Consider the following 144179-nt stretch of genomic DNA (forward strand, 5'->3'; position numbering starts at 1 on the left):
GGGCTCTGAATCTCAATTTCCTTATTTGGAAAAAAATAGGATCCTGGAGAGTATAATACCTACACTCCAGGGTTGATATCAGAAATAAATGTGAAGGGATCCCTGGGTGGTTCAGCGGTTTAGTGCCTGCCTTCAGCCCAGGGCGCAATCCTGGAGTCCTGGGATCAAGTCCCACATTGGGATCCCTGCATGGAGCCTGCTTCTCTGCTGTCTCTGTCTCTGTCTCTCATGAATAAATAAATAAAATCTTAAAAAAAAAAAAGAAATGAGAAATGATGAATGTAAAAGCACCTGGCCCAGTAACTTCCCCTATTAGGTATTGAATACACAGTAGCTATTATTATTTATTCTGTTCCTCTGCTTTCTCCCTCCCTCTACTTTGTTTCTTTCTCTTCTCTTTCCTCCCCTCTAAAAGAATTGTGGTAGAAAAAAGGCACTGAAAAGAGCTTGTGGTTGCTTGTGAATTTCTGGCTTCCTATTAAAATGAGTTAGAGAGCGACTTTCAGGCAAGGACAAAGAAATCCTGGAAATGTGGCTGTTATCCTATGGATCCAGCTCTGCAAGGATCTTTACCAATGCTTCACTGAGAGGCACTCTCAAGGCATTGAGAACTCTATTATTCTTAGAGGTCTGGTATCTGAGAGACTAAAGGAGCTTTCTCTATTCACAGTTCCTTCCATTTTCGTTCCCCACCCATTCTTTCACCTTCACTTCCTTCCCTTATCCTCCACCCCCCAAATCTCACATCCCTTTCATCCTCCCCTGGTGAGTTAGCTTAACTAGAAAAGATAGTGATCAAGCTGTGTGCTTGTAAGCCTCTTCCTGAGATGATAAGGAAGTGAAATTGGCCTGAGTTACACCTGCTGCTGCTTGAGACTGAGGAGACCACCAAGGGCAAGCCAGAACTCCCAGCCAGGGCCCTGCCCCACCCCCTCCCTTCTCCCTGACAGTTCTCAGCCCCACCCATCTCCACCTCCCAGTACACTCTCCAGCTGCTTGCCTGCTCCATTTAAGTAACTCCACCCTCATGACAGTCTAGCCTGACGGGATTCAGAGTCACCCCATCCACTCAGGTCGCCCAGCGAGCACTTTTGGTTCTGACTCACATAAGTGCGAGGTTCCTAATGGGACAACTTAGATTGTCTTTAAGAAATCTCGCCCCAGACAACCCATTTTTCACTGAACTCTCTCCCGTGAGATGGGGGTGCCCTTACATGTTTCCACCAAACGTAGACATTTGTTCCCCAACCCTCCTCTCCGATGCTAAAACCTGCCCCCGGCCTTTTTTTAAAGCAAGGCGCTGGGCTGTGTGGCGTCAACTGCAGTAGTAAAGGGATCCCCTTGAATTATCTTCTCCTGGGTTTCTGTCTTGAAGGAATCCACTGCCTCAACTTTGTATTCAAGTAGTATTTGGGGACTTGGCTTGATTTTCTTAGCTCCTACCCTAGTCCTCTTTTCAAGGGTGTGTGGAATTCGGAGATGGGTGGAGAGTGGGCTTGGCTGGAGCTGAACTAGCAGAGGTGAAAGGGAAACGGAGGATCCTCAGCCTTGGCCACTTTGACCTGGGGAACTCACTTTATTTTTAACCAGAGAAAAGATCTGCATTGGAAGCAGGGGGAAGATTCTTTTTAGGACGTCTGCTTTGCTAACCTATCCCCACCCCCTGAGTTTAGGGTTGGATATTTAACGGCTTTGTTTCCCCCTTTTTTAAGGGTAGCCCAGCTGTGTCTGAATTGACTCCCTTTGCTCTGCCTCTCACCCCTCGATTTTCCAGCCAGGAGATAAAGAGGAGGTGGGGATCCGAGAAAGAGAAGGTGAGAGCTAGTCGCCTGGTGTGCTGACAGGGGAGGGTGTGAGGGAAACAGCTGTCTTGTGATCAGCTTGGAGTATGAGCCTCTAAGAAAACAGCATGAGCTCCGGACTTCTGGAGTCATCAGCTAGCGACATGAATGGTAAGTGACTCCAGAGTTAGAACCCACAAATTCCCGACTCCTGGATCTAGATTCTGTCCTCCACCCCCATACCTCTATAGGTTTTAGCATCGGAGAGGAGGTTTGGGGAACAAAGGGTATGAACACTATGTGGAATCAAATGAAACTCAAAGGAAAAATGGCTTTGCTAATGGGCTAAGCAAGGAGCAGCTAGGAAGGGGAGAAGCACTTTGGGGGAGACTCAAGGGAGAAATGAATGAGGAGCAAGAATGGATGGATTTGTCTAATTTAGTATGCCCCTAGGCAATCTCCTTTCTCCTTAAGGAGAGGTTTGTCTTTGACTTAACCCTACGCAGCCAAAGTTGCAGTGAGAGAGTGAACAGGGTTTAGAAGGCCAACGTTCCCAAGTAACCCCCTAAGCAGTAGCGGGTACCTAGAGATGCTTTGAAAAGGAAAGAGGAACGGGGAGGGTGTTAAGTTTCTAGCTGGGGCTACTGAGGGTACTGAGCGGTGGGACCCCAGGGGCAGCTCCTGGGTGGAGGCTGCTTTGGGCATGCGGGCTCTTTAAGCGAGGGCTGAGCTTGGTTAGAGGAGGAGCTTAGGTCCTGCCCTGGCTCTCTAAGTCTAGGCCAAGGGAGTTGTCCTCCCTGTAGATGGAAGATTGGACTGAATTGCTAAGGTTGCTGTAGCAAATCGACTTGCAGTGGTCGCTTGGAAAAGCTGTCTTTTTTGTGGGCTTTTTTTTTCTTAATTCTAAGAATTCAAGGAAATATTAATCGCAAAATAAATTTATTCTTTGGAAAAATAAATCCAAACAGATGGCCAGGAGAATGATCCCTTATTTCCTTTGGTATTGTCTTTATTTTGAAGAAAAACATTTATTAAGCACCTATCTGATGTCACTCAATGAGATAACTGAACCAAGACAATAATCTCTAAATTTGAATTTATTTATTTTTTTAAGATTTTATTTATTTATTTATGAGAGAGAGAGAGAGAGAGAGGCACCATGTAGGGGGCCTGATTCAGGACTTGAACCCTTGAACCTTAGGACTCCAGGATCACGCCCTTGCTTATTAGCTGCATGACCCTGAGCACTGCTTTTCTCCTCTAGAGAATGCGGATTGATAATTCCATTTTAAAAGATATTGGAGTGGATTAAATACTATAGTGTATGTGATAGAGGTTGCATGTACTTCTTAGTCTTACTTTATTTTCCTATTCAGTTTGAGACTCTGACTGGAGCACTACTGATAGAATTAGTGTTTCTCTGTTTTTAAAACTCCTTGCAGATGGGATGAAAGGAGACTTCAGAAGATTGAATTAGCTTGCCCTAAGGCTGAAGCTAGAACACAGGTTTTATTTGCTTCTGATTTAACATTGTGCCCACTGGACGTTAGCACTTCTGAGAGCAAGGGCCACTACCCTGCCTTTCACCCTCATTCTTCTGGCAACTTAACCAGGATGATATAGCCAACAGGACCTTTGGACAACAAGAACCAGTGACTCACAAGTGACCTCATCCCATTCTTCAGAATTTGGGGGGAAACCCTTGTATATGAGGGTTGTTAAATTTCAGTGACTCTTGGGGACACAGAGAATGGGCTATAAACTGTCTTCAGGTTAGTTTGGAGGGCAGGGAGCAGATAAGAGGAAGGAGAGAAATATAAACACAAAAGCAAAAGTGATGTGTACATCCAATCCATCCTCAAGACCAAGCTGGTTAATGACTCTACTTCCAGAGCTCTGGGGAGCTTATAGGTCCTTCTAGTGTAGGCTTTCAAGCTACATTGGAAAGAAAATTGGATTAAAAAAGGTGAACCAGATCACCACTACCACTTTCTTCCCCCCTCCCCAACCTCCCATCTTTCTAGAATATGCATTTCTGAGATGAGGCCCTTGTTGGTTCAACTAATTGAATTCCAATAACTAAGTAAACCAAGCCTGGCCCAGTCTTAATTCCTTTCTCCAGATTGTGTGTGTGGTGGTAATAAAGATCAACTATGTATTCTTTATTGTTCTGGCAGGGGCATCATTATTATTTGACGTATTTATATATTCACCCTTGCCTTGAGTCAGTTGTAGTTTATAACTTCACTTAAATTGATGAATAATAAGAAGATTATCTTTGGCTATATAACATTTAGGAAATATATGTTGCTATACTATGTGTCAGGCACTGAGAAATTTGTTAAAAACTCATTTTCTATTCCTTATTGAATATCCTAATGTCTTAAGTCTTAAATGTCTTCAATGTCTTTTTTTTTGCCTGCTCCCACCCATCTAAACTGCATTCATTCTTCAGGTCCTATTTTAGTCCTTGATACCCACATCAAGCTTTATCTCTTCAACTATTCCTTAGACATTGTACACCACTATTCTGCTCAGCTGATATTTACCATAAATGAACTGTCTTATAATGTGCTTATATTCATGACTTTTTCCTTAAACCACTATTTGTTATTCCTTCAATTATTAATCCCAAATCAAATGCCATTTATATGAAAATTTCCCTGATAGAGAAATTAACTCTTTTCAGTTTCCATATCACTTTACCTGCATTATCTGAAATTTGCACTACTCTCTTCCCTGTATTATGGTCACTTGTGTAGATGTCTAAGCCCCTACCCCCTTTTCAGACAGAAAAAGGACATGTACTATGATTGCATTTTCAAAATACCCAATTATTTTTCCTATGTAAACACCCAATACCTATTTTTAGATAACCTTCTAAAATTTAGCTCCAAAAAGTCATGTTTTTGTCAATGAAGGAAATTTTGATTGGGAAATTTTGATATCTAGATGATCATCTAGTATATTTGCTGTCTTATTACAAAGTAGAGTGCTAATGAGTAACTGTCATATCAAGCACACTAGTTTACCCAAAGAAAGTGAGAACTTGTTTGATTTACTTTCTGATGCTCATGTAATAATGTTTTCAATTTGGATTTTTTAAAGATTTATTTATTTATTTATTTATTTATTTATTTATTTATTTATATATGGGGGGTGGAGGAGAGAGGAGGGCCAAAGGGAGAGGGAGAGAGAATCTCCAGCAGACTCTCTGATGAGCTCAAGCCTGAGGTAGGGCTGCATCCCAGGACCCTGAGATCATGACCTGAGCCAAAACCAAGAGTCAGAGGCTTAACCGACTGAGCCACCCAGGCACCTCTCAGTTTGGGTTTTATACCTGAAGTTGAGTTTCTGTTTTATATACTATCCCCAACTAAGCTTTATTATCTAGGCTTAGCTTCCTCACCTCTAAAATAACATGGTAATTTGTGATCATAAATAGAAGCCAAAAGTTTTACTCTTGGACCTAGTGCCTGACTTCTAATACATATTTCACAAGTGGAAAGTCTCATCATTTTTGTTACTTTTAGTAATTTATTTTATTTAAATGTTCCTTGTATGTTTGGAGAAGAAGTTAGAGTAGTGGGACAGGATGCTGTTATTTAAATATTTAAATAACATGCTAGGTGCTTTGTGTAATAAACGAAAAGATATTATCTTGTACTTTAAATACATGTAATGTGGGCAAACTAAACTCTGGAATTATTAAACATTTTAAATTAAGAAGATACAACCTAACACTATAGCCAAATCTAGGTATTTGATGCAATACAGGTATCAAATCACTGGCATTTTGATCATTTTATTGTAACCTCAAACACATCACTTCTTTTTTTTTATTTAAATTCAACTTGCCAATATATAGTATAACAGCCAGCATTCATCATATCACATGCCCTCCTTAATGCATCATTTCTAAAATAGAATTCATCATCACTCTTGACTCTTCCCCCAACCATCATTCCAAACCCCTACTTTTCATTTCCCTGGTTGTGCAACTTATCATTGTCATAATCTTAATGAGGTTATTTAAGCTCTGCACTTGAGTTTTCTGATTGGTGAATTCATGTTACTAATAGAGACTACCACATAAGGTTGCAGTAAGGAAAAACAGTGTTAATTTTATAAAGCATTTAGAAGAATAAATGACAGTGTAGTAAACAGTGGGGGAAATATGGTTGTTGTGGTTCCCGTACTCCATGCACAAAATACTGGCATCAACTTTTCTCTCTTCCTCAGTTTCCTTATCTACCTTGTTGCCAAGTATTAGTATTTTTCCCTTTGTATCTAGCATCAGTTCCTTTCTTTTTTATTCTATCACCACCTTAACTTAGTCCAGAAGTACAATTAGCCTACAGACCAAAAACAGCTCACACACGTTTTGTTTGCCCTAAATTGTTAAAATTTTCATTTAAAACTGTATTTAAATTGGTTATGTATTCCGCATTGCTTAAAAGTCAAAAGATACAAAAGCATATACAGTAATGAGTCACCCTCTTATTCCTGTCCCCTAGACACTCATTTTGCCTCACTGGAGGCAACTAAAGTTATGTTTGTTAGAGATGCTTCCACAATTATTTTATGCATATCAAAAAATGAGTAAATGTCTACATTTTTTCTTCCCCTTCACTTTTATACACACTTAGTAAGACTCTCTGCATATTGCTCTACACTTTGCTTTGTCTACTTGAAAATATACTTTGGAGACCTTTACATATCTGATGTAAAGAAATACCTAAATTCTTTTGTGTGACTGTATACTTTTTCATTATAGTTGACCCTTGAACAACATGGGTTTGAAATGTGTGAATCCATTTATACATGGATTTTTTGGATAAATACAGTACAGTACTATAAATGTATTTTCTTTTATTTTTTTTAGAGAGACAGAGAGAGAGTGAGCAAGCATGCATACAAGTGGGGAGGTGGGGCAGAGAGAGAAGGAGAAAGAATCCATTGCAGGCTTCATGCTCAACATGGAGCCCCATGCAGGGCTCTATCTCACAACCCTGAGATCATGACCTGAGTCAAAATCAAGAGTTGAACACTCAAATGACTGGGGCACCCAGGTGCCCCCCCTTCCTTATGATTTTCTTAATACTATTTTATTTTTTCTAGCTTTATTGTAAGAATACTTTATGTAATACACATACAAAATATGTGTTAGCTATTTATACTGTTGGTAAGGCTTCTGGTCAACAGTAGGCTCTTAGTAGTTAAGTTTTTGGGAGTCAAACATTATATGTGGATTTTTGACTGTGCAGGGATCAGCTCCCCTAACTCCTTCACTGTTCAAGGGTTAACTGCATGTGAATAAGCCACAATTTATTAAACAGTCTTCTACTGAATAGCATTTAATATATTTCCCAACTTCTGCAGTGTTGTTTGTAACAGCAATAAAAACCTTGTAAGATCAGGGTGCCAGCACAACCAGGTTCTGATAAGAACCCTTTTCCTGGCTTGCAGAAGGCTATCTTTGTCATGTATGCTCACATAACCTCTTCTCTGTGCTCCTAGAGAAAAAGAGTGAGTTCTCTGGTGTCTCTTCTTATAAGGACACTAATCTCATTGAATATAATAATATAACAGTTCTGATTTCTCCAAATTCCTAACATGTGCCTTTAAAGATAGTTATCAGGACAGCCTTTTCTCTACTTCCCTTTTTTTCTGAGTGTAACCACGCAAATTTCTTGACCTAGCATCATTTTTCTTATTTTAAAAAATTGATCCTTTATTCCTCTAGAGCATCTCTCACTTTTTCTGCATTCCTCTTCCATTTTATTTCCCCTTGAAATACTCACAAACAAGGAGCAGTGTCCTCAGAAAGATTTTCACATTGTTGAGTATATAGTTAACTTTTAATTATTTGGGGCTGATTATCCTAGCTTTTTGTTTCTTTCTGTGCTGTCAATTATCATGTTGTTTCATCTTAAATTAGAATGGGAATGTATGGTGTGAATTTATTTTCTTGTTTTTTAGAACTAGTTCTGATAAATAAATACTATGTAGTTCCTCTAGATTTTGTAGCTATATTCTAGAATCAATATGTAGCCTTGAAAAACAATAATCAATATATAGTCTTGATGATTATTGGTTCCTTTATTAACCTGACCTCTTGGAACAAACAAAAACAAAAACAAAACAAAAACCCTGACCTCTTGGGGTCCTACAAATTGAGATGGCCCAGGACTCTTCTAGAACTTCTTGACTTGGTGGTTCTGAGTCCAGGCAGTGAGTGGAAATGCCATTCAAGAGATGAAGTCTCGGGACGCCTGGGTGACTCAGTGGTTGGGCATCTGCCTTCAGCTCAGGGCGTGATCCCAGAATCCTGGATCCAGTCCCACATCAGGCTCCTTGCAGGAAGCCTTTTTCCCTCTCTGCCTGTGTCTCTGCCTCTCTCTCTCTCTCTCTCTCTCTCTCTCTCTCTCTCATAAATAAATAAATAAATAAATAAATAAATAAATAAATAAATAATAAATTTTTTTAAAAAAAGAGATAAAACCTATATCCTTAAGCACCTGTTATACTAACAACCATGGACAAGGACCACTGTATTGTTGTACTTTCTTTTTGGTTGCTGCAGTGGCACCAAGTTTAATTTGTTGAAGGAGACTATTACATGAAATAATGGTGTATTAAGTGAATTGTGTGACATTTTAAATGATGTTGTAAAGCAGTGAACTTATACTACTATGGCTTTTTGTCCTTTTTCTAAACTGATGCCTTAACGCCATGCTAGAGCTCTGTATTCCTAAAGGTTTTGTTTGATGGTTAACATCATGATTAATGAGAATCCTTTAATACTCTCTGCAACTGTTTAATCATAGAGCTCACTGCTAAGGTATGAAATCGCCTCCATTATTATGATCTTCAACATCATCAAACTATTCCAAACTGCAGGATAGTAGCAAGGATTTTAAGGGGTAAAGAAAGCTTTGTTATCAGATACTGCCCCTGGATTCAAATCCCAATAATTTACCAGTTATATGGCCTTGGGATTACTTAATCTCTCTGACCCCCTATTTCCTCATGTGTATAACTGAATCAACAATAGTACCTACCTCACAGGGATTGTGAAGATTAAATATGTCCTATTGGAAATGCCATAAGAATGGATACTATGATATCTAGGATTTGCTTAAAAATACCCATTGGTGTAGGGAGAATTGCGTTGGGATACAGATGAAACAACTTTCCATGAGCTCACATAATATATGGGAGATCATCTTTACTTTTGTATGCATTTGAAATTATACATAATAAAAGAGATTTTTAATGCTATTAAAAAAGCATTAAAAATGCTTTTAGGCACTCAAGTTTACCTCATGGTTTGTAGAGAACACAAACTGTTCACACAGTTTGTTTCTTAATAGTATTAAGAAAAACATAACTGTTATATTTTTTCTTGAATTCAACTTTACAGATTAAGCAGAAATTTGGAAAGGTATTCTAGATCTTCCTTGTATATTTTTCTCATAGAATTATATATCATATAATATTATAACTGGAACTGACCTGAAAAGGGCTAAGTAGTTTACTCAGATGACACTGCTAGATAACAGTGGAGCCTGGACTAGAACCCAGGTTTCCTAGATCCTAGTTAAAAGATATTCCCATTTTTTTCACAGGGCCTTCTTTAATTATAGCACTTTTAATAAACATTCTGTCAGTTTATTGCATGTAAGGTTCATATTATTTAAAAATAAATTTACCTTTTGATGGGGGTACAAGATAAGGGGACTAGTTAAAACTCTAAGGCTATATTTATATAACATACTTTTAAAATAATAGTGAGCTAACTGCTGAGATGCCATATGTGGGGCTTCTCTGGGTTTGGGTTTTCCAATGGTTCCTGAAGAGATAGATGTGACCCTGTTTGGGGGAAATGAGGATCTTGCAATCCTCTTTTATTAGGTAGTTTGTTTTCAGCACTTACTCTCTATTATGTGATCTGATTCAGCAGAAGCTGGGGATCTCACTGGCTCTCAGGTCAAAGATAGTTATAGCTTCATTATAGCTCTAGACTGCTATGGTTCAAATCTCAATTCTGCCATTTGCTAGCTGGGTGATTTTTGCGATAAGCTATTTATCTTTCTGTGCTTCAGTTTCCCCATTTTAAAAATGAAAAAATAATGTGCCCACTCAGAACTATGAAGATTAAATAAACTAATACAAGTATTTGTTCTTTTAACAGAGCAGAACCTAGTACATAGTAAGTACTCAATGAATATTGGTAATTATTGTTCTTTTATCACGATTCTATTGTTAGTGTCATGCTGCAGAGTAGCCTGAAAGTTTTCCCAGAGGCCCATCCCAAAAGTACTTTCTATTCTCCTGGAAGTTATACAGTTAAACAGTCTGAAAATACATGTGTATTCTTGTTGTTCTTTTTCTTTTTCTAATAATAAAGATACAGGTAATACTTTAAAAATGCTTACAATTTAAAAACTCTAAAATACTGTTTTTCATTTTCCAATACTTCAAGCATTTCTTATAGATCAGAGGTTGAAAGTGAATGATATCTGCTCGAGATCTTCCAAAATGATTGGTATGTTGTCCTTAAAATTCCTTTGGCAAAAAAAAAAAATTCCTTTGGCAGACAGCTGTCTTGTTTTGTTTGTTTTTTTTTTAAAAGAAGATCCTTACCAGATTCAGGATATTGGAAAGTAGTGAAGGAGCATGATAATTTGAGTCAGAGGATAAGAATTCCAGTTCTGATTCCATCACTTCTAAACTATGTGACCTTGGGCCTTCAAATTCATTATCTATGAAATGGGAATGATGTCTAAAAACTATGTCCTTACTGTAAAGCTAGGTAGATACACATGAGGAATTATTATTTGTATTGTCCAAATGCTCTATCTTGTTTAGACAATAGGTACCTTCTTAAGTCTCTTAGGGTCCCCAATGATTTGCTAGATTTTGAAGTTGTAGGCCCCAATGACTCATCCTTGGTTTGCAACTTAAAGTTTAATTGCTGACTTTAACCGTAGATAACGTTTTCCCCTTCTCAGCTCAACAAAGAGTTTGTTAGCCAAACATTTACTCATGTAACTTTTTTTTATTGGAGTTGGAATAGCCAACATATACTATAACACCGAGTGCTCACCCTCTCAACGGCCCCCCTCAGTGCCCGTCACCCAGTCAGCCATCCTCCTGCGCAACTCCCCTTCCACTACCCCTAGTTCATTTCCAAGAGTTAGGAGTCTCTCGTGTTTTGTCACCCTCTCTGATTTTTCCCGCTCATATTGTCTCCTTTCCCCTTCAATCCCTTACATTACTTTTTATATTCCCCATTTGAGTGAAATCATATAATGTTCGTCCATCACCTATTGACATATTTCACTCAGTATAATACCCTCCAGTTCCATCTACGTCCAAGCAAATAGTGGGTATTCATCCTTTCTAATGATAAGTAATATTCCATTGTATGTATGTGTATATATATATATATATATATATATATATATATATATATGTGTGTGTGTGTGTGTGTATGGATGTACATATATATATACACATACCCACATCTTCTTTATCAATTCATTTCAGTGGACACAGAGGCTCATTCCACAATTTTGCTATTGTGTACAATGTTGCTATAAACATTGGGGTGCAAGAGTCTCAGCTTTTCACTGCATCTGTATCTTCAGAGTAATTCCACAGGGGTGCAATTGCTGAGTCATAGGGCAGATCTATTTTTAACTCTGAGGAAACTCCACACAGTGTTCCAGACTGGCACTACCAGTACACATTCCCACCAACAATGCAAGAGGGTTCCCCTTTCTCCACATCTTGTCCAACATTTGTTGTTTCCTGTCTTTTTAGTTTTCACCATTCTCACTGGTGTGAGGTCGTATCTCATTGTGGTTTCAATTTGTATTTCCCTGATGGCAAGTGATGTGGAGGATTTTCTCATGTGCTTGTTGTCCATGTCTATGTCTTCTGCTATGAAATTACTGTTCATGTCTTTTGCCCATTTCATGATTCGATTCTTTATTTCTTTGCTTTTGAGTTTAAAAAGTTCTTTATAGATCTTGGATACTAACCATTTATCTGATAGGTCATTTGCAAATATCTTCTCCCATTCTGTAGGTTGTCTTTTAGTTTTGTTGACTGGTACTTTTGCTGTGCAGAAGTTTTTATCTTGATGAAGTCCCAGTAATTTATTTTTGCTTTTGTTTCCCTTGCCTTCATAGATGTATCCTGCAAGAAGTGGCAGTGGACAAGTTCAAAAAGGGTGTTGCTTGTGTTCTCCTCTAGGATTTGATGGATTATTGTCTCACATTTAGAACTGCCATCCATTTTGAGTTTATCTTTGTGTATGGTGTAAGAGAATAGTCTAGTTTCATTCTTCTGCATGTGGCTGTCCAATTTTCCCAGCACCATTTAATGAAGAGACTGTCCTTTTTCCAGTGGATACACTTTCCTGCTCTGTCAAATATTAGTTGACCTTTATTGAATATTAGTTGACCATAAAGTTGAGGGCCCATTTCTGGATTCTCTGCTCTGTTCCATTTATCTATGTGTCTGTTTTTGTGCCAGTACCACAGTGTCCTGATGATCACAGCTTTGTAGTCCAACCTGAAAACCAACATTGTGATGCTCTAGGCTCTGGTTTTCTTTAATTCCACACAAATCTTAAGATGATTTGTTCCAACTCTGTGAAGAAAGTCCAAGGCATTTTCATAGGCATTGCATTGAACGTGTAAATTGCCCTGTGTAGCAAAGACATTTTCACAACATTAAATCTTCCAATCCATGAGCATGGAATATTTTCCCATCTCTTTGTGTCTTCCTCAGTATCCTTCAGAAGTGTTCTCTAATTTTTAGAGTATACATCTTTACCTCCTTGGTTAGGTTTATTCCTAGGTATCTTATGCTTTTGGGTGCATTTGTCAATTGGATTGACTCCTTAAATTCGCTTTCTTCAGTTTCATTGTTAGTATATAGAAATGCCACTGATTTCTGGCATTCATTTTGTATCCTGCCACACTGCCACATTGCTGTATGAGTTGTAGCAATCTTGGGGTGGAATCTTTTAGGTTTTCTATGTACAGTATCATGTGATCTGAAAAGAGGGACGGTTTGCCTACTTCTTTGCCAATTTGAAAGCTTTTACTTCCCTTTGTTGTCTGATTGCTGAGGCTAGGACTTCTAGTACTATGTTGAAAAGCAGTGGTGAGAGTGGACATCCATGTTCCGTTCCTGATCTTAGGGGAAATACTGCCAGTGTTTCCCCATTGAGAATGATATTTGCTGTGGGCTTTTCATAGATGGCTTTTAAGATGCTGAGGAATGTACCGTCTATCCTTAGGCTCTGAAGAGTTTCTTTCTTTTTTTCCGAAGAGTTTTGATCAGGAATGGAGGCCGTATTTTATCAAATGCTTTCTCTGCATCTCTTGAGAGGATCATATGGTTCTTGTTTTTTCCCTTGTTGATGAGATCTATCACATTGATAGTTTTACAAGTGTTGAACCACCCTTGCATCCTGGGGATAAATCCCCCATGATCATGGTGAATAATCTTCTTAATGTACGGTTGGATCCTATTGGCTAGTACCTTGTTGAGAATTTTTGCATCTGTATACATCAGGGATATTGGTCTATAATTCTCCTTTTGGGTGGGGTCTTTGGTATTGGAATTAAGATAATGCTGGCCTAATGAGATGGGTTTGGAAGTATTGTGTCCCTTTCTATCTTTCAAAACAGCTTTAGTAGAATAGGTATTGTTTCTTCTTTGAATGTTTGATAAAATTGACCTGGGAAGCTATCTGGCCCGGGACTTTTGTGTCTTGGGAGGTTTTTGATGACTGCTTCAATTTCCTCTCTGGTTATTAGCCTGTTCAGGTTTTCTATTTCTTCCTGTTCCAGTTTGGTAGTTTGTGGTTTTCCAGAAATGCATCCATTACTTCTTGATTGCCTAATTTATTGGCATAGAGCAGCTATTTATTGGCATATGTTTTAAAATCCTTTATTTCCTTGGTATTGGTTGTGATCTCTCCAGTTTCATTCCCGATTTTATTAATTAGAGTCTTTTTTTCTTTTTAATGTTACTACCTAATGGTTTATCTATCTTATTCTTTTCAAGAACCAACTCCTGGTTTTGTTGATCTGTTTTCCAGTTCTCTGGTCTCTATTTCACTGAGTTCTGCTGGAATATTTATTAGCTCTCTCTTTCTGCTTGGGTTAGGTTTTATTTGCTGCTCTTTCTCCAGCCCCTTTAGGTTCAAGGTTACCTTGTGTATTGGAGTTTTTTCCAATTTTATGGGGGATGCTTGTATTGGGATGTATTTCCCTCCTAGGACCACTTTTTCTGTATCCCCAAAATTTTGAGTGGTTGTATATTCATTTTCATTAGTTTCCATGAATCTTTTTAATTCTTCTCTAATTTCCTGGTTGACCCATACATCTTTTAGCAGGATGCTCTTTAACCTCCACTGCTTGAGTTTCTTCCAAGTTTTCTTCTTGTGATTGAGTTCAAGTTTCAAAACCTAGTGGTCTGAAAATATGCAGGGGATGATCCCAATCTTTTGGAATCAGTTAAGACCTGATTTGTGACCCAGTATGTGGTCTATTCTGGGGAAAATTCCATGTGCACTTGAGAAGAATGTGTATTCGGTTGCATTTGGATGTAAAATTCTATAAATATCTGTGAAATCCATTTGGTCCAGTGTATCATTTAAAGCCTTTGTTTTTTTGGAGATGTTGTGCTTAGAATATCTGTCATTTGAAGAAAGTGCCATGTTAAAGTCCCCTACTATTAGTGTATTATCTAAGTATGTCTTTACTTTGGTTATTAATTGATTGATATACTTGGCAGCCCCCACATTAGGGGCATAAATATTCATGATTGTTACCACTTCTTGTTCGATAGATGCTGTAAGTATGATATAGTGTCCCTCTTCATCTCTTACTACAGTCTTGGGGATAAACTTTAATTTACCTGATATGAGGATTGCTACCCCAGCTTTCTTTTGAGGACATTTGAATGGTAAATTGTTCTTCACCCTTTCATTTTCAGGCTGTAGGTGTACTTAGGTCTCAAATGAGTCTCTTGTAGACAGTGAATAGATGGGTCTTGATTTTTCATCCAGTCTGAAACCCTGCATCTTTTGATGGGATCTTTTAGCCCACTCACATTCAGAGTAACTTTCGAACGATATGAATTTAGTGTCATCGTAATATCTATTCATTCCCTGTTTTGTGGATTATTTCTTTGGGCTTCCTCTTTCTTTTACTGGCCCCCCCTTACTATTTCTTTCAAATCTGGTTTGGTGGTCACATATTCTTTCAGTTTCTGCCTATCTTGGAAGCTCTTTATCTCTCCTTCTGTTCTGAATGAGAGCCTTGCTGGATAAAGTCTTCTTGGCCGCATGTTTTTCTCATTTAGAACCCTGAATATGTCCTGCAAGCATTTTCTGGCCTTCCAGGTCTTTGTGGAGAAGTATGCTGTTAATCAGATTTTTCTTCCCATATAAGTTAAGAATCTCTTTTCTTTCTCTTCTTTAAGGATTTTCTGTCTATCTTTGAATTTGCAAGTTTCAGTATTAAAGATGGAGATTTCAAAGAGTTTTTATTGATTTGGGGGGGGTGCACCCTCTATCTCCAGTATCCAAATGCCTGTTTCCCTCACAAATTAGGGAATTTCTCAGCTATGATATGTTCAAATATGGTTTCTGGCCCTCTATCCATCTGGGCCTTTTCTAGAACCCCAATTATACATAGATTCTTCCTTTGAGGGTATCATTTATTTCCCTTAACCTTTCCTCTTGGTTTTTTCATTGTTTTTCTCTTCTCTCCTCGGCTTCCTTCCTTGCCATCTACTTCTCTTCTATGTCACTTACTCTTTCTTCTACCTCATTAAGCACCGTCATTAGGACCTCCAGTTTGGATTACATCTCATTTAATTCATTTTTAGTTCTAGCCTGATTCGATCTAAATTCTGCAGTCATGAAGTCTCTTGAGTCCTTCATGCTGTCTTCCAGAGCCATCAGTAGCTTTATAATTGTGCTTCTGAATTGGCTTTGTGACATTGAATTGTAATCCAAATTTTGTAACTCTGTGGAAGAGAGTGCTGTTTCTGATTCTTTCTTTTGTGATAAGTTCTTTTTTCTAGCCATTTTGTTCAGTGTAGAGTGGCTGTATGAGCAGGCTGAGTCAAGAATATCAACCATGACCCAAGTAAATTTCCCCCTAGATGATTCTTGTTAGAAGCGAAAACCCTCCTCTCTGTTGCGTTCTGGTTATTCTCTCTTTAAATCTCAGGGCGAGCCGGCAGGGTAAGATGGCAGAGGAGTAGGGTCCCCACATCACCTGTCCCCACCAACTTACCTAGATAACTTTCAAATAATCCTGAAAACCTATGAATTCAACCTGATATTTAAGGAGAGAATAGCTGGAACACTACAGAGAGAAGTGTTTGCACATCTAACAAGGTAGGAGGGTAGGAAACAAAATAAAAAAGAATCAAGTGGGGAGGGGCCCCTGCAAGGAGCTGGGCTAAGGCCAGGAGGTGAAAGCCTCCGGGACAGGAAAGCCCAGTCCCAGATGAGGCAGGAACTTTAAGAATCTGCACTGGATTCTTCCCAGATGGAAAGGCCCTTAGCAGGGAAACCAGGAAGAACTGCACGAAGGGCAATGGAGCTTCCAGGTTACTGGGGTCACTAACAGAGGAATTGTGCCCAGGGAGAGCATGCCACAGACTGTGGACCAAGCCTAGTAAAGGGCTGGATGCGCACTCACAGGGCCTCAGTAGAGGCTCAGGCAGCGGCTCTGGGAGGAGCGGGCTGCACCCTGCTGCCTTTGGGAACCAGGGCCCTGGGAGCACAACCAGCAGCACAGGCCCTAGATTCCAGGGCACCAGGGGACACAGCCCAGGATCCTGCGCTTCCCCCGAGATAGACGGAGGCAGGGAGGGCACAGGACAGGAAGGACTCTCCTGCTGCTGGGCACCCCCACGTTGTACAGATCAGTGCCCACCACCCCCGGGAACATCCCAGGCCAGTGTGGACTGGGAGACGGTGGTAGTTACTGCAGGAGCTGACTCCAGAGCTGGAAGGCTGGCCATTGCCAGTGTTGTTGTTCCTCCTGATGTCACCCTGTACCTGGGACAGAATGGGGCCACCAGGGAACAGGGACCTCACAGGGTAAACAACTCCCACTGAGTGGTGCATGCGACTGAGAATCAGCATAGCAGGCCACTCTCCAGAAGACCAGCTGGAAGGACAGGGGAAGAGCAAGTTCTTGGCCGAGCAGTGCTGGAAAGCTCCAGGGGAAGGCAAGGGATTTACAGTATATAGAACCAGAGTATTTCCCTCCTTGTTTTTTTTTTTTCTTCCTTTTTCCAGTACAACTCGTTTTGACCACTCTGTACTGAGCAAAATGACTAGAAATAAGAACTCACCATGAAACAAAGAATCAGAAACAGTACTCTCTGCCACAGAGTTACAGAATTTGGATTACAATTCGATGTCACAAAGCCAATTCAGAAGCACAATTATAAAGCTACTCGTGGCTCTAAATAAAGCATAAACAGAGACTTCATGACTGCAGACTTTAGATCTAATCAGGCCAAAATTAAAAACTAATCAAATGAGATGCAATCCAAACTGGAGGTCCTAACGATGGTGGTTAATGAGGTAGAAAGAGTGAGTGACATAGAAGACAAGTTGATGGCAATGGAGGAAGCTGAGGAAAAAAGAGAAAAACAATGAAAGGACCAAGAGGAAATGCTAAGGGAAATAAATGACAGACTCAGAAGGAAAAAAAATCTACATTTAACTAGGGTTCCAGTGGGCACCAAAAGAGACAGAGGACCAGAAAGTATATTTGAACAAATCATAGCTGAGGACTTCCCTAATTGGGGGAGGGAAACAGGCATTCAGATACAGGAGATAGAGAAATCCCCCTTAAAATCAATAGAAACCATTCAACACCTTGATATTTAATACTGAAACTTGCAAATTCCAAAGACAAAGAGAAAACCTTTAAAACAGCAAGAGATAAGAGATCCCTAACTTATATGGGGAGAAATATTAGATTAACAGCAGACCGCTCCACAGAGACCTGGCATGCCAGAAAGGGCTGGCAGGATATATTCAGGGTCCTAAATGAGAAGAACATGCAGCCAAGAAGACTTTATCCAGCAAGGCTCTCATTCAGAATAGGAGAGAGAAAGAGCTTCCAAGATAGGCAGAAACTGAAAGAATTTGTGACCACAAAGCCAGCTCTGCTAGAAATACTAAGGAGGATTCTGTAATAGAAAGAGGAAGTTCAAGGGAACAATCCACAAAAACAGGGACTGAATAGTATCATGATGACACTACATTCATATACTTCAATAGTAACTTTGAACGTGAATGGGCTTAATGATCCCATCAAAAGATGTAGGGTTTCAGACTGGTCAAAAAAACAAGACCCATCTCTTTGCTGTCTACAAGAGACTCATTTGAGACTTAAAGACACCTCTAGCCTGAAAATGAAAGGTTGAAGAACGATTTACCACTCTAATGTCCTCAAAAGAAAGCTGGGGTAGCAATCCTCATATCAGATAAATTAAAGTTTATCCCCAAGACTGTAGTAAGAGATGAAGAGGGACACTATATCATACTTACAGCATCTATCGAACAAGAAGTGGTAACAGTCATGAATATATATGCCCCTAATGTGGGGGCTGCCAAGTATATCAATCAATTAATAACCAAAGTAAAGACATACTTAGATAATACACTAATAGTGGGAGAATTTAACACGAAGATTTCTGCAAATGACAGATCTTCTAAGCACAACATGTCCAAAGAAAAAGATTTAAATGATACAGTGAACCAGATGGATTTCACAGATATTTACAGAACTTTACATCCAAATGCAACTGAATACACATTCTTCTCAAGTGCACATGGAACTTTCTCCAGAATAAACCACGTCCTAGTCACAAATCAGGTCTTGTGATACCAAAAGATTGGGATTATCCCATGCATATTTTCAGATCATAATGCTTTGAAATTTGAACTAAATCACAAGAAGAAATTTGGAAGAAATTCAAATACATGGAGATGAAAGATCCCCCTGCTAAAAGATGAAAGGGTCAACCTGGAAATTAGAGAAGAATTAAAAATATTCATGGAAACTAATGAGAATGAAGATACAACCATTCAAAATCTTTGGGATACAAGAAAAGCAGTCGTGAGAGGGAAATACATCTTAATACAAGCATCCCACAAAAATTTGGGAAAAACTGAAATACACAAGCTAAAATTGCACCTAAAGGAACTGGAGAAAGAACAGCAAATAAAACCTACACCAAGCAGAAGAATAGAGTTAATAAAGACTCGAGTAGAACTCAATGAAATAAAGACCAGAAGAACTGTAGAACAGATAAACAAAACCAAGAGTTTGTTCTTTGAAAGAATTAATAAGATAGATAAACCATTAGCCAGCCTTATTAAAAACAAAAGAGAAAAGACTCTAATTCATAAAATGATGAATGAAATCACAGCCAATACCAAGGAAATACAACAATTTTTAAAACGTATTATGAGAAGTTATACACCAATATAATAGGCAATCTAGAAGAAATGGATGCATCTCCGGAAAACCACAAACCAAAACTGGAACAGGAAGAAATAGGAAACCTGAACAGGCCAATAACCAGGGAGGACTTTGAAGCAGTCATCAAAAACCTCCCGAGACACAAAAGCCAAGGACCAGATGGCCTCTCTGGGGAATTCCTTCAAATGTTTAAGGAAGAAATAATACTTTTTCTACTATAGCTGTTCTGAAAAATAGAAAGGGATGGAATACTTCCAAACTCGTTCTATGAAGCAAGCATCACGTTAATTCCAAAACCAGACAAACCCCAGCAAAAAGGAGAATTATTGACCAATATCCCTGATGAACACAGATGCAAAAATTCTCAACAAGATACTAGCCAGTAGGATCCACCGGTACCTTAGGAAGATTATTCACCATGACCAAGTGGGATTTATCCCTGGGATGCAAGGCTAGTTCAACAATCATAAAGCAAACACTGTGATTGATCATATCAACAAGAAAAAACCCAACCACATGATTCTTTCAATAGATGCAGGGAAATTATTTGACAAAATACGGCATCCATTCCTGGTCACATCTCCTCAGAGTGTAGGGATAGAGGGAACATTCCTCAGCATCTTAAAAGCCATCTACAAAAAGCCCACAGCAAATATCATTCTCAATGGGGAAAAACTGACAGCTTTTCCCCTAAGATCAGGAACATGACTTGGATGTCCACTCCCACCACTGTTATCCAACACAATACTAGAAGTCCTAGCCTCAACAATCAAACAACAACAAAAAAATAAAAGGCATTCAAATTGGCAATGAAGAAGTTAAACTCTTCCTCTTTGCAGATGACATGATACTGTATGTAGAAAACCCAAAAACTCCACCCCAAGATTGATATAACTCATGCAGCAATTCGGCAGTGTGGCAGGATACAAAATCAATGCCAGAAATCAGTAGTATATCTATACACTAATAATGAAACTGAAGAAAGAGAAATTAAGGAGTCAATACCATTTACAATTACACCCAAAAGGATAAGATACCTAGGAATAAGGAATCTATACCCTAAAAACTACAGAACACTTCTGAAAGAAATGGAGGAAGACACAAAGAGATGGAAAAATATTCCATGCTCATGGATTGGAAGAATTAATACTGTGAAAATGTCAATGCTACACAGGGCAATATACACATTTAATGCAATACCTATCAAGATACCATGGACTTTCTTCAGAGAGTTGGAAGAAATCATCTTAAGGTTTGTGTGGAATCAGAAAAGACCCCGAAACCCCGGGGGAATATTGAAAAGGAAAACCAGAGCCGGGGCGGGGGGCATCACAATGCTGGATTTCAAATTGTACTATAGAGCTGTGATCATCAAGACACTGTGGTACTGCTATAAAAACAGACACATAAACCAATGGAACAGAATAGAGAACCCAGAAATGGGCCCTCAACTCTATGGTCAACTAATATTCAACAAATCAAGAAAGACTATCCACTGGGGAAAGGACAGTCTCTTCAATAAATGATGCTGGGGAAATTGCACAGCCATGTACAGAAGAATGAAACTATACCATTCTCTTACACCACACACAAAGGTAAACTCAAAATGGATGGCAGATCTAAATGTGAGACAAGAATTCATCACTTTCGGGGATCCCTGGGTTGCTCAGTGGTTTAGCACCTGTCTTTGGCTCAGGGCGTGATTCTGGAGTCCTGGGAATGAGTCCCGCATCAGGCTTCCTGCATGGAGCCTGCTTCTCTCTCTGCCTGTCTCTCTCTCTCTCTCTCTCTCTCCCTCTCTCGAATAAATAAAATATTTTTTAAAAAAGTATTCATCACATTCCTAGAGGAAAGCACAGGCAACACCCATTTTGAGCTTGGCCACAGCAACTTCTTGCGAAATACATCGATGAAGGCAAGGGAAAGAAAAGCAAAAATGAACTATTGGGGTTTAGTCAAGTTAAAAAGCTTCTGTACAGCAAAAGAAACAGTCAACAAAACTAAAAGACAACCTACAGAATGGGAGAAGATATTTGCAAAATGACATATCTGATAAAGGGCTAGTATCCAAGATTTATAAAGAACTTTTTAAACTCAACAGCAAAGAAACAAACAATCCAATCATGAAATGGGCAAAAAGCATGAACAGAAATTTCACAGGGAAAGACATAGACATGGCCAACAAGCACATGGGAAAATGCTCCGCATCACTGGTCATCAGGGAAATACAAATCAAAACCACAATGAGATACCACCTCACACCAATGAGAATGGTGAAAATTAACAAGACAGGAGGAAATAACAAATGTTGGAGAGGATGTGGAGAAAGGGGACCCTCTTGCACTATTTGTGGAAATATGAACTGGTGTATCCACTCCTGAAAACTGTGTGGAGGTTCCTCAAAGAGTTAAAAACGATCTGCCCTACAACCCAGCAATTGCACTGCTGGGGATTTACCCCAAAGATACAGATGCAGTGAAACGCCGGAACACCTGCACCCCTATGTTTATAGCAGCAATGTCCACAATAGCCAAACTGTGGAAGGAGCCTCAGTGTCCATCAAAAGATGAATGGATAAAGAGGATGTGGTTTATTTTTTTAAAAAATTTTTTAAATTTTTATTTATTTATGATAGTCACACAGAGAGAAAGAGAGAGAGGCAGAGACACAGGCAGAGGGAGAAGCAGGCTCCACGCACTAGGAGCCCGATGTGGGATTCGATCCCGGGTCTCCAGAATCGCGCCCTGGGCCAAAGGCAGGCGCCAAACCGCTGCGCCACCCAGGGATCCTGAGGATGTGGTTTATATGTATACAATGAAATATTACTCATCCATTAGAAATGACAGATACCCACCATTTGCTTCAACGTGGATGGAACTGGAGGGTATTATTGAGTGAAGTAAGTCAGTTGGAGAAGTACAAACATTATATGGTCTCATTCGTTTGGGGAATATAACAAGGGAAGAAGGGGAATAGGGGAAAAATCTGATAATGCGCTAGTATCCAAGGGAATAAAGTTAAAGGGAATAAAGGGGAAAGAAGAAAAAATGAGTGGGAAATATCAGTGAGGGTGACAGAAAATGAGAGATACCTAACTCTTGGAAATGAACAAATGGTGGTGGATAGGGAGGTGGGTGGGGGGTTGGAGTGACTGGGTGACAGGTACTGAGGGGGCATTTGACAGGATGAGCTCTGGGTCTTATGCTATATGTTGGCAAATTGATCTCTAATAAAAATAATAAATAAATATATCTCAGGCCGAATTCGTAGGTGTTCAGGATGATTTGTAAATTATCTATATAAGTTGGTGGGCCCAGGTGAGTTGAGGACCCCTCCTCCTCTGCCATCTTGCCCCACCTCTCCTCTACTCATATAAGTTAAAGGAACTGTTCACTTTAACAAAACAGATTGCTGTGGAAAATGCCACTTTGATAACAAAGTAATCCTGGGACTATGACAAAGGTAAAATAATCATGTCAAATTTCTATGATCATAGTCCCTGGAATATGGTTTTGATGTTCTGCATATATGAGACATTGACCTGCTGTGGATGAGGCTCAATCCTCCTTATCTCCTCCTCTATGTCCTCCTCCAGTACTACCTCAGGAGAAGGACCAAACAGTCCAGCTTCCAGACAGAAAGACAGTTATTATCTAAAGTAGGTGTTCTGCATTTATGAAACCCTCCTGACTGTTTAATTCATATCTCCATGACCCAGGACATACCTTACATCCTTTTGCACTTGTCCTCACCACTTTCTTCATAGCTTCTGTGCAGCTGTCTGATCTCAGACGAGTAGCAGCTCCAAATCTAGAGAAAAGCAAAAGGCTTAAAAATTCCTCTTTTTTTAAAATAGAAAACTGAGCTTTCTTTGAGACTATTCTCTAGGCCCAAATTTCCTTCAGTTTTAAATTTTGGCTGACTAAATATTAAAACATTTTTTAAAGAAAGTGGTTACATACTTTTTGGATAGCTTTCCCTATATGTACTCTCCCCAACATTTAGAATGTTGTTCAGAGTTATCTTAGAGTCATTTAATGGCTATTCCAATTTGGCTGTTCTTCAAGTGAGAGGATACTAAGGAGAAATGGCTGAGACATTCCTAATTGTCAGCTATCTCCCTTATGTTATTTGACTAAAATATTGGTGGTAGGGGCGGGGCCAGATGTATTATCCATACTCTTTGATTATTGCTGTTAAATAATATTAGCATTATTTAATATTACAATATTATATTTGCTGTTAAATAACCTTCTTTATTCCCATTATCATCCATTCATTGAACATTAATTAGCACATCGGACACTAATAGCATATTAATTAGCAGAGGAGATACTCTGCTAAAAGCTACAAAGGAAGGTATGTAATAGTTACTAGTTAACTTTTGAGAAGCTTACATGATGGTCAGGGAAACAGATAGACAATGTCTCTTTGTGCCAGGAAATGTTGTAAATACTTGAATACATATTAATTTGATAAATCCTTATGACAACTGTATAAACTGGTACTATTATTATTCCCATTTTACAGATATGGAAATAGACACAGGGAGGTGGAAAAAACTTGTCCAAGGTCTCGTTGTTAAGAAGTTACAGAGTGGGGTGGGGGGCAGACCTGGGTGGCTCAGTCTGTTAAGCATCACACTCTTGACTCTTGATTTCAGCTCGGGTGATGGTCTAGGGTTTTGGGACTGCGCTACACTTTGGCCACCACACTCATCAGGGAGGCTGCTTGAGATTCTCTCTCTCCATCTCCCTTTGCCATTCTTGCCTTTCTCTAAAATAAATAAATAAAATATTCAAAAAAAGGAAGTTATAGAGCCAGGCACTCACTCTAGAGTCCACACCTTTTAACCATACTTAGCAATGTGGAATATGGATTAGAAAGACAAGTGACTAGAAGATGATGAAGGACTGCTTTAAAAGATATTTCTGCTGTAGAATTAATTGCAACTGATAGCCAGTTGGCTGGAGATGAAAGTCAAAGGTGGCTGACTCTGAGGTTTTTAGAATGAGACTAGGTTGATGGTGGTGCTAAAAATTGAGATTATAAACATAAAATGTGGAAAGGTTTATGAGCGCATTGAGTAGGAAAGACTTGCTTAATGCCTAAGCTAAAGATTCTGGCCATCAACTATAATAATGATAGTGATGATAATAATAGCTAATTATATTGAGAACTTTTTATATGACAAGAATTATTTTAAGTATATTTCCATGTACTAGTTCATGGAATCCTCATATTAACCCTATTAAATTGGTACTCCACCACCACTGCACCCCTGAGAGGTGAAAAATCTTAGACTTACAGGGACTCAATATCTTGTCAAAGCCATTTTACTTCCTCAGCCTTATAAGCCATAGAAATTGAAGAAGACCAGATAGGAAATGGCTTTTTTAAGTTGGTCTGGCTAAAAATGATGAGGTCTGGTAAAAGGATATGTGAATGGACAGGAAGAACCAAATTTACTCCATTCTCTCCTACAAATGTTTCTGGCAGCAACCAAACAAACCCTCAGAGCTTCATGGTGCCCCCCCCCCCGCCCCGTGGACTGTATGACAGTCATCTGATCTAACATTCTTTTTCTACCATCACACCTCCTTTTTCCCTTCTTGAAATCAGAAAATGCTGCCTTCTCTGGCACTTCATATTTCTTAGGTAATTACACCTCAAGCATCTCTTATAAACAATTCTTCTAATTTTCTTTTTCTTTTTTTATAATAAATTTATTTTTTATTGGTGTTCACTTTGCCAACTTACAGAATAACACCCAGTGCTCATCCCCTCAAGTGAATGGGTGACGGGCACTGAGGGGGGCAATTCTTCTAATTTTCTTTCATTCTTTCTCACCTTTGTCCAATTCCTGTACTTGAGAAGACATGTTTCTTCATTCTCCTTTTCTGTCACTCATCAAAAACCTTCAGATGTGTTTGAACACCTACCATGTGCAAAGTACTGTTCTAAGCTCTTGAAATACATCAGTAGAACATATATCAAAGATGAAAATCTCTGTTTGCAAAGAACTTAGGCTAATGGAAATTGGATTTTTCTGTGCCTGACTTCCATGCTTATTCCCTAATATACTTCTTCCTCTACTAACCCTGACCTCACCCCCCAAGAGGCTTCACAGAAGCCTTAGGACTCTACAGAAAAGTTTGAAATCTTTTAATTCTAGATGGAAAAGTTGTGGCTTACAGAAAAATGCCTTGACAAATATCATAGGATATAATCCCTGGGTATCTAACTCTCAGGTCAGTGCTCTCTGCAATACTTGCTGACTCTATGTCTGGTTGATTCAGATCCCAAACTGATAAAAATGTCCCTAGCATAACCTCTGACACATAGTAATTATATCAGTAAATACTTGATAAATGATGGATATAGGGGAGGAGCAAGATGGCAGAAGAGTAGGGTCCCGAAATCACCTGTCTCCACCAAATTACCTAGAAAACCTTCAAATTATCCTGAAAATCTATGAATTCGGCCTGAGAATTAAAGAGAGAACACCTGGAATGCTACAGTGAGAAGAGTTCGCGCTTCTATCAAGGTAGGAAGACGGGGAAAAAGAAATAAAGAAACAAAGGCCTCCAAGGGGGAGGGGCCCCGCGAGGAGCCGGGCTGAGGCCGGGGCGAGTGTCCCCAGGACAGGAGAGCCCCGTCCCGGAGAAGCAGGAGCTGCACCAACCTTCCCGGGCGGAAAGGGTCTCGCGGGGAGTTGGAGCAGGACCCAGGAGGGTGGGGATGCCCTCAGGCTCCCCGGGACAGTAACAGACCAGACACCTGCGCCCCGGGAGAGTGCGCCGAGCTCCCTAAGGGCTGCAGCGCGCACGGCGGGACCCGGTGGGACCCGGAGCAGCTCGGAGGGGTTCAGGCGGCGGCTCCGCGGAGGGGGCTGCGCGGCCCCGGGAGCAGCTCCGAGGGGCTCGGGCAGAGGAAGAGGCTCCGTGCAGAGGGGGCTGCGCGGTTCCAGGAGCAGCTCGGAGGGGCTCGGGCGGCAGCTCCAAGGAGGGGGTTGCGCGGCCCGGGAGTGCGAATCCAACAGCGCAGGCCCCGGAGCACAGGGCGCCGGGACACAGCCCAGGATCCGGCCTCCCCCCGGGACAGGCAGAGGCCAGGAGGGCCCAGGACAGCAAGGACGCTCCTGCCCCAGCTGAGCAGATCAGCGGCCCCGCCCCGGAGCCTCCAGGCCCTGCAGACGGAGAGCGCCGGAGTTCCTGCCGGAGCTGAATCCAGGTTTCCAGAGCTGGCACCGCCACTGGGGCTGTTCCTCCTGCGGCCTCACAGGGTAAACAACCCCCACTGAGCCCTGCACCAGGCAGGGGCACAGCAGCTCCCCCAACTGCTAACACCTGAAAATCAACACAACAGGCCCCTCCCCCAGAACACCAGCTAGATTGACAACTTCCAGGAGAAGCCAAGGGACTTAAAGTACACAGAATCAGAAGATACTCCCCGTGGTTCTTTTTTTTTTTTTTTTTTTTTGCTTTTTGATTTGTTTCCTTCCCCCGCCCCGTTTTTTTCTCCTTTCTTTTTCTCTTTTTCTTCTTTTTTTTTTTCCTTCCCTTTTTTTCTCTTTCTCTTTTCTTTCCTTCTTTCTCTCCTCTCTTTTTCTCTTTTTCCCAATACAACTTGCTTTTGGCCACTCTGCACTGAGCAAAATGACTAGAAGGAAAACCTCACCTCAAAAGAAAGAATCAGAAACAGTCCTCTCTCCCACAGAGTTACAAAACCTGGATTACAATTCAATGTCAGAAAGCCAATTCAGAAGCACTATTATACAGCTACTGGCCGCTCTAGAAAAAAGCATAAAGGACTCAAGAGACTTCATGACTGCAGAATTTAGAGCTAATCAGGCAGAAATTAAAAATCAACTGAATGAGATGCAATCCAAACTAGAAGTCCTAACGACGAGGGTTAATGAGGTGGAAGAACGAGTGAGTGACCTAGAAGACAAGTTGATAGCAAAGAGGGAAACTGAGGAAAAAAGAGACGAACAATTAAAAGACCATGAAGATAGATTAAGGGAAATAAACGACAGCCTGAGAAAGAAAAACCTACGTTTAATTGGGGTTCCCGAGGGCGCCGAAAGGGACAGAGGTCCAGAATATGTATTTGAACAAATTCTAGCTAAAAACTTTCCTAATCTGGGAAGGGAAACAGGCATTCAGATCCAGGAAATAGAGAGATCCCCCCCTAAAATCAATAAAAACCGTTCAACACCTCGACATTTAATAGTGAAGCTTGCAAATTCCAAAGATAAAGAGAAGATCCTTAAAGCAACAAGAGACAAGAAATCCCTGACTTTTATGGGGAGGAGTATTAGGGTAACAGCAGACCTCTCCACAGAGACCTGGCAGGCCAGAAACGGCTGGCAGGATATATTCAGGGTCCTCAATGAGAAGAACATGCAACCAAGAATACTTTCTCCAGCAAGGCTCTCATTCAAAATGGAAGGAGAGATAAAGAGCTTCCAAGACAGGGAGCAACTAAAAGAATATGTGACCTCCAAAACAGCTCTGCAAGAAATTTTAAGGGGGACTCTTAAAATTCCCCTTTAAGAAGAAGTTCAGTGGAACAGTCCACAAAAACAAGGACTGAATAGATATCATGATGACACTAAACTTATATCTCTCAATAGTAACTCTGAATGTGAACGGGCTTAATGACCCCATCAAAAGGCGCAGGGTTTCAAACTGGATAAAAAAGCAGGACCCATCTATTTGCTGTCTACAAGAGACTCATTTTAGACAGAAGGACACCTACAGCCTGAAAATAAAAGGTTGGAGAACCATTTACCATTCGAATGGTCCTCAAAAGAAAGCAGGGGTAGCTATCCTTATATCAGACAAACTAAAATTTACCACAAAGACTGTAGTGAGAGATGAAGAGGGACACTATATCATACTTAAAGGATCTATTCAACAAGAGGACTTAACAATCCTCAATATATATGCCCCGAATGTGGGAGCTGACAAATATATAAATCAATTATTAACCAAAGTGAAGAAATACTTAGATAATAATACACTTATACTTGGAGACTTCAATCTAGCTCTTTCTATACTCGATAGATCTTCTAAGCACAACATCCCCAAAGAAACGAGAGCTTTAAATGATACACTGGACCAGATGGATTTCACAGATATCTACAGAACTTTACATCCAAACTCAACTGAATACACATTCTTCTCAAGCGCACATGGAACTTTCTCCAGAATAGACCACATATTGGGTCACAAATCGGGTCTGAACCGATACCAAAAGATTGGGATTGTCCCCTGCATATTCTCAGACCATAATGCCTTGAAATTAGAACTAAATCACAACAAGAAGTTTGGAAGGACCTCAAACACATGGCGGTTAAGGACCATCCTGCTAAAAGATAAAAGGGTGAACCAGGAAATTAAGGAAGAATTAAAAAGATTCATGGAAACTAATGAGAATGAAGATAAAACCATTCAAAATCTTTGGGATGCAGCAAAAGCAGTCCTAAGGGGGAAATACATCACAATACAAGCATCCATTCAAAAACTGGAAAGAACTCAAATACAAAAGCTAACCTTACACATAAAGGAGCTAGAGAAAAAACAGCAAATAGATCCTACACCCAAGAGAAGAAGGGAGTTAATAAAGATTCGAGCAGAACTCAATGAAATTGAGACCAGAAGAACTGTGGGACAGATCAACAGAACCAGGAGTTGGTTCTTTGAAAGAATTAATAAGATAGATAAACCATTAGCCAGCCTTATTAAAAAGAAGAGAGAGAAGACTCAAATTAATAAAATCATGAATGAGAAAGGAGAGATCACTACCAACACCAAGGAAATACAAACGATTTTAAAAACATATTATGAACAGCTATACGCCAATAAATTAGGCAATCTAGAAGAAATGGACGCATTCCTGGAAAGCCAGAAACTACCAAAACTGGAACAGGAAGAAATAGAAAACCTGAACAGGCCAATAACCAGGGAGGAAATTGAAGCAGTCATCAAAAACCTCCCAAGACACAAGAGTCCAGGGCCAGATGGCTTCCCAGGGGAATTTTATCAAACGTTTAAAGAAGAAACCATACCTATTCTCCTAAAGCTGTTTGGAAAGATAGAAAGAGATGGAGTACTTCCAAATTCGTTCTATGAGGCCAGCATCACCTTAATTCCAAAACCAGACAAAGACCCTACCAAAAAGGAGAATTACAGACCAATATCCCTGATGAACATGGATGCAAAAATTCTCAACAAGATACTGGCCAATAGGATCCAACAATACATTAAGAAAATTATTCACCATGACCAAGTAGGATTTATCCCTGGAACACAAGGCTGGTTCAACACCCGTAAAACAATCAATGTGATTCATCATATCAGCAAGAGAAAAACCAAGAACCATATGATCCTCTCATTGGATGCAGAGAAAGCATTTGACAAAAGACAGCATCCATTCCTGATCAAAACTCTTCAGAGTGTAGGGATAGAGGGAACATTCCTCGACATCTTAAAAGCCATCTATGAAAAGCCCACAGCAAATATCATTCTCAATGGGGAAGCACTGGGAGCCTTTCCCCTAAGATCAGGAACAAGACAGGGATGTCCACTCTCACCACTGCTGTTCAACATAGTACTGGAAGTCCTAGCCTCAGCAATCAGACAACAAAAAGACATTAAAGGCATTCAAATTGGCAAAGAAGAAGTCAAACTCTCCCTCTTCGCCGATGACATGATACTCTACATAGAAAACCCAAAAGTCTCCACCCCAAGATTGCTAGAACTCATACAGCAATTCGGTAGCGTGGCAGGATACAAAATCAATGCCCAGAAGTCAGTGGCATTTCTATACACTAACAATGGGACTGAAAAAAGAGAAATTAAGGAGTCAATCCCATTTACAATTGCACCCAAAAGCATAAGATACCTAGGAATAAACCTGACCAAAGAGGTAAAGGATCTATACGCTAAAAACTATAGAACACTTCTGAAAGAAATTGAGGAAGGCACAAAGAGATGGAAAAATATTCCATCCTCATGGATTGGCAGAATTAATATTGTGAAAATGTAATGTTACCCAGGGCAATTTACACGTTTAATGCAATCCCTATCAAAATACCATGGACTTTCTTCAGAGAGTTAGAACAAATTATTTTAAGATTTGTGTGGAATCAGAAAAGACCCCGTATAGCCAGAGGAATTTTAAAATGAAAACCATATCTGGGGGCATCAGAATGCCAGATTTCAGGTTGTACTACAAAGCTGTGGTCATCAAGACAGTGTGGTACTGGCACAAAAACAGACACATAGATCAATGGAACAGAATAGAGAATCCAGAAGTGGACCCTGAACTTTATGGGCAACTAATATTCGATAAAGGAGGAAAGACTATCCATTGGAAGAAAGACAGTCTCTTCAATAAATGGTGCTGGGAAAATTGGACATCCACATGCAGAAGAATGAAACTAGACCACTCTCTTTCACCATACACAAAGGTAAACTCAAAATGGATGAAAGATCTAAATGTGAGACAAGATTCCATCAAAATCCTAGAGAAGAACACAAGCAACACCCTTTTTGAACTTGGCCATAGTAACTTCTTGCAAGGTACATCCAGGAAGGCAAAAGAAACAAAAGCAAAAATGAACTATTGGGACTTCATCAAGATAAGAAGCTTTTGCACAGCAAAGGATACAGTCAACAAAACTCAAAGACAACCTACAGAATGGGAGAAGATATTTGCAAGTGACCTATCAGATAAAGGGCTAGTTTCCAAGATCTATAAAGAACTTATTAAACTCAACACCAAAGAAACAAACAATCCAATCATGAAATGGGCAAAAGACATGAACAGAAATCTCACAGAGGAAGACATAGACATGGCCAACATGCATATGAGAAAATGCTCTGCATCACTTGCCATCAGGGAAATACAAATCAAAACCACAATGAGATACCACCTCACACCGGTGAGAATGGGGCAAATTAACAAGGCAGGAAACAACCAATGTTGGAGGGGATGCGGAGAAAAGGGAACCCTCTTACACTGTTGGTGGGAATGTGAACTGGTGCAGCCACTCTGGAAAACTGTGTGGAGGTTCCTCAAACAGTTAAAAATATACCTGCCCTACGACCCAGCAATTGCACTGTGGGGATTTACCCCAAAGATACAAATGCAATGAAACGCCAGGACACCTGCACCCCGATGTTTATAGCAGCAATGGCCACGGTAGCCAAACTGTGGAAGGAGCCTCGGTGTCCAACGAAAGATGAATGGATAAAGAAGTTGTGGTTTATGTATACAATGGAATATTACTCAGCTATTAGAAATGACAAATACCCACCATTTGCTTCAATGTGGATGGAACTGGATGGTATTATGCTGAGTGAAGTAAGTCAGTCGGAGAAGGACAAACATTATATGTTCTCATTCATTTGGGGAATATAAATAATAGTGAAAGGGAATATAAGGGAAGGGAGAAGAAATGTGTGGGAAATATCAGAAAGGGAGACAGAACGTAAAGACTGCTAACTCTGGGAAACGAACTAGGGGTGGTAGAAGGGGAGGAGGGCGGGGGGTGGGAGTGAATGGGTGACGGGCACTGGGGGTTATTCTGTATGTTAGTAAATTGAACACCAATAAAAAATAAATTAAAAAAAATTAAAAAAAATGATGGATATATATGTGGGCAGTTCTATTCACACACTTGGATCAAAGAAAAGAAAATTCATGTGTTTTGAGATAAAATTGGAGCTATTTTTTAAATTTTATTTTCCAAATGATTATGTAAATTATAGTTAGCATACAATGCAGTATTAGTTCAGGAGTAGAACTCAGTGGTTCATCACTTACATACAACATCCAGTGTTCATCATAACAAATGCCCTCCTTTATGCCCATTACCCATCTAGCCCATCTCCCACCCCCTGCCCTCCATCAGCCCTCATTTTGTTCTCTAATTAAGAGTCTCTTATGGTTTGTTTCCCTCTCTTTATCCTCCTCCCATATGTTCATCTGTTTTGTTTCTCAAATTCCATATATAAGTGAAATCATATGGTATTTTTCTTTCTCTGATTGACTTATTTTACTTAGCATATTACACTCTTAGCTAAATTGGAGCTATTTTAACGTGTCAAAATTCTCCAAACTCTTTAATAGTGAATCAGAATTTTCCTCATTATCCCAATAGAAGATTCTTTGTGTGTTATCGCCATCAAATTAAGACTGGTTTCAATTCCTGACATTCAATAAATAAATAAATAAATAATTTTTATATTTTTTTGCTTTTTTGTGTGTATTATACTTTTGTGTCTTTGCTCATTGTCTATTTGTTGTATTTTAACTACATTAGATATTAAATGGCTATTGTGAAGTGACCTATAAAATGAATACTTTTATGGGTAAATGTATTTGACATTAAAAGCAATTAACTGATTGATGGACTATCTTTTGAAATACAATCAGGTCATAAATGAGGAAACTAATTGTAATTGATTTGGAGACACTTAAACTAATCCAAAATTTGACCAACTAAATTATAACAAATTGTGGATTTATCTTCCTGGTGCTATGTTTTCCTCTTTAGTGAGATTAACTGTAGATAGATCAAAGGAAATCTGATTGAACAAGTGCTGGTAGATGCTTCTGGTAGGAATGATTATGATGGTGTAGGGCAGCATAATAGGGCCACCAAGTTTCTCTATTTATAGAAAGACAAATGAACAGGCAAATAGAAGACTGCTTATATTAACCCCACCTAGCTTGTTTAAGAGAGATAGACAGAGGGATCCCTGGGTGGCGCAGCAGTTTAGCGCCTACCTTTGGCCCAGGGCACGATCCTGGAGACCCGGGATGGGAATCCCACATCGGGCTCCCGGTGCATGAAGCCTGCTTCTCCCTCTGCCTATGTCTCTGCCTCTCTCTCTTTCTCTCTCTGTGACTATCATAAATAAATTTAAAAAAAAGAGAGATAGACAGAAAATACTTCCTTAGAGAGGTTTGGTGATAATGTGTTAAAAAGCTCATTAGGGTAAATATCCATATAGGATCCTTTGCAGGTAGGGGCTGGTTGAAGAGGTTGGAAGAAGTAGATTCTCATATATATAGGATTTGTGGGGAGCAGTTAACATTGTTGTGGACAAGCCAAGACCATCTTGATGAGTAGAATATACAAATTAGAATGTTGTCCAAACACCAACTTCTCAAAATCTAGTAAGTCTTGAAAGATGATGTTCATAGAATGCAAACAGGTATAACCAAAGGTAAATGGCATACTGTATGCATATAGATTAGATCTTATTCTAAAATTGTGTTTCCCTTGTCTTTTTTCCAGGTCTGGATCAACTCATAAACAACTTGGAAGTCCAACTTAATTCAGAAGGTGGCTCAATGCATGTCTTTAAAGAGGTCAGTTATCAGGAAAATGAGATAGAAATATTGAGCCATAATAATGTTGAGTACTTGGTAATCATTAATGAGCTAAAGCTCATTTTTTCCCCTAGCAAAGTGTTGGAAACTGAAAAGGGATGAAAGGAGGAAGGAAGGTTTCTAGGAAGTTCCTGAAAACAAGGTTTCAGGTCTGAATACAGAATAGATCTGGCCTAAAAGAAATCTAGCCTCTGGAATCAATGCTGTAGGGGCAAGTTAGACACTTTGGTAGACAATAGTAACCATTTGCCTAACACTGTTCCTATTTCAGGCACTCTGAAGATTAAATACATTGTCTTATTTAATCTTCATAATAACTCTGTTGGATACTATATTAGAGTTCTCCAAAGAAACAGAACCAACAGAATGTGTAATGTCTCAATCTGTGTCTCTCTATATGTATGTATGTGTATATATATATATATATATATAATATATATCTCTATAGATATAAATAACAATATATTAATCATATATATCTTTATATATAAAATAAAAATATATCTATATCTATCAATCTACATAGCTATTGAGAGAGAAAGAGATGTTAAGGAATTTGATCACATGACTGTAGAATTCTGATGAATCCAAAATTTAATAGGGGGTAGGCTGACAGATTGGAGAGCCAGGGAAGAATTGCAGTTCCAATGGCAGTTATCTGGAAGAGTTCTTTCCTGCTTGTAGGAGTTCAGTCTTTATTTTTTTAAGGCCTTCAAATGACTTAATGAGGCCAACCCACATTATGGAGGGTATTTGGCTTTACTCAAAGTCCAGTGATTTAAATGTTAATTTCAGGAGCACCTGGGTGTCTCAGTCAGCTAAGCACCTGGCTTTGGTTCAGGTCATAATCCCAGGGTCCTGGGATAGAGCCCTGCATTGGGCTCCCGCTCTCCCTCTCCCTTGCCCCTCCTCCTGCTTGTATACTGGTTCTCTCTCTCTCTCTCTCTCTCTCTCTCTCTCTCATCTCTATCTCTATCTCTATCTCTATCTCTATCTATCTCTATCTCTATGTCACATAAATAAATAAAATCTTTTTAAAAATGTTAATTTCACCTAAAAAACATCTTCACAGAAACATTCAGAATAATGTTTGACCAAATATCTGAGGACTGTGATCCACCCAAATTGACACAAAATTAATCATCACAGATAGGTATTATTAATATTCCCATTTTACATAAGAAAACTGTGACCTTGGGCACACCCAGAACAAGGATTGTTTTTATTTAACAGGCAAACACTCTGCATTAGATGTGGAAGTCCCATTTTGCTCAGGTTTAAGTTCTAAAGTCATATATTTCTAAAAGATTCTCAGTGACACCTTTTCCCACACCATTCTTTCTGCCTGGAACATCCTTCAATCAGCCTGTCTAATTTACCAAATCCCAACTTTTCTCAGGGCCCAAATTTCAATTCCATCTCTTCCATAAAACTTACACTGATAACTACTTGAACTTGAGTTCCCAGAATGCTAAATTATCTATACCAGTTACTCATGTGGCTCTGCTTATTACTTGTTCTCTAGTCATCAACAACTTTATGTAAATTTTACAGTGATAATTTTTGTCTTTGAAACTTCAATTATTTATGTGCCCCTTACACAATTTCTGATACATCCTTATTATGCATATTATTTACTTACTTTTAGGAGATTAGTGCAGCTAAAAATAAATGCCTATAATCTAGGTTTGATGTGGCATATTGGTTTCCTAGAGTTACTGCAACAAATTACCACCAATTGGTGGCTTAAAACAGGATAAATGTATTCTCTCATAGTTCTAGAGTCCAGAAGTCCAAATTTGTATCATTGCCATGATCCCTTCCAAGGTCCTAAGAGAGAATATGTTTCTTGCCACTTCCACCTCCTGGTGAATGCAGGTGTTCCTTGGCTTGTAGACTCAGCACTCCAGTGTCTATCTTCATCTTCACATAACTTTCTCCTCTGTGTCTCTCTGTGTGTCTCTGCTCTGTGTACCTGTTTAAGGACAGTTGTCATTGAATTTAGGGCCCACCCAAATAATCCAGGATAATCTCCTCAAGATCCTTAATTATATCTACAAAGACTATTTCCAAATAAAGTAATATTCATGGGTTCTGGGGATTAGGATGTGGACATATATTTTGGGGGAACACCATTCAGCCCACTACAGTGTGTTATACATGTATTTCTAATATATAGTAATGCAACACCCCAAAACAACCTTAGATGCTTTGAGAAAGAAAAAGTGTTTCACCATATTATATTTTATATGTTTCATAGTTTTGTGCTAGGTAATAATTTTTCCATATTATCATGCTAGGTACTAATCAATATATGCACATACATACATACAAAATACATATATACATGTCTAACATTATTTTACCTGAATGCAGCTGCTGCCATGCTTGATATTTTCTCCTAAGCCTTTAGGCTTGCCTATTTCATTAGTTTGTACAAATTGATGAATTCTTTTGTCTCATGGTACTATATTTCTGGATGCTATTGATATGGTGGTGATGTAAAATTTGAAATCCCTCTAGGTTTAGGTTAGCTCTACTTTTAATAATTCTCAACTCCAACTACTTCTCCATCCTCTAATACGTAAACACGTGATTCCTCATTGGAGAAGAATTGGGGTTTCAGAAAGCTAACTGACTTATTGACTTAAACTATGACTGTGTGTGTGTGTGTGTGTGTGTGTGTATTTGTGTGCCCACACATGAAAATGATTAGTTTAAACCTAGAACAAACTAGAAGGATCTGCGTACAAGAGCAGCTTTCCTCTTTCTGCTTAGGGGACTAAGCTTTATTTTACTACCATAAAAATACTTTCCTCTGTTTTCCACCTGTTGTACTGTCTGGGGTATTTTCTTCTTTCATTTTATTTCTAGCCTTGCTTTCCTGCTTTCAATTTCTAAATAAGAGCTATTTTATTTATTTTATATTTAAATGTATGAATTTATGACAGTAAATTGCATCTTAAGAAAAACCGTTTCAAAATAAAAATTAGTATACATCTACTCAGCATTTTTACATGCAGATATTCTTTCTTTCCCCCAAAGTGTCCATTGACCAAGAATAAAGAAGAAGTAGTATACATATATACAATGAAATATTATTCAGGCATAAAAATAATGAAATCTTGACATTTGCAATGGCATGGATAGAGCTTGAAAGTACACTAAGCGAAATAAGTCAGTCAGAGAAAGACAAATACCATATGATTACACTCATATGTGAAATTTAAGAAAAAAAAACACAAAGAAATGATCATAAGGGAAAAATAAAGAGGCAAGCCAAGAAACAGACTCTTAATTATAGAGAGGAAACTGATGGTAACCAGAGGGGAGGTTGGGTTAAATAGGTGATGGGGATTAAGGAGTATACTTGTGAGTGTTTTTTGAGAAAAGCCTATATTACTGTATACTTCTCTCTTAGGACTGCCATTGCTCCATCCCAAAGTTTCTGAAATAACATGTTTCCATTTTCATTTGCTTCCATGTATTTTTTCAATTCCTTAATTTCCTGGTTGACCCATTCATTGTTTAATCGGATGTGTTTTAACTTCCATGTATTTGTGGTGTTTCCAAATTTTTTTCTTGTGATTGAGTTCAAGTTTTAAAACATTGTGTTCTGAAAATATGCATGACCAATCTTTTTGTGCTGGTTGAGACCTGATTTGTGACACAGTATGTGATCTATTTTGAAGACTGTTCCACGTGCTCTGGAAAAGAATGTGTATTCTCTTGCTTTATGATTAAATGCTCTGAATATATCTATTAAGTCCATCTGGTCCAGTATGTCATTCAAGGCCCTTGTTTCCTTGTTGATCTTCTGCTTAGATGATCTGTACATTACTGTGAGTGGGGTGTTAAAGTCCCCTAGTATTATTTTATTATTATAATGAGTATCTTTAGGTTTGTTATTGCTTTATATATTTTGCTGCTCCCAAATTATGAGCATAAACATTTTCAATTGTTAGATCTTCTTGTTGGATAGATATTTTTTATTATGTTATAGTGCCTTTTATCATCTCTTATTAGTCTTTGGTTTAAAATCCTGTTTGTCTGATGTAAGGATAGCTACTCCAGCTTTATTTCTTGTCCATTAACATGATAAATTGTTCTCTACCACCTCACTTTCAATATGGAGGTTTTGTTGGTTCTATAATTGGTCTCTCTTGTAGATATCATGTTGATGGATCTTGTGTTTTAATCCATTCTGATAATGTTTTAATACCATTCTGATATTTTTTAATCTATTCTGATATTCTATGTCTTTTGTTTGGAGCATTGAGTATATTTACATTCAGGGTAATTATTGAAAGTTATGAATTTAGTGCCATTGTATTACCTACCCATAAAGTTGCTGTTTCTTCAGATTGTCTCTCTTCCTTTCTGGTCTTTGGTTCTTTGGGGATCTCTCTCTGCTCAAAGGATGCCCTTTAATATTTCTTGTGGGGTTCTTTTAGTGTTGATTAATTCCTTTAGTTTTTGTTTGTTCTGGAAACTCTTTATCTTTCCTTCTATTCGGAATGACAGCTTTGCTGGATAGTTTGCATATTCTTCCCATTTACCACATTGAATATATCATGCCAGTGCTTTCTAGCCTGCCAAGTGTATGTGGACAGATCTTCTGCCATCATTATGTTTCTACCCATTTAGGTTTAGAAACTCTTGTTCCAATCTGCTTCCATGATTTTCTCTTTATCACTGAAATATACAAGCTTCATTATTATATGTTGAGGTGTCAACCTATGTTTATTGAATTTGAGGAGGGGTTTCTCTGTGCCTCCTGGACTTGAATGCCTATTTCCTTTCCTATATAGGGAAATTCTCAGCTGTAATAAATTCAAATAAAACTTCTGCCCCTTCTTTATCTTCTGGGACCCCTGTTATCTAGATATTATTTCACTGTATGAAATCCCTAACTTCTCGAAGTTTCCCTTTGTAATCCAGTGTTTGTCTTTCTGTAACCTGTCCACCTTTATTTTCCATCATTTTGTCTTCTATATCACTCTCTTTTACCTCATTTATTCTGTTAGAACCTCCATTTATGACTGCATCTCAGCAATAGCATTTTAAATTTTGGCCTGATTACATTTAGTTATTATTTTCTACAGTAAGTGATTCCTCTACTGTCTTCTATGCTTTTTGCAATCCCAGCTAGTATCTTTATAGTCCTTTTTTTAAATACTAGTTCAGACCTCTTACTTATATCCATATTGATTAAATCCCTGGCAGTACTACCTCCTGTTCTCTCTTTTGTGATGAATTTCTCCATCTCGTTATTATGTGTAGAAAAGAAGATAGAGAAAAGACAACAATATCAACAGCAACAGAAAATAATTAACAAAACAAACTAGAATAAAACAAAAACAAAATAAATATGAAAAAAATCATACCAGAAATAAAACAGGAAAAATAAGAAATAGATCCTCATTGTATTTTGGTTTCCTTCTTATAAGAAATTAGATCCCAAAATAGGAAAAAAAACTCATATATATATGAAAATAAAATAAAATACAATGAACATAAACCAAAAATAATATATAAATAACATATATATAAAATAAAAATTTTAAAAGAATTGAAAAAAATAAGAACATAGCTGCAAAAATATAAAAATGAAAGATTAAAGAATTAAAATAAAAACACTACAAATGTTATATACTGTTTTCCAAGAACTGAATTTTTGCAGTTTGCTATGATTGGTAAACTTGGTGCTATCCAGTTGTTCCTGCTGGCCTTCCAGGGGAGGGGCCTATTCTGCTGATTCTCAGGTGTTGTTGCCCTGATGGAAATCCAACTTCCTTGCCAGGGGGCAGAGCTCAGTGTAAGTGGCTCTGGATTCCACTGTGGTGCTGTTTAGCTCCCCCCCCTTCAATACTTTCAGCATTAATGGAGGGAATGAAAATAGCCATGCCCTACTTTCTAGCTCCAGAGCTGAAAATTCCTCCCACTCTTACCTCCCACTCTTCAGTAAGCTCATGCAGAAAAGCATTCAATTACTTCAGTCTTGTTGGTTTCTGTCCAAACTCTGTGTTCACCCAACATTGACCAGGCATTTTCATCTCAGGCATACAGTTGAATTTTAAGTCTCCAAATTTTATGGACACCTGGGGTATATAGACCTGCACTGTTCCTCCCAGAGGAGGGAGAGCTCTCACCATGCTTCGGCCTTCTGCTGGGCCCCTGCCAGGAGACTAGCGGTGTGACTATGTAATGGTTCACAATATATGGCATCACCAAGCAAAAAGCCAGAGCATAGACTCACTGTTTTCAGCTGGCTTTTCCACTCTGATGCCTGGAAACTCTGCTATACACAGGCACCCCCATTCTTCTTGTGACCCCAAGGATCTTGAGACCATGCTATCCCACCTGGGATTCTGCTCTACTTCACCACCTAAGCACTTTAAGGCCAGGGATGTGCCCCGCACTGTACCAGGCTTATAAAAGTTCAGATTTTGTGCTCTACTGCTCATAATAATTTACAGTAGCCTCCTTAAGTCAGCTCCTGCCCCACTACCATTTCCTCTGATATATCGTCCTGGATTCAAGGCTCTGCACCTCCTAAGTTCCAAAATGTGGTCACTTTTCTATTTGTGGAATTGCAGCATTTCTTTTCTCAGATCTCTGATTGATTTTGTAGGTGTTTAGAATGGTTTGATATCTAGCTGAATTCCAGAAACCAGATAAACTTAGTGTTCCCTACTCCTCTGCCATCATAACTCCTCTCTCTTCATATACTTTAATGTATTCTTTACTTTTCTGGTTAACCCATTCATTCCTTAGTCAGATGTTCTTTCACCTACATGTATTTGTGGTCTTTCCAAGTTTTTCTTGTGGTTGCCTTCAAATTTCATAGTGTTGTCACCTGACAATATGCATGGTATGATCAGAATCATTTAGTAGTTCTTGAGGCCTGATTTATGACCCAGTATGTGATCTATTTTGGATAATTTTCCATGTGCACTTGAAAAGAATGTGTGAGGGGCCTGAGTGGCTCAGTCAATTAAACATCTGGCTCTTGATCTCAGCTCAGGTCTTAATCTCAGGGTCATGAGTTCAAGCACAGTTGAAGTTCCATGCTAGGCATGGAGCCTACTTTAAAAAAAATAAATAAGGGCAGCCTGGGTGGCTCAGCGGTTTAGTGCTGACTTTGGTCCAGGGCATGATCCTGGGGACCTGGGATTGAGTCCCATGTTGGGCTACATGCATGGACCCTGCTTCTCCCTCTACCTGTGTCTCTGCGTCTGTGTGTGTGTGTGTGTGTGTGTCTATGAATAAATAAATAAGTAAATAAATGTTTAAAAAAATAAAAATAATAAGAATATGTATTCTGCTGCTATAGGATAAAATGTTCTGAATATATCTGTTATGTTTATCTAGTCCAGTGTGTTGTTCAAAGCCATTGGTTCCTATTGATTTCTTGCTTAGATGATCTTTCCATTGCTATAAATGAGGTGTTAAAGACTCCTACTCTTATTGTATTGTTATCAATAAGATTATCTATGTTTGTTATTATTCATTTATATGTTTGGGTGGTTCAAGCTGGATGCATGAGTATTTGCAACTGTTAAATAACCTATCGGACAGACTCCTTTATTATTATATAATGTCCTTTTTTACCTCATCATCTCTATTTACAGTTTTTGGTTTAAAATCTAATTTGTCTGATATAAGTATGGCTATATCAACTTTTTTTATTTAAAAATATCTTTTTAAAAAACTTTTATTTTTTTCAAAGATTTTATTTATTTATTCCTGAGACACACACACACACACAGAGAGAGAGAGAGAGAGGCAGAGACACAGACAGAGGGAGAAGCAGGCTCTATGCAAGGAGCCTGACATGGGACTCAATCCTGGGTCTCCAGGATCAGGCCCTGAGCTGAAGGTGGCGCTAAACTGCTGAGCCACCTGGGCTGCCCACAATTCATTTTAGAGAGAGTGTGCACTCATGTGTGCATAAGTGAGGAGAAGGGCAGAGGGAGAGAATTCTCAAAGCAGATTCCCCACCTAGCCCATAGAATGATACAGAGCTCAATCTCACGAACAATGAGATCATGATCTGAGCTGAAATCACAAGTCAGACACTCAACAAACTGAGTAACGCAGGTGATTCTTCTACTCCAGGCTTCTTTCGACATCAATTAACATGATAGATGGTTCTCCATGCTCTAATTTTCCATCTTAATGCGTCTTTATGTCTAAAATGAGTCTTTTTTAGGCAGCATATAGATAGATCTTGGGGTTTTCTTTTTAAATCCATTTTGAGCACATGTCCCCACCAAATTACCTAGATAACTTTCAAATCATCCTGAAAACCTACGAATTTAGTCTGAGATTTAAAGAGAGAACAGCTGGAATGCTACAGTGAGAAGAGTTTGTGCTTCTATCAATTACAACTTGTTTTTGGCCACTCTGCACTGAGCAAAATGACTAGAAGGAAAAATTCACCTAAAAAGAAAGAATCAGAAACAGTCCTCTATCCCACAGAGTTACAAAATCTGGATTACAATTCAATGTCAGAAAGCCAAATCAGAAGCACAATTATAAAGCTACTGGTGGCTCTAGAAAAAAGCATAAAGGATTCAAGAGATGTCATGACTGCAGAATTTAGATCTAATCAGGCAGAAATTAAAAATCGAATAAATGAGATTCGATCCAAACTGGAGGTCCTAACGACGAGGGTTAACGAGGTAGAAGAACAAGTGAGTGACATAGAAGACAGGTTGATGGTAAGGAGGGAAACTGAGGAAAAAAGAGAAAAACAAAAGATCATGAGGATAGGTTAAAGGAAATAAATGAAAGCGTCAGAAGGAAAAATCTATGTTTAATTGGGGTTCCCAAGGGTGCCGAAAGGGACAGAGGACTGAATATGTATTTGGACAAATCACAGCTGAGAACTTTCCTAACTTGGGAAGGGAAACAGGCATTCAGATCCAGGAGATAGATTCGCCCCCAAAAAATCAATAAAAACTGCTCAACACCTCGACATTTAAAAGAGAAAATTGCAAATTCCAAAGATAAAGATAAATTCCTTAAAGCAGCAAAAGACAAGAAATCTCTAACTTTCATGGGGAGAAATATTAGATTAATAGCAGAACTCTCCACAGACCTGGAAGGCCAGAAAGGGCTGGAAGGATATATTCATAGTCCTAAATGAGAATAACCTGCAGCCAAGATACTTTATCCATCAAGGCTCTCATTCAGAATAGAGGAGGAGATAAAGAGCTTCCAAGATAGGCAGAAACTGAATGAATATGTGACCACCAAGCCAGCTCTGCAAGAAATACTAAGGGGGATTCTGCAACAGAAAGAAGTCCAAGGGAACAATCCACAAAAAGAGGGACTGAGTAGGTATCATGATGACACTAAATTCATATCTTTTAATAGTAACTCTGAAGGTGAACGTGCTTAATGACCCCATCAAAAGGTGCAGGGTTTCTGACTGGATAAAAAAGCAAAACCCATCTATTTGCTGTCTGCAAGAGACTAATTTTAGACATAAGGACACCTACTCCTACTCCCTCAAAGTAAAAGGTTGGAGAAATATTTACCATTCAAATGGTCCTCAAAAGAAAGCAGGGGTAGCCATCCTTATATCAGATAAATTAAAGTTGATCCCAAAGATTGTAGTGAGAGAAGAAGAGGGACACCATATCCAACAAGAGGACCTAACAATCATGAATATGTATGCCCCAAATGTGGGAGCTGCCAAGTATATCAATCAATCAATAACTAAAGTTAAGACATAGAAAATAATACGCTTATACTTGATGACTTCAATGTAGCACTTTCTACAATCGACAGGTCTTCTAAGCAAAACATCTCCAATGAAACAAGAGCTTTAAATGATACACTGGACCAGATGGATTCCACAGATATCTACAGAACTGTACAACCGAATGCAACTGAATAAACATTCTTCTCAAGTGCACATGGAACTTTCTCCAGAATAGACCACATACTGGGTCACAAATCAGGTCTTAACTGACACCAAAAGATTGGGAGTGTCCCCTGCATATTTTCAGACAATAATGCTTTGAAATTAGAACTAAATCACAAGAAGAAGTTTGGAAGGATTTCAAACACACGGAGGTTAAGGACCATCCTGTTAAAAGATGAAAGGGTGAACCAGGAAATTAGAAAATAATTTAAAAGATTCATGGAAACTAATGAGAATGAAGATACAACCATTCAAAATCTTTGAGATACAGCCAAAGAAGTCCTGAGGGGGAAATACATCGCAATACAAGCATCCATCCAAAAACTGGAAAGAACTCAATACAGAAGCTTAACCTTTCACCTAAAGGAGCTGGAGAAAAACAGCAAATAGATCCTACACCCAGCAGAAGAAGAGAGTAATAAAGATTTGAAAAGAACCCAATGAAATAGAGACCAGAAGAACTGTGGAACAGATCAACAAAACCAGGAGTTGGTTCTTTGAAAGAATTAATAAGATAGATAAACCATTAGCCAGCCTTATTTTAAAAAAAGAGAGAGAAGACTGAAATTAATAAAATCATGAATGAGAAAGGAGAGATCACCACCAATACCAAGGAAGTACAAATGATCTTAAAAACTAATTATGAGCAGCTATACGCCAATAAATTAGGCAATCTAGAAAAAATGGATGCATTTCTGAAAAACCACAAGTTAACAAAATTGGAACAGGAAGAAATAGAAAACCTGAACAGGCCAATAACAAGGGAGGAAATTGAAGCAGTCATTAAAAACCCCTCAAGACACAAAAGTCCAGGGCCAGATGGCTTCCCAGGGGAATTCTATCAAATGTTTAAAGAAGAAACCATACCTATTCTCCTAAAGCTGTTTGGAAAGATAGAAAGAGATGGAGTACTTCCAAATTCGTTCTATGAGGCCAGCATCACCTTAATTCCAAAACCAGACAAAGACCCCACCAAAAAGGAGAATTACAGACCAATATCCCTGATGAACATCGATGCAAAAATCCTCAACAAGATACTGGCCAATAGGATCCAACAGTACATTAAGAAAATTATTCACCATGACCAAGTAGGATTTATCCCCGGGATGCAAGACTGGTTCAACCCTCATAAAACAATCAATGTGATTCATCATATCAGCAAGAGAAAAACCAAGAACCATAGGATCCTCTCATTAGATGCAGAGAAAGCATTTGACAAAAGACAGCATCCATTCCTGATCAAAACTCTTCAGAGTGTAGGGATAGAGGCAACATTGCTCAGCATCTTAACAGCCATCTACGAAAAGCCCACAGCAAATATCATTCTCAATAGGGAAGCACTAGAAGCCTTTCCCCTAAGATCAGGAACAAGACAGGGATGTCCACTCTCACCACTGATATTCAACATAGTACTGGAAGTCCTAGCCTCAGAAATCAGACAACAAAAAGACATTAAAGGCATTCAAATTGGCAAAGAAGAAGTCAAACTCTCCCTCTTCGCCGATGATGTGATACTCTACATAGAAAACCCAAAAGCCTCCACCGCAAGATTGCAAGAACTCATACAGCAATTTGGCAGTGTGGCAGGATACAAAATCAATGCCCAGAAATCAGTGGCATTTCTATACACTAACAATGAGACTGAAGAAAGAGAAATTAAGGAGTCAATCCCATTGACAATTGTACCCAAAAGCATGAGATACCTAGGAATAAACCTAACCAAAGAGGTAAAGGATCTATACCCTAAAAACTACAGAACACTTCTGAAAGAAATTTAGGAAGACACAAAGAGATGGAAAAATATCCCATGCTCATGGATTGCAAGAATTAATATTGTGAAAATGTCAATGCTACCCAGGGCAATTTACATGTTTAATGCAATCCCTATCAAAATACCATGGACTTTCTTCAGAGAGTTGGAATAAATCATGTTAAGATTTGTGTGGAATCAGAAAAGACCCCAAATAGCCAGGGGAGTTTTAAAAAAGAAAAGCATAGCTGGGGGCATCACAATGCCAGATTTCAGGTTCTACTACAAAGCTGTGGTCATCAAGACAGTGTGGTACTGGCACAAAAACAGACACATAGATAATTGGAACAGAATAAAGATCCCAGAAGTGGACCCTCAACTTTATCATCAACTAATATTCGACAAAGGAGGAAAGACTATCCATTGGAAGAAAGACAGTCTCTTCAATAAATGGTGCTGGGAAAATTGGACATCCACATGCAGAAGAATGAAAGTAGACCACTCTCTTTCACCATACACAAAGATAAACTCAAAATGGATGAAATATCTAAATGTGAGACAACATTCCATCAAAATCCTAGAGGAGAACACAGGCAACACCATCTTTGAACTTGGCCACAGTTACTTCTTGCAGGATACATCCATGACGGCAAGAGAAACAAAAGCAAAAATGAACTATTGGGACTTCATCAAGATAAGAAGCTTTTGCACAGAAAAGATACAGTCAACAAAACTAAAAGACAACCCACAGAATGGGAGAAGATATTAGCAAATGACGTATCAGATAAAGAGCTAGTATCCAAGATCTATAAAGAACTTATTCAACTCAACAGCAAAGAAACAAACAATCCAATCATGAAATGGGCAAAAGACAGGAACAGAAATTTCACTGAGGAAGACATAGACGTGGCCATCAAGCACATGAGAAAATGCTCCACATCACTTGCCATCAGGGAAATACCAATCAAAACCACAATGTGATACCACCTCACACCAGTGAGAATGGGGAAAATTAACAAAGCAGGAAACAACAAATGTTGGAGAGGATGTAGAGAAAGGGGAACCCTCTTGCACTGTTGGTGAGAATGTGAACTGGTGCAGCCACTCTGGAAAACTGTGTGGAGGTTCCTCAAAGAGTTAAAAATATATCTGCCCTACAACCCAGCAATTGCACTGCTGGGGATTTACCCCTAAGATACAGATGCAGTGAAACGCCGGGACACCTGCACCCCGATGTTTATAGCAGCAATGCCCACAGTAGCGAAACTGTGGAAGGAGCCTCGGTGTCCATCAAAAGATGAATGGATAAAGAAGATGTGGTCTATGTATACAATGGAATATTATTCAGCCATTACAAACGACAAATACCCATTTTTGCCTGGATGTGGATGGACTTGGAGGGTATCATGCTGAGTGAAATAAGTCAATCGGAGAAGGCCAAACATTATATGGTCTCATTCATTTGAGGAATGTAAAAAATAGTGAAAGGGAATAAAGGGGAAAGTAGAGAAAATGAGTGGGAAATATCAGAGAGGGAGACAGAACATGAAAGACTCCTAACTCTGGGAAATGAACAAGGGGTGATGGAAACGTGGTGGTCGGAGGCTGGCGGTACTGGGTGATGGGGGCACTTGATGGGATGAGCACTGGGTGTTATGCTATATGTTGGCTAATTGAACTCCAATAAAAAAATAATAAAGTCGCAGTAAAAAAAATCCATTTTGATACCCTATGCCTTTTGATTGAAGCAATGAACCCATTTATATCCAGAGTAATTATTAATATATATGAATTCATTGCCATTTTATGTTATATAATGTCGTTGCTTCTGGAAATTTTCTTTGGTTTAGTTTGTATTGCTCTTTGGTTCTATTCTGTGTTGCTCTTGGTCTTTGTTTCTCACTCAAAGAGTCTCCTCTAATATTTCTTGCAGGGCTTATTTAGTGTTCACAAATCCCTTTAGTTTTTATTTGTCTTGGAAACTCTTTACCTCTCCTTCTATTCTAAATGACATCCTTGCTGGATAAAATATTGCTTGCTAAAGATTTTTCCCATTCACAGGTTAACTATATCATTCCACTGTCTTTTGGCTGGCCAAGTTTCTGTGGATAGATCTGCTGTGAATCTGATTTTTCTTCCTTTGTAGTTTAGGGTTCTTTTTTCAGTTGTTGCTTTCAGGATTTTTTCCTTATCTCTGTATTTTTTAAATATAAATTCAATTAGCTAACATATAATACATCATTAGTTTCAGATGTAGTTTTCAGTAATTCATCAGTTGTGTATAACACTCAGTGCTCATCACATTACGTGCCCTCAAAAATGCTCCTTATATCTGTAGTTTGCAAATTTTACTACCATATGTCTTTCTATTCACCTGTTTTCATTGATTTTAATGGGAATTCTCTTTGTCTGCTGGATTTGGATACCTGCTTCCTTCCCAGATTAGGGACGTTTTCAGCTACAATTTGTTCAAAGAAACTTTCTGCTCCATTTTCCCTCTCCGTCTGACATTCCTCTGTTAGGAATGTTATGTTTAATGGAGGCACTGAGTACCATTCATCTACTTCTGTGATCCAATATTTTCCTCCCTCTTCTTTTTGGTTTCATTTGTTTCCATAATTTTATCCTCTTTATCACTTCTTCCTTTCTCTGCTTCTTCCATCCTCGTGATCATTACATACAGTTCATTTTGGATCTCAGCTATAGCATTTTTTATTTTGGCCTGACTAGTTTTTAGTCTTTTGTCTCTGTGATAAGGAACTCCCTGGTGTTTCTATGCTCTTCTCAAGTCCAGCTAGTATCTTTCTAATTATTGCTTTAAATTCTGGTTCAGGCATATTAATTATATCTGTTTGTATTAGATCAGTGGCCAGAACTAATCTTGTTTTCTTTTGGGGTGAATTCCTCCATCTTGGCATCTTGTCTAGGTCTCTGTCTTCTGTGTGTTGTGAAACCCTGTTATGTTTCCTGCTATTGAGAGTAATGGATATACTAAGAAAAGTCCTATACTGTCTAGGGCCTGGCACTTTAAGGAGTGTTTCTGGTGTACACTGAATGTGCTCTGCTGTTTTGTTTTGGCTATTCTTTCCCTCAGGTCAGTCCTCGGCAGAGTTTCTCCTTACCTGCAGTGGAGAGTGTTTTGACCTTGTCCAGTGTGTAGTGAGTTCTAACGAGGTGTGCTCTGCTTTAATTGTTAAAAGAATCTAGATCCCATTTCCCTGAGAGGTAAAGCTTTGCAGCACTCTATGGTCAGTAGACTTGGTGCGTGTAGGAGGTTTGTGGTGGTATTCTGCAGGAGGGACTGTTATTCTGGATCTCAGGCATACTTGTCCTAGTTCAGCAGCAACTGAAGGAAGCTGGGAAAGAGGACAGGACTTGGTCTAAGTAGCTCAAATCTCCATTGTAGATGCTAGATGCTATAATGCACACTTAAGTCTGTCAGTGTTAATGGGCAGGGGGAAAACCACATCAGCCAGCTCTCTTGTCCCCAGACATGGGAGTTCATGCCTACCTATTCAGGAATCCCTCACTGAAGAGCAAACAATCTGCACTTGTGTGTCCCAGGGCCCCTTCAGTTCCCTGCCTCTACCCTGTCTGTGTCTGATCTGTCTGCCCTCCTGGCCATCCAGTGCTTCTGTGTTTTATTTCAGGAACATTGGCTGGGTGTTAAAACTCCAAATTTTAGGGACCTGGTACAGCAGGGACCCATCCTGGTCCTCTAGGGAATGGTTTCACCACACTATGGCTAGTGCTGCTTTGTCCCATAAGGGCAATCACAAGAACCACAGGGGCTTGGAGTTTATGGTCAAGTGCAGCAAAAAGCTGGAATCCAGGTTAGCTGCCCTCAGCAGGTATCTCTGCTCCTATGTTAATGAATGGAGCATCTCAGTGGCACCCATAGGCTTTTTTGTCCCTGGAGAAGCAGAGCCACCTCTACCAAATGCATTCCAAGCATGGGAACTGTCTCTCCCAGTACGATGCAGAGGATCCTCAGACCATGCTGTCTGTTCCTAGGCCTCTGCCTTCCTTCTCCACAGAAGCACCTCTACACCTGCCAGGCTCCACCTGATGTTGCAGACTTTTAAAACTTTAGTTTGAGCTCCACTGCTTAAAAATCTTGTAATAATCATCCCCTCTTCTTTTCCCTATAAGTGGTTTTGGGGAAGTGTTTTTCTTGTACAGTGCCCTGTGCTCTTTTCGCTCTCTCTCTTTCTCTCTCTCTCTCTCTTTCTGATCAAGGTTCCATCCCCTCTGCAGCACTGGCAAATATTTTCTCCTTCAAATCATATCTCTGTATCTCCTACCTTCCATGATGTAGCCTCTTTTCTCCCTCTAGTTGTGCAACTTGTTCTCAGTCCTGAGATGATTTTCCTGAGTGTTCAAAAGGATTTGATGTTTATCTAGCTGTGTTCAAGGGACCAGGCAAGCATAGGGTCCTCCTACTACTCTGGCATCTTAACTCTTCCCCTAGTATCTTTCTTATTAACTCTTTAAATGTTTGGAGGAATTCCTCTGTGAGCCCTCTGTTCCTGGACTTTTGTTTGTTGGGAGTTTTTTGAATATCAATTCAACTTCTTTGCTGGATATTGCTCCATTCAAATTTTCTGTTTCTTCCTCTTTCAGTCTTGGTCATTTTTATGTTTCTAGGAATTTATCCATTTCTTCCAGTTTTTCCAATTTGTTGGTACATAGTTTTTCATAATATTCTCTTATAATGATTTGTATTTATGTGGTGTTGTTCATTATTTCTCCTCTATCATTTGTGATTTTATTTGACTTTTCTCTTTTTTCTTGATATGTCTGGCTAGAGGTTCAATTATATTGATTATTTTCAAATAATCACCTGGTTTCATTGACCTGTTCTGTTTGTTTTCTATGTCATTCATTTCTGCTCTAATCTTTACTATTTCCTTATTTGTTCTGGTTTCAGGCTTTGTTTGTTTTCTTTCTTCTAGATTTTTAACGTGTAAGGTTAGGTATTGACTTGAGAATTTTCTTGTTTTTTGAGGTAGGCCTATATTGCTATAAATTTCCCTCGTAGAAGTGATTTGCTGCATCCCAAAGAGTTTGGACAATTGTGTTTTCATTTTTTTTTTAATTTATTTTTTTATTGGTGTTCAATTTACTAACATACAGAATAACACCCAGTGCCCGTCACCCATTCACTCCCACCCCCCGCCCTCCTCCCCTTCTACCACCCCTAGTTCGTTTCCCAGAGTTAGCAGTCTTTATGTTCTGTCTCCCTTTCTGATATTTCCCACACATTTCTTCTCCCTTCCCTTATTTTCCCTTTCACTATTATTTATATTCCCCAAATGAATGAGAACATATAATGTTTGTCCTTCTCTGACTGACTTACTTCACTCAGCATAATACCCTCCAGTTCCATCCACGTTGAAGCAAATGGTGGGTATTTGTCATTTCTAATAGCTGAGTAATATTCCATTGTATACATAAACCACATCTTCTTTATCCATTCATCTTTCGTTGGACACCGAGGCTCCTTCCACAGTTTGGCTATCGTGGCCATTGCTGCTAGAAACATCGGGGTGCATGTGTCCCGGCGTTTCATTGCATTTGTATCTTTGGGGTAAATCCCCAACAGTGCAATTGCTGGGTCGTAGGGCAGGTATATTTTTAACTCTTTGAGGAACCTCCACACAGTTTTCCAGAGTGGCTGCACCAGTTCACATTCCCACCAACAGTGTAAGAGGGTTCCCTTTTCTCCGCATCCTCTCCAACATTTGTTGTTTCCTGCCTTGTTAATTTTCCCCATTCTCACTGGTGTGAGGTGGTATCTCATTGTAGTTTTCATTTGTATTTCCCTGATGGCAAGTGATGCAGAGCATTTTCTCATATGCATGTTGGCCATGTCTATGTCTTCCTCTGTGAGATTTCTGTTCATGTCTTTTGCCCATTTCATGATTGGATTGTTTGTTTCTTTGGTGTTGAGTTTAATAAGTTCTTTATAGATCTTGGAAACTAGCCCTTTATCTGATACGTCATTTGCAAATATATTCTCCCATTCTGTAGGTTGTCTTTGAGTTTTGTTGACTGTATCCTTTGCTGTGCAAAAGCTTCTTATCTTGATGAAGTCCCAATAGTTCATTTTTGCTTTTGTTTCTTTTGCCTTCGTGGATGTATCTTGCAAGAAGTTACTATGGCCGAGTTCAAAAAGGGTGTTGCCTGTGTTCTTCTCTAGGATTTTGATGGAATCTTGTCTCACATTTAGATCTTTCATCCATTTTGAGTTTATCTTTGTGTATGGTGAAAGAGAGTGGTCTAGTTTCATTCTTCTGCATGTGGATGTCCAATTTTCCCAGCACCATTTATTGAAGAGACTGTCTTTCTTCCAATGGATAGTCTTTCCTCCTTTATCGAATATTAGTTGCCCATAAAGTTCAGGGTCCGCTTCTGGATTCTCTATTCTGTTCCACTGATCTATGTGTCTGTTTTTGTGCCAGTACCACACTGTCTTGATGACCACAGCTTTGTAGTACAACTTGAAATCTGGCATTGTGATGCCCCCAGATATGGTTTTCTTTTTTAAAATTCCCCTGGCTATTCGGGGTCTTTTCTGATTCCACACAAATCTTAAAATAATTTGTTCTAACTCTCTGAAGAAAGTCCATGGTATTTTGATAGGGATTGCATTAAACGTGTATATTGCCCTGGGTAACATTGACATTTTCACAATATTAATTCTGCCAATCCATGAGCATGGAATATTTTTCCATCTCTTTGTGTCTTCCTCAATTTCTTTCAGAAGTGTTCTATAGTTTTGAGGGTATAGATCCTTTACATCTTTGGTGAGGTTTATTCCTAGGTATCTTATGCTTTTGGGTGCAATTGTAAATGGGATTGACTCCTTAATTTCTCTTTCTTCAGTCTCATTGTTAGTGTATAGAAACGCCACTGATTTCTGGGCATTGATTTTGTATCCTGCCACGCTACCAAATTGCTGTATGAGTTCTAGCAATCTTGGGGTGGAGACTTTTGGGTTTTCTATGTAGAGTATCATGTCATCGGCGAAGAGGGAGAGTTTGACTTCTTCTTTGCCAATTTGAATGCCTTTAATGTCTTTTTGTTGTCTGATTGCTGAGGCTAGGACTTCCAGTACTATGTTGACTAGCAGTGGTGAGAGTGGACATCCCTGTCTTGTTCCTGATCTTAGGGGAAAGGCTCCCAGTGCTTCCCCATTGAGAATGATATTTGCTGTGGGCTTTTCGTAGATGGCTTTTAAGATGTCGAGGAATGTTCCCTCTATCCCTACACTCTGAAGAGTTTTGATCAAGAATGGATGCTGTATTTTGTCAAATGCTTTCTCTGCATCCAATGAGAGGATCATATGGTTCTTGGTTTTTCTCTTGCTGATATGATGAATCACATTGATTGTTTTACGGGTGTTGAACCAGCCTTGTGTCCCAGGGATAAATCCTACTTGGTCATGGTGAATAATTTTCTTAATGTACTGTTGGATCCTATTGGCCAGTATCTTGTTGAGAATTTTTGCATCCATGTTCATCAGGGATATTGGTCTGTAATTCTCCTTTTTGGCGGGGTCTTTGTCTGGCTTTGGAATTAAGGTGATGCTGGCTTCATAGAACGAATTTGGAAGTACTCCATCTCTTTCTATCTTTCCAAACAGCTTTAGGAGAATAGGTATGATTTCTTCTTTAAACGTTTGATAAAATTCTCCTGGGAAGCCATCTGGCCCTGGACTCTTGTGTCTTGGGAGGTTTTTGATGACTGCTTCAATTTCCTCCCTGGTTATTGGCCTGTTCAGGTTTTCTATTTCTTCCTGTTCCAGTTTTGGTAGTTTGTGGCTTTCCAGGAATGCGTCCATTTCTTCTAGATTGCTTAATTTATTGGCGTATAGCTGTTCATAATATGTTTTTAAAATCGTTTGTATTTCCTTGGTGTTGGTAGTGATCTCTCCTTTCTCATTCATGATTTTATTAATTTGAGTCTTCTCTCTCTTCTTTTTAATAAGGCTGGCTAATGGTTTATCTATCTTATTAATTCTTTCAAAGAACCAACTCCTGGTTCTGTTGATCTGTTCCACAGTTCTTCTGGTCTCGATTTCGTTGAGTTCTGCTCGAATCTTTATTAACTCCCTTCTTCTCTTGGGTGTAGGATCTATTTGCTGTTTTTTCTCTAGCTCCTTTATGTGTAAGGTTAGCTTTTGTATTTTAGTTCTTTCCAGTTTTTGAATGGATGCTTGTATTGCCATGTATTTCCCCCTTAGGACTGCTTTTGCTGCATCCCAAAGATTTTGAACGGTTGTATCTTCATTCTCATTAGTTTCCATGAATCTTTTTAATTCTTCCTTAATTTCCTGGTTGACCCTTTTATCTTTTAGCAGGATGGTCCTTAACCTCCATGTGTTTGAGGTCCTTCCAAACTTCTTGTTGTGATTTAGTTCTAATTTCAAGGCATTATGGTCCGAGAATATGCAGGGGACAATCCCAATCTTTTGGTATCGGTTCAGACCCGATTTGTGACCCAATATGTGGTCTATTCTGGAGAAAGTTCCATGTGCGCTTGAGAAGAATGTGTATTCGGTTGAGTTTGGATGTAAAGTTCTGTAGATATCTGTGAAATCCATCTGGTCCAGTGTATCATTTAAAGCTCTCGTTTCTTTGGAGATGTTTTGCTTAGAAGACCTATCGAGTATAGAAAGAGCTAGATTGAAGTCACCAAGTATAAGTGTATTATTATCTAAGTATTTCTTCACTTTGGTTAATAATTGATTTATATATTTGGCAGCTCCCACATTCGGAGCATATATATTGAGGATTGTTAAGTCCTCTTGTTGAATAGATCCTTTAAGTATGATATAGTGTCCCTCTTCATCTCTCACTACAGTCTTTGGGGTAAATTTTAGTTTATCTGATATAAGGATGGCTACCCCTGCTTTCTTTTGAGGACCATTCGAATGGTAAATGGTTCTCCAACCTTTTATTTTCAGGCTGTAGGTGTCCTTCTGTCTAAAATGAGTCTCTTGTAGACAGCAAATAGATGGGTCCTGCTTTTTTATCCAGTCTGAAACCCTGCGCCTTTTGATGGGGTCATTAAGCCCGTTCACATTCAGAGTTACTATTGAGAGATATGAGTTTAGTGTCATCATGATATCTATTCAGTCTTTGTTTTTGTGGACTGTTCCACTGAACTTCTTCTTAAAGGGGAATTTTAAGAGTCCCCCTTAAAATTTCTTGCAGAGCTGGTTTGGAGGTCACATATTCTTTTAGTTGCTGCCTGTCTTGGAAGCTCTTTATCTCTCCTTCCATTTTGAATGAGAGCCTTGCTGGATAAAGTATTCTTGGTTGCATGTTCTTCTCATTTAGGACCCTGAATATATCCTGCCAGCCCTTTCTGGCCTGCCAGGTCTCTGTGGAGAGGTCTGCTGTTACCCTAATACTCCTCCCCATAAAAGTCAGGGATTTCTTGTCTCTTGCTGCTTTAAGGATCTTCTCCTTATCTTTGGAATTTGCAAGCTTCACAATTAAATGTCGAGGTGTTGAACGGTTTTTATTGATTTTAGGGGGGGATCTCTCTATTTCCTGGATCTGAATGCCTGTTTCCCTTCCCAGATTAGGAAAGTTTTCAGCTAGAATTTGTTCAAATACATATTCTGGCCCTCTGTCCCTTTCGGCGCCCTCGGGAACCCCAATTAAACGTAGGTTTTTCTTCCTCAGGCTGTCGTTTATTTCCCTTAATCTATCTTCATGGTCTTTTAATTGTTTGTCTCTTTTTTCCTCAGTTTCCCTCTTTGCTATCAACTTGTCTTCTAGGTCACTCACTCGTTCTTCCACCTCGTTAACCCTCGTCGTTAGGACTTCTAGTTTGGATTGCATCTCATTCAATTGATTTTTAATTTCTGCCTGATTAGCTCTAAATTCTGCAGTCATGAAGTCTCTTGAGTCCTTTATACTTTTTTCTAGAGCCACCAGTAGCTGTATAATAGTGCTTCTGAATTGGCTTTCTGACATTGAATTGTAATCCAGATTTTGTAACTCTGTGGGAGAGAGGACTGTTTCTGATTCTTTCTTTTGAGGTGAGGTTTTCCTTCTAGTCATTTTGCTCAGTGCAGAGTGGCCAAAAGCAAATTGTATTGGGAAAAAGAGAAAAAGAGAGGAGAGAAAGAAGGAAAGAAAAGAGAAAGAGAAAAAAAAGGGAAGAAAAGAAAAAAAAAAGGGGAAAAAAAAGAAGAAAAAGAGAAAGAAAAAGAAAGGAGAAAAAAAGGGGGTGGGGGAAGGAAACAAATCAAAAAGCAAAACAAAACAAAAACAAAAACAAAAACAAAAACAAAAAAAAAAAAGAACCACAGGGGAGTATCTTCTGATTCTGTGTTCTTTAAGTCCCTTGGCTTCTCCTGGAAGTTGTCAGTCTAGCTGATCTTCTGGGGGAGGGGCCTGTTGTGCTGATTTTCAGGTGTTAGCAGTTGGGGGAGCTGCTGTGCCCCTGCCTGGTGCAGGGCTCAGTGGGGGTTGTTTACCCCGTGAGGCCGCAGGAGGAACAGCCCCAGTGGCGGGGCAGCTCTGGAAACCTGGATTCAGCTCCGGAGCTCTCCGTCTGCAGGGCCTGGAGGCTCCGGGGCGGGGCCGCTGATCTGCTCAGCTCGGGGCAGGAGCGTCCTTGCTGTCCTGGGCCCTCCCGGTCTCTGCCTGTCCCGGAGGAGGCGGGATCCTGGGCTGTGTCCCGGCGCCCTGTGCTCCGGAGCCTGCGCTGGTGGATTCGCGCTCCCGGGCCGCGCAGCCCCCTCCGCGGAGCCGCCGCCCGAGCCCCTCCGAGCTGCTCCTGGAACCGCGCAGCCCCCTCCGCACGGAGCCTCTTCCTCTGCCCGAGCCCCTCCGAGCTGCTCCCGGGGCCGCGCAGCCCCCTCCACGGAGCCGCCCCCGAGCCCCTCCGAGCTGCTCCGGTCCCGCCGTGCGCGCTGCAGCCCTTAGGGAGCTCGGCGCACTCTCCTGGGCGCGCAGTTGCTCTGTTACTGTCCCCGGGAGCCCGAGGGCATCCCTGCCCTCCTGGGTCCTGCTCCAACTCCCCGAGAGCCCCTTTCCGCCCGGGAAGGTTGGTGCAGCTCCTGCTCCTCCGGGACGGGGCTCTCCTGTCCTGGGGACACTCGCCCCGGCCTCAGCCCGGCTCCTCGCGGGGCCCCTCCCCGTTGGAGGCCTTTGTTTCTTTATTTCTTTTTCCCCGTCTTCCTACCTTGATAGAAGCGCGAACTCTTCTCACTGTTGCATTCCAGCTGGTCTCTCTTTAAATCTCAGGCCGAATTCATAGATTTTCAGGATAATTTGAAGGTTTTCTAGGTAGTTTGGTGGAGACAGGTGATTTGGGGACCCTACTCTTCCGCCATCTTGCTCCTCCCCCTGTGTTTTCATTTTTATATACATTTTATTTCTTCTTTTATTTCCTGGTTGACCCATTCATTGTTTAGTGGTATGTTACTTGATCTCCATATATTTATGCTCTTTCCATAGTTTTTCTTGTAGTTTCATAGCATTGTGATCAGAAATGATTGCATGGTATTTCTTTGATATTCTTGGATTTCTTGAGGTTTGTTTTGTGACCTATTCTGGATAATGTTCCTTGTGCACTTGAAAATAATGTCTATTCTACTGTTTTAGAATGGCATGTTCTGAATATATCTGTTAAGTCCTTCTATTCCAGTTTGTCATTCAAAACCATTGTTTCTTGTTGATCTTCTGTTCAGATGATCTGTCGATTGCTATAAAAGGGGTGTTAAAGTCCCCTACCATTATTGTATTATTATCAATTAGCTCCCTTATGTTTGTTATTAATTTTTTTATGTATATGGGTGCTCTCATATTGGGTGCATTAATATTTACAATTGTTTTATGTTCTTGTTGGATTTTCCTCTTTATTATTATGTAGTGTCCTTTTTTGTCTTTTGTTCAAGTGTTTGTTTTAATATCTAGTTTATCCAACATAAATATTGCTACTACAGCTTTCTTTTGACATCCATTTGCATGATAGATATTCCTTAGTCCCCTCACTTTCAATATGCAGTTGTCTTTAAATCTAAATTGAGTCTATGCTGGTAGGCAGCATATAAATGGGTCTTGTTTATTTATCCATTCTGTCACCTTATTTTTTTTACTGGGGCATTTAATCCATTTATATTCAAAACAATCATTAATAGATATGTGTTCGTTGTCATTTTATTATTTATTATGTGGTTATTTCTGAAGGTTTTCTCTGATCCTTTCTTTTCTCTCTTCCATGTTTTGCTGGATTTCTTTAGTGGTGTATTTGGATTTCTTTCTCTCTGCTCTTTGCATATTTATTAGTTTCTTCAGTGTATGGGTACCATTAAGTTTGTATATAACCATTTCTGCATATAGCAGTTTGTATGAAGCTGTTGGTTATTTAAATTTGAACTCATTCTTTACTCGTTTCACCATCTTTGAGGTAAATTTTGTCACATTTTGCATCCATTCTTTTGTGAGTTCCTTGACTTCTTTTTTACAGAAGTATTCATTTTTATTGCTTTTGTGTTGCCTACTTTCAGACAGTCACTTGTAGTGCCATACTGTGTAGTCTTCTGTTCCCCAAGGCCTGGCACATCTTGAAGTGTCTCTGATGTGTTTTGCATGTGCATTGCTGTTTTATCTCGGCTGCTTTATCCTTCAGGCCAATAGTTTCAGAGGCTCTCTTTGCCTGTTGTGGGAAAATATTTGGCCTCTGGGATGAATGTGGCATTTTAACTAAGTGTACTCTGGTCTGCTTGTGAAATGAGAGTTGTCATCACCATGCCTGGATCCTAGGCTCTGCAAATCTCCTGAGTTGGGGGACAGGGTATGAGCAAGAATTTGTGCCTGTCTTCTAGGGAAGGGGGCCTACAGTGCTGGGACTGAAGCAGGAAAGACTGAGAGGGGACATTTTCTGGAGCATGGGGCCTTGGTTTAGACTAGTTAAGCAGTGAGCATTTGTGCTGGGCTTGTTCTTGTAGGTTGCCCTGTGCTTATGCTGAAGAGTAGGTGTGGGAAATGGCTCCAGCCAGTTCCCTTTGTTACCAGAGGGTCTCTTCCATGAACACTGCCTTTGTGGGATGTACTTCAAAATGAGCAAATATCCTTCCTAGTGTTCAGTAAAGTTTCCCTCTTTTCTTCATACTCTTCCCTTACTTCTCTCAACTCCCTATATATTCTGTGCATGAGAAGAAAAAACAGTCACTGTTTCCATGCTCTATTTCCATGAGTTATTTTCCTGCCTTCTTCCCAAGAGCAGTACAATGCCATCCAGACTCTATCCCAGCCAAGCCCACTGACCTTTAAAACCACAGACTTTAAGTTCCATTGGCTGACAGAAGTCACAAAATTCAGTTCCTCTCACTTTCTAAGACAATTGCTATCTGTGCACTCCCTGTGACTTTGTCTGTCTCTCACCCTCCTCCATGACTGTTGCTCCCTCCCCACTTCAGCAACCACAATCTGTTTCTCTCCCAAACCACATCTCCACCCTTCCTACTTTCTTTGATGTGGCCTCTTCTCTACCTTTAGTTGTGGAATTTGTTCTGATAATCTTCAGGTCAATTCCTTGTGTATTTAGAATGATTTGATAATTATCTAGTTGTATCCATGGTACAAGGAGAGCCTAGGGTCTTCCTACTCCACCGCCATCTTCCAACAATCTATATCAAATCTACAAACATTAACAATAATTATTTAACATCATCCAATATCTAGCCAAATTTTCCCAATGATCTCATAAATGTGTCACCATTATCTTCCCTCTTTCTTTATGGTCCCTTTGAATGCAGTCTTATTCCGCTTTCATTGAGGAGCTAGTTAATTCTCCAAAATAGCTCTGCACATGTCATTCCCCTCTTTGAAACAATTATATTTTATCACATAGCCTTTCTTCAAACTCAACTTTCTATCATATTCCAAATATGCAAAAGTAAAGGATAGTTTTATTCTGTGTCAGAGGTGCATTACTAAACATTTCTCATAATTCAAAACTAATTTCTTATAATTCAAAACTAAATTCTCATTTCTCATAATTTAAAACTCTTCTAACTCAAATCTAATCATGATAGAGAATGAGATCTTGTTTTGTCAACTGGCTAAAGTAACACCACTATTTGTAAGACCATTTTCAGGGTCCAGTGTGTTGTTTGGCAATGACATACACAGTTCACAGTATCATAGACCTTTATATTAATGGATTTTTTACGAAATTTTTAATTAGGTTGCAGTTTTGTGAGGTTTTTTTTTCAGACATAAAAAGGATGGTTTATTAGTCATTTCGCAGCAGGTAGCATGAACTTCTTTGCAGTGGTTAGCCTCAGTCCCCAAGTCTCAGGCTAGTGATAAGAAGCACTGCAGATGTATGATATGCGAACAATGGGTTTTGTGTTTTGTGGGTTTTTAAAAACATATATTACCTCTAAATTGATCATTTAATTCATACTTTTTAATTTAAAAGTTGGATATTTCGGCTTTGCATATAGTACAACTGATAATACTGTATCAGTATTCTCTAAGCATATTGTCTGTTGTTATATCTCTGCAGACAGGAATATCTCTTATCCCTTCTCTGCCTGAGAATTCCCATCAACTCTCTAAGATCCATATATAATAGCTCTTCCTCACTGAAACCCTCTCTCTTGTTTAGACAGAATGAATTATTCCCTTTTCTTTTTCTAAAATGCCTTACTTACATGTCTGCTTCATCACTTATTATGGCATGACTTTTAAGCTATTCACATTATTCTATCATTATAATTAGTATGTTAGTATGCACTTCATGAGTAGACACTTACATTTGCCCTCACAGAGCTTAGCATAATACATTTATATTAAGAAAATATTGACTTTAAGTAATCTTGCAGGATTATTATAAAGATTAAATGAAATAATTTGTATCAATTGCCTGATACAGTGCCTGGTACTAGTGTTAAGTAAAGTTTCCCTTCTTTTTTCCTCATACTCCTGCCTCATTTCTCTCAACTCCCTATATATTCTGTTCATAAGAAGAAAATACAGATTTCTTGCTTTCATTGTTCACATGTCTCTTCTTCAGGGTATTGATTATTTTCCACCTTTCATTTATTTACTTATTTAAGGTCACTGGCTCTATTCATATCAGAAATCCTCCAAAGTCAGCAAAAAGAGAGAAGATGACATCTCCACCATTCCCGGATGCCAGTCCTATGGAGAACCCAGCACTCATTGCTGACATCAAGATTGAGCCCCCAGAAGAACTTCTGGCTAATGATTTCAATCTGCCCCAGGTGGAACCAGTTGACCTCTCTTTTCACAAGCCCAAGGCTCCTCTCCAGCCTGCCAGCATGCTGCAAGCTCCAGTACATCCCCCCAAGCCACAGCCTGCTCTCCAGACACTTGTAGTGTCCACTTCAACATCTGACACAAGCATATCAGCAAATACCCCTACTGTTTTGACTCCAGGCTCTATCCTGGCCTCCTCTCAGAGCACTGGTGGCCAGCATATCTTACATGTGATCCATACTATCCCCTCAGTCAGGCTGCCAAATAAATCGGGTGGCCTGAAGACCATCCCAGTAGTGATACAGTCACTGCCCATGGTGTTTACTACTTTGCCTGCAGATGGGGGCCCTGCAGCCATTACAATCCCACTCATTGGAGCAGATGGCAAAAATGCTGGATCAGGTAAGCATCAGTTTGCCTCTTTCCTGGATATTACCTTCCTCCATTTATTCTCTTTTAGGATTATCCTATCTCCTATCTCTTTTCACTCCCTCTATTCTTGCACACAGCTTCAAGAGTAACTATTTATAAATAATGTTTTTATCATGTCTCTTCAGTGCTTAAGAATGTACAGTGATGCTCTTTTGTTTAGTACATGCTTCTCAAATTAGGGTGTACATATTTTCGAGTGAAATACTATGTATCTTCCTGGAACCTGTATGTTGTTTGATAATAAGTAATTTAAAATATTTTATATTTTAAAAATATGATTTTATTAGGGAAAATGTACAATTTGAATAGACTTTTAAGATAAAACACAAATTCCAAAAATAGTTTTAAGCTTATTAAGGTACACACCCTAGGACTTTCTAGGAAAATGTGTTTGTCTATGTCATTAGGAATGCTTTTGTGGAAAACTTGAGAATATTTCTAGTTCTACATATGTAGCCAGCCTTAGCAACTCCCTCTCCCAGTACCATATCTTTTCTCTTCCCTACAGGTAAAATAGTGTTCTTTGAAATATTGCCATCTTCCCTGTGCTCCCTTCAACTTCGCATCTATAACTTTGCATTTTACTTTTTTATTTGCCTGTGTTACAAGTGTATGGGCATTCTTCCCAACTAAATTGTAAATTCCTCAAGGACAAAACTATCTTTTTTTCCCTTTGTGCATCTTCAGAGAACTTAACACAGTGGTAGTTAATAGTTGTCTTGCAACAAATAATTTGATGAACAAACTTGAAAATCTGTACAGGAGAGAGTTCAAATGCTGTAATCTTCCTTATTATTTAATCTTAGAAATAAGTTCAAAATTCAGAAAAGAATAAATTAAGTCCCCTTTTCACCACTATCTCCCAGCCACCCACTTCCTATCATGGAGATGTATCTATTTTAGTTTGTAATTGAAAATGATCAAAGAAAATCATATGGCCTCTGAAGTGGTTCAAAATATTTAGCTTCACCAAAGCTATAGAATTGCAATCAGTTTTGGATGTTGTGCCTTAGGAAGGACATTGGGAAGTTGGAGTATAATCAGAAGAGAAAATCAGGATAGTGAGACATTTCAAACACATGTCAAACAAGGAGCTCATAAATATTTAGCATGAATTAAAAAGACCAAAAAGGAGATATATGGGTGGAAATGACTAAAAATCAGATCTTAGCTCAGTATAGAAAAATAATTTTAATAGTTGTCTGTCTTTGAAATTCAATACATTGTAATCATTCCATCACCAAATGTAGGAGACTGAAAAACTGAGACTCTGTAGTGTTTTTCTGAATAAAAATACCAATCTGCTAGTGGTTAATTGTGGTAATAAGTGTGTTTATAGCAGTCTTGTTTTTGAGATTCCCCTGAAAGGGTTAATTAAAATTTCGGTATCAGTTGTCATATGGGAAGAGAGAGACAAACAAAAAAGGAAATGGGAAAATAAAATTCCCTGAGAATTTGCTGATATCAAGGTAGTGATAGCATCAAGCAATGATTTGATAGGGCTTTGAATTGCTATCATAATATCCATCAGTCAACTAGAGCACTCTAAATAAACAAAATAAATTTTAAACATTTCAATGTAATTTTAAACTAAAACCATTTTAGCCCAATAGTCTCTAAAATGGTATGTTTACACCTCGGTTGGGAGGTGAGGGAGTAAGGAATGTATACAAAACAATAGCACAAGAAGAAAGTGTCAACATTTCTATTCCTGTTCTCTCACCCTTTGCATGTTCCTTTTGTTTTTCATAATGTACACAAAATTTTAGTATGCTAGTACATTTGTAGCATACGTGCACACATACAGAGACACACATACATATTGAGATGTATGCTTAAAACTTTTTAGTGAGTGATACACAATCAGTGTATGGAGGCAAATGTACTAGCCAAATATTCCACACCACCCCCTGCCTTATTGCTACCTTTAAGTTTCTTCTATATAGAAAATTTTAAGCTTTAACTAGATCTAGAAGACTGGTGCCCATTGGGTCAAACTCAAAAACTGAGTTTTGTTAGGGATCTGAAACATCAGTGGTTGATAATAAATATTTGAGGGCTTCTCCCAAAATAGGTTGAAGGGAAGGATGTCAACATGTATCAAGTACCTACTAGCTACTAGGTATGCATTTCATCTCATTGGCTCATTTCCATTTAGGGACACAAAAGCCAAAGGAGATGTTTCCATCTCTGAGGTGAACCTAGGCATTAATCTTCAGACAGCCAGCAAACTATTCAGAAAGTTCAGCTCAACAAATACACATTGAGTCTGACTTTTTGGGAGACCCTTGTTTTAGGGGTTGGAGATAGTTAAATCATACCCAAACCCTATCCTATTTAATTCATTATCCTAGAGAAGCTCTTTCCAGTGAGCTCATTCCAGGAGCATAAGAATGCTCCTTATTATCTTTCTCTCAAAGGAATTTTAGCTATGTTAAAAATTGTAAATGTTCTTTTCTTCCTTCCATACAAATGTACTTCTTTCATCTTTGCTTTTTATCTATTTCTCTATCTTGCTGCTACTTCTTATTGTGTGCCAAACTGGGAATCCTGAGAATGATTGCAGAGGTACATATATTTGTAGCCCACACTGCTCTTTTTCTTTGCTTTTAGTGAAAGTTGACCCCACCTCCATGTCTTCACTGGATATCCCAAGTGACAGTGAGGAGAGTACAATTGAGAGTGGATCTTCGGCTTTACAGGGTATTCAGGGACTGCAGCAAGAGTGAGTACTTTTGTCTTTACTTCGGATCTGTCTGTATATGTGTGTGTGTGTGTGTGTGTGTGTGTGTGTGTCTGGTAAAAGTGGAACAAAGTCTCAGATACAATAGTAAACATTTAAGGATAACAAAATATAGGTAAATTGCCTTCCTGGCAAAGGCATGAGTTTGAATGAACACATGTGCATGGACATGCATGTTATAGCAGAGTTATATACCAATTGTCTAGACCACCAATTTTGCTCTTGAAAAATCTATAAATTTCCCATAAAGTACAGTTGCATATTGTTTCTCTCTGTAAGTTTATAGCACCCTTATCTTCCAATGTTAAGACTAATTAGATAGTTGTCATGCATTTTAAGAACCATGTAATATGAAAAAATACATTTATATAAACACAAAAATGAGTCTTGTTAGAGTGAAATGCTCACACTGGGAACAGAAATCACCCAAGGAAGCATTACCACCTCCTGGAACCTGCACTTACTGAGAATGGCCTACTTGAGGGAATTGCTTGAACTATTTCAATTATTTCTTTTCTTGAAGGCCTACTCTTAAATTGGCATAAATTAAATGCATATATGAAGTGATCCGCTGTATTCAAGTCCATTTATTTAGCTTCCATGGTAAAATCATTTTTTGGTCCTCTCTTTCTTTGCTCAGACCATCAGCAATGACCCAAATGCAGGGAGAAGAGTCTCTTGAGTTGAAGAGAAGACGGATTCACCAATGTGATTTTGCAGGATGCAGCAAAGTGTACACCAAAAGCTCCCACCTGAAAGCCCACCGCAGAATCCATACAGGTCTGCATACTTCCACCTCATCACCAACACACACACACACACACACACACACACACACTCAGAGAGAGAGAGAAAGAGAGAGAGACTGTGAGAGATAGGAAGAGAGGAAAATCTTGAAACAAAGACTGATTCATTTATACTCATGGACACAAGCTTCGTTAATGGATTACCCTTATGTCTTGTTCCTACTCAAGTGTAGCTTTTTAAAAAACCAGCCTAGGAAAACACTAAGTCTTGTGTCTTTCGAATAGGAATTATCCCCATTTAACACTCATGGGTCTTTCTAATCAGGAAGTTATAACACTTATACTAAGATTAAGCATCTAAGACATATACTAAGACTAAGACATCACTCCTTCCCTTGTTACCAGAGCCCCACAGGTTTTACCGAGTATGGAAAAGCACAAAGGCAATTTAAATTAAGTGAAATTAAAGCAGGATTTTGGAGCTAAACATAATCCACCAACCTGTAACACACCTTTGTTCACTAGGGGAAAATGTGCATATTAAAAATAATGTTAAGTAAAGCGAACCTGATGGAGATTCTGCCAACTGAAGGGCACTGCGCCCTCTGAAAGAGAACTGTCATTCAAATTCAACTAATTATTACCAAATTTCCGAAATTTTGAAGAAAACCAAAAATAAATCAAGATTGTGACAGGCACTGAGGGGGGCACTTGATGGGATAAACACTGGGTGTTATACTATATGTTGGCAAATCAAACTCCAATAATAAATATACAAATAAAAGAAAAATCAAAATTTTATGTGAAATGTTCTAGATTTTGAATGTTGGCATATAATTAAAAAATTATTATAGCACCAGGGACTCAAAGAAACCTGTGTATGGGCCAGATGTAGATTGTCAGTCATTAGTTTTTACCCTCTACTTTGGAGACTCCTTCTTCCCCAATCATTCAGCTCAGAATTGAGGCTTGGACACAATGGATAAGGGGCCTTCCTTTCTTGTAAACATGCACTGCATTATATTTGTTGTGTTAGGATTTGTGTAGAAGAAACCAGAATCATAGATGCTGTGCCCTGAAGCTCTGAACAGGTAACCAACTTCCAGGCTGCACGGTCACAACATTCCTGTGACACTTTTCTTATTGATATTTTATTTGCTTCTCCTTCATGTAGAGTGCAGGCTGATTCCGCTTACACACAAATACGTGTGTGTGTGTGTGTGTGTGTATGCATGTATAAATATATATTAAGTAATTAAACTTAAATTTTCAACTTGTAAAAGTAGAATAGTTTACTAGGCTATCATGTATCCTTCACCCAGCATTCATAATTATATCAGTATATAGCCAACTTTGTTTCTTCACATCCTTACTGATTCCCCCACTCTCTGTATTATTTCGGAACAAATTCCAGACATCATATCATCTTAGTCATAAGGAATTTTATAAAAAGGTATAAGATTACTATCACATAAAAATTCCTTGATATTGGTTTTTCTTAATATCAATATCATATTTCTTTTCCTTTTTTAGGTTCAAATTAGTTAACATGTACTATATTATTAGTTTCAGTGGTATAATTTAGTGATTCATCAGTTGTATATAATACCCAATACTCATAACATCAAGTGCCCTACTTAATGCTCTGCTCCCAATTATCCCATCCATCCACTCACTTCCCCTTCAGTAACCCCAGATTTGTTCCCTATAGTTAAAAGTCTCTTATGGCTTACCTCTCTGTTTTTACCTTATTTATTTTTCCTTCCCTTCTCTTATGTTCATTTGTTTTGTTTCCTAAATTCCACATGAGTGAAATCATATGGTATTTGTCTTTCTCTAACTTACATATTTTGCTTACCATAATACAATCTAGTTCAATCCAGATTGTTGCAAATGGCAAGATTATGTTCTTTCTGATGGCTGAGTAATATTCCATTGTATATATATTTATATTACCTCTTCTTTATCCATTCATCTGTCAATGGATGTCTGGGCTCTTTCCATATTTTGGCTATTGTGGGCATTGCTGGTATGAACATTGGGGTGCATGTGCCCCTTCAAATCACTATTTTTGTATGTTTTTGATAAGTAACAAGTAGTACAATTGCTGGGTCATAGGGTATATCTGTTTTTAACATTTTGAGGAACCTCCACACTATTTTGCAGACTGGCTGCATCAGTTTGCTTTCCCAACAACAGTGTAAAAGGGTTCCTCTTTCTCTACATCATTATTGACATCTGTTGTTTCTTGAGTTGTTAATTTTAGCCATTCTGGCTGGTGTGAGGTATTACCTTATTGTAGTTTTGATATGTATTTCCCTGATGATCAGCGACATTGAACATCTTTACTTTTTATTTTTTATTTTATTTTTTAATATTTTATTTATTTATTCACGATAGAGAGAGAGAGAGGCAGGCAAGGGAGAAGCAGGCTCCACGCAGGGAGCCCGATGCGGGACTCGATCCCAGGTCTCCAGGATCGCGCCCTGGGCCAAAGGCAGGCGCCAAACCGCTGCGCCACCCAGGGATCCCTTTATTTCTAATTAAAATTCAATAAGCCAATATACAGTACATCATTAATTTCAGATATAGTGTTCAATAATTTATCAGATGCATTTAACACCAAGTGTTGAGCATCTTTTCATGTTTCTATTAGCCATTCTATTATATGTCTCATTGGAGAAATGTCTGTTCATGTTTTCTTCCATTTTTTTAAAGATTTTATTTATTTATTCATGATAGACACACACACAGAGAGAGAGAGAGAGAGAGAGAGAGAGAGAGAGAGAGAGACAGAGAAGCAGGCTCCATGCAGGAAGCCCGATGTGGGACTTGATCACAGTACTTGGGGATCACACCCTGAGCCAAAGGCAGATGCTCAACCACTGAGCCACCCAGGCGTACCTCTTCTTCCATTTCTTGATTGGATTTTTGTTTCTTGGGTGTTCCATTTCATAAGTTCTTTATATATTTCAGATACCAGCCCTTTATATCATAAGTCGTTTGAAAATATCTTCTCCTATTCCCTAGGTTGCATTTTAGTTGTGTTGATTGTTTCCTTTGGTGTGCAAAAACTTTTTATCCTGGTGAAGTCCCAATAGTTCATGTTTGCTTCCCCCCCCCCCCCTTACCTCTGGAGACGTGTCTAACAAGAACTTGCTGTGGCCAAGGTCAAAGAGGTTGCTGCCTATGTTCTCCTCTAGGGTCTTGATGGATTCCTATCTCAGAATTAGGTCTTTCATTCATTTTGAATTTATTTTTAAGTATGTTGTAATGAAGTAGTCCAGTTCCACTCCTCTGCATGTTGTTGTACAATTTTCCCAACACCGTTTGTTAAAGAGAATGTCTTTATTCCATTGGATAGTCTTTCCTGCTTTGTTGAAGTTTTGTTGTCCATAGAGTCAAGGGTCCATTTCTGGGTTCTCTATTCTGTTCCATGGATCTATGTGTCTGTTTTTGTGTCAGAACCCTACTGTCTTGATGATTATAGCTTTGTAATACAACTTGAAGTCTAAAACTGTGATGCCTCCAGCTTTGGCTCTTTTTCAACATTCCTTTGGCTATTTGGGGTCTTTTCTGGTTCCATACACATTTTAAAATTATTTATTCAAGCTCTGTGAAAAATGCTGGTGTTATTTTTATAGGGATTGCATAGAATGTGTGGATTACCCTGGGTAATATAGACATTTTAACATTATTTGTTTTTCCAATCCATGTACATGGAATATTTTTCCATTTCTTTGTGTCCTCCTCAATTTCTTTCATAAATGATCTATAGTTATCAGAACACAGATTTTTTTTACCTCTTTGGTTAGGTTTATTTCTAGATATCTCATTATTTCTGGCACAATTGTAAATGGGTTCAATTCCTTGATTTCTCTTCCTGATGCCTCATTGTTAATGTATAGAAATGCAGCAACTTCTGTGTATCAAATTTAAATCCTGTGACTTTGCTAAATTCCTGTATCAGTTCCAGCATTTTTTTTTGGTGGAGTGTTTTGAGTTTTCTAAAGAATATCATGTTGTCTGAAAAGAGTTAAAGTTAGACTTCTTCTTTGCTGATTTGGTTTCCTTCTATTTGTTTTTTGTGTCTGATTGGTGAGACTATGACTTCCAGTACTATGTTGAACAACAGTGGTGAGAATAGACATCCCTGTCATATTCCCGACCTTAAGGGAAACGTTGTCAGGTTTTCTCCTTTGAGGATGATATTGGAGTGGTCTCTCATATATGGCCTTTATGTTGAGGTATGTTCTCTATATCACTACTTTGTTCAGGATTTATCAAGTAAGAATGCTATATTTTTTCAAATGCTTTTTCTGCATCTATTGATATGATCATGTGGTTCTTATCCTTTCCTTTATTAATGTGGTGCATCAGGATGGTTGATTCTCAATTGTTGAACCACCTCTAAAGCCACGGAATAAATCCCACTTGGTCGTGGAGAATAATCCTTTTAATGTACTCTTGGATTAGCTAGTATCTTGGTGAGAATTTTGGCATCCATGTTCATCAGGGATATTGGTCTGTAATTCTTCTTTTAGTGGGGTCTTTGTCCAGTTGTGGGATCAAGGTAATGCTGGTCTCACAGAAAGAGTTTGGAAGTTTTCCTCCCATTTATATTTATTGGAAGAGTTTCAGAAAAATAAGTGCTAAATCTTCCTTAAATGTTTGATAGCATTCCCCTGGAAACCATCCAGGCTGGACTCTTGTTTATTGGGAAATTTTTTTAGTACTGATTCTATTTATTTGTTCATTATGGGTCTGCTCAGGTTTTCTATTTCTTCCTGTTTCAGTTTTGATCATTTATATGTTTCTAGGAATTTATCAATTTCTTCCAGATTGCCTAATTTGTTAGCATGTATTTACTCATAATACTCTCTTATAATTGTATTTCTTCAGTGTTGGTTGTGGTCTCTCCTCTTTCACTCATGATTTTATTTATTTGGATCCTTTATCTTTTGTTTTTGATAAGTCTGGCTAGGGCTTTATCAGTTTTTCTAATTCTTTTAAAGAACCAGCTCCTAGTTTTGTTGATCTGTTCTACTGGGGTTTTTTTTTTATTGCTATATCATTGATTTATCTTCTAATCTTTATTATTTCCCTTCTTCTGCTGGATTTAGGCTTAATTTGCTGTTCTTTTTCCAGATCCTTTAGATGTAAGATTAGGTTGTATATTTGAGACTTTTCTTGTTTCTTGAGAATGTCCTATATTCCTATATACTTCCCTCTTAGGATAGGCTTTGCTGCATCCCAAAGGTTTTGAACTGTCATGTTTTCATTTTCATTTGCTTCTATATATTTTTTAATTCTTTAATTTTCCTGGTTTACCTATTTATTCATTAGTAGAATGTTATTTAACCTCCATATATTTGTGGTCTTTCCAAATTTTTTCTTGTGATTGAGTTCAAATTTTAAAGCATTGTGGCCTAAAAATATGCATGTTATAATCTCAGTCTTTTGGTATTGGTCGAGTCCTGATTTGTGAACCAGTATGTGATCTATTCTGAAGAATGCTCCATGTACACTCAAAAAGAATGTGTATTCTGCTGCTTTAGGATGAAATGCTCTGGATATATCTGTTATGTCCATCTGGTTCAGTATGTCTTTCAAAGTCCTTGTTTCCTTGTTGATCTTCTGCTTAGATGATCTGTCCATTGCTGTGAGTGAGGTGTTAAAGTACTCTACTATTATTGTATTATTATAAACGAGTTTCTTTAAGTTTACTATTAATTGTTTTATATATTGGCTGCTCCCAAGTTAGAGACATAAATATTTACAATTGTTAGATCTTCTTGTTGGGTAGACCTCTTCATTATGTTATAGTATCCTTCCTCATCTGTTATTACAGTCTTTGGTTTAAAATATAGTTTGTCATTATATGGTCTCATTCATTTGGGGAATATAAATAATAGTGAAAGGGAATAAAGGGGAAAGGAGAAAAAATAAGTGGGAAATATCAGAAAGGGAGACAGAACATGGAAGACTCCTAACTCTAGGAAACGAACTAGGGGTGGTGGAAGGGGAGGAGGGCGGGGGGTGGGGGTGAATGGGTGACGGGCACTGAGGGGGGCACTTGACGGGATGAGCACTGGGTGTTATTCCATATGTTGGCAAATTGAACACCAATAAAAAATAAATTTATTATTAAAATAAATAAATAAAATATAGTTTGTCTGATATAAGGATAGCTACTCCAACTTTCTTTTGATGTCCATTAGCATGATACATGCTTCTCCATCCCCTCACTTTCAATCTGGAGGTGTCTTTGGCTCTAAAATAGTTCTCTTGTAAGCCAGCATATTGATGAATCTTGTTTTTTTAATCCATTCTGATACCCTATGTCTTTTGATTGTAGCATTTAGTCTATTTATATTCAGAGTAATTACTGAAAGATAAGAGTTTAGTGTCCTTGTATTGTCAAGTTGCTGTTTCTGTAGTTTATCTCTGTTCCTTTTTTAGTTTTTGTTGCTTTTAGTCTCACTTTCCATTCAAAAGATCCCCTTTAATATTTCTCACAGGGTTGGTTTAGTGTTCATGAACTCCTTTAGTATATGTTTGTCTTGGAAACTCTTTATCTTTCTTTCTATTCTGAATGACAGCCTTGATGGATAAAGTATTCTTGGCTGCAGATTTTTCCCAGTTAGCATGTTGAATATATCATGACAGTGCTTTCTGGCTCGCTAGGTCTCTGTGGATAAGTCTGTTGCCAGCCTTAGAAGTCTACCCTTGTAGGTTAATCACTTTTTATCCCAAACTTCTTTTAGAATTCTCTCTTCTCTATATCTTTGTGTTTTGCAAGTTTTACTCTAATATGTCATGGTACTGACTTGTTTTTGTTGATTTTGAGGGGAGTTTTCTGTGCATCATGGACATGAATGCCCATTTCTTTCCCCAGATTAGGGTAGTTCTCAATTATAATTTGTTCAAATAAGTCTTCTGCCCCCTTTTCCTGCTCTTCTTCTGGGACTCCTATGATACAGATTTTTTTTTTTGCTTTATGGAATCACTGAATTCCATAATTCTACCTTCCTGATCTAATTCTTTTCTTTCCCCCTTCTCTTCAGCTTCATTATTTTCAACTGTTTTATCTTCTATATCATCTATCCTCTCCTTTGCTTCTTCATTCCTTGTGCTGATTATATTCAGTCTGTTTTGCATCTCAGTTGTAGCATTTTTTGTATCATCCTGGCTAGTTTTAAGTCTTTATCCCTGCAGAAAGCATTTCTCTGATGTCTTCTAGGCCTTTTTCAGGTTTACGTAGGGATCCTACAGCTGTCAGTCTAAATTCTTTTCAGATATATTGCCCATATCTGCTCTGAGCATGTCCTTTGCTGGGATATTTTCTTGACCTTTCTTTTGGATAGAATTCCTGTTTTGTCATCTTGGCTAAGTTTCTATCTTTTGCATGATGTAAAAGCTTGTTATTTTTCTTGCACCTCAGAGTAATGCTATATTAAGAAGGGGTCATACACTGTCCAGGTCCTGGCACTTCAAGATGTGTTTCTCGTGTATGCTGTGTGCGCTCTGCTGTTGTGTTTTGGCTGCTCTTTCCCACTAGTATGTCCTCTACAGAGTTCCTCCTTGCTTACTTTGTGGGAATGTTTGGGCCTTTATCTAGGTGTGCTTTGATTTGATTGTTTAAAAAAAATAAAAAGAAGGGAAGAAAGAAAGAAAGAAGAGAAAAAAAGAAAGGAAAAGACTGCTCCACAAATAGGAGAAAAGGGAAAAGGAAAGGGGACGAAAAAAAAAAGCCTAGACAATCAAAAATCCTATAAGCTGATTCCAAAGGAAAGGAATGAAAAAAAAATACAGAAAAGAAAAAGAAAAAAAGAAGTCTGATCCAAAAAAAAAGTGAGAGAGAGAGAGAGAGAGAGAGAAATGTAAAAAAAAAAAAACAACAACAAATAGCTATAAGCCTGATTCCAAAGGAGAAAAGGAATAAAGGAAACAAGAGGAGAGAAAAAGAGAAAATAGAGTCTGGTCCTATTTCCACCACAACTGGAGAGGATGCTGTGAGGCAATGTATGTTCAGTAGAGTTGGTGGATGCAGAGTGCTGCCTTTGCTGCTCTTTTGAGGGGAAATCCATTGTTCTGGATCAGTCAATCCTGCCCCAGTAAAAGAAAAGCACTTCTAAAGCACAGGGTGGTGCACAGCTTCCACCTCCACCAAGTGCTGCTGATGTCCCACACTGGGTTGGTAACAAGGGTAAGATGGCGAACCCCCCCCCCCGCCCCCACTCTCTGGTCCCAAATCTCTCACACCCAAAAGCTGTTCAGATCTCACAGATCTCACACCCAAAGCTGTTCTCACACCCAAAGCTGTTCAGGAAGCCCTCACAGAAAAGCCAAGGCCATCAAGCATGCCTGGAGCCATCATCTATATTTAACTCTTGTGAGGGTGGGATTCAAAACTCCAAATCTGTGTTTTATCTGTGGCTCCAGGTTTGGATTCAAAACTCCAGATCTTAAAGGAGCCAGATCTACTTGGGTCTGCTCCTTCCTCTGGATTAGAGGATTGCTGTGTTCTGACTAGTGCCCATTGCCCCAGAAAAACATTCCCCTGCCTGTGCAGTGCCTGGATTCTATGCTGTGGAAACACGAAAAGAAGCGGCTGTTTATCCACCACTGCAGTGCCTTAGACACTTGCCAGTGAAAGGCCATTAGCTGGTGCCTGCATGGTCTTTTGTCCTCGGAGAGTCAATACACCCTCTTTCAAAAGTACTCCAGAAAGGGGAAATGATTTCTCCCAGTGCAACCCCTGAGATCCTTACACCACTTTGGATGTGCTTCTGGGGCATAGCCCAACTTCTCTCCAGAAGCACATGCTACAGCTCCCCTCTGGGAAAAGTCCAGTACTTTCAAAAGTTCAGAGTTTGATCTACAATCACTGTTTGCAAAAAACCTGCCCCAGACAGTTCCCTAGCTCCCCAGTCTATAGTCCAAGAGGTTTTCTTCTTGTGAGAACTGAATGCTGCACTCTCTCAACCCCTCTCCCCCTTTTCTTTCCCCATGGAAAGGGTTCCCTGCCCTGCACAGCACAGCACCTTTTCTCCCCCAATTCCTTTACACACATCACACACTTGCCATGTTTTCTTTGTCCAACTGTGGAAATACTTATTCAAATCCTCAGATAGATTTCCTTGGTGTTCCACGTTATCTGACCTCAATACAGTTATGTTCAAGGGACAAGGAAAGTCCCATGTCTGCTTACTTCTCCACCATCTTAACACTACCACTTCAATATAATATTCATTAATATCACATTTCCCCAACTACCTAATAAATGTTTTTTAATTTTCAAATAAAGATTTAAACAAGGGTCATACATTGAATAATTTAATCAACATGAGAAGGAGCCAGGTATGCCAAAGATTGAGGAAAGAGTGTTCTTTGCTAGGCAGAGTACAAAAGATGTGATATGGAAATAAGCTTGCCTTCTTTTAATAACTGACAAATTCAGCATAGCTAGGTAATACTGAGTACAGTGATTGGTGGTAGAAGCATTCAAATGTAAGAGTGGAGGGAAGAAAGACCACTTAAGAAGCGACTACAGGGATCCAGGCAAAAAATGATGAAAACCTGACTAGTATATTGGAAGTGGACGTGAAGAAAAGGAAGTATATTGATGATTGAGGATACACTGATAACATTCAGATTTATGTTTTGAGGAGTTTAATGGACAGAGGTGTCCATTACAGAAATAGAGTTTTCCAATGATCAATACAGTAAGTGGGAATCAAACCTTGGTATGCAACCAAGGCATACATTTCTCTATTCGTGGTATTCCACAGGCTCCTTGGAACTGTAGTAACTGCAGAAATGCCTGCTTCATTGAATTCCAAAGATTAGGGTTCATTGCAACAGATCCTAGAGAATAATATCCTGTATTTGGTAGACACTCTCTCAGCAGAGAACCATGAAGTTTGTGTTTATTTGGGTACCACCTCTAGCATACAGTACAGCTGTTCATCTCCACTGAGCTTACAATTATACAAAGCAGGATATGCAGATACAGAAATTTCTATTAAATATAACTTTCAAGTTCTAGTTTTTAATAATGGCATCACCCAATAACCTTTACTCAAAATGGATCATTGATTTTTAACATTCTTTTATGCCCTCAGTTATTTGTTTCCAAATTTATGTTATTTCATCCTTCAAGTAGGTGTTTTCCTTTTAACTGAGTATGTAGACATGATGGCCAAGAACATATACTGTAAAGCTACACTGTCTGGATTTGACATCCTAGTCTGCCATCATTAGCAGAATGTTACTTCACCATTTTCTGCCTGAGCTTCCTTATCTAGGGATATAATAGTGTGAAATGCTTAGAATAATATCTGGCATATAGGAAACACTCAACAAATATTAGCTATTATTAAGGTTCTCTCAGTTCCAATCTCACTGCCACCCCCATTAGGCTTTTTGTCTTGATTAATTCTTTTCCCCACCAACTTTGATGAATTATAGTTGAGAATTAAAATTGTATATATTTGAGGTAGAGAACGGTGGTGGTGGAGCAGGAAGACCCTAGGCTCACCTTGCCCCTTGAACACAAGCAACTATCAAATCATCCTAAATGTCCCAGAAATAGACCTGAAGACATACAAAACAAACTACACAACTAAAGGGAAAGGCAAAGCCATATCAAAGAAGGTATAAAGTGTGGAGATGTGGCTTGGGGAGAAATGGATTCCTGGTGTTGCAGAGGGAAAAGAGCCATAGTCACATAGAAAGGTTAAAAGAACATCACACAGGGGAATACACAAGGAAACGTTTATCCAAAGCCATTGGCTTGGATAATGAGAGGGGATGAATTTCCTGAGTTCTTACATCCAAAAGGGCTTTGAGCCTAGAGTTTTAAAGGCCAGAAGGCTTGGCTGAGATATAGCACAAAGGACACTGCTCTTCTAGAGAAAAGGCAGGCAAAACACCTGAGGGCAGACAGCATGGAAACGGTGATATCAAGAGCACTGAGGGCACATAGTGAGGATATTATTTGCTCTTCTCAATGTCCCTGAGAGGCAGCATTCACAGATATACCTCTCTAGGAGCAATGGAGGTGGTAGGTACCATTTCCTTCACTCACCCCTCAGCATAAACACAAAGTCACCTGCAGAAAGCAGCACAGGGCACACTGCCTAACTTGCATATACAAAGATCCACATCCCCACAGACTGGTGGCAATGCCCTTTACAGTCACACTTGCCTCAGTCCTTCCCCAATAAAAACAGCACAAACACCTGCCTACACCACATCTTCTGACCAGAGAGTGCTGCAGGGCCTCGGTTCCAATAAAGGTAGTGACAGATCTCATTTTACAAGCAGAACAAGCACAACTAAAACTCACCACATTCAAGGCAAGAACCAAACACTACTCACAGCAGGCAAGGAGAATCTCTACAGATGGCTGGCGTGAAGGATAGGCAGATGAAATACAAGAGCAGTGTGCATGCATGACACACCAGATGCACTCTCTGAAGTACCAGGCCCTTACACTACATGGCCTCTTCATAGGACCATTACTTCCAGAATCAGGAGACATAACTGACTTTTCTAACACAGAGAAAAAGGCATGATATAATTCACACATGGAGGAATTTATCCCAAAAGAAAGAAAAAGATAAGGCCAAATCCAGAGATCTAAGTGAAACAGATACAAGTAAAATGACTGATGGAGGATTTAAAGGAATAATCATAAGGATACACACTGGGCTTGAGAAATGTGTACAAATAATCAGTCAGGCACTTACCACAGAGACAAAAGAGTTAAAAAAGAATCAATCAGAGATGAAGAGTACAATAAATGATATTAAAAACATGCTTGATGCAATGAACAGCAGGATGGAAGAAGCAGAGGAATGAATTAGTGACCTACAAGACAAAATAATGGAAAGTAATGAAGCTGAACAAAGAGAGGAAGAATTATGCAACAACATGAGAATAGACTTGTGGAACTCAGTGACTCTGTTAAACATAATAGAAATTATTATAGGGGTCCCATAAGAAGCACAGAGAGAAAGGAGGGCAGAAAATTTATTTGAAGACAATAGCTGAAGACTTCCCTAATCTGGAAAAAGAAACAGACATTCAGATCCAGCAGGCACAGAGAACTCCCATCAAAATCAACAAAAGAAGGCCAACACAAAGATATATTGTAAATACATTTGAAAAATATAGTGATAAATAAAAAACCTTAAAAACAGCAAGATAAAGAGAAGTTCTTAGCATACATGGGAAAACCCATAAGAATAACCAGGGATTTCTCAACAGAAGTGTGGCAAACCAGAAAGGAGTGGAATGATATATTTAAAGTGCTGAATGGGAAAAATCTGCAACCAAGAATACTCTATCCAGAAAGGCTATATCCAGAATAAGAGGGAAAAAGAGTTTCCCAAACAATAATTGGATAGCACCATGCAAAAGAATAAAACTGAACCACTTTATTGCACCACACACACAAAAATAAATTCAAAATGGATGAAAGACCTAAATGTGAGACTCAAAATCCTCAAGAAGAAAAAAAAATCCTCAAGAAGAACACAGGAAGTAATTACTTTGCCATCAACCATAAAAACTTCTTACTTAAAGGCAAGGGAAACAAAATCATAAATAAAGTGTTAGGATTCATCAAAAATGAGTCTTCTGCACAGTAAAGGAAATAATAAAACTAAAAAGCAACCTATGCAATGGGAGAAGATATTTGCAAATAACATATCTGATAAAGGATTGGTATCTGACACTTGCAAAGAACTTCTAAAACTCAACACCCAAAACACAAGAAATCCAGCTTTAAAAAATGGCCAGAACACATGAATAGACATTTTTGCAAAGAAGACATACAGATGGCCAACAAACATGAAAACATGCTCAACATCACTGATCATTAGGGAAATACAAATAAAAACTACAATGAGATATCACCTAACACCTGTCAGGATGGCTAAAATTAACAACACAGGGAACAACAGGTGTTAGCCAGGATGCAGGAAAAGGGGAATCCTGTTCTGCAATCCTGTTGCACTGTTAGTGGGAATGCAAACTGGTGCGGCCACTTTGCAAAACAGTATAGAGCTTCCTTAAAAAGTCAAAAATAAAAATATTCTATGATCAAGCACTTGCAGTACTAGGTATTTACCCACAGGATACAAAAATACAGGTCAAATGTGGTATATGTACCCTGATGCTTATAGCAGCATTGTCAACAATAGCCAAGTTATGGAAAGAGCCCAAATGTTCATCAACTGATGAATGGATAAAGAAGAAGTTATATATATATATATATATATATATATATATATATATATATATATATAATATGCAATCATAATAAAGAATGAAATCTTGCAGGACACCTGGGTGGCTCAGCGGTTAAGCGTCTACCTTCAGCTCAGGGCGTGATCCTGGAGTTCCTGAAGTCCCACATCAGGCTTTCTGCATGGAGTCTGCTTCTCCCTCTGCCTGTGTCTCTGCTTCTCTCTGTGTGTCTCTCATGAATAAATAAATAAAATCTTTAAAAAAATGAAATCTTACCATTTGCAATGATGGGGATGGAGCTAGAGCATATTGTGAAATGTGAAATAATCCAGCCATAGAAAGACAAATATATGATTTCATTCATATGTGAATTTAAATAAAAAAAAAACAAGAAATAATAATAAGGGGAAAAAAGAGAGAGGCAAAGCAAGAAACAGACTCTTAACTATAGAGAAAAAATTGATGGTTCCCAGGGGGCAGGTGGGTGGGAGGATAGGTTAAACTTGTGATGGGGATTAAGGAGCACACTTATCGTGATGAACACCCAAGTTGTATGTAAGTATAGAGTCACTGTATTGTACACCTGAAACTAATATTACACTGAATGTTAACTAACTTCAATTTAAATTTTTTTAAAAAGAAACTTTTTGGAATAGCTCCATGTTTAACACATGGAAAACACACTGTGTATAAACCTTCTGTCAAGTAACATCTAATTGCATTAAGATATAAGTGTATGTAAAGTTATGTGTAGAAAGATATGAGAATAGCTCTATGCTTAACTCATTGTAACTACCATGTGTGTAATGCATCCTTCAACTAATAGTCTTTTTTGAATAAAATGCAGGTGTTTGTAAATGTATGTGTAGAAGTGTATAGGAATATCCACATATTTAACACTCTGAAACCACACTATGTATAATCTGTCTTTCAAGTATCATCTTTTTTCATTAAAAGTTTCTACACATACCAACAGAGGAATATGGGAATATGCTGAACTCATTGAAACTATGCATCATTTAAGTAATAACTTCTTTATTGATCTATATGTGTTTTAAAATGTATATGTAGAAGCATGGGTGAATACACCTATTCTTATCTGAATGAAACTAAATTGTGTGTTTTGCATGTTTCAGGTAACAACTTCTTTCATTAAAATATAAGTATTTATAAACATATGTTAGAAGCATATGGGAAGATCCCTGTCCTTACCTCACAGAAACTACACTGTATATAATCTCTCGTTTACATAGCCTCTTTCATTAATATAGGTGTGTTTGTAAATGGATGCATAGTAGCATAAGGGAAGGGCCTTGTGTTTTAACACATTGAGACTGTGTATAAACTGTCATTCAAGTATCTGCTTTCATTAATATAAACCACTAACAGCTTAACCCTAATGCTAGACCCTAACACTATTCCTAACCCCTCACTCTAAAGTTAACCCTAAATCTAACCCTCTGGAGAGTTCTCTAAACTGAAGGATACCAGGCATATATATACCTTACCCAGGCCATAAAATCTAACCCTACATTTGAGAGGAAGAAGAAGGAAAACAAAGAATATAAATCCATGTATATATATTCCATATATATCCCATAAATATATATATTCCATATATATGTGAATGAATATTGGTCAACTCTTTTTTTAAATTTATTTATGCTAGTCACACAGAGAGAGAGAGAGAGAGGCAGAGACATAGGCAGAGGGAGAAGCAGGCTCCATGCACAGGAAGCCCGATGTGGGATTCGATCCCGGGACTCCAGGATCGCGCCCTGGGCCAAAGGCAGGCGCTAAACCGCTGCGCCACCCAGGGATCCCCTCAACTCTTTTTTAAAAAATGGCAATGTTGCCATTGCCAATTGCATGGATGTAACTAGAGAGGCATATGCTAACCAAAATTAGATATGCACAGAAAAATAAATACCATGTGATTGGGAATTTAAGAAATTAAACAACTGAGCAAAAGGGAAAAAAGAAAGAGAGAGGCAACCTAAAAAAAACCAAACCCTTAACTGTAGAGAACAAACTAATCGTTACCAAAGTGGAAGTGGGTAGGGACATGGGTTAAACAGGTGATAAGGATTAAGGAGTGCACGTGTTCTGATGAGCACCTGGTGTTGTATGGAAGCACTGAATCACTATTTTTTATACCTAAAACAAATATTATGTATATGGTAACTAACTGGAATTAAAAAAACTTTTTAAAAAAGAATTTCCTGGAAAAATAGGAACTAACATAATTCGGGGCTACTAAACCTGATGTGCAGGAAATATTAAAGGGGACTCACTGAGTACAAAGGAGAGGTCAAAAGTGACAAAGACAAGAGAAGATCAGAGAAAATATCCAGAAACAAGGACAAAACAAGTAATAAAATGGCACTAAATACATACCTATCAATAATTACTTTGAATGTAAATGGACTAAATGCTCCAATCAAAAGATATAACATGTCAGAATGGAGTTTTAAAAAGACCCATCTATTTGCTGCTTACACAAAACTCATTTTAGACCTACAGGCACCTGCAGACTTTCAGGGGACAGAGAAAATTTTTTATGCACATGGATATCAAAGGAAAGCCAAAATGTCAATACTTACATTAGACAAAGTAGATTTAAAACAAAGACTTTAACAGGACACAAATAAGGGCAATATATAATAAAGATGACAATCCAACAAGAAGATGTAACAATTGTAAACATTTTTGCACCCAATATGGGAGCACACAAATATATAAAACAATAACAAATATAAAAGGACTAATTGATAATAAAACAATAACAGTAGAGGACTTTAACATCCTATTTACATCAATGGGCAGAGGAACTAAACAGAAAATTAACAAAGAAACAATGGCTTTGAATGACACACTGTACCAAGTGGACTTACCAGATATATTCAGAAGATTTCATCCTAAAACGGCAAAATACACATTCTTTTCAATTTCACTTGGAACATTTTCCAGAATAGATCATATATTAGGTCACAAAACAGGACATCAATACATATGAAAAGATTTAAACCATACCATGCAATTTTTCTCATGACAATGCTATGAAACTAGAAGTCAACCCTATGAAAAACATATGGAGAGCACATAAATACATGGAGATGAAACAACATGCTACTAAACAATGAATGGATCAACCAGAAAATCCAAGAATAAATTTTAAAATAAATAGAAACAAATGAAAATGAAAACAATGGTCCAAAACCTTTGAGATGCAGCAAAAGCAGCCTTAAGAGGAAAGTATATAGCAATATAGGCCTATCTCAAGAAGCAAGAAAATCTAAAATAAACAACTCAACCTTACACCTAAAGGAGCTAGGATAAGAAAAACAAAGCCAAAGCCAGCACAAGGAAAGAAATAAAAGATTAGAGCAGAAATAAATGATAAAAAAAACTTTAAAATGCATAGAACAGATCAATGAAACAAAGAACTGGTTCTTTGAAAAAATAATGAAATTGATAAAACTCTAGCCAGACTCATCAAAAAGGGAAAGGACTCAGATTTTAAAAATCACAAATGAGAGAAGAAAAATAATGACCAACACCACAGAAATATAAACTATTTTAAGAAAATGTTATGAAAAACAATATGCCCAGAAATTGGACAACCTGGAACAAATGGATAAGTTGCTAAGGTCATAAAAACTACAAAAACAGAAATAGTAAGAAACTGACAACTTGAACAGAGCAATAACCAGGATAGAAATTGAATCATTAATAAAAAAAAAAAACTGCCAACAAACAAAACTCCAAGACAAGATGGCTAAACAGGAGATATCTATAAAACATTTAAGAAGAGTTAATACCTATTCTTCTCAAACTACTCCAAAAAAATTAGAAAAGGATGGAAAACTTCCAAATTCATCTTACAAGGCCAGTATTACCCTGTTACCAAAACCAGATAAAGTCATCAATAAAAAAAAAAAATAGGCCAATATCCCTGATGAACATAGATGCAAAAATTCTCATAAAATACTAGCAAACTGAATCCAACATTACATTAAAAAATCATTCACCACAATCAAGTGGGATTTATTCCTGGCTTAAAACGGTGCTTCATATTAACAAATCAATCAACATGATATACCACACTAATAAAAGAAAGGATACAATATAGGATTTCAATAGGTGCAGAAAAATGATTGGACAAAGTACAACATCCGTTTGTGATAAAAGCCCACAAAGTAGGGTTAGAGGAAACATACCTCAACATAATAAAGACCATATATGAGAAACCCATATCTAATATCATCCTTAATGAGGAAAAACTGAGAGGTTTTCCTCTACTGTCAGAAAGAAGACAGGAATGTTCACTAATACCACTCTTACTTAACATAATACTGTAAATCTTAGCCACAAGAATCAGACAAGAAAAGAAAAGGCATCCAAATCATCAAGGAGAAAGTAAAACTTTCCCTATTTGCAGATGATATGACACTTTATATAGAAAATAAGTCTCCACAAAAAAAAGCTGTTAGAATTGATAAACAAATTGGGCAAAGTCACAGGATAAAAAAAATGATGTACAGAAACTGTTGCATTTCTACACGCCAATAATGAAGCAATAGAAAAAGAAATTAACAAAACAATCCATTTACAATTGCACCAAAACAAATAAGATACATAGGAATAAACGTAGCAAAGAGGTGAAAGACTTGTACTGTGAAAATGATAAACATTCATGAAAGAAATTGAAGATAGCAGAAATAAATGAAAAGACATTCCATCAAAATGAATTGAAAGAACAAATATTGTTAAAATGTCTATACTACCCAAAGAAATCTCACATTTAATGTAATTCATTCATATCAAAATTCCAACACCATTTTTCACAGAGTTAGAATAAACATTCCTAAAATTTGTGTAGAACCACACAAGACCTTGAAGAGCCAAAGCAACCTTGAAAAAGAAAAGCAAAGCTAAAGGAATCACAATTCCAGACTTAAGTTATACTACAAAGCCATAGTGATCACGACAGTGTCACACAAAAGATAGACACATAGATTAGTAGAACAGAATAGAAAACCCAGAAATGAACCCACAACTGTATGGGCAATTAATTACCTTCAACAAAAAAAGAAAGGATATACAATGGGAAATAGCCTTTTCAACAAATGGTGTTGGGAAAACTGGGCAGACACATACAGAAGAATGGAACTGGACCACTAGCTTCCAACATACACAAAAATAAATACAAAGTTGTCCAAAGACCTAAATGTGATAAAAGAAACCACCAAAATCCTCGAAGAGAGTATAGGCAGTAAACTCTTTGACCTCAGCCGTAATAACTTCTTAACTTGGTATGTCTCCTGAGGCAAGGGAAACAAAAGCAAAGACAAACTATTGGGACTACATCAAAATAAAAAGCTTCTACACAGTGACGGAAATAATCAACAAACCTAAAGGGCAGCCTACAGAATGAGAGAAGATATTTGCAAACAATGAATAATCCAATTTAAAAATGGGCAGAAGTCAGGAATAGACATTTTTTTTTCCAAAGAAGACATATAGATGACCAACCAGACACGTGAAAACATACTCAAAATCATTCATCATCAAAGAAGTGAAAATCAAAACTACAATGAAATAGCATCTTACCTCTGTCAGAATGGCTAAAATCAACAGCACAAGAAACTAAAGATGTGGCAAGGATGTGGAGAAAAGGGAGCACTCCTGCACCATTGGTGGGAATACAAACTGGTGCAGCCACTCTGGGAAACAGTATGGAGGTTCTTTAAAATTTAAAATAGAATTACCCTATGGTTAAGCAATCACACTACTAAGTATTTAAGCAAATAATACAAAAATACTAATTCAAATGAATATGTGCACCATGATGGTTATAGAGGCATTATCAACAATAGCCACATTATGGAGCTAGCCCAAGTGTCCGCTGGCTGATGAATGGATTCAGAAGATATATATATACACAATGGAATATTACTTAACTTTAAAATAGAATGAAATCTGTGGGACAAGTTGAAAAATGAGTTAACAACTTTGAACCTGCTTTAAAACTCTTATCAAAGCATTTTTGGAGCACCTTACATAGGGAGTTTGCGCAGTGCTTTGTAAGTAATTCTATTGGTATGGTTTTATTCTATTTAATGAGTTTTTATTAGATACCTAGGAGACCTGAGTTCAAGACCTGGCTCTGTCTCCAATCAATGGTGCTGCCTTGAAAGTCCCTCTGCCTGTTTGGCCTCACCAATCAATGGTGCTGCCTTGAAAGTCCCTCTGCCTGTTTGGCCTCAGTCTCCTCAACCAGAATATGAAAGGATTGCACTAGATAACATTGAGGCTCCTTTGAGCTTTGAAAATTGAAAATGAATTGGTAACTTGGTAAATGCTGTCCTTGCCACTTTACTTGGTACCGAGGACATCTCAGAGAACATCTTCAATCTCTGAAAATTCCTCTCTCTATATATAAAAATAATAAACATCTAAACAGAAAAAAAAATAGAATGAAATCTTGCTATTTGCAGTGATGTGGTTGGAGCTAGAGGGTATTAAACAAAGTAAGGCGAAGAAAGGCAAATACCATATGATTTCACTTATGTGGAATTTAAGAAACAAAACAAATGAACAAAGGGGAAAATAAGAGAGAAGCAAATGAAGAAACACACTTTAAAAAAAAGATTTTATTTATTTGACAGAGCACAAGCAGGAGTGGCAGGCAGAAAGAGAGGGAGAAGCAGACTCCCTATTGAGCAGAGAGCCCAAGGTAGGGCTCCAATCCTAGGACCCTGGGATCACTACCTGAGCTGAGGACAGATGCTTAACTAACTGAGCCACCCAGATGCCCCAAAGAAACACATTCTTAACTATGGAGGACAAACTGATTGTTACCAGACAGGAGGTGGGGGGTGGATGGGTTAAATAGGTGATGGGGATTAAGGAGTGCACTTGTGATAAGCACCAGGTGTTGTATAAAGTGCTGAATCATTATATTGTACACCTGGAACTAACATTGCACTATGTTAACTAAGTGGAATTTAAATTAAAAGTTTTAAAAATAAATGAAATTGTACATATTTAATATATGCAATTTGTTAATTTGATATATGTACACATTGTGAAATATTCACAACGATCAATCTAAATAACATATTTCTTACTTCATAGTTACTTTTTTACTGATGGGAACACCTACGTTCTACCCTCTTAACAAACTTCAAGTATACAGTATAACATTTTTAAGTATAGTCAGATTGTTTTACATTAGATCTCCAGGACTTATATATTCTACAAAACTGATACTTTGTGCCCCTTATTAACACCCCACCAGCCCCTAGTAATCACAATTATTTATATATATAATATATTATATATATATATCATTTTATATATTTTTATTTTAAAGTATGATTAATATTCAGTGTTATATTAAGTTTCAGGTGTACAATACAATGATTCATCAACAATGTACATCACACAAGACTCATCACAACAAGTGCAGTTCTTAATTCCCATTACATCTTTTACTCATCCAACCCCACCTCTCCTCTGGTAACCATCAATTTTTTCTCTATAGCTGAGGGTTTGTTTTTTGGTTTGCCTCTCTCTTTTGTCCTCCCTCTTTACTCATTTGTTTCTTAAATGTTTCTTTCCACATATGAATGAAATCATATGATATTTGTCTTTCTCTGACTTATTTTGCTTAGCATAATACTCTCTAGCTCCATCCATTTCATTGCAAATGACAAGATTTCATGTTTTTATGGCTGAGATATATAAATTATATATATAATTTATTATATATATTTTAATTATACAGTTTATTTTATTACTGATTCAATTTTTGCTGGTTATTAGGCTGCTCAAGCTTTCTATTTCTTCTGGTTTCATTTTGTAGTTTATGTGTTTCTAGAAATTTATCCATTTCTTTCAGATTGTTGGCATGTACTTATTTATAATATTCTATTATAATACTTTGTATTTCTGTGGTATTGGTTGTTATTTCTCCTCTCTTATTTGTGATTTTATTTATGTGCATCCTCTTGATTTTCTTTTTAATAACTCTGGCTAGGGGGTTTATCAATTTCATTAATATTTTCAAAAAGTCATCTCTTTGTTTTCTTTATCATTTTAATGTTCTTTTTTTAGTTTCTATATCATCTGATCTTTATTATTTTATTCCTTCTACTGCCTTTAGGCTTTCCTGTTCTTTTTTATGGCTTTTTCAGGTGTGAGGTTAGGCTGTTGGAGATATTTCTTTCTTCTTGAGGTAGGCGTGTATTTCTGTATATTTTCCTCTTGTACCATTTTGGCTGGATACAAAATTTTTAGAGTGTAGTGTTTACATTTCCATTTGTTTCCCTATATTTTTTACTTCTTTTATTTTCTGATTGACACATTCTTTTGTTTTGTTTTGTTTTTGTATATTTTTATTGGAGTTTGATTTGCAAACATATAGCATAACCACCAGTGCTCATCCCGTCAAGTGCCCCCTCAGTGCCCATTACCCAGTCACCCATCCCCCCACCCACCTCCCCATCCACTACCCCTTGTTCGTCACCCAGTCACCCATCCCCCCACCCACCTCCCCATCCACTACCCCTTGTTCGTTTCCCAGAGTTAGGAGTCTCTCATGTTCTTTTTTTTTTTTTAATTTTTATTTATTTATGATAGTCACAGAGAGAGAAAGAGAGAGAGGCAGAGACACAGGCAGAGGGAGGAGTCTCTCATGTTCTGTCACCCTCACTGATATTTCCCACTCATTTTCTCTCCTTTTCCCTTTATTCCCTTTCACTATTTTTTTTATATTCCCCAACTGAATAAGACCATATAATGTTTGTCCTTCTCGGATTGACTTACTTCACACAGCATAATGCCCTCCAGTTCTATCCACGTCGAAGCAAATGGTATTTGTCTTTTTTAATGGCTGAGTAATTTTCCATTGTATACATATACCACATCTTCTTTATCCATTCATCTTTCAATGGACACCAAGGCTCTTTCAACAGTTTGGCTATTGTGCACATTGCTACTATAAACATTGGGGTGCAGGTGTCCGGTGTTTCACTGCATCTGTATCTTTGGGGTAAATCCCCAGCAGTGCAATTGCTGAGTCATAGAGTAGTTCTATTTTTAACACTATGAGGAACCTCCACGTAGTTTTGCAGAGTGGCTGTAGCAGTTCACATTCCCACCAACAGTGCAAGAGGGTTCCCCTTTCTCCACATCCTCTCCAACATTTCTTGTTTCCTGCCTTGTTAATTTTCCCCATTCTAACTGGTGTGAGGTGGTATCTCATTGTGGTTTTGATTTGTATTTCCCTGATGGCAAGTGTTGCTGAGCATTTTCTCATGTGCTTGATGGCCATGTGTATATCTTCTTTGGTGAAATTTCTGTTCATTCTTTTACCCATTTCATGATTGGATTGTTTGTTTCTTTGCTGTTGAGTTTAAAAAGTTCTTTATAGATCTTGGATACTAGCCCTTTATCTGATAGGTCATTTGCAAATATCTTCTCCCATTCTGTAGGTTGTCTTTTAGTTTTGCTGACTGTTTCTTTTGCTGTGCAAAACCTTTTTATCTTGATGAAGTCTCAATAGTTCATTTTTGCTATTGCTTCCCTTGCCTTCATAGATGTATCTTGCAAGAAGTTGCTGTGGCCAAGTTCAAAAAGGGTGCTGCCTGTGTTCTCCTCTAGGATTTTGATGGATTTTTGTCTTACATTTGGATCTTTCATCCATTTTGAGTTTATCTTTGTGTATGGTGTAAGAGAATGGTCTAGTTTCATTCTCCTGCACATGGCTGTCCAAGTTTCCCAGCACCGTTTATTGAAGAGACTGTCCTTTTACCAGTGGATAGTCTTTCCTGCTTTGTTGAATACTATTTGACCATAGAGTTGAGGGTCCACTTCTGGATTCTCTATTTGGTCCCATTGATCTAAGTGTCTTCTTTTGTGCCAGTATTATACTGTCTTGATGGTCACAGCTTAGTAGCACAGCTTGAAATCAGGCATTGTGATGCCCCTGGCTCTGATTTTCTTTTTCAATATTCCCTTGGCTATTCGGAGTCTTTTCTGATTCCACACAAATCTTAAAATGATTTGTTCCAACTCTCTGAAGAAATTCCATGGTATTTTGATAGGGATTGCATTAAATGTGTAAATCGCCCTGGGTAGCATTGATATTTTCACAATATTAATTATTCCAATCCAGGAGCATGGAATATTTTTCCATCTCTTTGTGTCTTCCTCAAGTTCTTTCAGAAGTATTCTGTAGTTTTTAGGGTATAGATCCTTTACCTCTCTGGTTAGGTTTATTCCTAGGTATCTTATGCTTTTAGATGCAATTGTCAATGGGATTGACTCCTGAATTTCTCTTTCTTCAGTCTCATTGTTAGTGTATAGAAATGCCACTGATTTCTGGGCATTGATTTTGTATCCTGCCACACTGCCAAATTGCTGTATGAATTCTAGCAATCTTGGGGTGGAGTCTTTTGGGTTTTCTATGGACAGTATCATATCATCTGCAAAGAGGGAGAGTTTGATCTCTTATCTCTTGCTGTTTTAAGGATTTTCTCTTTATTTTTGGAATTTGCAAGTGTCACTATTAAATGTCCAGGTGTTGAACAGCTTTTATTGATTTTAGGGGGGTACCTCTCTATCTCCTGGATCTGTTTCCCTTCCCAAATTAGGGAAGTTCTCAGCTATGATTTGTTCAAATATGCTTTCTGAATCTCTGTCCCTTTCAGCGTCCTCTGGAACCCCAATTAAACATAGATTTTTCTTTCTGAGGCTGTCATTTCCCTTAACCTTTCCTCATGGTCTTTTAATTATTTGTCTCTTTTTTCCTCAGCTTCCTTCCTTGCCATCAACTTGTCTTCTATGTTCACTCACTCTTTCTTCTACCTCATTAACCCTCATCATTAGGACCTGCAGTTTGGATTGCATCTCATTTAATTGATTTTTATTTTGGCCTGATTAGATCTAAATTCTGCAGTCATGAAGTCTCTTGAATCCTTTATGCTTTTCTCCAGAGCCCCCAGTAGCTTTATAATTGTGCTTCTGAATTGGGTTTGTGACATCGAATTGTAATCCAAATTCTGTAACTCTATGCCAGAGAGTACTTTTTCTGGTTCTTTCTTTTGGGGTGAGTTTTTCTTTCTAGTCATTTTGTTCAGTGCAGAGTGGCCAAAAACGAGTTGTACTGGAAAAGGAGGGGTACCCTCTGTTTCTATATACTGTAAATCCCTCGACTTCCCCTAGAGCTTTCCAGTGTTGCTCGGTCAAGAACTTGCTCTTCCAAAAAGAAAAAAGAAAGAAAAGAAAGAAGAAAGAAAGAAAGAAAGAAAGAAAGAAAGAAAGAAAGAAAGAAAGAAAGAAAGAAAGAAAGAAAGAAATTCCTCTTCCCCTGTCCTTCTGGTTGGTCTTCTGTGGGTGGGTTCCGCTGTGCTCATTCTTAGGTGTGTAGGGGGCAGGGATCTGCCCTGCCCCCGCCAAGTGCTGGGCTCAGCGGGAATTGTTTACCCCCTGAGGCCCATTTTCCTGGCGTCCCCTCTCTATACCAGGCATAGGGTTACACCAGGAGGAACACATCACTGGCGGCGTCCAGCTCTCCAGCTCTAGAGTCATCTCCCACAGTAACTACCACAGTTTCCCAGTCCACACTGGCCTGGATGCTCTGGGGCGGGGGTTGCTGATCTGCACAGCTTGGGGGCACCGGGTAGCAGGGGAGTCCTCGCTGTCCTGTGCCCTCCCCACCTCCCCCCTGTCCCGCGGGGAGTGTAGGATCCTGGGCTGTGTCTGCACCCTGGGATCCGGAGCCTGTGCTGCTGGAATCGTGCTCCTGGGGCTGCGGCTTCTGAAAGCAGCAGGGCACAGCCCCCTCCGCCTGGAGCCAACACCAGAGCTTCTCCCGAGGCCCTGCAGGGCGTGTGCTCCAGCCCTTTACAGTCCTTGGCCTGCAGTCTGTGGCGCGCTCTCCCCTGGGTGCACGTCCTCTGTTAGTGACTCTGGGAGACTGGAGGCTCCACTGCCCTTCCTGCAGTTCTGCTCGATTTCCCTGCTAAGTGCCTTTCTGTCTGGGAAGAATCTGAGGCGGATTTTTAAAATTCCTGCTTCTCTGGGACTGGGCTTTCCTGTCCCAGGAAGTTTTCGCTGCCCGGCCTTAGCCCGGCTCCTCGCGGGGGGGGTGGGGGGGGGGGGAGGCCTCCCCCACTTGATTCTTTTTTATTTTTTTCCGCCTTCCTAATTTGTTAGAAGCGCAAACCTTTTTCTCTGTAGCATTCCAGCTGTTCTCTCTTTAAATCTCAGGTCGAATTCGTAGTTTTTCAGGATGATTTGAAAGTTATCTAGGTAAGTTGGTGGGCACAGGTGACTTGGGGACCCTACCCTTCACCATCTTGCCCCGCCCTCTGATCCATTCATTTTTTAGTGCAATGTTGTATAACCTTGTATTTTTTATTTTTCCAGATTTTTTCAAGACCATTTATTTATTTATGACAGAAAGAGCAAGAGCATGAGTGGCAGGGGAGGGGCAGAGGGAGAAGCTTACTTTGCTGATCAGGGAGGCTGACACCAGGGGGAAAAAAGCTGAGCTGAAGGCAAACACTTAACCAAATGAACTACCTGGACACCCTATGGTCTTTCCAGAGTTTTTTGTTATTTACTTCTAGTTTCATACAGTTGTGGCAGGAAAAGGTCCATAATATGATTTAAGTTTCTTTGTATTTGTTGAGGCCTGTTGTGTGACTTAGTGTGTGATTTATTCTGTAGAATGTTCCCTGTGTGCTTGAAAAGAATGTGTGTTTTACTGTTTTAGGAAGAAATGTTCTGAACATATCTGTTGAGTCCATCTGATCCAGTGAGTCATTCAAAGCTATTGGTTCTTCAGTGATTTTCTGTTTATTTGATATGCCCATTGGTATAAGAGTGGTGTTAAAGACTATTATTGCATTATTGTCAATTGGTTCTGTTTGTCATTAATTGTTTTATATATTTGGGTTCTCCCATATTGGGTTTATATATATTTCCACTTTTCTATCTTCTTGTTTGATTTACTCTTTTTGATTGTATAGTGCCCTTATTTGTCTTGTTACAGTATTTGTTTTAAATCTAGTTTGTCTGATATAAGTATTGCTATTCTGGCTTTCTTTTGACCTTCATTTGCATGAAAAATATTTCTCTGTCCCCTCACTTTCAATCTGCAAGTGTCCTTCAGCCTCTAATGAGTCTCTTGCAGGCAGCATATAGATGGGTCTTGTTCTTTTTATACATTCTGACATCCTATGTCTTTTGATTGGAGCATTTATTACATTGACATTCAAAGTAATTATTGATAGATATATATTTATTGCTATTTTATTACTTCTTTTACATTGTTTCTAAAAATTTTCTCTAATCCATTCTTGTCTTTGTTGCTTTTGGTCTCTCCTTTTAACTCAAAAGTTTCTTTTATGTATCCTGCATGGCTGGTTTTGTGGTCACAAAATCCTTTTGTTTTTATTTGTGTGGGAAATTATTTTTCTCTACTTGTATTATGAATGATAGACTTGCTGGACAGAGCATTCTTAGCTGCAGAATTTTCCCTTTCAGCACTTTGAATATACCATGCCATTTCCTTCTACCTTGCCACATTCTGTTGAGAAATCTCCAGTTAACCTGTGTTTTCCTTTGTATGTTAAGGATTGTTTTTTCTTAATGCTTTTAAGATTATTTTCTTTGTCACTATATTTCACAAATTTAAGTACAAAATGTCTTGTTGATGGCCAGATTTTGTTGATTTTGATGGGAGTTCTCTGTGTCTCCTGAATCTGAATATCTGTTTCCTTCCCCAGATTAGGGAATGTTCAACTATTATTGCTTCAAGTAAATTTTGTGCCCCTTTTTTTCGTTACTTCAACTGGGACTCCTTATATTACAAATGTTATTATATCTGATGGAGTCACTGAATTCCCTATGTCTATTCCCATGTTCTGTAATTCTTCCTTCTCTCTTTTTGGTCAGCTTAATCACTTTCCATTACTTTGTCTTCTAGGTTTATAATCTTTTCCTCTGCTGCTTTCAGTCTGCTCTCCCTTGCATCTTGTTTATATCTAATCTCATGGCATCATTTCATCTCTTATTCTTTTTTTTTTTTTTACATCTTTTATCTCTGTGGTGAGGGTCTCACTGATTCCTGTATGCTTTTTCTCAAGCTCAATGTGTGTCCTTCTGTTTGGCATTGTAAATTCTCCATTAGGCATATTACTTATATCTGTTTCACTTAGATCTCTGCCTGTGTCTTCAACTTGTTCCTTCATTTGGGATAATTTCCTCTGTCCTTGCATTTTGTCTACATCTCTGCTTCTGTGTGTTAGAAAAGCAAGTTATTTCTCCTGTTCCTTGAACTATGTGGAAGTCATGTAGTGCCGAGGGTCTGATACTTCCAGGAGTGTCTGGTGTCCACTGCATGTGTTCTGCTGTTGTGTTGTTGTGTTTTGGCTGCTCTATCCATTAAGTCAATTGTGTACACAGGTTCTTCTTGTCTACTAAGGACAATGTTTGGTCCCTAGCCTGATTCTGGCAAGTTTTAACTTGGTATGCTCTGATCTGCATATGAAATGAGACCTATCACCACCTATACTAGAATTGAGGCCATGCAAAGCTCTCTGGTTAGGAAACATGGTGTGGGCAAGGGTTTGTGTTGGTGTTCTAGAGGTGGGAGTCTGCTGCACTGGCTCTCAGACAAGCATGACTCCAAAGGGCTGTCCCACCAGAGTGTAGGGGTATAAGACCTGGTGTATGCTAGTTAGGCAGCCTGTGTCAGTACTGCACTGCTTCCCACAGGAGGCTCTGTTTATGCTGCCAGGGCAGAAAAGGGAAATGGCATCAGCCAACTCCTTTTGCCCAGAGAGATGTCTCTGAGAATGCTGCCTCTGAGGGACATACTCCAAGAAGAGTGAGTTATCTCCTCTCCATGTGCCACAGGCACTCTTCAGATCACGGTTTCCATGCTATCTCTCTCTGGGTTATTTATCTGCCTATTCTCCTGGAGCAGTGCAGTGCCTTCTCAGGTCTATACCATCCAAGCCTGATGTCCTTTAAAACTCATGCGTTAAGCTCCACTGATTGCAAGAACTCACGAGTTGCAACCCCTCTCCTTTTTTCCAAGACAGCGTCTTTGGGAAACACTCTTGCATGTTCGCCAGTGTGCTCCTCTCTCTCTCACACTTGCTCTGCAACCATGGTTCCCTCCCCTCCACAGCTCCTGGAATCCATTTCTCCCCTAAACCATGTCCCCATACTTTCTACCTTCTTTGATGTTGCTTCCTCTCTCCCTTCATATATTGTGGAGTTTTTCTGACAGTCTTAAGGTCTATTTCTGGGTTTTTAGGATGATTTGATGGTTATCTGGTTGTGTTCATGGGATGAGGTGAGCCTAGGGTCCTCCTACTCCTCTCCCATCTTCCCCCAACTTACAGATGGGTTTTGATATATAGTCACCATTAGGTTTATGTATAACCTTTTCTGCATATCTATATTAAGTTGATTGTCATTTAAGTTTGAACCTATTTGTCACTCCTTTGCTCCCCACATTTTGGGTAGGTTTTATCATATATTATATCCTTTTATTTTGTCAGTTCATTGCCTCATTTTTTAAAAAAATACTCATTGTTATTGCTTTTGTGTTTCCTATCTTCAGGCTATCCTTCTGAGTCTCTCTTTTCCACTCAAAGTATCCCCTTTAATATTTCTTGCAGAATTAGTTTAGTGGTCAGGAACTTTTTAGCTTTTGTTTGTCTGGGAAATGCTTTATCTTTCCTTCTATTCTAAATGATAGCCTTGCTCATTAGATGCCATGGAGCCAGGATAGTTGGAAGCGACAATATGAAGAAAGACTCAGAGTCTCACTGAATTTTAGTCTGGGGGACAGGGGGACCAAGACTTGGATTTAGACTAGGACTTGGACTTGCACCCCAAGGTTTTGTCTCCTCCAGTTTTTATTAAGAGAGCTAGCAGTTTGGCTATAGGAATGATTAACTTTGGGAAGCAGAGAAAAATGTGTTTACTTCAAATGGTAAAAGAGTATTATGCTGAGTGAAATAAGTCAATTGGAGAAGGACAAACATTATATGGTCTCGTTCATTTGGGGAATATAAAAAATAGTGAAAGGGAATAAAGGGGAAAGGAGAGAAAATGAGCAAAACTATCAGTGAGGGTGACAAAACATGAGAGACACCTAACTCTGGGAAATGAACAAGGGGTAGTGGAAAGGGAAGTGGGTGGGGGGTTGGGGTGACTGGGTGATGGGCACTGAGGGGGGCACTTGGTGGGATCAGCACTGGGTATTATGCCATATGTTGGCAAATTGAACTCCAATAAAAAATGGTAAAAGAATAGGCTATCGGCTCAAGGAGGGGGAGTGGACGAGCTATATTTGGAGAATAATGTGGTCAACAGTCAGTGTGTCAATTCAGGACCTCATGTATCCCCAGTGTGCAAAAGACTATGGGATTCAGTCCTCAGATAAGCTCTGCAGCTGGTTCCCCACAGAGCATTTCTGTCTACATATTTTCACCATCAGCAGTTTGAATATATCATGCCCTCTGACTTGCAAAGTTTCTGTTGAAAAATTTTCTGCTAGTCTTATGGATTTGTCCTTGTTACTTACTATCCTCTTTTGTCTTGCTGCTTTAAGAATGTTTCTTTATAACTGAATTTTGCAAATATAATTACCATTTGTTTTGGTGTGGATCTCCTTTATTGATTTTTTAAATAATAAATTTATTTTTTATTGGTGTTCAATCTGACTGCTTTATTGATTTTGATGGGAGTTCTTTGTGCCTCCTTGATCTGGATAGCTGTTTTCTTCCCAAATTAGGGAAGTTTTCAGCTGTTATTTCTTCAAATAAAGTTTCTGTTCCTTTTCTCTCTCTTCTTCTGGGAACTCCTATTATATGAATGTTATTATGTCTAATGTAGTCACTGAGCTCCCTAAGTCTATTCTCATTTTATATAATTCCTTTTTGCTCTCTTTTGTTCAGCTTGATTACTATCTATTACTCTATATTCTAGGTCACTATTTTGTTCCTCTGCTTCTTCCAGCCTGCAGTTCTTTCCATCAAGCATGTTTCTCATTTCATGTATTGAGCCCTTATCTCTGCTATGTTATTCCTTATCTCTGTGTTATGGGTCTCACTTATATCTTCCACTCTTTCCTCAAGCACAGTGAGTATCCTTATGATTGTTATTTTAAATTCCTTATCAGGCATGTTACTTATATCTGTTTTGCTTAAATCTCTAGCTGTGGGCTTATCCTGTCCTTTCATTTGGGATAAATTTCTCTGTCTTCTCATTTTGTCTAAGTCTCTGTGTCTGTTCTCTGTATTAGGAAAGTCAGCTATGTCTCTTGTTCTTGAAGGTAATGGCCTATGAAGAACAGGTCCCGTATAGTGCTCTGATCTGTGGTGTTCTATGTTCCCTAGGTCATCACACTTCCTAGAGTGTCTCTATTATGTGCTGTGTGTTCTCTGCTGTTTGTCCTGGCCATTTTATTCCTTAGGCCAGTTGTCTGTAGAGGCTCTCTTACCTGTTGTGGGGAGTGTTTGGTCCATGGCTTGAACGTGGTACTTTTTAACTATCTATCTCTGGACTGATTGTGAAATGAGACCTGTCACCACTGCTACTGGAACCAAGTCTTTGCAAAACTCACAAAATGGGAGACACAATGTGAGCAGGGTTTTGAGGCAGTCTTCTGGGGATAAGGGGTCCACTATGCTAGGACTAAGGCAAGCTAGACTGAAAGGGATGGTTCCACCAAAGCATGGGGTGGTGGGGTTTGGTAAAAGCCAGTTAAATACAGAGTATAAGCACTGTGCTGGTTCTCACAGATGGCTTTGTGCTTATGTTGAGGGATAGGAGAAGGAAATGGTACCAGCCAGTTCCTTTGTTCCCAGAGGGGTCTCTCTATAAACACTGCCACTCTGGGATAGGCTCTGAGATGAGTAAATAACCTCCCCAGTCTGTGCCCTAAGCACTCTTCTAGTCATTGTTTCTGTGCTGTATGTCCATTGGTTGTTTGCCTGCCTTCTTTCTAGGAGCAGCCCCAGTGCCCACTAGGCTCTATGCCATCCAAGTCCACTGACCTTTAAAACTCCAAGTTTTAAGCCCCGCTTGTTGCAAAACTCAGGAAATTCCATCCCTCTTGTTTTCCAAGACAATTGCTGTGGGGATTTGTTTTCCCTGTGTGCTCCCCTGTGTGTTAGTCAGACTTTTGCCCTTCTCCATAGCCATGGATCCCTCTCCACCACAGCAGCCACAATTCGTTTCTCTCTCAAACTCCCTTCTCACTTTCTACCTTCTTCAATGTGGTCTCTTCTCTAACTTTAGTTAAGGACATTTTTTCTACCAGTCCTCAGGTCAATTTCTAGGCTATTCAGCATGTTTTGATGGTTATCCAGTTGTATTCATTGGACAAAGTGAGCCTAGGGTCCTCCTACTTCATCACCAACTTCCAACCATCAATCTCCCTGTAGGGAGATTTTTATCTATTTTAAAATTTTAATTTTAAAATTTTTATTATAAGATACAATATCATGAATTTTAAAACATTCAAACAATACAGAAAGGTGGTAAAAAAAGGAAATGTTATTTTTCTGCTTCTCTGATCCTCATTTTCCACATATTCATTCACTGGTAATCATTTCTCATAAATTACCCTTAAGAATATTGATATTACCTTTATCCCAAATGTGATGTGTGATCTATATAACATAATGGGGTCATACTGTGTTAATGTTTTTTATGTTACTTTTATTGCATTTAGCTTTCTATCTGGAGCATACATATTTCATACATAAATCAGATGCAACCTAAAGATACTAAGGATGGAGCTATTTCAAATTTGATGAGCTTTTTCTAATTCCATTCCATTCCCCTGAGTGTCTGACCTTACATAGAAGAAGTCCTATAGCCTTAACAGAGGGCCCATTCTAGTGAACCACATTCTTTCTATGTATATGGTTTAATTTTTGAGTATTGATTAGGAGCTATTAGAAGAGAAGTAATGGTTACTATAATGTGGTATAGTGAAAAGTAACAGAGGCCTGGGTTTGGATTCAAGTTTTTTTTTAAGACTTTATTTATTTATTCATGAGAGGCGCACAGAGAGAGAGAGAGAGAGAGACAGGAGGAGGGGGAAGCAGGCTCCATGCTTGGAGCCCAACATGGGACTGGATCCCTGGTCTCCAGGATCAGGCCCTGGGCTGAAGGTGGCGCTAAACCGCTGAGCCACCGGGGCTGACCTGGATCCAAGTTTTATTGCTTACTGTGATAAAAATAAATAAATAAAAAGATGTTTCAAACATCCTGTGAGATATTTTTCCCCCTTTAGAGATGAGAAAACAGACTACCAGGGAGAAGTGACGTATTTAAGGTCACACAGCCAGTATGTAGTAGAGCCAGAATACACGCAAAGGTCTGTTTCAACCAGCACCTACGTGGTTTCCTTTCTGCCATGTTGGCTTCTCTTTAGTATTACTATAAGGGTAGAGAGCATTTCTTCAAAGTGATTGCCACAAATTTTGACCAAAGCCTTGATAAAGGGTTATATACTCTGTTCTCTTTCCAGTATCCAAGCATCTCTTCTCTGACTCCTTTCATTTTGTCATATTCCCCCTTTTAGGAGAGAAGCCTTATAAATGCACCTGGGATGGCTGCTCCTGGAAATTTGCTCGTTCAGATGAGCTCACCCGCCATTTTCGCAAGCACACTGGCATCAAGCCCTTCCAGTGCACAGGCTGCAACCGTAGCTTTTCTCGCTCTGACCACCTATCCTTGCACCGCAGGCGCCATGACACCATGTGAGCAGCATAGACTGCACTAGAGGAGCTGCACTGGTCTTTTTTTGTGCATGTGCATGCATGCACAATGAGATCATTAACCATCTTTTCTTCTTTGACTTCAGCTTGCCTCGGAAATGAAGTAAGAGCAACTCACTAAGCCAGGTTGATGAGACAGTAGGGAAAGATAGATGATCTTCCATTCCATGGGGGTTCCTCATATTCCACATTCATCTCTCCACTGTCCAGTCTCCTGATTTTTCAGCCTTCCATGGGTTGAATTCCAGTGCATAACTCATAGTTGCCCTCCACTCCCCCACCCCACCTTTGCTCTATGATAAGACAGTTTCCTACCAAAACAAAATAAGAATAAAACTCAAGGCTGTAAACAAACATGCACTCATTTTTATTCCATTTTTTTCCTCTTATTTTCTAGAATTCTTATCCTTTTTTTTGAACCAGTACTTAAAAGTGGTTGGTAGTGTCTTAAAATGACTATTTTTTTAAGTTCCTAAACAGAAAAAAAGACATAACAATTTAGTTGGTTGGTAAGTTTTATAGGGATTTGTGTCCTGAATATAGGGCACATTCTCAGTGAATAAGCTGACCAACTCAAAGGTTTTATAAATCTAATCCTATTTGTTCTTACAGTTTAGTTTTCAGACAGTGCTGGTGCTTCTTCTCAAGTCCATCAAAAAGAATGAAATGATCTACTACTCTTACTTCTCCTCCTCTTTTCTTCCTCTTCCTTCAGGATAACAATTTGGCTGCACAGTTACCGTCTCTATTATGTTAAATTTGAACAAATAAATATTCAAAGCACAGTGACACACCAGTAGGGAGAAAAGTGTTCCAGGAGACTATGTTGGGCAAGGATAGGAACAAGCAAAAGCAGGATCATTCTGACAATAGAGGGGACATTTATTTGGATAGGATATCAAAAGTACTGTAATCACAGACCCCATTCAAATGGCAGCCTGTTGAGAATGTCTGGAGAGGTTGCACTGTACTGTTTACTCTTTTGTTTACATAAAGCAACTGCTATAAGCATATTGCATGATGAGAAATCACACACTGGGGCCATGTTATACAGAGGTAAGGGGTGGAAGAAAACCAAATGTGTTCATTCCATGGCATGATTACCGTGAATTCCTGTATTTCAAATGGATTATACAAGGATTTTAGGGAGAACTGACTCAAAAAGCCATTTGATGTCCTGCAAGTGCTATGAACACTTAAGCATTTCAGTAGCTGTTATGGCAGGTTACATAATATACATGTTTGGTTACCCAACTAGACTGTTTCATAACAGTCTCTGGGCATAAAACTCTGTTCCAGGCCCTGGACCTCAGATCTACCTCCACATGGCATACTTCCTCTACCTGGGGGCAAGGAGGGCTTTGCTTCATTTATCTTTAAATTCAGCCTCTGATCTAAAGGTTGTCTTCATATTGAACCCCTTTTCCTTGGTAGATATTCAAGTCCCTGCGTGAATACTTTAGGTTACTACCTCCCAAGACCATCCATTCTGACTAAATAGAAAAATTCTAGTACCAAAAAGGGATCTTATTAATAACTTAGTCCTACACATCGTTCATATTTTACAGATGAAACATATATGGGTCATATTCTTTCTGCAGATATTTCATTGAGGCCTTATATATCTGCATACCCATTCTCCCAGGGATCATATTGTAAAACTAAATTAAAGAAAATTGTACATGATTGGATGCAGTATTTATCCAATTTCATGTTTTATTTCAGAAAACTTTAGACCACTCATAGTATATCATTTACAGTTGATTAAACAGTAAGTAAAATGTGCTTGTGGCCATTGACATATAACATTAGGCACACAATTTTTCTATTCAAACACTTTCTATAATATCTCAGATTTGATTTACCTGGTTTCATCTTATAGTGTATTTCCAGACCACAAACCCTCATAAATTCAAGGGCTGTGTATTTTTCAAATGATATATATTGTTTAATACTATTGTTTAATACTATTGCTATTTTGTTATAGGCTTTCCTCTGACTTTTAGTATGCAAGTTCCCACTGTAAATTAATTGATAAAGCCCTAGGAAATACCTAGGACCAGTCTGTTAAAGGTAACTTCTATGTAGCTGTAAGACAGATTGTGAATTTCCATAACAAGTGAATTTAAGCTTATAATTGAGTAGTTGATGTGGTATTTCACAGTAGAGTCAAAGGGCTTACCCATTTTCTCCAGAGAATTGATCCTGAGTCTGCTTTTCCAAAGTTCATAACTGAACAGTGCTCCTCAGACCTCAGGATCTTTTGCATTGAGCATATAATCTACTAATAAATAAAGGCTATCAATCATACTGTTGTATTAACTAAGATGATCAAGTTAAGATTCTAAATATTGGTATCCCTGACATCCTTAAGCCTTTATTCAATTTTTTCCATTCAAAATAATGTAGGACTTTGTTCACGCTTTATTGTTTATTGTTACGAAACATTTCCAACCCTATTCTTATTGACCTCTCCCCTCTAAATAATGATAAAATACTTCCAATTCTTTGCATATTCTTTAGGAAATATGTCTAAATGCATTTAGAGTACTTCATAGAGTACAGGGATCCAAATAGAGTACAATCCAATACTGCACCAAAACCACATATAACTTTGCTAAATAAACAGCAAGATGGAAAGGAACTATCTTAGGTAACAATTGGAATTAATTTAATTTACTGTGCCCATGCTATCAAAGGACCATTATGTGGACAGTTGCCTAAGGTATGGAAAATGGCCTTGTATGATAAGGTTGGATAATATTCTGGGATTTGCTGCAGTGGAATCTGTCCATCTGCAGATGATTGATAATTATGATTGAAAAATTCAGGAAAAACTATGAAAAATGTGAACTGGTTGGGTAGATTAGGTGGAGTGAATTATGATAAGAAAAAAAGGGTTTTGAGATTTAGGCTTGTAAAACTTATTTGCATTGATTTTTTCCTATTTAAAATTTTTATTTAAATTCTAGTTAGTTAACATACAGTGCAATATTGGTTTCAGCAATAGAAGTCAATTATTCATCACTTGCATACAACACTGAGTGCTTATCATAACAAGTGCCCTCTTTAATATCCATCATCCATCTAGCCCATCCCCCACCACCTCCTTCCATCAACCCTCAGTTTGTTCTCTGTCTTTAAGAGTCCCTTATGGTTTGTTTCCCTCTCTTTCCCCTGCCTCACATATGTTCATCTGTTTTGTTTTTTAAATTCCACATGATTAAAATCATATGGTATAAGATCTTCTTAAATAATTTTTTAACTTTAGAACTGTTTTAGATTTATAGAAAATTGTGGAGATAGTACAGAGAGTTTCACTATAACCCATATCTAGTTGTCTCTATTATTAACATCTTTCATTAGTATGCTACATTTGTTACAAGTAATAAAGCAATATTGATACATTATTATTTTTAACTAAAATCTGAACTTTATTCAGATTGCCTGAGTTTCACCTAATTTCCTTATTCTGTTCTAGGATCCTATTAAGGATAGCACATCACATTTAATAGTCATACGTCCTGAGGCTTCTCTTGGTTGTGACAATTTCTCAGACTTCCCTTGTTTCCTATGACCTTGAAGGTTTTGAAGAGTATGTCTCACAGTTTAGATTTGTCTGATGACAAATCATGATTAAACTGAGGTTATGGGTTTGGGGGGAAGAAGATTATACAGGTAAACTGCCCTTTGCATCACATTATATTAGCATGACTTACACTCTTGATGCTAACATTGATCATCTGGCTGAAATGGTGTTTGCCAGATTTCTCCTCTGTACCTTTCCTGTCCCCATCTCCATGCTATACTTTTTGGAAGGAAGTCACTATATGAAGCCTACACTTAAACATTGGTGCATTATGCACCACATCCTTGAGTGAGTATCTACATAAATTATTTGGAATTCTTTGCATGAAATATTTGTCTTTTCTCACTCATATACTTATTCATGAAATTATTTATTTGTTTTAGTAGGGATCCTTTGATATTTATTTTATACTTTAAGTTATAAATCCAATACAAATTTATTTCGTTTCTCAATTGTTCCAGCTTTGACCATTGGACACTCTTTTGGGTTGACACTTGAGTCCTTTTCACATGCCCTTATCAATTTTTTTAGCACATCCTTATCTTCTAGCACTACAAAATGATCTAATTTACTCATATTTTTTATCCACTTCTATAAGCAACCAGTTATTTAAGGCGTACTGATTCCTTTTACTAGAGAATTTTGTTAGAAACCAAGACCTGAACATTAAGTATGCTTGTTGCTTTTGGCCATTGTTGCTTATAGGTTATCTCAACTGACAGAGCAAAGAAATATATGTATGTACAATGACCCATGTATACACATATCTAGAAATGTTCTATCTGTAATCATCCATATCTTTATTAAGCTGAACATGAGCTTATACTGATGTCGTCAACTCCAATCCATTACCAATGGTTCATTCTAAATTTTTACCTTTGTTTTTCTATAGCCTCCCAATCCAACAGTGAGAGACCTGGCTCCCACACTCTGCTATCCATATACTTAATTGTTCAATTCCAGTATACATGTATAGTGGCATCTTGATTGTTAACCTGTGACTGTGAGAAACAGCTAGAGCATAGTGTTTAAATACATAATAGTAACATTTTCGGAACTCTAACAGCTCTTTGAGACCAAGTGATCTGCAAAATTCAGGAATTTGGAATTTCTGCGTTCTAAGTTCCAGGAACTTGGAGTCTATCCTGCTCCCAAAAAAAGTTTTCTCAAGAACCAACATTGGAAATTGACCCAACATTGAATAAGCAAAGAGAAATTATTGATACTTCACAGTGTACTAATACTTATAGAGACAGATGAACACAGAAGAGAGTAGGTGTGTCCAATCAAAAGAAACACTTAGCACTTTTTCTCACTGATAAGTGTGGCTTTCTACAATACAGGTGCTACCCTAAATTACCTCTCTCCATATTTTTCCTGTTTCTCACGTCATTGACCTTGGGCAAGTCACATCACCTCTTTGTGCCTCAGTTAACCCATCTACAAAATGGGGATCTAAAAATCTACCTCACAAAAGTGTGAGGATCTCATTAATAGACACTGGCAAAAATAATGGGAGATCCTTAAATGAACAACAAAGTACTATGATCATCACTATGATAATAACTCTTGTACCCTAATTTACCCAAGAAAAAGGAGAAAATTAGACTTCCTGGGTCACAAAGAGCTAAATTTGAGTCAATAAGAAGGATAATTGAAGAGTGGTCACAAGACATAATATTATTTCTTCTCTTCCTTCCCCCACATTCACTTTATTACTAACTGTAGGATTCTCATCTGTTTCCAGACTTGAACCACAGAAGGGCCCAAATGAATATGTAGGCACAATCCATTGTTTCTAAAGGTGAATTTTGCCTTATTCTAACTTTATTTGGATCACTTTACATGTAAAATTGTTGGAAACACAATGGCAATTTCCCAGAGCCCTTCAGGCTTTGGCCAGTTCAACTTTACCAGTTACATTTTTCTTTTTCCCTTCTTACTGTACTTTAAAATAATATAGATAAGGACGAAAGTGGGATGGAAAAGGATAGAATTTATACCAGTGACAGGATATTTCTTTGATTCTCAAACACTGGTTTTACCTTCCATTTCCTTTTTCTGGTGGTAGGGCAGGGGGAAAGAGGCTATTTTGTTAACTGTTAAGAAACTCTCCTTCCCTTCCAGGAGATGTTTTCTGAGGTCAGTGCAAGTAGTTGTGTTGGACATTACCTTATAAATATGTTGTATGCAGTGCTGTTTTCATTGTATTGCTGAACAAGAAGAGGAAGAAAGTCCCTAGTGGTGTCCATTCCTGTTTTTTGACAGAAGGTTACAGTGGGAAAGTAGTTTCAGAAACTGACTCCTTTTTTGTGTGTTGGGAAAAGGAAACTGCAATGAAGGGATTGATAAAATTTTATGTCACTGTTTAAAGAAATTATAGGACAGTATATTAAGCTTTAGTCTCTATTAGTCTTATGTTTGTGCCCCCTTCTTTTAGTCCTGTAGAGGAACGCCTGGTTTTTCCTCTAATTTATATTAGTTCTTGCTCCAGAGCCATAGCTTCAAGGCTATGATCATGAGCAATCTCTCATATACAACTCTGTTATGCACCTGGAGATACTCGAGAATTGTTTGAGTTAGCATAGCCACATAGAGGATTCTCTGCTCTAAGCCAATGGGACTCTCTTTCTGTGGCAGCCATGCAGGCTGTGTGCTTGGGTACTAAGCAATCTTATGTTTGATTATTGTATGTTTTTATTAATAAAAATATTTTAAACTCCAGAAATTATGGCTAATATCTTGACTTTATCTCCATTTTATGTTTCCTCAATATGGCATGGCACGAGTAGATCATAATCTTTCCCTTACCTGGGTAAAGTTGTGATAAAACTACATTACAGTAACATGGGGCAAGAGAGGAAGCTGGGATGTATAAACACAATAATTTCTGTTTCAGTACATAAAGACCTCCCCATGTTGGGGAACATATTCAGCCATATCCCTGAATGGGGCTTCATGAAGACTGTGTGCTCCTTTTATATATTTCTTAGAAGGAATTCCTTAAGAGTTTGTGAGATAGACTCATTTGGCTAAGTTTTCCTGCCCATCCCTCTTCTCTACATTTTGTTTTATCCTAAGAAATAATATAAGAGAAGAGGGTATTGAGACATCTTTAAACTCCAAAGTTATCTTAATACGAATATCACTGCTGGATGGGGATGTACGAAACTGCTGTGACTAAAGACTGTGCTTGGATTTATCCTAAAAGAGCAGAACACATAATCGTTCAAGTGCACACAAAATATTCTTCAGATAAGATCACATATTAGGCCACAAAAAAGCTTCAACAAAATATAGAAGACAAAAGTCATACATGCATCATCTCTGACCACAACAGTATAAAACTAGAAGTCAACCACAGGAAAAAAATCTGGAACGAGCACAAATAAATGGGGGTTAAACAACATTCTACTAAACAATGAATGATTCAGCCAGGAAATAAAATAAGAAATTAAAAAGTAAATGGAAACAAAAGAAAATATAACTGTCCAAAAACACCAGGGTACAGTAAAAGCGATTCTAAGAGACAAATTTATAGAAAATAGGCTTATCTCAAGAAGAAAGAAATATCTCAAAAAACCTAGCCTTACAAAGATGCTAGAAAAATGACAACAAACAAAACATAAAACCAGCAGAGTGAAGGAAATAATACAGGTTGGAGAACAAATACAGGATGTAGAAACTTAAAAAAAACATATCAATGAAACCAGGAGTTGGTTCGTTGAAAAAGAACAATAAAATATATTAATCTTTTTTTCAACTTTTCAAATATTTTCTTTCACATGTCATTATATAGTTGGACATTTTGAGAATTTTTTTTAAAGATTGCTTTTATTTTCCCACTTTGATATATTTAAAATACATACTTAATTATGAAATTATGAAAGAAGCTGAAAAATGAATTCCTTTTTTATGTTATACGGTGCAACTTTATTTTTTTAATTTTTTGTATATTTTTTACCAAAAAACTCACTCTTTTATTTTTTTGATAATAAATTTATTTTTTATTGGTATTCAATTTACCAACATACAGAATAACAGCCAGTGCTCATCCCGTCAAGTGCCCCCCTCAGTGCCCGTCACCCATTCACCCCCAACCCCGCCCTCCTCCCATTCCACCACCCCTAGTTCGCTTCCCAGAGTTAGGAGTCTTTATGTTCTGTCTCCCTTTCTGATATTTCCCACACATTTCTTCTCCCTTCCCTTATATTCCCTTTCACTATTATTTATATTCCCCAAATGAATGAGAACATATGTTTGTCCTTCTCCGATTGACTTACTTCACTCAGCATAATACCCTCCAGTTCCATCCACGTTGAAGCAAGTGGTGGGTATTTGTCATTTCTAATGGCTGAGTAATATTCCATTGTATACATAAACCACATCTTCTTTATCCATTCATCTTTCGATGGACACCGAGGCTCCTTCCACAATTTGGTTATTGTGGACATTGTTGCTATAAACATTGGGGTGCAGGTCTCCTGCCATTTCACTGCATCTGTATCTTTGGGGTAAATCCCCAGCAGCGCAATGGCTGGGCTGTAGGGTAGCTCTATATTTCACTCTTTGAGGAACTTCCACTGAGTTTTCCAGAGTGGCTGTACCAGTTTCACATTACCACCAACAGTGCAAGAGGGTTCCCCTTTCTCCAAGTTCTCTCCAACATTTGTTGTTTCCTGTCTTGTTAATTTTCCCCATTCTCACTGGTGTGAGGTGGTATCTCATTGTGGTTTTGATTTGTATTTCCCTGATGGCCAGTGATGTGGAGCATTTTCTCATGTGCATGTTGGCCATGTCTATGTCTTCTGCTGTGAAATATCTATTCAAGTCTTTTGCCCATTTCATGACTGGATTGTTTGTTTCTTTGCTGTTGACTTTACTAAGTTATTTATAGTTTCTGGATACTAGCAGTATATCTGATATTTCATTTGCTAATATCTTCTCCAATTCTGTAGGTTCTCTTTTACTTGTGTTGACTGTTTCTTTGGCTATGCAGAAACTTTTTATCTTTTTTTTTAACTTTAATATTTTTTTATTTATTTATGATAGTCACAGAGAGAGAGAGAGGCAGAGACACAGGCAGAGGGAGAAGCAGGCTCCATGCACCGGGAGCCCGACGTGGGACTCGATCCCGGGTCTCCAAGATCGCGCCCTGGGCCAAAGACAGGCGCCAAACCGCTGCGCCACCCAGGGATCCCGAAACTTTTTATCTTGATGAAGTCCCAATAGTTCATTTTTCCTTTGGTTTCCCTTGATTTCATAGATGTATCTTACAAGAAGCTGCTGTGGCCAAGGTCAAAAAGGATGCTGCCTGTGTTCTCCTCTAGGATTTTGATGGATTCTTGTCTCACATTTAGATCTTTCATCCATTTTGAGTTGATCTTTGTGTCTGGTGTAAGAGACTGCTCTACCATCATTCTTCTGCATGTGGCTGTACAATTTTCCCAGCACCATACACTGAAGAGACGGTCCTTTCCCCAGTGGATAGTCTTTCCTGCTTTGTTAAATATTAGGTGTCCATAGAGTTGAGGGCCCATCCTGGGTTCTCTATTTTGTTACATTGATCTATGTGTCTGTTTTTGTGCCACTACCACACTGTCTTGATGATCACACCTTTCTAGTACAACTTGAAATCTGGCATTGTGATGCCCCTGGCTATGGTTTTCTTTTTCAATATTCCACTGGTGTTTTGGGTCTTTTCTGATTCCACACAAATCTTAAGATGATTTGTTCCAACTCTCTGAAGAAAGTCCATGGTATTTTCATAGGGAATGCATTAAATGTGTAAATTGCCCTGGGTAGCATTAACATTTTCACAATATTAATTCTTCCAATCAATGAGCAGGGGAGGGATCCCTGGGTGGCGCAGCGGTTTGGCGCCTGCCTTTGGCCCAGGGCGCGATCCTGGAGACCCGGGATCGAGTCCCGCATCGGGCTCCCTGCATGGAGCCTGCTTCTCCCTCTGCCTGTGTCTCTGCCTCTCTCTCTCTCTCTGTGTGACTATCATGAATAAATAAATAAAATCTTTAAAAAAAAAATGAGCAGGGGATATTTTTCCATATCTTTGTGTCTTCCTCAGTTTCTTTAAGAAGTGCTCTGTAGCTTTTAGGGTATAGATCCTTTACCTCTCTGGTTATGTTTATTCCAAGGTATCTTATGCTTTTGGGTGCAATTGTCAATGGGATTGACTCCTTAAATTCTCTTTCTTCAGTCTCATTGTTAGTGTATAGAAATGCCACTGATTTCTGGGCATTAATTTTGTATCCTACCACACTAACAAATTGCTATATAAGTTCTAGCAATCTTGGAGTGGAGTCTTTTGGGTTTTCTACCTACAGTATCATGTCATCTGTGAAGAGGGAGAGTTTGACTTCTTCTTTGCCAATTTGGATGCCTTTTATTTCGTTTTGTTGTCTGATTGCTGAGGCAAGGACTTCTAGTACTATGTTGAATAGCAGTGGTGAGAGTGGACATCCCTGTCGTGTTCCCGATCTTAGGGGAAAGGCTCCCAGTGCTTCCCCATTGAGAATGATATTTGCTGTGGGCTTTTTGTAGATGGCTTTCAAGATTCTGATGAATGATCCATCTATCCATACACTCTGAAGAGTTTTGATCAGGAATGGATGCTGTCTTTTGTCAAATGCTTTCTCTGCATCTATTGAGAGGATCATATGGTTCTTGTTTTTTTCTTGTTGATGTGATCAATCACTTTGATTGCTTTATGAGTCTTGAACCAGCCTCGCACCCCAGGGATAAATCCCACTTGGTCACAGTGAACAATCTTCTTAATGTACTGTTGGATCCTATTGGCTAGTATCTTGTTGAGAATTTTTGCATCTGTGTTCATCAGGGTATTGGTCTATACTTCTTTTTGGTGGGGTCTTTGTCTGTTTTTGGAACTAAGGTGATGCTAGTCTCATAGAATGATTTTGGAAGTATTGGATCTCTTTCTATTCTTTAGAACAGTTTTAGTAGATTAGGTATTGTTTCTTCTTTAAACATTTGATAGAATTCCTCTGGGAAGCCATTTGGCCCTGGACTTTGTGTCTTGGGATGTTTGTGATGACTGCTTCAATTTTCTCCCTGGTTATTGGCCTGTTCAGGTTTTCTAATTCTTCCTATTCCAGTTTTGGTAGTTTGTGGTTTTGCAGAAATGCATCCATTTCCTCTAGCTTGCCTAATTTATTGGTGTATAGCTGTTCATAATATGTTTTTAAAATCGTTTTTATTTCCTTGGGATTGGTTGTGATCTCTCCTTTTCATTCCTGATTTTATTAATTAGAGTCTTTTCTCTTTTCTTTTTAAAAAGACTGGCTAATGGTTTATCTATCTTATTAATTCTTTCAAAGAACCAACTCCTCATTTTGGTGATCTACTCCACAGTTCTTCTGGTCTCTATTTCATTGACTTCTGCTTGATTCTTTATTAACTCTCTTCTTCTTCTGGGTGTACGTTTTATTTACTGTTCTTTCTCCAGTTACTTTAGCTGCAAAGTTAACTTGTTGATTTTTTTTCCAATTTTTGGAGGGATGCTTGTATGGCGATGTATTTCCCTCTCAGGACTACTTTTGCTGTATCCCAGGATTTTAAATGGTTGTATCTTCATTCTCATTAGTTTCCATGAATCTTTTTAATTCTGCTCTATTTTCATGGTTGACCCTTTCATTTTTTATCAAGATGCTCTTTAACCTCCATGTGTTTGAATTTATTCCAAATTTCTTCTTGTGATTGAGTTCAAGTTTCAAAGCATTATGGTCTGAAAATATGCAGGGGACAATCCCAATGTTTTGGTATCGGTTAAGACCTGATTAGCCACCCGTATGTTGTTTATTCTGGAGAAAGTTCCAGTGCACTTGAGAAGAATGTGTATTTATTTCCATTTGTATGTAAAGTTCTGTAAATATCTCTGAAATCCATCTGATCCAGTGTATCATTTAAAGGCCCTCTTTCTTTGGAGATGTTGTGCTTAGATTATCTGTCATTTGCAGAAAGCGCCATGTTGGAGTCTCCTGCTATTAGTGTATTATTATCTAAGCATGTCTTTACTTTGGTTATTAATTGATTGATGTACTTTACAGCTCCCACGATCGGGGCATAAATATTCATCATTGTTAGGTCCTTTTGTTGGATAGATCCTTTAAGTATGATACAGTGTCCCTCTTCATCTCTTACTACAGTCTTCGGGATAAACTTTTATTTATGTGGTATGAGGATTGCTACCCCTGCTTTCTTTTGAGGACCTTTTGAATGATAAATGGTTCTCCAACCTTTCATTTTCAGACTGTAGGTGTCCATAGGTCTAAAATGTGTCTCTTGTATTCAGGAAATAGATGGGTCTTGCTTTTTTATCCTGTCTGAAACCCTGTGTCTTTTGATGGGAACATTAAGCCCATTAGAGTTCAGAGTTAATATTGAAATATATGATTGTAGTGTATTCATAATACCCATTCAGTCCCTGTTTTTGTGGATTATTTCTTTGAGTGTCCTCTTTCTTTTACAGTGTCCCCCTTAATATTTCTTATTTATCTAATAGTTCTCCCCCTATAAGTTAGGGATCTCTTGTCTCTTGCTGCTTTAAGGATTTCCTTTTCCCTTTGGAATTTGCAAGTTTCAATATTAAATGTCAGGGTGTTTAACGGTTTTTATTGATTTTAGTGGGGGGATGTCTCTATCTCCTGGATCTGAATGCCTGTTTCCCTCCCCAAATTAGGGAAGTTCTCAGCTATGATTTGTTCAAATATGCCTCCTTCCCTCTGTCCCTCTCGGTGCCCTCTAGAACCCCAATTAAACATAGATTTTTTCCCTTCTGAGGCTGTCATTTCTTTCCCTTAACCTTTCCTCATGGTCTTTTAATTGTGTGTATCTTTTTTCCTCAGCTTCCTTCCTTGCCATCAACTTGTCTTCTATGTCACTCACTCTTTCTTCTACCTCATTAACCCTCATTGTTAGGACCTCCAGTTTGGATTGCATCTCATTTAACTGATTTTTGGTTTTAGCCTGATTAGATCTAAATTCTCCAGTCATGGGATCCCTGGGTGGCGCAGCGGTTTGGCGCCTGCCTTTGGCCCAGGGCGTGATCCTGGAGACCCGGGATCGAGTCCCACATTGGGTTCCCAATGCATGGAGCTTGCTTCTCCCTCTGCCTGTGTCTCTGCTTCTCTCTCTCTCTCTTTCTCTATCATCAATAAATAAAAATTTTAAAAAAATTTTTTAAAAAATTAATTCTCCAGACATGAAGTCTCTTGAATCCTTTATGCTTTTTTCCAGAGCCACCAGTAGCTTTATAATTGTGCTCCTGAATTGGTTTTCTGACTTTGAATTGTAACCCAAATTCTGTAACTCTGTGGCAGATAAAACTGTTTCTGATTCTTTCTTTTGTGGTGAGTTCTTTCTAGTCATTTTGCTTAATGCAGAGTGGCTAAAAACAAGTTGTACTGGAAAAAGGAAAAAAAAGAAAGAAAAAACAGAAAAAGAAAAAACAAGGAGGGGTATCCTCTGATTCTATATACTGTAAATTCCTCAACAGCCCCTGGATCTTTCCAGCGCTGCTTGGCCAAGAACTTGCTCTTCCCCTGTCCTCCCAGCTTGTCTTCTGTGGGAGGGACCTACTGTGCTGAGCCTCAGGCGTGTGCCCCTGGGGGAGCAGCCCTGCCTCCTGCTAGGTGCACGGCTCAGTGGGAGCTATTTATCCTGTGAGGCCCCTGTTCTCTGTTGGCCCCACTCCATCCCAGGCGCACGGTGACACTAGTAGGAACAACAACATTGGCGGCGGCCAGCTCCCCAACTCTAGAGTCAGCTCCTGCACTAACTACTGCAGTCTCTCATTCCACACTGGCTTGGATGCTCTCGGGGGCTGGGGGCATTGATCTGCACAGTTTGGGGGAGCCCAAGGAAAGAGAGTCCTTGCTGTCCTGTGCCCTCCCCGCCTCTGCCTGTCCAGGGGGTATCATAGGATCCTGAGCTGTGTCCCCTGGTGCCCTGGGATCCAGGGCCTGTGCTGCTGGAATTCAGCTCCCAGAGCCCGTGGCTCTCAAAAGCAGAAGGGTCCAGCCCCTTCCATCTGCAGCCACTGCCAGAGTTTCTCCCAAGGCCCCGCTGGGTGCATGCTCCAGCCCTTTACCAAGATCGTCCTGCCATCTGTGGCATGCTCTCCCATGGGGTGCACTTCCTCTGTTAGTGACTCTGGGAACCTGGAGGCTCCACTACCCCTCCTGTGGTTCTGCCCAGTTTCCCTGCTAAGTGCCTTTCCATCCAGGAAGAATCTGTTGTAAATTTTTTAATTTCCTGCTTCTCTGGGACTGGGCTTTCCTGTCCCAGGAGGCTTTCACCACCCGGTCTTAGCCCAGCTCCTCGTGGGGGCCCCTCCCCCACTTGATTCCTTTTTTTCTCACCTTCCTACCTTGTTAGAAGTGCAAACTCTTCTCTCTGTAGCATTTCAGATTTTCTGTCTTTAAATCTCAGGTCAAATTCGTAGTTTTCAGGATGATTTGAAAATTATCTAGGTAAGTTTTTAGTGTCAGGTGACTTGGGGACCCTACTCCTCCCAAAATTCATTAATCTTTAGCCTGATTTATCAATATAAAAAGAGGATTCAAATATATAAAGTCACAAAACGGGATCCCTGGGTGGCGCAGTGGTTTAGCGCCTGCCTTTGACCCAGGGCGCGATCCTGGAGACCCGGGAACGAATCCCACGTCAGGCTCCCGGTGCATGGAGCCTGCTTCTCTCTCTGCCTGTGTCTCTGCCTCTCTCTCTCTGTGTCTATCATGAATAAATAAATAAAATCTTTAAAAAAAAATAAATAAAGTCACAAAAGTGGAAAAATAACCAATCCCACAGAAATATGAACAATCATAGGAAAGTTTCATGAAGAACTATATGCTAACAAATTGATAAATTCCTAGGAACATATACACAATTAAAACAAACAAGGCAAAATTGAATATTTGAACAGACTGATTACTAGCAAAGAAATTGAATCAGTAATCAAAAAATTCCTGACAAGGGACATGCCCAAGAGTAGGGTCCCTAAGTCACCTGTCCCCATCAACTTACCTAGATAACTTTCAAATCATCCTGAAAACCTATGAATTCAGTCTTAGATTTAAAGAAAGAACAGCTGGAATGCTATAGTAAGAAGAGTTTGCGCTTCTATCAAGTACAACTTATTTTTGGCCACTCTGCACTGAGCAAAATGACTAGAAGGAAAAACTCACCAGAGAGGATGTGGAGAAAGGGGAACCCTCTTGCACTTTTGGTGGGAATGTGAACTGGTACAGCCACTCTGGAAAATTCTGTGGAGGTTTCTCAAAGAGTGAAAAATAGTTCTGCCCTACAACCCAGCAATTGCACTGCTGGTGATTTACCCCAAAGATACAGATGCAGTGAAATGCCAGGACACCTGCACCCCAATGTTTATAGCAGCAATGTCCACAATAGCCAAACTGTGGAAGGAGCCTCGGTGTCCATCGAAAGATGAATGGATAAAGAAGATGTGGTATATGTATACAATGGAATATTACTCAGCCATTAGAAATGACCAACACCCACTATTTACTTCAACGTGGAGGGACCTGGAGGGTATCATGCTGAGTGAAATAAGTCAATCGGAGAAGGACAAACATTATATGGTCTCATTCATTTTGGGAATATAAAAATTAGTGAAAGGGAATAAAAGGAAAGGAGAGAAAGTGAGTCAAAATATCAGTGAGGGTGACAAAACTTGAGAGACACCTAACTCTGGGAAATGAACAAGGGGTAGTGGAAGGGGAAGTGGGAGGGGGATTGGGATGACTGGGTGATGGGCACTGAGGGGAGCACTTAGCGGGATGAGCACTGGGTGTTATGCTATATGTTGGCAAACTGAACTCCAATAAAATTTTTTTTAAATTCCTGACAAACAAAAGTCCTAGACCAGATGGCCTCACCATCCAAGTCTAATAAACATTTTTAAAAGATCTAACAATAAAATAAATAAATAAATAAATAAATAAAAGATCTAACAATAATTTTTCTCAAACTATTCCAAAAAATAGAAAAGGAAGGAAAATTTCCAAACTCATCCTATGAGACCATTACCCTGATACGAAAAACAGATATAGACACCACCAAAAAAGAGAGCTACAGGTCAATATCACTAATAAACATAGATGCAAAAATTCTGAAGAGAAAACTAGCAAACCGAATTCAATACATTAAAAAAATCATTCATCAAGTGGGATGTATTCCTGGGTTGCAAGTGTGTTTCAATATTCATAAATCAATCAACATGATATACCACATCAATAAAAGAAAGGATAAGAAACATATGATCCATTGAATAGATGCAGAAAAAGCATTTGACAAAGAACAACATATATTTATGATAAAAAATAACCTCAACAAAGCTGGTTTAGAAGAAACATATTTCCACATAAGAAAAAATCATCTAAGAAAAAGACACAACTAACATCATCCTTTGTGGGGATAAACTAAGAGCTTTTCCACTAAGGTCAGGAGAAAGACAAGGATGTCCACTCCCACCAATTTTATTCAAAATAGTACTGGAAGTCCTACCCACAACAATCAGACAACAAAAAGAAGAAAAAGGCATCCAAAACAGTATTAAAAAGGTAAAAACATATTTGTGAATGATTTTTTAATGTACTGTTGGATTCAGTTTGCAAGAATTTGTGGAGTACTTCTAATCAATGTTTCTCAGAAGTACTAGCCTCTATTTCTCTTTCTTGTGGTGTCTGTTAATGGTTTTGGTAGCAGGGCAATGCTGACCTCATAGAATGAGTTTGGAAGTCTTCCTCCTCTTATATTTTTTGGGATAGTTTGAAGAGAATAGGTATTGACTCTTCTTTAAATGCTAGGTAGACAAGGGAGAGAAGATGACAGACAACTGAGAAGACCCTATGCTCATCTTGTCCCATGAACACAATTAGATTAGATACCTGTCAAATAATTCTAAATACCCAAGAAATCAACTGGAAGACGGACAGAACAAACTCCATGCGTAAAGGGAAAGAAAAAGCCACATAAAAAAGGTAGGAAGTGTGGAAATATTGTTTCGGGAAGAAACAGATCCTGGATGCTATGGAGAGAAGGGAGCCATTGTCACAGAGAAAGGTGAGAGAGGGGAGCACACAAGAAAATGCACAAGAACACTTCCCCAAATATATTGGCTAGGAAAAGAAGAGGGGATGATTTCTGTGAGTTCTTGCAACCAGCAGGGATTAAAGCCTGGAGTTTTAAAGGTCAGTGAGCTTGACTGTGATTGAGAACTGACGGCACTGACCTACTCCTGGAAAGAAACCAAGCACACAACCCATGGGTAGACGGCATGGAAACAGTGATCTAAAAGCACCTGTGGAATGCAGAGGGGAGATTATTTGCTCTTCTTGGAGAACATACCTTAGAGGCAGCATTCCCAGACACAACTCTCCGGGCACAAAATAGCTTGCTGGCAACATTTTCCTCCTCTTTCTCTCAGTATGAACACAGAACCACCTGTGGAAAACAACAGAGCACCCACACTAACTAACCTGCTTACTACAAGTCCAAAACCCCTTACTTAACCTGCTTACTACAAGTCCAAGACTCACCTTCTTGATCAGGCTTGCCTCAATCCAAGCACAGCAGGCTCCTGACCCAGAAGACCAGCAGAAACCCTTGCCTACACCATGTCTCATGACCAGAGATATTTGCAGGGCCTCAGTTCTTATTGAGGGTATGTCGGAGCTCATTTAACAAGCAAATCAGAGCACACCTAGTTAACACTCACCACATTCAGGTCAGAGACCAAACACTGGCCACTTCAGGCAAGAAGACCTTCTGCAGACAATTGGCCTGAGAATAGAGCACCCAAATCTCAACATAAGAGTGCACATAACACACACCAGAGACTCTCTCTGAAGCACATTGTCCCCTGGACAATGTATAACCTCTTCTTCATAAAGCCATTATGCTCAGTAGCAGGAAACATAATGGGATTTTCTAGCACAGAGAAGAAGGCAGAGACATAGACAAAATGACAAGATAGAAGAAAACATTCCAAATGAAAGAACAAATTAAGGCCATGGCAGAGATCTAAGAAAAACAGATATAAGTAACATGCCTGGTAGAAAACTTAAAGCAACAATCATTGGGGTGGTATCTCGGCTTGAGAAAGAATGGAAAACTTCAGGGAGACCCTTACCACATTGATAAATATGTTTTAAAAAGATTCAATCAGAAATGAAGAATGCAATAACTGAGATTGGAAACAGGCTTGATGCAATGAACAAAAGGCTAGAAGAAGCAGAGGAACGAGTTAATGATATAGAAGACAAAACAATAGAAAATAATTAAAATGAACCAGACAGAGAAAGAAAAATTATGGAACATGAGAATGGACTAATGTAATAACATTACATGGACAAATGTAATAACATTTGTATTATGTGAGTACAAGAAGAAGAATGGGATAAAGGGGCAAAAAATTTATTTAAGGAAATAATCGATGAAAACTTCCCTACTCTGGATTAAAAAAAAAACAGACATCCGGATCCAGAAGGCAAAGAGAATTCCCATCAAAATCGACAAAAGTAGGCTAACACTAAGACATATTATTAAATTTACAAAATATAGTAATAAATACAAAATCTTAAAATCAACAATACAAAAGAAGTTCTTAACTTACAAGGGAAGGCTCATAAAACTAACCACACATCTCTCAACAGACACTTGACAAGCTGGAATGAAATGTCATGATATATTCAAAGTGCTGAATGGGAAAAATCTACAACCAAGAATACTCTATCCAGCAAAGCTATCATTTGAAACAGAGGGAGAGATAGAGTTTCAAAGACAAAAAAACAAAAACAAAACAAAACAAAAATTGAAAGATTTTGCAACCACTAACCAGCATTGCAGGAAATATTAAAGGGGCCTCTGTGTACAAAGAGACCAAAAGTGACAAAGACAAGAAAGGATCAGAGCAGATCTCCAGAAACAATGTAAAAACACATAAAAATGGCAATGAATACATATCTATCAATATTACTTTGATTGTAAATGGACTACACTCGCCAATCAAGAGTCAGAATGGATAAAAACAACAACAACAGAACCCCAAGGTCTGTCTATATCCTACCTACAAGAGACTCATTTTTGACCTAGAGACACCTACACATTGAAAATGAGGGAATAGAGAAACATTTATCATGCAAATGGCTGTCAAAAGAAAACTGGAGTAGCAATAGATATATCAGACAAATTAGACTTTAAAACAAAGATTTTAACAAGAGATTAATGATATACACCACTATATCATAATAAAGGTGATAGTCCAACAAGTTGTAAATATTTATGTACCCAACATAGGAGCAGCCAAATACATAAAACAATTAATGACAAACATAAAGGAACTACATGAGAATAATACAATGATCATAGAGAATTTAACATCTCATGTACATCAATAAACAGATTATGAAAACAAACAAAAAAACAAACAAGGAAACAATGGTTTTGAATGACACATTGGACCAGATGGACTTAACAGATATATTCAGAACATTCCATCCTAAAACATCTGAATACAAGTTGTTTTCAAGTGCACATGAGACATTCCCCAGAATAGATCACATATACTGCACACTGATAAGCACCAAATAAATTAAATCAGTAATCAAAAATCTCCCATCAAACAAGGTCCAGGGCCAGATGGCTTCACAGGCAAATTTTATCAAACATTTAAAGAAGAATTAATGCCTATTCTTCTCAAACTATTCCAAAAATTAGAAAGGGAAAGAAAATTTCCAAATTCATTTTATGAAGCCAGCATTGCCCTGATACCAAAACCAAGTAAAGACTCCATTGAAAAAGAAAAGTATAGGACAATATCCTTGATGAAAATGGATGTAAAAATTCTCAATAAAATACTAGGAAACTGAATAAAACTATATTTGAAAAACCATTCACTATGACCAACTAGGACTTGTGCCTGTGTTGCAAGGTGGTTCAATATTTGCAAACCAATGTGATACATCACAATAATATAAGAAAGGATAAGAACCATAAGGTCATGCCAATATATTCAGAAAAAGCATTTGACAAAGTACAACATCTATTTATGATATTAATATGAGTGTACTATATATGAAAAACCCACAAGTAATATAAACCTCAGTGGGCAAAAACTGAGAGTTTTGCTCTATGGTTAGGAACAACAGAGGGATGTCCATTCTCATCATTGTTATTTAACATAGTACTAAAAATCGTAGCCTCAGCAATCAGGTAACAAAAAGAAATAAAAGGCATCCAAATTGGCAGAGAAGAAGTCAAACTTTCACTATTTGCATATGAGGTGATACTTATCTAGAAAACCTCCCAGACTCTGCAAAAAAAGTCTGCTTAAACTGATTTGTGAATTCAGCAAAGTTGCAAGATATAAAATCAATTTACAGGACGGCCCAGGTGGCTTAGCAGTTTAGGGCCGCCTTCAGCCCAGGGCCTGATCCTGGAGACCTGGGATCCAGTCCATGTCAGACTCCCTGCATGGAGCCTGATCCTCCCTCTGCCTGTGTCTCTGCCTCTGTGTGTGTGTGTGTGTGTGTGTGTGTGTGTGTGTGTATCTTTCATTATTAAATAAATAAAAATAAATAAAATCTTAAAAAAATAAAAATAAATTTACAGAAATCTGTTGCATTTATATACACCAATAATGAAGCAGCATAAAGATAAATCAAAGAATCTATCCCATTTACCATTGCACCAAAAATCATAAGATACCTGGGAATAAAGCTAACCAAAAAGGTGAAAAGCCTGTACTCAGAAAACTATAGAACACTGATGAATGGAATTAAAGAGGACACAAATAAATGTAAAACATTCCATTCTCAAGAATTGGAAGAACATACATTTTAAAATGTCTATACTACCCAAAGCAATCTCAAATTTAACACAATCCCTATCAGACTATCAACAGCATTTTTCATAGAGCTGGCACAAACAATCCTAACATATGTATGGAACCATTAAGACCCTGAATAGCCAACGGAATCATTAAAACAAAAAGCAAAGCTGAAGGCATCACAATTCTGGACTTCAAGCTGTATTAAAAAGCTGTTGTCATCAAGAGAGTATGGTACTGGTACAAAAACAGACACATAGATCAATGGAACAGAATAGAAAACCCAGGAATGGACCTACGACCATATGAGCAACTAATCCTCCACAAATCAGGAAAGAATATCCAATGGAAGAAAGCCTCTTTAACAAATGGTTTTAGGAAAAATGGATAGCCACATGCAGAATAATGAAACTGGACCACATACACAAAAATAAATTCAAAATCATGGACCTAAATATGAGAGAGGAAACCATCAAAATCCTAGGGGGGGAACACAGGGAGCAACCTCTTTGACATCAGCCAAAGCAACTTCTTACTAGACATGCCTCCAGAGGTAAGAAAAACAAAATCAAAAGTGAACTATTGGGATTTCATCAAGATAAAAACTTCTGTACAGTAAAGGAAACAGTCAACAAAACTAAGAGGCAGCCTATGGAATGGAAAAATATATTTGCAAATAACATATATAATAAAGAGTATCCAAGATCTATAAAGAACTTATCAAACTCAACACCCCCCCCCAAAAAAAATAATCCAGCTAACAAATGGGCAGAATACATGAACAGATATTTTTCCACAGAAAAATAAAAAGTCAGATGGCTAACAGACCCATGAAAAGATGCCCAACATCACCCATCATAGGGGAAATACAAATCAAAATCATGATGAGATATCACCTCACACCTCTCAGAATGGCTATAATTAACAACACAGGAAACCACAAATGTTGACAAAGATGTGAAGAAAGGGGAAAACCCTTGCACTGTTAGTAGGAATGTCAGCTACTGCAGCACTCTGTAAAATAGTATTGAAAATATTAAAATGTTAAAAATACAACTACCCTATGACCGAGAAATTGCACTACTAGGTATTTAACCAAAGAAGAGAAAAATACAGATTCAAGGGGAACATACACCCCAATATTTATAGCAGCAGCATCAACTATGGCCAAACTATAGAGAGAGCCCAATCCTCCACTGACTGACTAATAGATAAAGGAGTCGTATATGTATATGTATACAATGGAATATTACTCATCCATCAAAAAGAATGAAGTCTTGCCATTTGCAATGATGTGGATGGAGCTAGAGTTTATTATTCTAAGGGACATAAGTCAGTAAGTGAAAGACAAATATCACATTATTTCACTCATATGGAAGTTAAGAAACAAAACAGATGAACATAGGGGAAGTAAAAAAGAGTGTTGGAAGCAAACCATAACAACCTCAACTTACAAAGAAGAAACTAATGGTTGATGGAGGGATGTGAGTGGGAGATGGGCTAAATGGGTAATGGGTATTAAGGAAGGCACTTGTTGTGATGAGCACTGGGTGTTATATGTAAATGAAGAATCATTAAATTCTGCACCTGAAGCCAATTTCACCAGATGTGTTAACTAACTAGAATTTACATTAAAATGTGAAGGAAAATAGAAGTAGCCTACAATCCAGTATTTGCACTTTAAGGTATTTACCCAAAGAATACAAAATTACTAATTCAATTGGATACAAGTACACTAATGTTTATAGTAACATTATTTATAATAGCTAAATTATGAAAACAGCTGAAGTTTCCATCAACTGATGAATGAATAAAGAAGATGTTGTATATAAATATACAATGGAATATTACTGAGCCATAAAACAAATGAAATTTTACCATTTGCAACAAAATGGATGGAGCCAGAGAGTATTATCCTATGTGAAATAAGTCAGAGAAAAACAAATACCATATTTCAAAAAATAAAAAAATAAATGACTATCCAATAACCCAGGGATTGAACATACATGCAACAGCATATTCATCAGGGAAATTATTGACACTTAACAAAGACCGGAAGCAACACAAACATTTATTGAGAAGGGACCGGTAAAGCAAATCTTAGTGCACCCATATAGTGGAGTATTCTGCAGCCTTTTAAAAAACTAATGCCTTAGAATCCAGAAGTGGACCCTCAACTTTATGGTCAACTAATATTCGACAAAGGAAGAAAGACTATCCACTGGAAGAAAGACAGTCTCTTCAATATATGGTGCTCAGAAAATTGGGCATCCACATGCAGAAGAATGAAACTAGACCATTCTCTTGCACCATACACAAAGATAAACTCAAAATGGATGAAAGACCTCAATGTGAGACAAGATTCCATCAAAATCCTAGAGGAGAACACAGGCAACACCCTTTTTGAACTCAGCCACAGTAACTTCTTGCAAGATACATCCACGAAGGCAAAAGAAACAAAAGCAAAAATGAACTATTGGGACTTCATCAAGATAAGAATCTTTTGCACAGCAAAGGATACAGTCAACAAAACTAAAAGACAACCTACAGAATGGGAGAAGATATTTGCAAATGACTTATCAGATAAAGGGCTAGTTTCCAAGATCTATAAAGAACTTATTAAAATCAACACCAAAGAAACAAACAATCCAATCATGAAATGGACAAAAGACATGAAGAGAAATCTTACAGAGGAAGACATAGCCATGGCCAAGAAGCACATGAGAAAATGGTCCGCATCACTGGCCATCAGGAAAATACAAATCAAAAGCACAATGAGATACCACCTCACCCCAGTGAGAATGGGGAAAATTAACAAGGCAAGAAACCACAAATGTTGGAGAGGATGAGGAGAAAAGGGAACCCTCTTACCCTGTTGGTGGGAATGTGAACTGGTGGGGCCACTCTGGAAAACTGTGTGGAGGTTCCTCAAAGAGTTAAAAACAGATCTGCCCTAAGACCCAGTAATTGCATTGTTGGGGATTTACCCCAAAGATTCAGATGCAATGAAATGCCGGGACACCTGCACCCTGATGTTTATACCAGCAATGTTCACAATAGCCAAACTGTGGAAGGAGCCTCGGTGTCCATCGAAAGATGAATGGATAAAGAAGATGTGGTTTATGTATACAATGGAATATTACTCAGCCATTAGAAATGACAAATACCCACCATTTGCTTCAACGTGGATGGAACTGGAGGGTATTATGCTGAGTGTAGTAAGTCAATCGGTGAAGGACAAACAGTGTATGTTCTCCTTCATTTGGGGAATATAAATAATAGTGAAAGGGAATATAAGGGTAGGGAGAAGAAATGTGTTGGAAATATCAGAAAGGGAGACAGAACATAAAGACTCCTAACTCTGGGAGAGGAACTAGGGTTGGTGGAAGGGGAGGAGGGCGGGGTGGGGGTGAATGGGTGACAGGCACTGGGGGGGGCACGTGACAGGATGATCACTGGGTGTTATTCTATATGTTGGTAAATTGAACACCAATAAAAAATATATTTATTAAAATAAATAAATAAAAATAAAAAATAGGTCAAAAAAAGAAAACAAATTGGCAAAGAATAAGTCAAACTCTCCCTGTTCACCAATGACATGATGCTCTACATAGAAAACCCAAAAGCCTCCACCCCAAGATTGCTAGAACTCATACAGCAATTTGGTAGCGTGGCAGGATTATCAGATTATCAGCTGTGTGTGTGAGACTCAAACCCCTACTATGTTCTATCCTAGAAAACAGATGCACAGAGGCTTCAATCTATTTTGGCAGTTTATCTGCATTCTGCCCATGTATCTTCTGTCTCCTCATTTCTGTCCCAGAAAAGCAGCCTTTGGGCATGAACAGAGAGGTTTAAGCCTATCGTGATGGCCATTGAAAAGGTTTTCGGCCCTCTGTGCAAACCTCTGATCCTACTGTTAAGTGTCGCTCAATGGCTTCCAGCTGACTTGTCCTTGGAGAGGTAAAATACACTCTTCCCTATGTCCTTTGGTAAGGAGCTGGATCTCTCCCAGTGCAACCCAGGATATCTCCTCACCAAAGCTCATCGTACAATCCCTACCTATGCTGCACTCTCCTTCACTCTTTCCCATTCCTTCACTTTGATCCATGAAAAACGTTCTCTCACTTTCGTGGCCCCACAGCTTTTCTATCTCCCTATTCATGGTTCCAAACCTCACATCTGTCATGTTCTCTCCCTCCACTGTGAAGAATTTTTTCTTAGTCTTCAGTTGTATTCCTAGTTGTTCAAAATAGCTGTGTTTGATCTAGCTGCGTTTGAGGGATAAGGTAAGCTCAGGGTCCCTCTACTACTTATTCATCTTAACTCCCACCCCTTTCTACCAAACATTTAAAGAAGAGTTTTTCAAAATTATTCTCCTTTTACTTTTTGAAATATTGTATATTTTTTATTGGATTTCGATTTGACAACATATAGTATAACACCCAGGCTCTTCCAATCAAATGCCCTCCTCAGTGCCCATCACCAAGTCACCCCAACCCTCTGCCCACCTCCCTTTCTACTACCCTTTGTTTGTTTCCCAGAGTTAGGTTTATCTCATATTCTTTCACCTTCACTGATATTTCCCACTCATTTTTCTCTCCTTTCCCCCTTTTTCCCTTTCACTATTTTTAATATTAGTCAAATGAATGAGACCATATAATGTTTGTCCTCCGATTGACTTACTTCACTCAATAATACCCTCCAGTTCTATCCACGTTGAGGCAAAAGGTGGGTATTTGTCATTTCTAATGGCTAATATTCCATTGTGTGTGTGTGTGTGTGTGTGTGTGTGTGTGTGTGTCTGTATGTGTATACCACATCTAGTATATCCATTCACCTTTCAATGGGCACTGAGGCTCCTTCCACAGTTTGGCTACTGTGGACATTGTTGCTATAAACATTGAGGTGCAGGTGTCCTGCCGTTTAACTGCATCTGTATCTTTGGGATAAATCCCCAGCAATGCCAATGCTGGGTCATAGGGTAGTTCTATTTTTAACTCTTTGAGGAACTTCCACAAGTTTTCCAATGTGGCTGTACCAGTTCACATTCTCACCAACACTGCAAGAGGACTCCCCTTTCTCCACATCCTCTCCAATATTTGTTATTTCCTGTCTTGTTAATTTTCCCCATTCTCACTGGTGTGAGGTTGTATCTCACTGTGGTTTTGATTTGTATTTCCCTGATGGCAAGCGATGTGGAGCATTTTCTCATGTGCTTGTTGGCCATGTGTATGTGTTCTTTGGTGAAATTTCTGTTCATTCTTTTGCCCATTTCATGATTGGATTGTTTGCTTCTTTGCTGTTGAGTTTAATAAGTTCTTTATAGATCTGGATACTAGCCCTTTATCTGAAATGCCATTTCCAAATGTCTTCTCCCATTCTGTAGGTTGTCTTTTAGTTTGTTGACTGTTTCTTTTGCTGTGCAGAAGTTTTTTATCTCGATGAAGTCCCAATAATTAATTTATGCTTTTGTATCCCCTTGTCTTCAAAGATGTATCTCGCAAGAAGTTGCTGTGGCCAAGTTCAAAAAGGGTGTTGCCTGTGTTCTCCTCTAGGATTTTGATGGAATCTTGTCTCACATTTAGATCTTTCATCCATTTTGGGTTTATCTTTGTGTATGGTGTAAGAGAATTTTCTAATCTCATTCTTCTGTACTTGGCTGTCCAATTTTCACAGACCCATTCATTGAAGACCCTGTCCTTTTTCCAGTGGATGTTCTTTCCTGCTTTCTCAAATATTAGTTGACCATAGAGTTGAGGGCCCATTTCTTTTTTTTAATAAATTTATTTTTTATTGGTGTTCAATTTACCAACATACAGAATAACACCCAGTGCTCACCCCGTCAAGTGCCCCCCTCAGTGCCCTCACCCATTCACCCCCCCCCCACCCTACCCCTCATGTTCGTTTCCCAGAGTTAGGAGTCTTCATGTTCTGTCTCCCTTTCTGATATTTCCCACACATTTCTTCTCCCTTCCCTTCTATTCCCTTTCACTATTATTTATATTCCCCAAATGAATGAGAACATATAATGTTTGTCCTTCTCTGATTGACTTATTTCACTCAGCATCAATATGCTCCTTACAAGAAACTCATTTTAGAGCCAAAGACACTCCCAGATTGAAAATGAGGGGACGGAGAAGCATATATCATGCTAATGGACATCAAAAGAAAACTGGAATAGCCATTCTTATATCAGACAAACTAGATTTTAAACCAAAGACAAATAAGAGATGACAGACACTATAATATGATAAAGGGGTCTATCTAAAAGAAGATGTAACAAGTAGGAAAATTTGGTAGCACACAAATATATAAACCAATTAATAACAAAATTAAAGAAAATCTTTGATAATATTACAACAATACTAAGGGACTTTAATACTCCACTTACAGCAACAGACAGATTGTCTAAGCAGAAGATCAACAAAGAAACAAAAACTTTTAAAAAGATTATTTATTTATTTATCTATTTATTTATTTATTTATTTATTTATTTATTTATTTATTTGAGAGATAGAGCAAGAGCAGAGAGGAAGGAGAAGCAAAATCCCTGCTGAATGGGGAGTCTGATGAAGGGCTAGATCCCTGGACTTCATGATCATGACCTGAGCCGAAGGTATTCAACTCACTGACCTACTCAAGTCCCCAAAAAACAAAGATTTTGAATGAGACACTAGACCAGATGGAAATAACACATATATTCAGAGCATTTCATGCTAAAGCAGCAGAATACATACTTTTTTCAACTGCTCATAGAACATTCTCCAGAATAGATCATATACTGGTTCAAAAATCAAGACTCAACCTATACAAAAAAGTTGAGATTATAGCATGTGTGCTCTCAGACCACAATGCTATGAGAAGTAAACCACAAGAAGAAATTGGGAAATATCACAAATACATGGAGGTTAAAGAACATCTTACTAAGGAATGAAAGAGTCAACCATGAAATTAAAGAAGAATTTTAAAAACACACAGAAGCAAATGAAAATGAAAACATAATAGCTCAAAACATTTGGAATGCAGCAAAGACAGTCCTAAGAAGGAAGTACATAGTAATAGAGGCATTCTTCAAGAAGCAAGAAAAGTCTCAAATACACATCCAAATCTTATACATGAAGGAGCTAGAAAAAGAACAGCAAATAAAGTCTAAGCCTAGATGGAGATATGATAAAGATTAGAGCAGAAATCAATGATATAGAAATAAAAAATGGGACTCATAGGTGGCTCAGTGGTTGAGCATCTGCCTTCGGCTCAAGACCTGATTCTGGGGTCCTGGGATTGAGTCTCGCATTGGACTCCTTGCAGGGAATCTGCTTCTCCCTCTGCCTATGTCTCTGCCTCTCTTTCTGTGTCTCTCATGAATAAATAAAATCTTTTTTAAAAAAATAAAAAAGAAATAAAAAAAACAATAGAAAAAAATCAACAAAACTAGGAGCTGGCTCTTTGAAAATATTAATAAGATTGATAAACCCCTACCCAGACTAATCAAAAAGAAAAGTGATAAGACCCAAATAAATAAAATCATGAATGAAAGAGGAGAGATCACAACCAACACCAAAGTAATACAATTATAAGAAAATGCTCTGAGTAATTATATGCCAACAAATTAAGCAATCTACAAGCAATGAATAAATACCTAGAAACATACAAAGTAACAAAACTCCAACAGGAAGAAGTAGAAAACCTGAACAGACTCATAACCAGCAATGATACTGAATTGGTAATCAAAAACCTCCCAAAAAAAACAAAAATCCAGGGCCAGGTGGCTTCTCAGGGGAATTCTACCAAACAGAAGAATTAATACCACTTGTTCTGATACTGCTCCAAAAAGCAGTAATGGAAGGAAAAGTTCCAAGCTCATTCTATGAAGGCAGTATCACCTTAATCCCAAAAGCAGACAAAGACCCCACTAAAAAGGAGAAATAGAGACCAATATCCCTGATGAACATGGATGCAAAAATTCTCAACTAGATACTATCTAATCAGATCGAACAGTACATTAAAAGGATTATTCACCATGACCAAGTGAGACTTATTCTTGGGCTGCCCAGGTGATTCAACATCCACAACATGATGTGACACAACACATTCTATAAAAGAAAGGACAAGAACAATATGATACTCTTAATAAATGCATAAAAAGAATTTGACAAAATACATCATTTCTTGTTTAAAAAAAAAAAACCATCACCATGTAGGGATAGAGGGGATATACTTCAAAATCATAAAAGGCATATAGGAAAGACCCACGGTGAATATCATCTTCCCGCTTAGGTCAGGAATATGCCAGAGATGTCTACTCTCAGCACTGTTGTTCGGCATAGTACTGGAAGTCCTAGACTCAGCAATCAGACAACAAAAAGAAATAAAAGCATCCAAATTGTCAAAGAAGTCAAATTGTCACTCTTCACAGATATCATGATAATCTAGGTAGAAAACTTGAAAGATACATTAAAAACTTGCTAGAGCTAATACAGGAATTCAAAAAAGTTGCAGTTATAAAATCAATGCACAGAATTCTGTTGCACTTCTATACAGCAACCACGAGGCTACAGAAAAAGATATTAAGGAATTAATTCTATTTACAATTGCACCAAAACTCATAAGATATCTAGGAAGAAACTTCACCAAAGAGGTAAAAGATACGTACTCTGAAATCTATAGAACACTTATGAAAGAAATGGAGGAAGACACAAATAAATGCAAAACATCCCATGCTCATGGATTGGAAGAATAAGTACTGTTAAACTCTCTGTTATCAAAGCAATCTACACATCAAATGCAATTCTTACCAAAACACCATCAGCATTTCTATAGAGCTGGAACAAATCATCCTAAAATTTGTGTGGAACTAGAACAGACTCCAAATAGCCAAAGGAATGTTGTAAAAGAAAGCCAAAACTAATGACTTCACAATTCTGCAAGTTAAGCTGTATTACAAAGCTGTAGTCATCAAGATAGTAGGGTAATAGCACAAAAAAAGACACATAGATAAATGGAACAGAATAGAGAACCCAGAAATAGACTCTCAAGTGTATGGTCAACTAACTAATCTTTGACACAGCAAGCAAGAATATCCAATGGTAAAAAAAAAAGTCTATTCAACAAATGTTGTTGCAAAAATTGGATGACCACATGCAGAAAAAATTAAACTGGACCATTTTTTATACCATACACAAAAATAAATGCAAAACGGATGAAAGACCTAAATGTGAGACAGAAATCCACTAAAATTCTTGAGGACACAGGCATCATCCTCTGACATGGGACACAGAAACATATTGCTTGACACATCTCTAAAGGCGAGGGAAACAAAAGCAAGAGTGAACCATTGGCACTTTATTCGGATAAAAGGTTTTGCACAGCAATGGAAACAGTCGATGAAACTAAAAGGCAAGCTACAGAATGGGAGAAGATATTTGCAAATTACTTCTGAGATAAAGGGCTGATATCCAAAATCTATAAAGAGCTTATGAGGGCACTGCATGGTTCAGTCTGTTAAGTATCTGCCTTTGGCTCAGATCATGATCTCAGGGCCCTGGAATCCAGCCCCATGTCAGTCTCTCTGCTCAAGGGGGAGCCTACTTCTCCCTTTCTCTCTGCCTGCCACTCCCCTTGCTTGTGCGCACTCTCTCTCTCTCTCTCTCTCTCTCTCTCTCTCAATCTCTCGTCATATAAATAGATGATATCATTTTTAAAAAGAACTTATGACAAATACCCACCATTTGCTTCAACGTGGATGGAACTGGAGGGTATTATGCTGAGTGAAATAAGTCAATCGGAGAAGGACAATCATCATATGGTTTACTAAAACATGGAGTAGAAGAAATAGTGAAAGGGATTATAAGGGAAAGGAGGGGAGCTGAGTGAGAAAAAATTAGAGAGGAGAGAAACCATGAAAGACTCCTAACTCTGGGAAACAAATAAAGGGTTGCAGAAGGGGAGGTGGGTGGAGGGATGGGATAACTGGGTGACAGGCAATGAGGAGGGCACTTGATGGGATAAGCACTGGGTGTTATAAAATATGTTAGCAAATTGAATTTAAATTAAAAATGTAAATAAATAAATAAATAAATAAATAAATCTTAAAAAAAGAAGTATGGATACATTAAATTCTAATTGGAAAATAAGAATAGATATTATCTTAGCTACATATAAAGGATACAATGTGAGCAGGTTAATTTTGACTTGTTGCATTAAATCTTTAAGGCCACAAAGCAGGTAATGCTAAAGGCTTCCATGATTCTATGTATATGTACATTAGAGGGAACTTATAGGTGTTACTGTAACTTCTCAACGCATTATTTCAGCAGCACTAATTTAATGCCTATGTACTCTAAATAAAGTTTTACATTGTTAAGCTATCACTGTTTCTTGGAAACTGAACTCTTTCCTCTGAGGCTTTGGTTTTGACATTGCATTTAATTTTTTTAATATAGTAATTGATATTTACCAGGGCAATGATGGATTGGAATCTATCCCAGATTGAAGCATAATGAGTACTTTTTGCTTGTATATTTAATATATATTCCTATTCAACAAGAGTGTCATATGCATTTAGCTAAATTGATTCAAAAGAATAGAAGTCCATTGACCTCAACTAATTTCAAATATCTTTTTCTTTGTGCATATATTGAATAGATTTGCAATTTAAGAAATTATATGTTTTAATGGTAAAATTGACAAATCTTGAAATTAAAAAGGCCAAATATGTGCAGGAGCCAAAATTGTAAATCAAGTGTTTGTGAAAAGAACACTTGAAGCTTAATTACATTAAATTCAGTAAAACTTTTATACTGTTTCTGTAAATACTTTTTAAAAAAACTCTGAATCAGAATAGGCACATTTGCAACACTTTATGTTATTCAATATTTTAAATAGTAAGAACTGGTCCTAAGCCTAAAATTGGCTTGATTCTGGAAAGTACATATATTCACAAGTTTCTCAATGCACACAAAGCTTTTTAAAATTGTACATTCTAAGGATTTTGTTCACATGATCACACACTTATGATTAGATGAGCTGATATTTAGTATGGACACAGTAGCCTTGATAACTAAAGTCATTTTTTCCCATCTTTAGGAACCTCCACAGGAAAACCATATCCAACATATCTCAAGCAACTTTGTATGTGAATGAACATTCCATTTTGTTTCATACATGAATGCTATACATTTTTTGGATTGTATATTGTATTTGTGTATTATGCTTTGAATCATAGTAACTTCTCAAGTTGTGGAATTGATTTGCATCTAACACAAACTGCAAATAAAAAGATATGGCTGAAAGAGCAAAAAGAAATAATAAACATTTGGAGGAACTGACCTGTGATCCAGTCTGGTCCTGGATTTGTGTTTATTGAGTTTTTTCTTGTTACTGATTTAATTTCATTGCTGGTAATTGGTCCTTCAAATTTGCTATTTCTTCCAGATCAATTTTGAGTATGTTTCTAGGAATTTATCCATTTCTAATAGATTGTTCAATTTGTTGGCATATAATTTTATAATATTCTCTATAATAACACTTTGTATTTCTGTGGTGTTGGTTATTTCTCATTTTTCATTTCGGATTTTGCTTATTTCAGTCTTTTTTTTTTTAGATAAGTCTAGCTAAAACTTTATATTCTTTTTTTTTAATTTATTTTTTTATTGGTGTTCAATTTACTAACATACAGAATAACCCCCAGTGCCCGTCACCCATTCACTCCCACCCCCCGCCCTTCTCCCCTTCTACCACCCCTAGTTCGTTTCCCAGAGTTAGCAGTCTTTACGTTCTGTCTCCCTTTCTGATATTTCCCACACATTTCTTCTCCCTTCCCTTATATTCCCTTTCACTATTATTTATATTCCCCAAATGAATGAGAACATATAATGTAAAACTTTATATTCTATTGATCTTCTCAAAGAACCAACATCTGATTTTGTCAATTGTTCTATTGTTTTTTTGTTTATATTTCAAACATATCTGCTCTAATCTTTATTATTTCATTCCTTGTACTTCTATTAGGATTTTTGTTCATATTTTTTTTTTCTGTTATTGCCCCTGGGAGCCTGAGGGCATCCCTGCCTCTCCTGGGGTCCTGCCCGAGTTCCCTGCGAGCGCCTTTCCGTCCGGGAAGATTGGGAAAGTTTCTGCTTCTCCGGGACTGGGCTTTCCTATCCTGGGGGCACTCCCCACCAGGCCTTAGCCCGGCTCCTCACAGGGGCCCTTCCCCCTTGGGTGCTTTTTTTTTTCTTTATTTTTTCAGTCTTCCTACCTTGATAGGAGTACGAACTCTTCTCACTGTAGCATTCCAGCTGTTCTCTCTTTAAATCTCAGGTCAAATTCGTAGGTTTTAAGGATGATTTGAAAGTTATCTAGGTAAGTTGGTGGAGACAGGTGACTTGGGAACCCTACTCTTCTGCCATCTTACCCCGCCTACCTCCTGATTTACCTTTGTTGAACCATGCTTGTATACTAGGAATAAATCCCACTTGGTCCTGGTGAATAATCCTTTAATGCACTGTCATATACTTTTTAAAAAGAATTTGCTTATTTATTCATGAGAGACACACATAGAGAGAGGCAAAGACACAGCAGAGGGAGAAGCAGGCTCCTCACAGGGAAGACTCGATCCCTGGACTCCAGGATAACACCCTGAGGTGAACACAGATGCTCAACTGCTGAGCCACCCAGACTTCCCTGTACAGTTGGATCCTATTGGCTAGTATCTTGGTAAGAATTTTTACATCCATGTTCATCAAGGATATTGGTGTGTAATTTTCCTTTATGTAGGGTCTTGGTCTGCTTTGGAGATCAAGGTAAATCTGGCCCCACAGAATGCGTTTGGAAGTTTTCCTTCCATTTCTATCTTCTGAAACAGCTTCAGTACAATAGGTATTATTTTCTTCTTCAAATGTTTGATGGAATTCTCCTGGGAAGCCATCTGGCCCTGGACTCTTGTTTCTTGGAAAGTTTTTGATGACTGCTTCAATTTCCTTGCTTGCTATGAGTCTGTTCAGGTTTTCTATTTCTTATTTTTCAATTTTGGTAGGTTATAAATTTCCCAGAATGCATCCATTTTTTCCAGATTGCCTTATTTGTTGGCATTTAGTTACTCATAATACCTTCTTCGAATCATTTGCATTTCCTTGTTGATTGTGATCTCTTCGGTTTCATTCACGATTTTCTTATTTTGAGTCTTTTCTCCTTTCTTTTTACTAAGTCTGGCTAGAGGTTTATCTATTTTACTAATTATTTCAAAGAACCAGCTCCCAGTTTCATGATCTTTTCTACTGTTCTTTAGGTCTCTATTTCATTGAGTTCTGCTCTACTATTTATCATTTCTCTTCTCTAGCTTGGTTTAGGCTTTATTTTCTGTTCTTTCTCCAGCTCCTTTAGGTGTAAGGTTAGTTTGTGTATTTGGGTTTTTTCTAATTTTTTGAGAGAGGATTTTATTGAAATGTACTTCTCTCTTAGAGCTACCTTTGGTGTACCCATCATATTTTAATAGTTGAGCTTTCATTTTCATTAATTAGCAAGAATCTTTTTAATTATTTTCTAATTTCCTGGTTGACCCATTCATTCGTTAGTAGGATGCTCTTTAACCTCCAAGTGTTTGAGTTCCTTCCAAATTTCTTCTTGTGATTGAGTTCTAGTTTCAAAGAATTGTGGTCTGATAATATGTAGGACATATTCCCAATCTTTTGGTATCATTTTAAACCTGATTTTATACAAATATTTTATTTATTTATTCGTGAGAGACACACACAGAGAGAGAAGGCAGAGACATAGGCAGAGGGAGAAGAAGGCTCTAAGGAAGGAGCCCACTGTGGAACTCAATCCCGGGACTCATACCCTGAGCCAAAGGCAGATGCTCAACCGCTGAGCCACCCAGGCGTCCTTTTTTTCTTTCTTTTGAAAGATTTTATTTATTTATTCATGAGAGAGAGAGAGAGAGACAGGGAGAGACAGAGAGAGAGAGAGAGAAGGCAGAGACATAGGCAGAGGGAGAAAAGCCTGATTTTTGACCCAGTATGTGGTCTATTCTAGAGAAAGTTCTATGTGCAGTTGAGAAGAATTTGCATTCTGTTGCTTTACAATGGAATGCTCTGTATACATTGGTGAAGTCCATCTGGTCCAGTGTGTCATTCAAAGCCCTTGTTTCTTTGTTGATATTATGCTTAGGATATCTGTCCCCTGCTGAGGGTGGAGTGCTAAAGTCTCCTACTATTAATATATTATTATCTATGTGTTCCTTTACTTTGGTGAATAATTATTTGATATAACTGGCTGCTCCTACATTAGGGGCATAAATATTTTAGTTGTTAGATCTTCTTGTTTCATAGACCCTTTAACTATGATATAGTGTCCCTCTAGATCTCTTACTACGGTCTTTGGTTTAAAATCAAATTTATCTGATATAAGGATTACTATCTCAGCTTTCTTGAGGACCATTTGCATGGTAAATAGTTCTCCACCCCTTCATTTTCAGTCTGAATGCATATTTAGGTCTAAAATGAGTCTCCTACTCTGGGAAATGAACTAGGGGTGATGGAAGGGGAGGAGGGTGGGGAGTGGGGGTGAATGGGTGACGGGCACTGAGGGGGGCACTTGACGGGATGAGCACTGGGTGTTATTCTGTATGTTGGCAAATTGAACACCAATAAAAAATAAATTTATTATTAAAAAAATAAATCCGAGACCCTTATCAGAAATAAATAAATAAATAAATAAATAAATAAATAAATAAATAAAATTAGTCTCCTATAGACAGCATATGAATGGGTCTTGCTTTTTTATCCAGTAAGATACCCTGAGTCTTTTTACTGGAGCATTTAGCCCATTCGTGTTCAGAATAACTATTGAAAAATATGAATTTCGTGCCATTTTATTACCTGTAAAGTCCCTGTTTCTGCAGATTATCTCTGTTTCTTTGGGCTCCCTCTTTGCTTACAGGATCCCCCTTAATATTTCTTGCAGGGTTGGTTTGGTGGTCATGTATTCTTTCAGTTTTTGTCTATTCTGGAAGTTCTTTATTTCCCCTTCTATTCTGACAGCCTTGCTGAATAAAGTATTCTTGGCTGCATGATTTTCTCATTTAACTTTGACTATACCAGGCCAGCCCTTTCTGGCCTGCCAGGTCTCTGTGGATAAGCCTGCTGTTAATCTAATATTTCTCCCATTGTTTGTTAGGAACGTCTTTCTCAAGCTGTTTTCCAGATTTTCTCCTTATCTCTGAAATTTCCAAGCTTCACTATTACTTTTGGGGATGTTGATCTACTTTTTTAAAAAATTTTTTCAGAGGCCTCCTCTCTATCACTTAGATATGAATGCCTGTTTCCTTCCCCAGGTTAGGAGGTTCTCAGCCATGATTTTCTCAAATATACCTTCTGTCCCTCTCTTACCATTCCCCTGAACTCTCTGGAATTGTAATAATTCAAAGGTTATTTTTTTCAAACTATTGCTTATTTCTTGGAGCCTCTCTCATGGGCACTTAGCTGTTTTTCTGTCTTCTCCTCAGCTTCCTTTCTTTCCATCAAATTGTCTTCTGTGTCACTTTTTCTCAGTGTTCTCTCAGATCATTGATTCATTTCTTGGGTGTTCAGAATGATGCAATAACTATCTAGCTGTACACAAGTGATCAGACAGACTTAGGATCCCCCCTACTCCTCCACTATATTAATTCCTCTTTTATTTTGAATTTTTAAATGAAATATACTTGACATACAATACTATAATACTTTCAGGTGTGAAATATAGTGATTTGACAATTATATACCTTATGAAATGTTCACTATGGTAAGTCTAGTTACCATCTGTCAACATGCAAAGTTATTATAGGAAGTTCTGGCCCATCATGATTATGCAGGAATATCCATCTCTCCTCTCTTCCACAGAGACCTAAATTACAGCTTTTATAGAGCAACTCCTCCTGATGTGGAACTGAGAATTGACTGAATAGCTTCTAGACAAGAAAAGACATAAAGACTGGCAAAAGGGAAAGTTTACAGAGATGGAGACACATCAATGAACGAACCCATGAAGCTGCAAACTGTTATGAAGAATCATAGCACTGAAGAACCTATCCTTATGCATAGAAGAAAGCCATCACTTAATAGACCAGCTAGTTTACAAATAATCTTGTTCTAGAAATTCACCAAATGGCCGAGGAACTGGTGTAACTCTCTATGGATGAGAGAGACTGATTAGTGACACAGTTTCTGCTTCCCCTCTATCTTGAAAGTACAGACCATAGCAGAGGCCAAAATTCAGAGCTGGAGTGCTGCTTCAATGAGCCCAGTGTTCTTAATCCACTCCAGACCCAAATGCTCTTAGGCACAGAAAAAAAATGCCATGATTTAAAAGAATAACTATTAGAGGTTGGAGTTAAGATAGCAGAATAGTAGGGGGACCCTAACCTTGTCTCATCCTTTGACATAGCTCTATAAATATGAAATCATTTTGAACACCCAAGAAATCAACATGAGGACTACAGAGACAAAACTTCACAAGATGTAGAAAAACAGTCCCATCAGGGAAGATAGAAGCTTCAGTGTTGACTTGTGGGAGAATAGAATTGCAGGTGCTGCAAAGGGAAGGGAGCCCTGATCATAGAGGGAGAAATGAGATAGAGAGAGAAAAGAGTGAAAGTTCATGCAGGAAGTTGCACAGGAAAAACTTCTCCAAAACCATTATGTGGGTAAAGGAGAGGGGCTAACTAATGCAAGTTTTTCACAAGCAGTTAGAAGATTTGGAGGTCTGTACCTTCGTCATGCTTATTGGGATTGGCAGTGCTCTTGTGGGGAAGTAGTGCAGAGACCCAGGAGCAGGCAGTGTGGTCTGAGGATGCCCTGAATGACACAGGGATAAAGAGTTCCTATGGTTGGAGTACATTTGGGAATAGCAGCACAGCCTCTTGAGGGACAAAAGAACTGGTGGCACCAATGTAGTGCCCTGTTCCCTACCATAGGAATAAAAACAATAGCTGAGGGCAGCAAGCCATGGTCCCAGATTTTGCTGTATGTTACCACAAATTATGAACCCCTGCCCCACAGCATAACCAATTTGTGAACAAGCCAGCACTAGACACAGAGCAGTGAGATCCTCCACCAGAGGATCAGCAAGGGTCTGTGCTGCACAGTTCCATAAAATCTGGAGTTTTGAAACCCAGCCAGGTGCCTGAGATAAAACAAATGTGTGCTGTGCTGCCTGGCAGGTGGACAGCAATAACGCAGGCAGGGTGAAGTCAGGGATCTAGTGGAATCTGGGGACATAAGAGATGTGATTGTTTGCTCCTCTGTGATGGCTTCTTGAAGAGTAGAGGGCATGACTCCCTACCCCAGAGATGAGAGAGGGCGTGACGCCATCCAGTCCCACATCCATCAGCATTGACAAATTTCAGTGGGCAAAAGAGCACCACCCAGTAGAGGTCAAAGCCTCTTACACCACCCAGCACCACTATTCTGTAACTTGCAGGTCCCATCTCTACTAGAGCAAATCCACCTGAGAATCAGGGCAGCAGGTCCCATTCCTAGGAGACGAGCACAAACCCCTTGCCTGCACCAAGTCTAAAGATCATAGAGTGCTGGAAAGCTTCAGCTCTTGGAGAAATAAGATCTAGGTTCTTTTTTTCTTTTTCTTTCTTTCTTTTTCTTTCTTTCTTTCTTTCTTTCTTTCTTTCTTTCTTTCTTTCTTTCTTTCCTTTCTTTCTTTCTCTTAATATAGCCATTACTTTCAGTAGCAGGACTACAACAGGCTTTCCAACAATCACACAAAAAGAACAGTGATTCAGACAAAATGACAAGATGGAGAAATGCACACCAAAACAAAGAACAGGAAGAAGACATGACCAGTGATCAATACAAGATGTCTGAATCACAATTTAAAACAATAATCATAAGGATACTAGCTGGGCTTAAGAAAATCATAGAAGACACTACAGAAGACCTTACTGCAGAGATAAAAGAACCAAAAACTAGTCAGGCCAAAATTTTTAAAAAGCTATAATCAAGATGCAAAACTGAATGGATACAATGACAATGAGGATGGAAGAATCAGAGGAAGAAATCAGGGATATAGAAGATAAAATTATGGGAGAGGAGTTAAGATGGCAGGAACCCTAGCTTGTCTCATCCCTTGAACACAGCTAGATAGTTATCATAGCATTCTGAATACCCAAGAAATCAATTGGGGTCTGAGAGAATAAAAACAACAAGTAGAAAAGCTACAACTTTTTGGAAAGTAAGAGGTACAGAGAGTTGGCTTGGGAGAGATATACCTGTAGGTAGGATGGTGGGGAGGGAACCCTGTGTATGAAGGTGACTGTAAAGTATTACAAGCAGTGAAGTACAAAATATGAAGTTTTAAAAGTCCGCTAATGAGGATGATGTACCTGGCTTAAAGATGCTCATGTGGTGAAGTGGGGTGCAATCCCAGGAGTCAGGTAGTGGTGTAAGGATCACATTCCGGGTCGCAAGAAGCACAGATTGTGCCAACGTGCTGCACACATTGCAGGCATAGAAGCAGGGAATCCTACTGAGAACAGTGAGTCTTGGTGCTGGCATTCTGCTATGTTTTGCCATAAACTGAAAATCTGGGTGTAGTTGTGGGAGCACTTTCCTGAGATGGGCTGGCAAATGGCAAAAACATGGTGACACCCTTCCCTGGAAGGACAGTGTGGGTCTGGGCCATGTGAGTCCCTAAAATTTGGAGTTCTGAAACTCAGTCACACATTAGAGTTTAAAATCTCAGACACAGGCAGGGTGAACACAGAGTTCTGAAGGAAACTAGGGACACAGGAGGAGATTGTGGTTTTGTGAAGAGCAAGGGGCAAGAACTTTCAGTGCTGGGGTTAAAGATTAGGTTGTTGCTATATGCATCCTGCCCATCAGTGATGAAAACCAAGCAGAGGCTAGAGCCACTTACACCAAGCCCTGTCCTTCTGCACTCTTGAGGCCCAATATTCAAAAGGTCAAGTCTATCTGAGAATAAGCACAACAGATACCTCTCACAGAAGACCACCACAAACACCTCACTTGCCCCAAGTCTATTGACCATAGATGGTTGCAAAGCTTCAGCTCTATGAGAAATAGGATCTAGCTTCCTTTTTGCTTTTAATCTTTATTTTATTACATTTTTTTCATTTATTTTATTTATTTAATTCCATTTATATTATTTTTTATTTTTTTGATTTTTTTAAAAGATTTTATTTATTTATTCATGAGAGACACAGAGAGAGAGAGAGGCAGAGACACAGGCAGAGGGAGAAGCAGGCTCCATACAGGAAGCCCAACGTGGGACCCAATCCCGGGACCCCAGGATCATGCCCTGGGTCAAAGGCAGGCACTAAACTGTTGAGCCATCCAGGGATACCCTATATTATTTTTTAATTTTTTATTTATATATTATATATTTTACTTGTATTTATTCCATTTTATTTCACTTTTGTTTTTTTTTGTGGCTGAGGAATATTCCATTACTTTAGTCTTTTGATCAAGATTATTTTAACAAGCAGACCAAAATACACCCAGGATCTAGTTTAGGGGCTTTTTCTTTGTTTTGTTTTCCTGCTTATTTTTTCTATCTTCTTTTATTTTCTGGACAAAATGAGAGGATGGAGTAATTCAACTCAAAAGAAATAATAGGAAGCAGAACTCATAGCCAGACATTTAGTCAATACATATATAAGATGTCTGAACTAGAATTTAAAACAATTATAAGGATACTAGGTGGTTTTGCATATAGTATACATGACATTAGAGAATACTGCAGAGATAAAAGAGCTAAAATCTTGTCTGGCCAAAATTAAAAATGCTATAACTGAGATGGAAACCAAAATGGATGTGACAAAAATGAAAATGGATGAAGGAGAGGAGCGAATCAGTGATATGGAAGAGAAAATAATGGAAAATGAAGCTGAAAAGAAGAGGGAAGGAAAGATAATGGACCACAAACGTAGACAAAGAAACCTCAGCAACTGATTAAAATATAGTAACAAGGCACCTGGGGGGCTGAGTCCAAGTGTTTGCCTTTGCCTCAGGTAATGATCCCAGGGTATTGGGATCAAGCCCCATGTCAGGCTCCCTGCTCATGGGGAGCCTGCTTCTCCCTCTCCTCCCAGCTCATTCTCTCTCTCTCTCTCTCTCTCTCTCTCTCTCTCTCTCGATAGGAGTCCAAGAAGGTGAAGAGAGAGAAGAAGGGGCAGAAGACTTTTCAAACAAATTTTAACTGGAAGCATCCCTAGTCTGGAGATGGACACAGACATAAAAATCCAAGAAGCACAGAGAACTCCCATAAATTCAACAAAAGCTGGCCATTGCCAAGGCATATAGACAAAGTCACAAAATACAAAGAAAAGGAAAGAGTCCTGAAAGCAGCAAGGGAAAAATAGTCCGTAACCTAAAAGGGAAGAAAGATAAAGTTTGCAACAGATCTGTCAAAAGAAGCTTTGCAGGCCAGAAGAGAGTAGCAGCATATATTCAATGTGCCAAATGGGAAAAATGCGCAAAGGGGCGAGGCAAAATGGTGGAGGAGTAGGGTCTGCAAGTCACGTGGACCCCCACCAACTTACCTAGATAACTTTCAAATCAACCTAAAAACCTATGAATTCAACCTGAGATTTAAAGAGAGAACAGCTGGAATGCTACAGAGAGAAGAGTTTGTGTTTTAACAAGGTAGGAAGGCAGAAAAAACAATTTTTTAAATCAAGAGGGAGGGGCCCTGGCAAGGAGCCAGGCTGAGGCCAGCAGCAAAAGCCTGCAGGACAGGAAAGCCTAGTACCAGAGAAGCAGGAACTTTAAAAATCCGCAAAGGATTTTTCCCGAAAGGAAAAGCACTTAGCCGGGAACTCGGGCAGAACCCCAAGATGGGGGGATCCCTGGGTGGTTCAGCAGTTTAGTGCCTGCCTTTGGCCCAGGGCACAGTCCTGGAGTCTCAGGATCGAGTCCCGTGTCAGGCTCCCAGCATGGAGCCTGTTTCTCCCTCTGCCTGTGTCTCTGCCTCGGTCTCTCTCTATGTCCATCATGAATAAAAAAAATCTTAAAAAAAAAGAACCCCAAGAGGGGCAGTGCAGCCTACAGTGTCACGGAGTCACTAACAGAGACAGTGCACCCCAGGGGAGAGCACGCCACAGACTGTGGGCTGAGTTAAGGAAAGTGCTGGAGCTCATGCTCATGGGGCCTTGGGAGAAGCTCATGTGGCTCCCGACTGAGGGGGCTGCGCCCTGCTGCCTTTGGGAGCTATGGCCTCAGGAGTGCAATTCCAGCAGCACAGGCCCCGGATACCAGGCGCAGGGGGACACAGCCCAGGTCCTGTGCTCCCACTGGGACAGGCAAAGTTGGGGAGGGAACAGGATAGTTAGGACTCTACTGCCACTGGGCACCCCCAAGCTGTGCAGATCAGCACCCCCCAACCCCGGAGCATCCAGACCAGTGTGGACTGGGAGACTGCAGTAGTTACTGCGGGAGCTGACTCCAGAGCTGGAGAGCTGGCCACCGCCAGTGTGGTTGTTCCTCCTTGTGTCACCCTGACCAGGGACAGAGCAGGGCCACCATGGAACAGGGACCTCAGAGGAAAACATTTCCCACTAAACCCGGCACCTGGTGGGGGTGGGGCAGCTCCCCCAGGTGCACACACCTGAGAATCAGCACAGCAGGCCCCTCCCCTAGAAAACCAGCTGGAAGAACAAGGGAAGACCAATTCTTGACCAAGCAGCACTGGAAAGCTCCAGGGGAAGTCGAGGGATTTACAGTATATTGAACCAGAGGATACCCCTCCATTTTTTTCTTCCTTTCTCCAGTACAACTAATTTTATATCAGACTGTAAATTTCCTTTTTTTCTATTTTCTCACCTAAACTACAATATATTACCACCTCTTTATTTTTTAGATTCTTCCTTTCTGACTTCCATACTTCTACAATTACAGGTCCTAGATATATTTTCCACTTCCAGATTCCCTTCAACATAATCAACTTAATTTTGGAAGATATACAAAATATGGCTTTTTGTTTTGTGTTTTTTGTTTCCTCTGCCTCATTTTGATCTACAATGGTGGAAGTTAATACCGTCTAAAACATGAACAGTATACACCCAAAACCAAGTGGTATACCATGCTGGTTCATTCTGTGAGATTCCTCATTCCCATTCTGCCCCCCTCTTTTATCTAATTTATGTTTTGGTAGTCAATGTTGGGGCCATCTAAAAGTATTTCTGGATTATATAAATTTAAGGCTGAGTATCTTCTAACATACAGAACTTCATATACTAAGACAAGAGGATCACACTCTAAAACGACACAGATAGACTACATTCTCCCTCAACTACAACTTCTTCACCACCAATATCTAGCAGTCCAACCCTTTTGTTCTTCTCCTTTTTCTTTTTCTTCTTTCTTTTTCTTTACTTTTTCTTCTTCTTTTTTTCTCTTCTTCTTTAGGACTCCTGGTCCTTATTGTTTACTACTTTGTTTTGATTTTTTTTCACTCTAGTGGTCCTACTGTATTATGTCATTCTGATCTTAGTTTTCAGTTTCTAGTCTGTGACCTGGGCAGAATCATCCAGGGTGAAATTCACTAATGTCATGGTTGATATTCTTGATGCAGCCCACTAATACAGCCACTCTGCACTGAGCAAAATGACTAGAAAAAAGAACTCACCACAAAACAAAGAATCACCAACTGTACTCTCTGCCAAAGAGTTAAAGAATTTGGATTAGAATTCAATGTCACAACGCAAGTTCAAAGGCACAATTATAAAGCTACTGGAGGTTCTGGAAAAAAGCATGAAGGACTCAAGAGACATCATAACTGCAGAATTTCAATCTAATCAGGCAGAAACTAAAAATCAATTAAATGAGATGCAATCCAAACTGGAGGCCCTAACAATGAGGGTTAATGAGGTAGAAGAAAGAGTGAGTGACATAGAAGACAAGTTGAAGGCAAGGAAGGAATCTGAAGAAAAAAGAGAAAAACAATTTAAAAGATCATGAGGAAAGTTAAGGGAAATAAAGGAAAAAAAATCTACCTTTAATTGGGGTTCCAGAGGGTGCTGAAAGGGAAAGAGGACCACAGACTGTATTTGAACAAATCATAGCTGAGAACTTCCCTAACATGGGTAGGGAAACAGGCATTCAGATACAGGAGATAGAGAGACCCCCCCCCAAAAAAATCAATAAAAACCGTTCAACACCCCGACATTTAATAGTAAAACTTGCAATTTCCAAAGATAAAGAGAAGATCCTTAAAGCAACAAGAGGCAAAAAAATACCTAACCTTTATGGGGAGAAGTATTTGGTTAACAGCAGACCTCTCCACAGACACCTGGCAGGCCAGAAAGGGCTACCAGGATATATTCAGGATCCTAAAGGAGAAGAACCTGCAGCCAAGAATACTATATCCAGCAATGCTCTCATTCAGAATAGAAGGAGAGAGAAAGAGTTTCCAAGATAGGCAAGAACTGAAAGAATATGTGACAACAAAACCAGCTCGACAAGAAATATTAAGGAGGACTCTGTAAAAGAAAGAGGAAGTCCAAAGAAACAATCAACAAAACAGGGACTGAATAAGTATTATGATGACACTACATTCATATCTTTCAATAGTAACTGAATGTGAATGGGCTTAGTGATTCCATCAAAAGACACAGGATTTCAGACTGGATAAAAAAGCAAGATCCATCTTTGCTGTCTACAAGAGACTCATTTGAGACCTAAGGACACCTCCAGCCTTAAAACAAAAGATTGGAGAACCATTAACCATTCAAATGATCCTGAAAAGTAACCAGGGGTAGCAATCCTCATATCAGATAAATTAAGTTAATCCCAAAGACTGTAGTAAGAGATGATGATGGACACTATATCAAAATTGAAGGATCTATCCAACAAGAGGACATAAGAATCATGAATATTTATGACCGTAATGCCAATTTTATCCATCAATTAATAACCAAATTTAAGACATACTAGATAATAACACACTAATATTGGGAGACTTCCACACGGTGTTTTCTGTAAATGGCAGAGCTCCTAAGGACGACATCTTCAGAGAAAGAAGACCTTTACATGATACACTGGACCAGATGGCTTTCATAGATATTAACAGAACTTTACATCCAAATGCAACCGAATACACATTCTTCTCAAAGTGCACATGGAACTTTCTTCAGAATAGACCACATACTGAGTCACAAATCAGGTCTTAACTGATACCAAAAGATTGGGATTCTCCCCTGCATATTTTCAGACCATAACACATTGAAACTAGAACTAAATCAAAAGAAGAAATTTGGAAGAAATTCAAACACGTGGAAGTTAAAGACCATCCTGCTAAAAGATGAAAGGGTCAACCAGGAAATTAAAGAAGAATTAAAAAGATTCATGGAAACTCATGAGAAAGAAGTTACAACAACTGTTCAAAATCTTTTGAATACAGCAAAAACAGTTCTGACAGGGAAATACATCACAATACAAGCATCCCTCAAAATATTGGAAAAAACTCAAATACACAAGCTAACCTTGCACCTAAAAGACCTGGAAAAAAGAACACCAAATAAAACCTACAGCCAGTAGAAGAGAGTTAATAAACATTCGAGCAGAATTCAATGAAATAGAGACCAGAAGAATTGTGGAACAGAATAACAAAACCAGGAGTTGGTTCTTTGAAAGAATTAATAAGGTAGATAAACCATTAGCCAGCCTTATTAAAAAGAAGGGAGAAAAGACTCAAATTAATAAAATCATGAAAGAAAAAGGAGAGATCACAACCAATACCAAGGAAGTACAAACGATTTTAATTTATTATTCGTTTTATTTTTTTTTAAAGATTTCATTTATTTATTCATGAGAGACACACACACGCACACAGAGAGAGAGAGAGAGGCAGAGACTCAGGCAGAGGGAAAAGCAGACTCCATGCAGGGAACCTGACATGGGTCTCGATCCAGGGTCTCCAAGATCACACCCTGGGCTGAAGGTGGCGCTAAACTGCTGGGCCACCGGGGTTGCCCTACAAACGATTTTAAAAACGTATTATGAGCAGCTATAGGCCAATAAATTAGTCAATCTAGAAGAAATGCACGCATTTCTGGAAAACCACAAACTACCAAAACTGTAACAGGAAGAAATACAAAACGTGAATAGGTTGATAACCAGGGAGGAAATTGAAGCAGTCATCAAAAATCTCCCAAAACACAAAGTCTAGGGCCAGATGGCTTCCCGGGAGAATTCTATCAAACGTTTAATGAAGAAACAATACTTATTCTACTAAAGCTGTTCCAAAAGATAGAAAGAAACAGAATACTTCCAAACTTGTTTTATGAGGCCAGCATCACCTTACTTCCAAAATCAAAGACCCCACCAAAAAGGAGAATTATAGACCAATTTCCCTGATCAACATAGATGCAAAAATTCTAAACAAGATACTATCCAATAGGATCCAACCATACATTAAGATTATTCACCATGACCAAGTGGGATTTATCCCCAGGATGCAAGGCCGGTTCAACACTTGTAAAACAATGAACGTGATAGACCACATCAACAAGAGAAAAAAAAAAAAAGATAAATATGATCCTCTCAATACATGCAGAGAAAGCATTTGACAAAATACAGCATCCATTCCTGATCAAAACTCTTCAGAGTGTAGGGATAGAGGGAACATTCCTCAGCATCTTAAAAGGCATCTACGCAAAGCCCACAGCAAATATCGAATCAGAAAAGACCCCGAATAGCCAGGGGAATTTTAAAAAAGAAAACCATATCTGGGGGCATCAGAATGCCAGATTTCAGGTTGTACTACAAAGCTGTGGTCATCAAGACAGTGTGGTACTGGCACAAAAACAGACACATAGATCAGTGGAACAGAATAGAGAATCCAGAAGTGGACCCTGAACTTTATGGGCAACTAATATTCGATAAAGGAGGAAAGACTATCCATTGGAAGAAAGACAGTCTCTTCAATAAATGGTGCTGGGAAAATTGGACATCCACATGCAGAAGAATGAAACTAGACCACTCTCTTTCACCATA

The 144179-nt window shown here is 38.6% G+C and overlaps 1 protein-coding gene across 1 annotated transcript; it reads left to right on the forward strand.

Moving 5' to 3' along the window:
* Positions 1-60583: 60583 nt before the first annotated feature.
* On the forward strand, positions 60584-97685 carry KLF8 (KLF transcription factor 8). The gene is made up of 4 exons (XM_035712299.2): positions 60584-61094; positions 63738-63849; positions 64508-64647; positions 97504-97685. Exons 1-4 carry the CDS (start codon positions 60584-60586, stop codon positions 97683-97685), a joined length of 945 nt encoding a protein of 314 aa, XP_035568192.2.
* The last annotated feature ends 46494 nt before the right edge of the window (positions 97686-144179 follow it).

This window comes from Canis lupus, chromosome X, assembly GCF_003254725.2.
Source record: "Canis lupus dingo isolate Sandy chromosome X, ASM325472v2, whole genome shotgun sequence".
NCBI classification, from domain to species: domain Eukaryota; kingdom Metazoa; phylum Chordata; class Mammalia; order Carnivora; family Canidae; genus Canis; species Canis lupus.

Bases quoted from the DNA above. Each gene is read 5' to 3' on its own strand.
- KLF8 (XM_035712299.2), top strand. From the start codon at position 60,584: ATGACATCTCCACCATTCCCGGATGCCAGTCCTATGGAGAACCCAGCA. The intron at 61,095-63,737 runs GTAAGCATCAGT...CTTTGCTTTTAG, and splicing joins TGGCAAAAATGCTGGATCAG to TGAAAGTTGACCCCACCTCC. The intron at 64,648-97,503 runs GTCTGCATACTT...TCCCCCTTTTAG, and splicing joins CCACCGCAGAATCCATACAG to GAGAGAAGCCTTATAAATGC.